The 144,179-nt window shown below is 44.1% G+C and overlaps 6 protein-coding genes, 2 long non-coding RNA genes, 1 other non-coding gene and 2 pseudogenes across 21 annotated transcripts; 3 read left to right on the top strand and 8 right to left on the bottom strand.

Annotated features, from left to right (window-relative positions):
- Positions 1-30,710: 30,710 nt before the first annotated feature.
- Positions 30,711-34,665, bottom strand: LOC136551432 (large ribosomal subunit protein eL42-like). Its single transcript, XM_066542981.1, has 4 exons — positions 34,531-34,665; positions 31,327-31,506; positions 31,131-31,205; positions 30,711-31,040 (listed from the first exon to the last, which is right to left on the bottom strand). Exons 1-4 carry the CDS (start codon positions 34,531-34,533, stop codon positions 30,981-30,983), a joined length of 318 nt encoding a protein of 105 aa, XP_066399078.1. The 5' UTR covers positions 34,534-34,665; the 3' UTR covers positions 30,711-30,980.
- A 28,088-nt stretch (positions 34,666-62,753) lies between these two features.
- Positions 62,754-68,247, top strand: LOC136549647 (flocculation protein FLO11-like). Of its 13 annotated transcripts, none has more exons than XM_066541018.1 (13): positions 62,758-63,245; positions 63,907-63,959; positions 64,054-64,259; positions 64,618-64,819; positions 64,916-65,008; positions 65,116-65,256; positions 65,369-65,404; positions 65,493-65,612; positions 65,691-65,782; positions 65,936-65,986; positions 66,167-66,272; positions 66,397-67,498; positions 67,619-68,247. In XM_066541018.1, exons 4-11 carry the CDS (start codon positions 64,621-64,623, stop codon positions 66,173-66,175), a joined length of 741 nt encoding a protein of 246 aa, XP_066397115.1. In that variant the 5' UTR covers positions 62,758-63,245; positions 63,907-63,959; positions 64,054-64,259; positions 64,618-64,620; the 3' UTR covers positions 66,176-66,272; positions 66,397-67,498; positions 67,619-68,247. The 13 variants fall into 13 exon arrangements, with proteins under 13 accessions (XP_066397119.1, XP_066397110.1, XP_066397112.1 ...); XM_066541017.1 differs by having other exon boundaries at positions 66,167-66,276; XM_066541020.1 differs by having other exon boundaries at positions 67,458-67,498; positions 67,619-68,243.
- Positions 68,248-68,559: 312 nt separating this feature from the next.
- On the bottom strand, positions 68,560-71,299 carry LOC136551431 (uncharacterized). Its single transcript, XR_010782558.1, has 3 exons — positions 70,939-71,299; positions 69,407-69,664; positions 68,560-69,292 (listed from the first exon to the last, which is right to left on the bottom strand). It is a non-coding gene; the product is annotated as an uncharacterized lncRNA (long non-coding RNA).
- Positions 71,300-71,754: 455 nt separating this feature from the next.
- LOC136551429 (uncharacterized) lies at positions 71,755-72,121 on the bottom strand. The gene is made up of 3 exons (XR_010782557.1): positions 72,075-72,121; positions 71,896-71,988; positions 71,755-71,803 (listed from the first exon to the last, which is right to left on the bottom strand). It is a non-coding gene; the product is annotated as an uncharacterized lncRNA (long non-coding RNA).
- Positions 72,122-76,321: 4,200 nt separating this feature from the next.
- On the bottom strand, positions 76,322-78,802 carry LOC136548448 (uncharacterized). The gene is made up of 2 exons (XM_066539974.1): positions 78,295-78,802; positions 76,322-78,162 (listed from the first exon to the last, which is right to left on the bottom strand). Exons 1-2 carry the CDS (start codon positions 78,800-78,802, stop codon positions 76,322-76,324), a joined length of 2,349 nt encoding a protein of 782 aa, XP_066396071.1.
- Positions 78,803-81,531: 2,729 nt separating this feature from the next.
- LOC136551428 (uncharacterized) lies at positions 81,532-82,432 on the bottom strand (annotated as a pseudogene).
- Positions 82,433-87,473: 5,041 nt separating this feature from the next.
- LOC136553099 (small nucleolar RNA Z247) lies at positions 87,474-87,612 on the top strand. The gene has a single exon (XR_010783008.1). It is a non-coding gene; the product is annotated as a small nucleolar RNA Z247 (small nucleolar RNA).
- Positions 87,613-92,865: 5,253 nt separating this feature from the next.
- On the bottom strand, positions 92,866-94,030 carry LOC136551427 (uncharacterized). The gene is made up of 3 exons (XM_066542980.1): positions 93,378-94,030; positions 93,220-93,285; positions 92,866-93,111 (listed from the first exon to the last, which is right to left on the bottom strand). The coding sequence occupies exons 1-2, from the start codon at positions 93,952-93,954 to the stop codon at positions 93,221-93,223; spliced, it is 642 nt and encodes a 213-aa protein (XP_066399077.1). The 5' UTR covers positions 93,955-94,030; the 3' UTR covers positions 92,866-93,111; position 93,220.
- Positions 94,031-119,178: 25,148 nt separating this feature from the next.
- On the top strand, positions 119,179-119,815 carry LOC136548447 (uncharacterized; annotated as a pseudogene).
- Positions 119,816-127,829: 8,014 nt separating this feature from the next.
- Positions 127,830-128,647, bottom strand: LOC136551426 (uncharacterized). The gene is made up of 2 exons (XM_066542979.1): positions 128,168-128,647; positions 127,830-128,054 (listed from the first exon to the last, which is right to left on the bottom strand). The coding sequence occupies exons 1-2, from the start codon at positions 128,643-128,645 to the stop codon at positions 127,930-127,932; spliced, it is 603 nt and encodes a 200-aa protein (XP_066399076.1). The 5' UTR covers positions 128,646-128,647; the 3' UTR covers positions 127,830-127,929.
- Positions 128,648-132,455: 3,808 nt separating this feature from the next.
- On the bottom strand, positions 132,456-133,159 carry LOC136551425 (uncharacterized). The gene is made up of 2 exons (XM_066542978.1): positions 133,021-133,159; positions 132,456-132,943 (listed from the first exon to the last, which is right to left on the bottom strand). Exons 1-2 carry the CDS (start codon positions 133,081-133,083, stop codon positions 132,575-132,577), a joined length of 432 nt encoding a protein of 143 aa, XP_066399075.1. The 5' UTR covers positions 133,084-133,159; the 3' UTR covers positions 132,456-132,574.
- Positions 133,160-144,179: the final 11,020 nt, after the last annotated feature.

Raw genomic sequence — 144,179 nt, 5'->3', positions numbered from 1 at the left:
ACATTTGAATGTTCTTGTAGAGGAAGTCAATGGGCTTGGACTCACACAAATGCAACCATCCGATGTTGTAAGAAAGATCTTGAGTGTCCTCCCCATTGATAAATATGGGCATATTGTGACCGTGCTTCATCAAGGTGATCTTTACACTGCTACACCGACACAAATCTTGGGAAAGATCAATGCTCATGAGATGTACATTCACATCACGCCACAAGATGGCTCATCCTCTACCAAGAAGAAAGATAAGGACTTAGCATTCAAAGCTAGCCAAGAGAAGGGTAAAGCAAGACTTGAGTATGAGAGCTCAAGTGATGATGAAGTTGATGATGAAAGTCTTGTTCTCATGGTGAAGAAGACCGCCAAGATGCTAAAGAAGCTCAACAAGAGTGGCATCAAGTTTGATGGCAAGAAGAAGTTCTTCACTAGCTCTAGAAGGAAGCCAATCTCCAAGATGGATTGCTTCAATTGTGGAGAAGTTGATCATCTAGCACACCAATGCACTAAGCCCAAGAAAGACAAGTTCAAGAACAAATACAAGGGCAAGAAAGATGACTCAAGTAATGAAGAAGAAGAAGAGAAGAAGAAGAACAAGCCATATGAGAAGAGAGATGGCAAGAAGAAGGACTTCCACAAGAAGAAGAAGAGTGGAAAGGCATACATTGTCGGTGATTGGCTCATGGATATTGATTCATCTAGTGCCTCATTCGATGATGATAGTGACAACGAGAAGGTGGCCGCAATTGTTATCGACTCTTCATCATCTTCACCTCCACCACCGCCATCATCCTCTACACACCTATGTCTTATGGCCAAGGGTGACCGCAAGGTATCTAATAATGATGATAGTAGTGATGATGAGCATGCTAGTGATGATGATGAATATGAATCACCTTCTTATGATGATCTTGCTAGATTGCTAAAACAATACACTAAGATTATTATAAAAACTAGAGCTAAAAATAAAAAGCTAGAAGCTAAAAATGATTCTCTTTTAGCCAAATGTGATATAGCGGAAAAGGCTAGTGTTGAGCTTAAAGAAGCAAATGATGCTATATCATCCAAACTCAAGGAGCTCAAATATTCTAAGAAAGAGCTTAAAGAAAAATATGATAAACTTGAGAGGACACATAATGAGCTCATCACTAGCCACAACAAGCTAAGAGAAGAATATACTACTCTTAAGGTTAATCATGATAATCTTGTTATTGCTCAAGAATTCTTATCCAATGAGCCACATGATGCTACTAACAATGTTGTTAAGATTGATATAGCTACATCATGTGATGACTTGATTATTGAGAGCATTGAGCAAAGTTCTAGTAGCAAGGGCAAGCAAGTGGTTGAAGCCGATGATTATGATGAGTTTGTCAAGCTCAAGAATGACAATGAAAAGCTCAAGAAAGATCTTTAAGAACTCAAAACCACCAAGTCTATTGTGCTAGAAACTATTGTTCATGATGATGGTTTGATCCTTGAGAATGAGAAGCTCAAAGATGAGAACAAGAAGCTCAAGGAAGAGAAAAACAATGATGCTCTCAAGGAAGAAAACAAGAAGCTCAAGTTGGAGAAAGAGCATCTTAAGATTGGATTGAGCAAGTTCACTAGAGGCAAGCATCTTCAAAGTGAGCTACTAATGAACACCGTCATGAAGATGGATAGAAGTGGCATTGGGTACTTGGCAAACCAAGAAAAGAAGGCTCAAGCTCAACAACAACATAAGTCCAAGCCAAAGCCAAAGAGATGTTTTGAGTGTGGACAAGAAGGCCACTTTGCTCATGAGTACCAAACTCCACCACCACAACCCTTGCCCAAGCATGCTAGACCTTTTGCCTTCAATGCTCACTACATGCTTAGAAAGGATTCTAGTGGAAAGATGAAAGTGATGTTCTTAGGTCCTCCCAACAAAAATAGGCCTAAGAAAATTTGGGTTGCAAAGTCACTTGTTGAGAAGGTGAAGGGCCCTCAACAAGTTTGGGTTCCTAAAGCTTGATCTCTTGTGTGTAGGTGAACTACAAGACTGGTGGAAGTCATTGGGTTATTGATAGTGGTTGCACACAACATATGACCAGTGATCCTCGTATGTTCACCTCACTAGATGAAGAAGTAGATGGACAAGAAAGAATCACTTTTGGAGATAACTCAAAGGGAAAGGTCAAAGGATTGGGCAAAGTGGCTATATCAAATGATCATTCCATCTCCAATGTGCTATATGTTGCTTCATTGAGTTTCAACTTGCTATTCGTTGGACAATTGTGTGATCTTGGCTTCCAGTGCTTGTTTACCAAGAAGGAGGTTGTTGTATCCAAGAAGGATGATGATCATGTGATATTCAAAGGATTTAGATACAACAACCTATATCTAGTGGACTTCACCTCAGAAGATGCAAACTTGAAGACATGCCTATTCACCAAAACAACACTTGGGTGGCTATGGCATAGAAGACTTGCTCATGTTGGGATGAGCTCACTCAAGAAGCTAATGAAGAATGATTTGGTGAGAGGGTTGAAGGATGTGAAGTTTGAGAAGGACAAGCTTTGTAGTGCATGTCAAGCCAACAAGCAAGTTGCAAATACCCATCCAATAAAAGCTTTCATGTCAACCGCAAGAGTGCTAGAACTCCTTCATATGGATTTATTTGGACCAACAACATACAAGAGTTTGGGAGGAAATCTTTATTGTCTTGTGATTGTTGATGACTATTCAAGGTATACATGGGTATTCTTCCTTCATGACAAATCTGAAGTTGCATCTTGTTTCAAGAAGTTTGCCAAGAGAGCTCAAAATAAATTTGAAGTGAAGCTTAAGAAGATAAGAAGTGACAATGGGAAGGAATTTGACAATACAAACATAGAAGCCTATTGTGATGAAGTTAGGATCAAGCATGAGGTCTCCACAACATATACTCCTCAACAAAATGGTGTAGTTAAGAGGAAGAACCAGACATTGATCACTCTTGCAAGAACAATGCTTGATGAGTACAACACCCCCGAAGCTCTATAGGTGGAAGCTATCAACACCGCATGCTATGCATCAAATTGCCTATTCCTTCAAAAGTTCCTTGGCAAGACACCTTATGAGTTGCTCAATGGGAAGAAGCCGGACGTCTCCTTCTTTAGGGTGTTTGGTTGCAAATGCTACATCTACAAGAAGCGGCAACACGTAGGGAAGTTTCAAAGACATTGTGATATTGGTTTTCTTGTTGGTTACTCATCAAAGTCCAAAGCATATAGAGTATTTAATCATGCCACCGACTTAGTTGAAGAAACATATGATGTAAAATTTGATGAATCTAATGGCTCCTAAGGAGCACATGAGAATCTTGATGATGTAGGTGATGAACCATTGAGGGAGGCTACGAAGAACATTCCGGTTGGAGACATCAAGCCTAAAGATGATGAAGATGATGTTCAAGTGATTGATCCACCTTTTTCATCAAGTGTGCCACAAGATGGTGATAAAGATGGGAGAGTAGAAAATGAAGACACTCATGTCTCCTATGATGAAATGGTGGTAAAAGCACAAGATGTTGATGCTCCACAACCTCCTCCTCAAGTGGTCAATAGAAGAAATACACCTCTACTACAAGATCATTCACAAGATCTCATCATAGGAAGTCCATCAAAGGGTGTAATGACTCGCTCACAAAAACTTGCTTCATTTATTGCTCATCACTCTTTTGTCTCTTGCTTTGAGCCTACTAAGGTAGAAGAAGCTCTTCAAAATCTAGATTGGATAAATGCAATGCATGAAGAGTTGAACAACTTCACCTGCAATGAAGTTTGGACTCTTGAAGAGCGGCCAAAAGGTGCAAGAGTCATTGGAACAAAGTGGGTGTTCTGAAACAAGCAAGATGATCAAGGCATTGTTGTGAGGAACAAGGCAAGACTAGTGGCAAAGGGGTTCTCTCAAGTTGAAGGTTTGGATTTTGGAGAGACCTTTGCACCGGTTGCAAGATTAGAAGCCATCCGTATCCTCCTTGTATATGCATCACATCATGAAATGAAACTTTATCAAATGGATGTGAAAAGTGCATTTTTAAATGGCTTTATTAATGAACTAGTCTATGTTGATCAACCTTCCGAGTTTGAAGACCCTAGATATCCTAATCATATTTATAGGTTGTCCAAGGCTTTATATGGGCTTAAGCAAGCCCCAAGAGCTTGGTATGAGCGCCTTCGGGACTTCCTCATTAAGAAGGGCTTCACCATTGGGAAGGTCGACACCACACTATTCACCAAGAAGCTTGATGGGCATATCTTCATTTGTCAAGTGTATGCTGATGATATCATTTTTGGATCATCAAATGAAGAATCTTGCAAAGAGTTTGGTGAATTGATGTCGAAGGAGTTCGAGATGTCAATGATTGGAGAGCTTACATTCTTTCTTGGTTTTCAAGTCAAGCAAATGAAAGAAGGGATTTTTATCTCTCAAGAGAAATATACAAATGATCTTCTCAAGAGATTCAAAATGGATGAATGTAAGCCAATCAAGACACCAATGCCAACTAATGGACATCTCGACCTAGATGAGGGAGGTAACACGGTTTATGAAACTCTATCGCTCTATGATTGGTAGCTTGTTATATTTGACCGCATCTAGACCTGACATCATGTTTAGTGTGTGTATGTGTGCTAGATTTCAAGCTAATCCTAAGGAAACTCATTTGATTGCCATTAAAAGAATCCTTAGGTATCTTAAGCACACACCAAGCATTGGCCTTTGGTATCCCAAAGGAGCTATTTTTGAGTTAGTTGACTATTCTGATTTGGATTATGCCGGTTGCAAAGTTGATAGAAAAAACACATCCAGAGGGTGCCATTTGCTTGGTAGATCACTTGTGTCTTGGTCCTCCAAGAAACAAAATAGTGTGGCTTTGTCCACCGCCGAAGCGGAATACATTGCCGTGGGTGCTTGTTGTGCACAAATACTTTACATGAAACAAACTTTGCTAGACTATGGTGTAGTTCTAGAAAGAGTACCTCTTTTGTGTGATAATGAAAGTGCGGTAAAAATTGCAAATAATTCGGTTCAACACTCTCGTACCAAGCACATAGATATCCGCCATCACTTTCTTAGAGATCATGTTGCTAAAAATGATATATCACTAGAAGGTGTAAGGATCGAGGATCAATTGGCGGATATCTTCACTAAACCGCTAGATGAGGCAACATTTTGTAGATTGCGAAATGAGCTCAATGTGCTTGATTTTAGTAACTTCACTAAAAAATGAGCTTGTGTTGTCCCTTGCATTGCATTGTAATATACAACATGTTTAATGTTTTGTAATGCATATAGGGCTTGTCTAACATGGTTAAGATAACTGCCGAAAAGCGTGTGAAGAAGCTTAACCTTGGATCAAACTTGACAAGCAACTAGATTTACTTACAAGTATTGCATTGCATATGCATGAATGTTGTTTTGTCGTTTGTCTTCAAATTGTCCTTTTATTGCCTATTTTCTTAAAAAGAATTATAGCCTAAGGCAAAATATTTTTGAAAAACATGAGGGTTTGAGAGAGGTCACTCACATCAGTCCCAATTGGTGTTTATTTGGATCTTATTCATGTTGGGACTTGATTGAGAACAGGCAGCACGAAGGACTTTGAAGATTTACTGGAAAAAGGGTGACCGGACGCTGCACCGGACTCTGGAGTCTAGCGTCCAGTCAGTTCATAGGAGGTGAACTCACTGTGAAGGAGTGACCGGACTCTGCATTTCAGCATCTGGACAGTTGGAGGTTCAACATCCGGTCGAGCATGAAGGCATCAAGGCAAGGTGACCGGACTCTAGTTGCGCCTGGTCGATGTCCACCGGACATGTTCGATTACGATTCTAGGAGATTTGGACCTCTCTGGAATCGACCGGACGCTGGGTGGCAGCGTCCGATCGCTGCCACTGGAGCGTTCGATCAATAGGTTTCATGCGGCTTACAAACTCCTTTCTTCTTTCCTTATCCAACTCCATTGGGGATCCTTATAACCATGAGCCGCCGTGCGTCCTTGACCTAGTCCGCCTGCATCACCGCCTTCGTAATCTCTCCGATGCCGCCTAGCAGTAGCACCACCACACCACTTCTTCCCGAGCTCATGCGCCGCCGCACACCCTGTGTTGCTGAATCCTGCTCACTCCATGCCACCGTAGCACCACCCTCCATGCCAGTGCCATCGCCCTACTCCCGCACACTGTGCCTGAGTCACCATGCTTCCTGCACCGCACCACGTCCTACCCACCAGCACCGCCACCGATCCACGCCGACAAGTGGCTGACCAACTCCGCCAGCACCGGAGTCCCTACTGCCATCACATTCAATCTCTAGTGCTCACATTGTGCCTCTAGTGCCGCTATGCATCACCAAACCCTAACCCTAGCCTCACGATTCGATGGTTCCTCACGTGCCGTTTCTCTTCTTGGATCGCTACGAGTCGGTGCCATTGAGGTCTCAGTGGTAGTTGTCAGTCAACTCAGGGCTAAGCTCGCGAGTATAGATTGAGGCCAAGCCTTGGAAGTGATAGTTGGCAGTTGTTTCTTATCAGTGGCAGTTGTTCCTTTCAAATCCAACCAATGTTTCGCGTCAAGAATGTTGGAGGTGGTCTAGGTGATGAGGATCCGAGGCATCCACCTCGCTTGCCTATAGATCCAAAAGGCAAGGCAATGAAGAAGACTACAATAAAGAAGCGCAAGTACCCAGATGCAGAGATAGCTAGAGTAGCCACAGTTGTAGAGGCTGTAGAGCATGTCGAGAGAGGAGGTGCTCGTAGTGGAGTCCGAATCACAGATCATCTTTCACTAGAAGCGAGGGCTACACTTGAGCAGGTTGAGCGCCTTCATGGTGGTCCAGCTGGGACTCTCATGATTGGAGGTCAGCGTGTTGCAATCGATGAGGATCAGCCTCAGGGGGAGTCACAGCAGCAGGCACCATCAGCAGAGTAGGCTCAGGAGGGACAGTAGGCCGAGATAGAGCAGGCAGCTCAGCCATAGCTTTGCTGCTCTGGTCGTACCCGTGCTCCAGTCACGCTGAGGGTAGATACATAGCGGAGGGGTTCTCGTCCACCGCCTAGACCATAGGGTTCACCTCCTATGATGCACTTGGACTTGAGGGCTGCCACGACCAAGCAGGTGCAATAGCTCAGGTTTGTTGAGTTTGAGCATTGGTTCCTGCCAAGGAGGGATGACAGAGCATCAGAGGACTTCTACACACCACTCTAGGAGGATTTCTACAATGCATATCTTAACAGTGGAGCTGTATTCAGACCTCAGAGGGTGTGCCACATTGAGTCTATAGTTGCAGCAGCTGGAGAGCACATTTGCCCCTACCTTACATATCTACCAGGGCTGACAGACTTGATTGGATGGACAAGATTATTTGTTCCATCTTGGGTCCATCAGTTCTATGCTACTCTATGGATTGACCCACAGCATAGATATATTCACTTTGCATTCAGAGGCAGAGATTATAGGTAGATGAGCACTAGGGTCAGGGAGATACTCAGGCTTTAGGAGCAGCCCATCAGGTTACATGATGTTTGCTATGGACAAACAGCGCCTCCTAGATGCCCTCATGGCGGTATGATGCCTCCCATAGATTTGGTTCGCCACTACTTCAAGGAGCCTTTTGGTGAGGGGTTGAGCAGGACTCCTAGTGATCTCACTCCTATAGCTAGAGTGTTGGATGCCATTATGAGGAGGACCTTGATTCCGATGATGGGGTATTGCGAGGGCTTGACTCGCTTGCAGCTATGGCTTCTCAACTCCCTGATGCAGCAGACCATATTTGACATTTGGGATTTTCTTCTATCAGAGATGGAGGATACTATTGCTAAGGGGTTCAGAGGTCATCGATAGTTGCCCTATGCCCATTGGATCACATTTCTTATTCATAGGGCAGTTATAGTGAGGCTGCCTAAGATGCTAGCTAAGTACAGTGGTGCTATTACAGAGTTCCCTACATATAACGTAACTCAGATGATCCGCCATAGTACACCATAGGCGCCTAGTCAGCCGCGCCGTGGTCTAGATGTACCAGAGACTGCAGCCCAATAGGATGCTATTATCAGGGGTATTGTAGCTACTGAGGAGGAGCAACTTGCTTAGCAGGAAGGGATAGTCGAGAGAGACCCCAGTGACATCTCAGACAAGGACTACTAGGACATTCCTTAGATTCCTACACGTCGACATGATCATGAGGCCGACAGCTCTAGTTTAGCTCCACCTGCACCATAGACAGACCCCGCTCTCCTTGCTATACTTGAGCGGATGAGGCAGGATCAGGCACGCTAGGCTTAGGAGACCGCTGCCACTTTTGTATAGTTTTAGACTTGGTAGGACGAGTTCTAGCGCCAGAGACTACAATGTCTAGGAGCCTTGGTGCATCCTTCAGTGAGTTGACAGGGTAGCCTACTCCTCCATACTTGCATGTCCTAGGTCCTTCTATCGTTGCACCTATTACCGGGACTATAGAGATGCTCCCTTCATCAGTGGCATCATCAGAGCCAGCTGCTTCAGTCATACTAGCATAGCCTACAACAGCTCCCATTCTTGATCCGACCTAGACTGCTTCAGCATTGTTTCTAGCTACAGAGGGTCAGACTGCTCAGAGCTCAGGGTCAGATGATGATGGTGCCCAGTTCTAGCTCGCTCCTCATACCTCAGCGCCTGGCCCGTCCGCTGCCGCCCCGCCGACCGACCCTTAGGTTTTGGTGTTTGACGCCAAAGGGGGAGAGGGTTCGAGTATGTTAGACTTAGGGGGAGCTTAGCTTACCTAGTATCTTATTATCTAGTACATTTGGAGTTTTATGTGTGATACACTTTTATGCATTCATCGTGTGTTTACTTCTATGCATTGAACTATATATATGTGATAGTGATATCAATGTGATCGTGATATGTGACATGTGTGCTCTCTACTTTTAATCATTTATATGTCATATCACTTGTGCTATGCTCTTTTGCTTTGCTTCTACGTTTTACTCCGATGCAAATGAGATTTATTAGTTGTACTCATGCTTATTTCATATCTCTTGAGTACATCATGTTGGCTTGGGTCATATAAGCTTGCCTAACACTTTTGTTCTTATTGCCAAAAGCTTATACTCGAGGTGGTATTGTCGTCAATCACCAAAAAGGGGGAGATTGAAAGCATGTAGACCCCTAGTTGGGTTTCGGTGATTAATGATAATATGTGATTACTGTGACTAACGTGTGTTTTGCAGAGGCAATTAAGTTAGGTCATGGTAATGGAGATCGTTTGGGCTATCATGATGGTCATGCCCCTACGATGGAAATCATTTTGGTTTTCAAAGGATGGACGACAAGGTTAAGGATGGACTAGCTCTAAGTGTCGATTGGAGTTGGAGTGACACTTAGAGTAGTTTAGGACTTTATTTTTCCTTTAGCCGTACTATTAAGGGGGGTACAGATGGGTAGCTTGACCTAGGTGAGTCTAGTGGGTTAGGTGTGGTGCACACTTGCTAAAACTAGCGCTAGGTAGCTCCAAAATAGTCCTTAGATCCAATGGAGCAAACTTCATTCACATATGATCGAAAGTTGGAAGTGATTGGAGGGTCAAATACTGACTGGACGTTGGCTCCGGTGTGACTAGACACTGGCTCAGAGTTTGGTTAGTTCATTTGATCAAGGTGAAGTCGTCTGGAAGTGACCGAATGCTGGGAGGTTAAGTGACTGGACGCTGAGGGCCAGCGTCCGGTCGACTCCAGTAAGGTCCTAGAGAGGGAGAATTCTGATCGGACACGTCCGGTTAGTGCTGACCGGATGCTGGTCAGGTGCCCGCTACTGATCGGACGCTGCTCAGCAAGTGACCGAACGCTGGAGGTCCAGCGTTCGGTCGACATCATTAAGGTTGTAGTGAGGGTAAATTACGACCAGATGTGTCTGGTCACACTGTAAACACTGGAGTTTGGGGTGAACTGATCGGCGTGTTCGGTCAACATGACCAGAGCGTCCAGTCACCTCGTAGAGGCACACAATGGTTCATTTTTAGCCCATGTTATAAATACCACCTCCATTCGTGTGTGGGGGTACTTTTGCTCATTCAAATAGCTGAGAAACACGTTTGAGAGTGCCAAGAAGAGCAAGGTCCTAGTGAGGTGATTGAGATTTGAGAATCCCAAAGAGAGCCCTCATTAGTGAGATCAAGAGTAGCAAAGTGTGCATCCACCCTTCTCATTAGGCTTGTCGTGGTCAAGTGAGAGTTCGTGCTAGTTACTCTTGGTGATCGCCATCACCTAGATTGGAACTTAGGGTACTAAACTTTTGTGCGTTAGATCAATAGAAACACTTTCTAGGCACAAGGGGTTAATTGGGCTAACCATAGGATTTGATTATTGCAAAGAAATTTATAATTAGCCCAATTCACCCCCTCCTCTTGGGTATCTTGATCCTTTCAACTATCAAGCTAGAGTGAGTTAGAGGGCTCCTAGGGACCACCACATAAGCCACCAAGGCTCTAGTGTGCTCAGCTTGCAACCCAAGGCCGAGACCCCTTCTATTTGTAGCCCCCATGAAAATAGAGCCTTTGTACCCCTTCACTAGGCATAGCTCGGGGTGACCGGATGCTCTGGTCAGATCGACTGGACACACCCTGCCAACATCCGGTCAATGGATGCATGCCATGTGGCACTTCCGTTCAACCTCAGTCGCTTGATCTCAACGGTCAGCTGCCATGCACCAACGGTCAAGTGATGATCGGATGCAGCACAGTGCTAAGACCGGACGCACCTCTACCGAGTCTGATCATTTCCAGAGAGGTTCCATTCATGATCAGACACATCAGTTAGATCACGACCAAACATAGGACTCTAGCGTCCAGTCACTTCCAGTAAGGTCCCAGAGTTGCTCAACCACAACCAGATGCGTCCCGTCGGTCACGATCAGACGCAGCATCAGCTTTCAGTCCTTCTCCTCTTCTTTATGTTGCAACGTCAGTAGGACCAGATGCACCCACCCAGCGTCCGGTCATGAAGTGACCCAACATCTGATCGAAGACCGACACATATGCCTTCACTGCTACCACTAACTGGACGTAGGACCCCAGTGTTCGGTCACTACATGACCAACGTCCGGTGTACTCTGTGAAACCCTATCTTTTTTGTACAGGACGCCGGTGGCACCATCGGACTATCCGATTTCCCTTCACGCTTGCAACTAGTCCATCAAGCCAAGTTTTGTCTTGATCTTCTCCACCTTGATCACATGACTCAATGTCATGTCTCATGTGCAATGGGCTCCTTCAGCATCACATGAGTGAGCTTTGCAACATCTCCGAGCCATTTCCACTATCATGGCATATGTTGCTCACACACATGTACCTATGGACTAATCACCTGTGTATCTCACATAAACACAATTAGTCTAGCTAGGTTGTCACTCAATTATCAAAACCACATAGGGACCTTTCAGTAGGTTCCTACCTAAGGATCATCCTTACCATAGGAACAGAAAAAATTTTAACGGGACTGTTGAGAAATGCTTACCTCCAAAATATCAAGACGGGCATGCGATACTTCGAGAAGTCAACAAACTAGAGGTTATCCTTATGAAGGGGCACAATGCAGTAGTAGCGCCTGATGGGAGCGTCTAGAAGAAAAAATTAGTTTTCTGAAAACTACCTTACTAGCTAGTGCTGAGTGTACGCCACTGTCTTGATCCCATGCACATTACTAAAAAGGTGTGCGGTAACACGCTTAACACCTTAATGGACACCGGGGAGACATCGAAGGATTCACTAGCCACACGCCTAGACATGCAACACTTGAGAATCAGGAAGGAGCTACATCCCTTGGCGCTAGAGGATGGCCAGTTCAAACTTTTGGTTGCATCGTGGACCTTGAAGAAGGAAGAAAAGTGTGCGCTTATTTCTTTCTTCAATGAACTCAAAGTCCCGATGGGCTACTGTGCGAACCTAAAGAGGCTAGTGAACATGAGAGAACTCAAGTTCAACTATGGTTGTATGAAGGCCCATGACTATCATGTCATTATGACTCAGTTCTCCCTGTTGCCCTACGTGGTATCCTCCCCCCAAAGGTCGGCGCCCCAATCATAAAACTGTGCTTGTTCTTCAATGCGATCTCAAAAAAGGTCATTGATGTGTCTACGCTGGACCAGTTGCAACGAGACAACCGAAATTCTCATTAGGTTTGAGATGCATTTTCCATCGACTTACTTTTATATCTCAGTGCATCTGTTCGTTCATCTTGTTGACCCAATTAGAGCCCTTGGCCCAATGCAACTGCATCAGAAGTTCCATTTTGAAAGGTTTATGAATGTTTTCAGGAGATATGTTAGGAACAGATTTAGGCTAGAAGGGGACATGGTTGAAGGATGGTCAATAGAGGAGGCCATTGAGTTCTGCACATATTATCTAGACATCAACAGGGTCGAGGTTTCATAATCTCATCATGAGGGAAGACTAGGTGGCAAAGGAACGATCAGGGAGAAATCTATCATAGTAGACGACCCCATTTCTTTCAGACATGCACAGTTCGGTGTTCTCCAACAAGTAGAGGATGTGATGCCATACATTGACGAGCATAGGCAATCACTGCAAACTTTGTATCCGAGCATGTCGCAGGCTTGGCTTGATAACAAAACATAAGGAGGAATTTGTCAGCTAGTTGCGAAGTCGCTTGATTGGAACAACAGTGGGTAATTAGCTGGATATCTTAGCCAAGGGACCTTCGAGTACATTGCTTAAGTACCAAGGGTATGACGTCAATAGATTTACATTTTACACAAAAAAGCAAGATGGAAAGAGCACATACCAAAACAGTGGTGTTCATTTCGATGTTCACGACAAAAACGGCAATGTGTAGGCGACGCACTATGGTTTCATAGAGAAGATATGGGAGCTAGACTATGGTCGGTTGAAGGCACGTCTTTTTCACTGTCAGTGGGTTTAGCTCGAGGAAATCACAACTGACAGAGAAGGGTTCACTACCGTTGATCTCACTAAGACCACATACAGAGATGACCCCTTCGTCCTTGCAGAAGATGTTATGCAAATCTTCTATATAGGGAACAACAAGACAAAAGCAAAGCTAAAAGTAGTCCTAGAAGGAAAAAGGAAGATTGTCGGTGTCAATGGAGTGATGAACGAAGAAGCCTACAAGGGCTATCAGGAAATGACTGCATTCGGGGCAAACATACCTCTACCTATCCTTGAAGAGGGTGACGAACTTGCTTACGTTCGGCGTGATCACGATGAGGCCCTCATTGTTGGACCCGATGAAGATAGTTAGATTACTATTAACTATGTAATCATTATTCAGACATTGTATCAGTAATTCACACTAAATATCTTATTTATATTTTGTGCGTATCTCTACACCAACATCTTTAGTTCAAAAATAAAAACATACCATGACTGCTAGCCCCTATAAAATGGCCCTCGGTCGGGAGCTAGCCTCTCAATAGCCAAGTCTTGCCACCCTCTTACTGCTTATTTCTCACTTCATTCTCTCTAGCTAGTATACACATCTATGGCCTCTCTATGGGAGAAAACCCTCCACATACAAATTTCAATAAGCGTGGTAATCCGCAAGGACTGTGCACATAAAAGGTACTAGAAGAATGTTTTTGAAGATAGAGCAACACCGAAGCTTGGGGACGCCGTGAGGTTGCCAGTCATCCTATTCGGTGTGCTCTAGACTGTCTGACCAGAGCGGCATGGATTCATCGCTGCTCGGCAACCGTCCTGTGTGCTCTAGACTATTAGTCTAGTGAGGCATAGGCTCAACAGTGCCCGACAACCTCTCCGCTTGTCCCCCGAAGGCGTAGCTCGTCATCCATCTCTAGCATTCTCTGGCGGCTATTTGACCCTTCCTATGTTCTAGAAGAATGCTTCTGAGGTGGTTATCTTATAATGTGTTTGTACACTTCGATTGTAACATTAATCTAGATGAAAATAGATTTTAGTTATTGTATATTTAATTTTAGTGTCATGTCTTTGTTATTGTATATGTAATTTTATTTCAAGGTTATATATATGGTGCCCTAATAATTAATTATCTATCGTTTTTGGGTGGACGACGGTGTTTTTTGTACCCATATATGAAATTATGCAATTGATACAAAATTTTTGGACATTATTTTAGCATTAAATAAAGATCATAGGATTACTATTTTTTGCATAAGTAATGACCTTTATTGCAGCATGCATGCACATGCATGCATAGAAGTACGTGTTGTCAGTCACATCACTATCGGTTATGAGAACCGACAGTCATAGGGATGCATCACTATCGGTTTCATTACAAAATCGATAGTGATGGACATCATCAGTGTTGGTTTTGTTTTAAAACCAGCAATGTGTCTGCCCACCTATAAAAAGGAACTAGGAACATACACACGCATGCACCCTCACTTCACTCTCATTTCTTAGTTTCACGTACTCTCACTTCTCACTCTTTTTACTCAACGTGGTTATGGCTCCTAGATATTTCATTGCAGGTATATATATATGTTCTCCTGTCTCATATTGCAGCTGTGTATATATGCATCGTCGATCTATATTTATTTAGTTTGCGACATTTTACTTGGGGCATATTTTATATAATGCAATATATATTTTTCTATTTATATTTCTCAAATTTTATTAGGTACAATGCAATATATATATTCTCCTCTTCCATATTCTAGCTATGTATATATATGCATCGATCTATATTTATTTAGTTTGCTACATTTTACTTGGCATATTTTATATAATGAAATATATATTTATAGTCATATTTCTTGAATTTTATTAGGTGGGATGAATGAACCTCCCCCACCACAAGAACCAGGTTTCCATCCTGACGATGATCCATTCGATCCTGATGTGGTCATTCCAACCGACCCTATTCCAACTATCATAGAAAATATTTTCCAACATCTTATTTTTGGATGCTAATTAATTAATAATTGTAGTTTAAATTCTGTAATAAGTGTTGTTTCATAATATGTATGGACTCATTCAAATAATATCATTGTTGCATATGTCATAGATGATAGCCCCGATACAGTGGCTGCAAGCAGCAATTAGCTTGCTCATGGTGTTAGAAATCATTGAGAACACGACATCTACTGATGATGGTCAAACATGGACGTGTCAACTAAGCTTCTACATCCCTTCGAGGCTACCATCAGGGCATCAGGAATTTATCCGGTGGATGGGATCATAGATGCCTAGTAGGAGAAGCGCCCAGTTCTCTATCGTGTGTAACTGTTTGGTGGCACTTCAGCACGTTTATTATCAAGTGCCCGATTTGTTGCACTTCAAGATAGAACTTTGCATGCTGGTGATGTCCCAGTTCCGCAAGTAAGCAAATATTGGGCGAGCTACAACCAAATGGATGTGGTAAAGTCAACGTCACTAATTCCTAAGTCATGGTTATTTATTGAATTGTTATTGTACTAATGATCTCTCTCTTTTTTGTCCGCTTGCAGGTGGTGCTCCATGACATTTCCTATGCTACATTGGGCTTGTCGACCATTCTAGACCAAGCTATAGAGAGACTCGGGTATGATTGGGAGTACTATACTGGGAACCTCGGCCAGCACACTACTGTAGGACGTCAGTTCTGCATAAGATTTACTAACGGGGCCAATGATTGTTCACTAGGCTACATCTATGGATGACCATGTCACCAATCTTTTGAGGCACGAGATAGTGCAATCGTACGGGCATTGGCCTTCATCGATGGTTGTGGTTGCAGAATTCGTGACATTAATTACCATGCTTGGATGCAAATGTATGGTGCTGCGCATCCACCCCCGAATTAGTATTTGTTTATGTTTAATTTGCAAGGTTTAAGTTTAATTCAGCTTGTGTTTGTCATGTAATTCATGTGTTGTGAAACAAGAACTCTAAATTGCAGTGTTGTATTGGTCTCAAAAATTTTCGCAGGCTTGCACGTGCCACGAGTGAATGAAATACCAAGTTTGGGATTTTTCTGAGATGGTTTGATACTTTCTCTGATTTAATTGAATTTCCACGCGACATCATCGATTAATTAGAGGTTAAACTAAGCCTACCCAAAACGATCCGGAATGGTGCCAAACCTTTCCACATGGTCTTATGTGCCCTAGGGACTAATTTTTGGTCGAGGTGGATGTAAAATTCTAGTGTACCCAACATGTAATTGGGCCTCTTTTGTCCCGTTTAGCACAAAAAAAATATAATAATAAATAAAATTATTAGAAAAACCTAAGATCTTGTGTGGAGCCATAATTTGGGTGTACATGCATGCAAAAAAATTTGAAGCCATTTGGACATAGGCGGTACATACCTACTTCACAAACCTATAGAAGTCATCTCAAGTTACAATGACTAAACACCTAGGTCCCAATGTTTATGTGGCTTATATGCATTCCAATGTTGTATTCGTCTTAAACTTTTTCTCAATCTTGCACGTGCCATGGGTGAAGGAACCACCAAGTTTGGGATTTTTCTGAGATGGTTTGGTACTTTTTGTTGTTTAATTGAATTTCTGCGCGATGTCACCAATTAATTAGAGGTTGAACTAAGCCTACCCAAAAATGATTCAAAATGGTTCCAAACATTTCCATAAGATCTTATGTGCCCTAGGGAGGGACCAATTTTTGGTCGAGATGGATGCAAAATTCTAGTGTGCCCAACATGTAATTGGGCCTCTTTTTGTCCCGGCTAGCACAAATAAAAATATAATAATAAAGAAAATAACAAGAAAAACCTAAGATCTTGTGTGGAGTCATAATTTGGGTGTACATGCTTGCAAAAAAAATTTCAAACCATTTGGACATAGACGGTACATACCTGCTTCACAAACCCATACAAGCCATCTCATGTTACAATGACTAAACACTTGGGTTCCTAAGGGTTCTGTGGTTTATATACATTCTGGTGTCGTATTGGTCTCAAACTTTTTCTCAAGCTTACACGTGCCATGAGTGAAGGAACCACCAAGTTTGAGATTTTTTTGAGATGGTTTGGTACTTTCTGTTGTTTAATTGCATTTCGACACGACGTCACCGTTTAATTAGAAGTTGAACTGAGCCTACCCCAAAATGATTTGGAATGGTGCCAAACTTTTCCACAGGGTATGATTTGCCCTAGGGACCAATATTTGGTCGAGGTGGGTGCAAAATTCTAGTGTGCCCAACATGTAATTGGGCCTCTTTTGTCCCATCTAGCACAAAGAAAAATATAATAATAAATAAAATGATTAGAAAAAACTAAGATCTTGTGTGGGGCCATAATTTGGATGCACATGCTTGCAAAAAAAGTTTCAAGCCATTTGAACATAGGTGCAATAGGAATATAAATGCGTGAATTTATTTAGTTTAAAAAAGGAAAAAATATATAATCATCACTATTGGTTTAAAAAACCTGGCAGTAATGGTTAGAAACTGACAATGATGACAACTACCACTGTCGGTTTCATTTTGAAAACCAACAGTGATACGTATATTTTAAAAAATTCAAAAAAATATACCTAGCCCTGGGTTCGAGCGTGGGTCTTGGAGTCTAGAGTAGCGGGCCTTAACCACTGTGCTATGATAGTGCTTGTGTTAGCTATAGTTTTTAACTTTTTTATTTAGATATAGTGTAGAAAATTTATATTCAAAAATTAAAAAAATTTGGCCCGCCCGGGGTTCGAACCTAGGTCTCGAGCTCCAAAGTGTATTAGACTTAACCGCTACGTTAGGATAGTAATTGCATTAGGGTTTGTTTTTTATTTTCTTTTATTTATTTAGAGTGCAGTTAGGTGATTGAAAAAATAATAAAAAAGTTTGGCCCTTCTGCGCTACTCAGGGTTCAAACCCAGGCCTTGGGGTACAAAGTGCGATGCCTTAACCGCTGCGCTAGAAGTACGAGTTTGTAAGGAAGTCGATACTAACACTATATAAACGCTAAGCGAAACTGGCAGTGCTGCAGCTCATCATTGTCGGTTCTAGGCTACAACCGACAGTGATGAGGCTCATCACTGTCGGTTTGTTTTGGACACCAGTAGTGATGCGCCATCCTATATGTAACCAGAGCGCGTGCTGGCAAAAATTTCCGCACTCTTTCGAACGCTCGCGCCGCTCTCTTCCTCCACACCGGTGAAGCACCGCCTCCCCCCGCCCTGCCACCCGCTACACTCATGCCCTCCTCTTCTTCCACACCGGCAACCGTTCTTCATAGTGCGCCCAGCGGTCCCCAATGACAAAGTTGTCTGACGTCGTGCCCTACCCCATGGTCCTCCACACCGTGTTGCTCCATGCCACCCATGCCTCCACCAACGCTGTCGTGCCATCCCCCACACCACCGTTCGACGCCCGAAGCCCACGTCTTCCTCGACACCACCCGACGCCGTCCGTGCCACACTGGCACCCTCGTCTTCCTCCACACCGACGAACCACCATCGTCGCTCGTGCCCTAGTCTGGTCATCCACGCCGACCGTGCCCTCGTCCACGCCTGCATCTACCAAAGCCAATCGTGAATCAAGGCCCTAAGGAGTGCGTGGAGAGCTGCTACTACCCCCCACGGTGAGTGCCTTCGGACATGCCCCTTAGGTGTTCGCTGAAATGCCCATGATGATGATAGATTCATGTAGAATCACTTCAAATTTCCTTAGTTCATGTTTGGTTGGACTAAATTTGTTTATTGCTATTTTGAGTTAATTAGTTGGTTTGTTTGAAAATTATTCTCATCAAACAATCACTTTGAAGTAGCTTTATTATTTCCACTTTTGCCAGAGCACAGTAGTTTATAAGGAATGTAGCATGCCATGTAACATGAATTGACACTAGGAACTAGGATTGGGCATTGGTACTTTTGTCATAACTTAGTCATTTCAATTTGCATTTGTAAGCACTAGCTGCAGAACATGGTTGTTTAGGATTGAAGCAAGTGCAATGAAAGGTACTATATACCTAATTACTGACCATATCTAAATGAATGCACGTGCCAGAAAAGAATGCAGATGTAAGTATGCAACCTGTGTCTGAAACAAATATCTCGATATTGCAAACAACCTATTTTATGTATGGTCATTTATACTTGTGCACCTAGTGTTTGAATGTATCATATTGTTAGGCGTTGTTTGTGTATGGAGAATAAATCATGACTCAAGTGTGCACTATAATTTGATCTATTAATGGCAAGTTAGAAAGGCATGGTAAATTGGTTTGCTATTAAGATTCTCAAATCTTTTCAGAATTTTTATGCAAATTTGCATGGTGTTTACATTTGGGTGCATGGAGGCCATATTTGTATACATTGATATTTAAGATGTTCTTTGATCTATGATGAACAAATTAGCTTAAAACACTATGGTCATTTGAAGCATGGTTGAATACATACTAGTGCTCAAACATACAATGAAATGAGTTAGATGTTGAAATTCATGATTTAGTTTTGTTGAAAATTGAAGTTTGAATATTTGAATATAGTCTACAACTTTGCTCAATATACTAAACTTAGTTTGCTTGGTCTACAACATGTTTGAATGACATAGCACTATCAACATAATTTGGTTACATGTATAGGCAACCATGGCATGGTATGTAGTGCATGTTGGTTGGATGCCTGGGATCTACCTTACTTGGGAAGATTGCTATGCTCAAGTTAATCAATACCCAAGTAATTGTTACAAAAAATACAACACAGAAGCTGAAGCTTTGAGGGCCTACTATGGTCCAATAAGTGCAAACCATGGCCATCCACTGGCAGTGGAGATTGAAGAGGAGCCACCCATCGGAGATATGAAGATTAAGAGAATTGCTCCTTGGTCTTGGAAAGATGCCATGCTTTTATTTATGGCTATGGTCATTGTTTTTCTTATTTAGAAGTTGATGCAAGCTTTGTTTCGTAGAACAGTAGGTGGACTTTGTTGTATGGAGCCAATCAAATAATGCATTTGTTGTACGTGAACTGTTTGTAGACTTATTATTAGACTTTGCATTAAATTTCTATTAGTTGGGTAATATATATGCACAAATGCTACTAGTAGTTATACACAGCCAAAACTGACCATGGTCATGTCACAACCATGACTTGTCGTTACCCGTTAACCCATTGCCCAAAAACTGATAGGCAACAAGAAGCGACTGATATCGGTGGGGCGGGAGAGCAGCATGATCTAACAAACGGTGGTGGTAACAATCAGGGCGGTGAGAACAAGGTACCATGGACCCCTACCACTCTTCTCGAGCTAGATCAAGATGACCAAGATGACTAGATAACTTAGGTATCATGTGACTAGGTAGCCACACATGCTAATTAATTGAGAGTCTATTAGCTTACTTGGTGTTTCTAGCAGGAGATTGAGCCGACCGAGCAGCCAGATGGTTCGAGTAGCAGTAAGGCCAGAACCAAGCAAGGCGTGTCATAGCTTCCTACTGATAGGAATGCACATTGGCACATCACTAAGTTTGACCAAGTCAGTGAGCCACTCGCACCTAAAAAAGCTACGGCCAAATACAAGACTGTCATCGGGGCACTTGTAAGGGACTACATCCCAATTAAGTACAGGAAGTGGATTGGGAAAGATGATGAACCATGGAGGGTTCCTGAAAGTGAGAAGGATGATATATGGGAGAAATAGATCCTACAATATTTCACTTTCCCATAAGACTATGATAAGGAGCAAGTCAAGAAAAAAACAAAAGAAATCATGGGGACATGGTTCAAGACTTTCAAGGGAACATTGTACAAGAAATTTATCCTTGAGGATAAAGGGCTAAATTAGGATGGTGGAGAGTACACCAAGTAGAAGGACTTCTAGCAGGAATTCAACCAATACAGGCAATCCAAGGAGTACTTGGAACTGAGCAGGAAGAATAAGGAGAACTCGCTTAAATCGACAAATCCTCATAAACTCGACTCTCGTGGCTACGCTAGTAAGATGGATGCATTTGAAAGGGAACTTAAGGAGGTGGAACGCCTTGGCATTGAGCCTGAGACTGCCAATTGGGAGCCCAGATCGATATATTTCTGTATGGCAAGGGGGTACACCATGGCCTGGACAGGAGCTTTAGCTCCACAAATCCAGCCATGAGCAGCCTCGTCCAAACGATCTCCGAGATAAATGATGATGTAAGGAAAGGGACCTGTAGTAGTAATAGGGAGAATGACATGCTCACCCAAGCACTCAAAAACAAGGAGCACCCTGGTCGCACTAGAGGAGCCGGTCGTGTTCCTTGGAAAATAGCATTCGAGCAAGAATTTTCCACTTATCGGAACCGCTCGAGGGGTAGAGTGGCACAAGAGGCAGAGTATATGAGGGTTCTAAAAGAGATGGAAGACAAATTCGAAAAACGAATTGATGAGAGGGTTCAAAAAAAAGTCAATGTACTTATGGCGTCCATGGGATCAGGAGTAGTACCACAAGAACCTCTTTTGACTAGTTTTAGCCCATAGTTCAGGGGTCGCAGCAGGTGCGGATTGACCCCGCTCGATGATGAAGAGGCGAATGCGCCTCATCCGATGAACAGCATCACCGAACTTGTTAATGTCAATCTATACATTCATCAGCAATGGACAACTAACAAGGTGGCGGTCGGCTAGGCCTAGCCTGCGGAAGACGGGACCATTAATGGCTGCCCAATTCCAATGGGCTATGCCCACATCAGCATTGATGCTATACTTGATAAAAAGTATAACAAGATGCACATTGATTACCCCACATAGGAAGACATGCAACGCCTTATTCAGAACAAGGGCGCTCATGTAGCCTGGCGCAAGTGCTTCATTAAGCTTGATCACCAGTTGTCTTCGGATGATGATGAGGATGACGGTGAATCTTCACTGCCCAGAGATGATCACTCACCATCTCCCAACAGAGGAAATCACACTACCTTCCCTGGTTTCTTGCCATCACCCTTGAGAAGACAGAAGTCTCCTCTTCCTCCTCGTCCTCCATCTTCATCAGCCCCAAGAAAAAAGAAGACGCCTCCTCCCTCTTCATCACCCTCAAGAAAACATAATTCTCATCCTCCTCCTCCACAACAGCCCAAAACAAGATCTAAGGCATCCTTGCAGTCGCAGAAAAGGTTCTCGAATTTGGTCGCTAATGCTCCCAAAGTGAACCAAAAAAAGAAAAGGACGATGAGTGGCAGCATTACAAACTTGATGAAGCAACAAAAGTCAGAACTAGCCTCTGAGGAAGACAAAGTTAGATTCTAGAATCTATTTGCCTCATTGCCTAAGTGGAGGGTGTAGTTCGAATTCAATCGACAAATAGAGAGTAAGCACAATCAATTAAGAGTCAAACAAATACACCATGAAGATCAAAGGAAGATAAACAAGATTGTTGAAGATAACTCCGGATTAAGCAGGGATGATGCCACGAACATCTATTATGATTCACTAGCATATGAGACAGCAAGACTGATAATGCAGTTTTAAAGAGGCAATTTCTTGGTGGATGAGGAGTATAAAAATTTGACAACATATATGCATGACTTGCATGATTATTATATGGCCCAAGCACTTGAGACAGGACAGACGGGTTTCGAATATATTATCCGTCCGTCGCATGTTTTCTATTATCCTAATAAAGAGAAGCACTTTGTCGGTTGAGATCACTTGTTTCAGCTATTCCAGAGACACGATCTCGATACACAAATGTTGACGTTGTTTACTATGTAAGTACCCTACTCGCACGATATTATAATTAACTACTCTCTCGACACACAAATAGTTAACGACTACACATTACCCATGAATTATACAGGTGCGTAGCAAAATATTGCTTCAAAACAAAGTGCGCTCATGTCTTTCCTGGACCCTGAGCTAGTCAACGAGAGAACATGCGGAGGCACGTATGGAAATAAAGTGGAAGATCTGACAGAGACACTGACTGCCATTTTTAAAAATTTCAAGATGAGTAATAAAACCGAAATACTTCTATCCTACAACTGCAAGTATGTGTTCTCCGCTCTTATCTTTATGCTTGTTTTTTGTAGTTACGATTATTCGTTAACTAGGGTTTTATGATTACAGCAACCATTTCGTCTTCATTGTTGTCGATATTAAAAGAAATCGTATCAAGGTGTAGGACTCGAAAAAAAGCCATTTTCTTTACTCGATCCCCTAGTCAAAGTGCTTAATGTGTAAGCGAACCTAATAACATATTATTTTCTAATTGCACATAGCATATTCTAATGTTGCCCCTTTTTCACACTTTATAATGTGGCTCAGTGTCCAAGCAAGAATGGTTGGTGGGACGAAGGTCCTATTCCAGGTTGCACCAATGCAATTGTAGACCTTAGACCAGCCGACATGAAATAATGAATGCAGATTCTACGTAATGTGGGCAATGCTTCACTACCTCAGCGTAAAATCAAAGGCAACATATGCTTCGGTATATATAATCCTCATTTCATTTATATCTGTTAATTCAACAAAACGATCTACTTATTTCTCTAACATTTCTGCCTTTCGAAACCGATTTTTTAAATGACAGCGCAATTCTGCTCAGACAGGTCGGTCTTCAGATTCTGTCCCCTCAGCCTACAGAGTTGTCCTTCCATGCTTGGTGGGAGAAAGCTAGCAGCAGCACCGCTGATGGGCTGATAAGGCAAGGACTTAATTCGTTTATTATACTTGGAGCATGGACTATTTGGAACCATCGCAATGGATGTGTTTTTGATGGAGCAGCTCTAAGCTTAGCTGGTGCTCTGATTTTAGCTGGCAAGGAACGCCGCTTGTGGTCTATGGCAGGGGCTCGAGGATTATCTTTCCTGACTGCTCTCCTCCCCGGTAGTTAGAGTGTCTAACTCAGTAGTGGTCGTCTTGTGTGTTTATGTCAACGACGCGAGTATAATCCTAGAAACTGGGGTGTGTGCGTGTGTGTGTGTGGTGTGTAAGGTGTTGTTTGGGCTCTTGTCCTTTATTCTCTTCTTAATTTAATGAAGCGCAGCTCTCCTGTGTTTTCGAGAAAAAAAAATTTAAACACAATAGGCTTAGAAATAGAGGTCATACCACTGTCATCGAAGCTAGCAGCCTTCATCGTATCGGAGTGCTTCAAAAAAAGGAACATTCTCCATTGCATAGTCCGTAAAGTATAAGGCGCAGTACGGGCCAAAGCGGCTTGCTAGACAATTGTAATTTTTTTATTTCAAGGGATCAAGAGCTTCATAAGTACCTTTGAACTGTAACCATAATATTTATAATATTCAATGTTGATGGATCTATCGTCTACGTAGCGAATATAAAGCGAAACCCGATTCCACAAATAAAATAAAATAAATTATAAAATAGTAAAATGCGAAAAAAGATATCACTACCGGTTAGCACAAAACTAGTAGTGATGGTAAAGAGGGCACTGCCGGTTCATGGCACAACACTGTTGCTTTGAGCCAACAGCCGAAAGTGATGGCTCAACCAACATAGATGGCTTGAGCCATAAACCGACAGTGATGGCTTGCTCAATACTGTCGGCTTGAGACACAAGCCGACAGTGTAGGCTCGCTTGACACTACCGGCTTGAGCCAAGAACTGACACTCTTGAAGCAACCATCACTATCGGTTGAGTCTACAAACTAGCAGTGTTGTTCAACTGGACACTGCCGAGTGAAGCCAGGAACCGACACTGTTGCTTGTAGATCAGTGTCGGTTCTTAGGAACCGGTAGTGATGTCAACCCCCATCACTACCAGTATGCCACTGTCGGTTCAAAATTCGGCAGTGAAGAGGATTTTTGAACCGACAGTGATGTCCTAATATGGTGTAGTGGTACCCACACAAAAGCCTTACGGAGTGTTTGGTAGAAATATCATGCAGGGTCACTTGAACATAGATGTAGGAACGTTCAGTAGTACTTCCAACTACCATCAGACTCCCAACCATGTTCATCGTCGTCCGAGTTGTTGAGGAATCAGTAGAAATTTCTGCAGAGAGATGAACATGTTTTATGATTCTAGGCTTAATAATGGTGTATCCGTATCAGCACAAGGAAATAGGAAGGAGTCCATGTATGTTGTGAGCATTGTGTATATATGAACTTTTGGTGTATGTATTCTGCATTTTTTTAAAATCTTTTTATGTTGTTTAATGAAGGTAGAAGGATATATGAATGATAGATTAGTAGCAATTGTAATCTTATTTTTTGTATAATATATACATATTTTTTTTTGAAAGGATGTGGTGAGCATTGAAATGGAATGTGTATTGGTCATACCTCGAGGACGGGAGGTTGCCTCGTCGGTTTTACCTGCTGAGTGAAACAATTATGTTAGCATGCATACTCTACAGATGCCTGCAGATGTGCTGGGTTAAAATTGACTGTCATTACCTGCGTATGCAGTTATATTTGAAAATTTGAAACATGGAGAAGACGCGGAGGGTGCGTGCAGGGGCGGATCCAGAAAATATTTTAGGGGGGACTGAACAACACTGCTGCTCGATCTTAAGTCTCAGCCCCCCCTACACCATAGAACTTTGCCTAAAAATTCATATGGACTCTACAGTAATTTGCACTGATTCGGTTTGGGTAGGGGGGGCTTGAGCCCCCCCGCCCCACCGCTGGATCCGCCCCTGGGTGCGTGCATGGTCTGCTGGAGCACATCCAGGCAACTGTATCTGCATATAAATTGTAGTGAACATGAGGCAAGGAAATAAGACTATAAATAAGACAACACAAAGAGAAGGCATGTATGTAACGGATATGCTAGAATCAGTGTATAGATAGACCAGAAAAAAGAGGTACCAAACTGCAGCTATAGGCCCAAATTCCATTTCGTTAAACATGATATCATTTTTGGGTATGCAAATACAAATTAACCCGTTCAGGTTTTTCATTTTTTTTTTTGCATTTATGCTAATTTAATTTCTTAGTTGCAACAAACTGAAGATGTGCACCGAGCAAAATGAACAATGACCCCCAAAAAAAATTCCCAAGCTAATTTTGTTGGTGGTGCTAGAATGAAATCATCACAGCTTTACAGCAAACGCGCGTGAAGCAGCCTATGTGGTAAGAATTTCAGGTTTGCTTGAGAAGGACTTCAGTCACAGTCAGGTCAACAGCACCAACATAATGAAGTCCAGAAAATAAATATTGCTCATGCAGCCTCAGAAAGACGAAACTATTTACAGATACCCACACAGTAGTAGCGTTGGGATCGCTATGAGGTGGGTGCTAAATAATTCAACAGATTTATCCTATATAACTTCAGTGGAGAGTAACCACAGGAAGTTCACAGTAAAAAAGGAGTAACATATGCTTTCATATTTAAGGACACCATCTGCAGCTGCTGTTGTTTTCATTTTACTTAAAAGGTGAAGCGTGGGGAAAAACATACCTTTAGACACAGCATCCTTAGAAGGAAGGTATAGGGGTAGCTAGGGTTTCTGTAGCACCGGAGAACACGCGGACCAGAGGGAGGAGGCAGCGCCTGGGGGCGGGAGCAGCGACGCCGGTGGCCAGCCACCGGCAGGGCCCGGTCGCATTACCTCAAAAAGACTAATATGAGCATCAACATCAACTGGCAGATTTTCTGCAAGCCAGAGAAGTCGTCTCCTAAATTCTGGGAGCTTACCTACGACAATTAGACTGTATGAGGCAAACAGAGAGGCATGACATACCGCTGTTATGAATAAAAGTGTCGTAAAGAAGATACGAAAGTTTACATTTTGAACAACAAAAGACAATATAAATGTCAGCGCAGTGAAAGACTGGAAACAGTATAACTTCACAAAGTGTACCTTGATAATGACTCAACTTCTGTCAACACACAATCACTGCAAACAACAGGAGCCTATAGCAAGGACTCACCATGGATCTTTATTGACTTTATTGAGTCGAACATCTATTTTTGGTTGTATCTAATGCTGCCCAGCCAGATTAGCCGTATGAAGAAGCACTTTTTTCCCTATAAAATACAGGCAGTAAGATGCAGGCTTAAGTTGATAAGGTGATCGCTTTGCTAAAAGGAACCTTAGGCAGTAAGGTAGAAGCCTACATCGCTAAGCTGATCGTTTTTTAGAAGTTATTATTAGAAAGCAAAAGACACCATGAGCCACTGCATTGTTGCTGCAACTTATATACAGGCAAACGCCACAGCAACTGATATTAGCTTAGTGGTACTCCAAAATACATCGCTAAGCTGATCGCTTTTTAGATGCTATTATTAGAAAGCAAAAGACACCATGAACCACTGCATTGTTGCTGCAACTTATATACAGGCAAACGCCACAGCAACTGATATTAGCTTAGTGGTACTCCAAAATACATCGCTAAGCTGATCGCTTTTTAGATGCTATTATTAGAAAGCAAAAGACACCATGAGCCACTGCATTGTTGCTGCAACTTATATACAGGCAAACGGCACAGTAACCGATATTAGCTTAGTGGTACTCCAAAAAAAATATAGAGATATTTTTTTATGGTGCTATAATGGAATCTGGTGAGGTGATGTACCATTTGTCTTTTGGTACATTACTTTGAAAAGTACCAATTAGTAACAAGAACTGTAAAGGAGGTAAGTGCTGAAGCAATCAATAGCTATCAGGTGAAAGCTAAATACACCATCCAATAATAACTTCTTTGCCAAGAAGGGAACCAACAGGAAGGAAATATCGCAATCTAGCTTGAAAATTTAAAAAGAGAAATAAGGTTACCAAAAGAAATAAGCCATTCAGGTGACTTATTGTTCTAACCATTATATTATATCATGTTTTAGTATTGTTTAGGTAACTGTGCACATATAATATGAAATTAGCACAAGAGTGTAGTACAGTGAAGGAAGATACGAAGCCTACTAATCATGATATATTTGTTTGGGAACGGTAACATTTTTTTTTTAATACTGGTGATAAGAAACCGTGATGTGACGTTTTTTCAAGCTACAAAATCATGCAATTGTTACAATATTTTTTCAGTTGGCTACAAAATAAAAATTGTTGCATGCTTGGAGACATTGTTTTACCTGAATTTGTGGCGGCAACAATTTTGATTTAGTACAACGCTGTCAGTCATGTGGACTGAAAAAACAGCAGCCTATATGGCGTCTAAGAACGAATGGAGCCCGATTCTCCATAATCTAGAGCATGAAACTATACAGATGAAGCAGAGCATAAAATGAAAGATAGGGATAATGAAATTACAACCAGCACGAAGGAGAGAAGATGTGCAAAAAGATATAGGACTAATGCCAAGGTCTACCAAGAGCGACAGCATTAGAAGCCATAATGGGTTCTACGAAGGTCTCAATTGCCTAACAATGCACCAACTTGCTATGTTTAGCTGAGGTATATCTAAACCAAAGTATGGGCTGAGCTAAAACAACCACACATAATTAATTAGTTGTTTACATTAAAAGCTAGGCAAGTATACTTTTAGAATCCGCAACGATGTTGGCAAATAACTGTGGAGGTGGCAACAGAACAAAAGGCGAAAAGTATGGATAGGAGATATGATAAAAACACTTTACCTTCTTTAAATGCAGAGGTCGTAGGCAACCTCTGTACAACCAGAAGAGCATGGCATCCACGTTACTGCTAGCTGGGAGGCAAGTTTCTTGCCTGGCTTTGCTGTACAACTAGAATGCATGTGAACCTAAATGAAGCCAAGAAAGGAAGCAAACTGAACACCTGGCTCCAATCCCTCATCCACCTCTGGTTTAGTACCTCAGAACAACAACCTGACACATGATTTAAGGGATGTACCTGAAAGCAGTGCAAAGAAAATCTCCATATCACTATGAGTTTCCGTAGGCTCCGTATCACTATGAGTTTCCGTAGGATTGTACCCCCCAATTAGGTAGGATCAATAGTTTTATTGCATAATACTATTACTGGTGTGTGGTAGAAGACATAAATATTTTCCTGTTATTACATAAACGTGGGTGACAAATAGTTAACTGATTCATCCTATGACTCCAGCAGACTAATCTGAAAAAATTCACAATCAAATAGTAGTAGTTTATACTTTCCCAATTTCATATATGAGGACACCATGTGCAGCTATCTTTGTTTTCATCTTATTGAAAAGGTAAAACGTGCCCAAAAACATACCTTCTAGGTCCGCGTCCTTAGGAAGCACGGTATATGAGGCTCTATGTAGGCGGCCTCTTTGAACACGAGCAACAGGGACTGGAACACAATTATCAATCATCAAAAGAGAGCCATTAAATACACAAATTGTTACTATCTACTTAAAGACCACAGGTTTGTCTCCGGAAGAGGATAAAACGCGGTATGTGCCGAGAAGAAAGGCAAGTATGAACCTGCAAGGGGCCAGCAGCGGAGGGGAGGCTGCTGCTGCGGGAAAACGAGATCCAGCTCGCGTTGACAGCCTCGACGGCATTGATCACTTACCATGAAACATTCACAAAACAAGGTTCAGATTTAGGGGAGCAAACAAGATACTAATCTACACAAGAAATATGTCATAATCACCAGGCAAACCTATGAAAATTTAAGCCGATGTGGCAGGTGCTTCTATTCAAGGAGCTATTGCATTTTGTGGGGTTAAATTGTAGTTCCATTCATGAGGCTGTGTCCAATAGAAGACCCCATTGCGGAACCTAAACCTAAACCTAAAATGGGTCTCCAACATAATACCTATAACCTCCAACAGAGTACCTATATAGAAGACTCATTTTAGATGTCAGGAGAGGCATAACCCAAATCTGAGTATCCTCTCTCCTGAAGACTCATTTGCAGAAAGAGTTGTCTTTTGGGTCTTGTTGTTGGAGAAGACCAAAAATAGGTATTAAATTCTTTGCCTGTAGCGCTAACCAAAAGACGAATTTGACTTGTATTTTAGGTTGCAGTTGTCAGAGACAATATGAGGGGCTTTTCAATATTTTTACTCTTAACATCTCAATAGAGGAAAAGCGCTAGCAACACTTGAGTCTAGCAAGCGAATTATTATTGTTCTAAATAGCAAACACTCATCACTATTCATGCTGGCAATTGCATTAAATTCACAACCTACAATCACGTGCCGATGTGCGGATGAGATCCTCCCTGCTAGATGCCACAAAAGGAATCAGCCTGTTCGTTTGGCTATGGTTTGTTATAAACGATCGTAAATTTTCAGTCGGAACATTATTTTTCTTTCACACAAACCAGCCAGCAGTACTTCTTCACGAACCAGCCAACCGAACAGGCTGAATATCATATGCTTCAACTATCAAATAAGAGGTTAACCATTACCCTACCCGCTAATCTCACAAGTACTGCCTACACGAACACAAAAATCTCGAAAGTCAGAAACTATGAAATGGCAAGACTGTGGATCTTGAAACGGAGAAAACAGGGGACAGGGGGCACTTAGTGTAGACGGACCTGGACTGACTTATTAGTCGTATTTTTTCAACGAAGAAATAGTATTTTTCTTTTACAATAAATTAGTGAAATACTTTTGCTTTTCAGCGAAAGGAACATGGCTTTGTAAATCCGCTGTATTTATTTGAATATATTTTCATACTATTGCCCATCCAGGCCCGACTCGGCCCAAAAATACGTGATCGACGCATCCCGACTTGAACTTATTTGGACCTGACAAATGCTAAGGACTAATTTAGCAGGTGGTGGACCATGACTGGGCTTTATTGCTATAGTAACCCTTTTGGGTCCACGGTGGACACATTGAAAACAATGGAAATTAATCGCAGGAGTTTATTTGATTGTGAGTAGATGAAAATGTGCACCATTGTACGACTGCCGAACAAACTCACTATGTCCCCAACGACATCATTCCACCATTATATTTCAAACAAATACCAGTCTCGCGATGGATTCAGTAAATTGAACTATTGTTTGCCCACAAAGTCCAGGACTATATGTTTACAGTCAACCAAACGATCATCTTGACAATTTGATGAGTATGAGTACTCAACCAAATGGCGAGGGAGAGCCTTGCCACAAAATATAATAATAACACAAAATAATATCTTGGTTTCATACAAACTACATCGTACCAAAAAAGATATGATAAAAGAGCAGATGCACAAGGTGTTTCTAATGGTAAATTCTGACAGATACTTGAGGCCCTGAGCAAGTTTATGATCAGCCTAGAAAAGAGAGGTTCCTTTGCCCTTCTTGTCGCCACCGATCTCAAAGTGCTTGCACCTCTGAAGTTAGAGGACAAAGTTAGCTTCACATACTTCGCCAGAATAAAATACAGACGAGGACACAAAATAACAAAGCATGGTGGTAAGGACCTTGATCGCGTGTTGAGAGTAGTGCTTGCAACTCTGGCACTGCAGCTTCAGCACAATCTTCTTTGTTGTTTTTGCCTGAAAAAGACCGAAGAGTTGATGTTAGGAAGCAAGTAAATGAAGAAGCCACATTAAGAACTCTGAAAGCAGCGTTCAATATGTAATTGGTAATTCAAACAGTAGGGAAGTTGTGTTGAACCTTCTTGTGGAAAACAGGCTTTGTCTGACCACCATATCCAGACTGTTTGCGGTCATAACGGCGCTTCCCTTGAGCTGAAAGGCTATCCTTACCTTTCTTGTACTGGGTAACCTTGTGCAGGGTGTGCTTCCTGCATTCCTTGTTCTTACAGTAGGTCTTCTTGGTTTTTGGAACGTTCACCTACAAAATATGTACAGCATAATAAATACACAAAGAATCGATATAAAAATAAACAGAGAAGTCATGCTAAATAAAGTAATATACGAACAAATTTAACAGTCCCTAAAATTATAAAAATCCATCATGAGCTAATTTGAAATGAAACATCATAGGAAGCCCAAAAGAAGAATGACTGGCACTAAGTTGCACAAAAAGGTAGATTCATAGTGGAACAGAAACAAAGGACACCAAAAGGAGTATATATAGAATGCAGCTTTGTGAAAAATAATTCGCATCTTATAAATTCAATAATAGTTGTCACATAAGATTGACATAAGCGAAGTGAACTGAATCTTGCTAATTTGACAAATACCATATAACTTACAATTCATGAACAAGGAACAATACAATTCATGAACAAGGAACAATAAAGCTTGAAGTTGCCAACACAGTATATAGAAAAAGAACTATAGTGCTGCTAAGAAACGCGCCAGTAAAAACAGGATATCAATTTCAATTCCTTCTCACAAGCACCCAAAAAATATCTGTAAGGTTAGCATGTAATCATGGAACAAAATCAACTCATGGCAGTATGAGATGTTGGTAAAGTCTTCTACTTTATGTCAGACGAGGAGTTCTCTACATGCTAGTTAGAAGCTTGCATTAATACACAAGACATTTTGTTGTTAATAGGATAGATAATGATCCTCGGAGTGAGAGACAGAAGATGTGATTTAACATTGGTAGGAAGACCTTGCACAGCATTGCATGAGTTCAATGCCTCAGACAAACAATCTACAAATAAAAATGTGACAACTCATACAAAGTTAATACTCATTTTTTACATTCTAACAACAAACTATTGTTCTAGTGGTTGCACTACTAGTCGGTTCCTTTGTCTCTTTATACTCAATTAGTACAAACTGAATCAGTCAAACAACACTGGTTTTTTGTTCCTATTACGAAATTAAGGTATAAAGGTTGACAAGCACCTGTTGCTAACTTGCAAAACAGTTACCAGGTTACTCAATAGTATTATAATATGTAGTCATTCATCAAGAAACGTTACCACTAATTTCAGTGAGACAGACAAATTGGTGTGCATCAATTGGCTCAAGCTTTATTCAAAACACTCTGGGTCTGTTTGGTTGCTTGCACAACTCCTTATCCAGGCTCCCACCATAATACAAATTGGCTTTGTTTGCTTATCTGTACAAGACTTTATGCAGCATAGCACTCTCCTCAAAGCAAGCTGAAACTGCATCCCGCTATATGCTCAAAATTGACGTATCCAGCTATGCAGGTAGCCCCAGTACCCGCTCTGCAGGCCACATTCCATTCCTTGCAGCCGCTGTGCAAGCGCCTGTACTCGCTGTGCAGTGCCCCTGATGCGATAAGTCTCTGTGTTGGCTGATCTTTGTGGGGCTGCAGCATCCTTGTGGCTGCATTGGCTGCATGGTGGTATTGCTGCTCAAGGACAGCATCAAGGACAGCATCTTTGACTGACTAGGACAACACCTTAGCATCTAGGACAGCACCTTAGCATCTAGGACAACATATTAGTATCTAGGCAGCATCTGTTTTAGTATCTTGGCATATGCTTGGCCGGCTAGCAGCTTATAAATATGTATCCCCAACCCCTCAGGCTGGCATGGCATTTTGTGTGAGAAATAAACTAGAAAAATTGACCCAACTCCTAGTGTCATCCTCTCTCGATGAGAGTAAGACTTCTGCTACTACCAAGAGTACGAATTCAGCGACTAACAGCCCCCACGCCCCTTCTCTCCGTAGCTCGTGCCAGCGACTGACCTGCACGCCGCCTTCGCCAACGGGCTGCTGAAGAGCATGCCACCGCCGTATGGGAGCACGCCGTCGCCACGCGGGCTGCCGAGGATGAGCAGCAGCAATCGCCGCTGCACAGGAGCACGCCGTCATCGCCCCCGCCACACGGGAGCACGTGGAGCACGCTGCCACCATGACGTCGTCACTGCACGGGCCGCCGAGGAGCACGCCGTCGCCGCCCCTGCCGCACGGAAGCACATGGAGCAGCACGCAGCCACCACACACAGGCCACCACACACGAGCAGCACGCAGCACGAAAGTGGCGTCGCTAGGCTAGTTAGTACTAGTAGCTAGCTCGAGTCGGTCCAAGGCTCTCTAATGTAGCGTAGGAGAACACCCATCTAGGGGTGATTCGTGAATTGGAGGCTCAGATGTAGAGTCAGAGAGATTCGGTGATCGAGAGACTACGAGAGGGGGAGCTAGGAGACGGAACGGTCGTGAAATGGTGAAACTGATATCACAAGCATGGATGGCCATATACATGTTATGCAACCAACCAAACACAGACGATTATGCATTCCAACATCTAATGCGGGTAACCAAACAGAGTTTTATGCTGTGCAAAGTAGAAACGCAAGACAACCAAACACTGCTTGAAAGCATAGGACTATGCTAGATTGGATATCTAATACTAGACTCTTATGCTGGCTACCACAATGCGAGCAACCAATCAGACCCTCTAGGTCGTGAACCCTCTATTAAACAGATGACCATAAGTCCATAACCATTTCCCTTGATATAGAAACCTCTATTTATACCCAAGCATGCATACGATCAGCATATCAGCAAATATAATTATCTATTGTAAGACACGAACTGGACAGAATAACTGCTTGCAGTCTGGTTAATCGTAAACGTTTTTTTTTAACTAACAGTGCACACTAAAACAGATGGAAATATGTACACGTTTATTGCCCAAACAACACAAAATTCACAATATACGACAGCGCGAGAAACCTGCTAAACTAAAATAGCACTGAACGGATAACACCGATCAAACCAAACCCTAGTTACATCAATGGAGCCGCAACGAAGGCCTCGCTTACAAAACTGCTCTCCATCTCGAGCTGGCACCAGAATCAGACCAAAAAAAAGGAAGGAATCGCGACAGGGAGTATCCACAAGCGCAGACAGAACAGGACGGAACTTCTGCGTCCTGAGATCCAAAGCACAAGGGGAGGAGGAGAGGTGGGGGTCGCTAACCATGGCTGCCGCGTAGTGGCTTCCTCCGTGGCTCCGTCCGTGCGAGAGTCCTTGCGGCGGCGTGAGGTGGGATCCCAGAAAACCCTAGCACCGGAGCGATATATCAGAAGAGAGCCGGGCCTGCTGCGCTTAAGCGAGCTCATGGGCCTGTTCCTTGGTCTAATATTCGGCCTGTCATGTAGATTTGCAGCCTTTTTGTCACTCAGCCTACGAGGAATAGGCGCACCATACATTTCTTCTCTGCGAAACTCAAAGTCCAAAAGAAAGACACATTTGATCTTATATAACTAGGTTCGTGCCAGTAAGTTGGTACGGGTTTTAAAATCTACACAATAATCTACACAATTCTATGTATTTTTCAGTTTAACATATATAAAAGAAATGTTTGTGCATCGTCTCTAAAAACGATTCGTGCAGCAAACCAGACCTTCTCATTGGGCCACGTCGCCTGCTTCTCAGATCTCAAACCAACGGCATCAGGCACTTCAACGTGGCTCGCACTAAAGCCCGGTTCCAATGCATTCGTGAAGACTCGGGAAGTCCCGGCCAGAAGAGAAAGCATCTTTTTATCCGGTTCCCTCCTCTCTTCCCTTACCGCCGCCTCCTCACCGGCTACCGCCGCCACCAAACCGCATGGGCGCAGCCAGCGGCGCCCATGGACAGCCCGCCACCCGCCTCGCAGCCCTCGAGCCGCCGCTCCCCCTCCTCCTCATAGGTGACGCTCATCCGATGGCCATCGTTGTTGGTAAAGAAGACACAGGTCCGCCGCCTCCCGTGCTTCCTTCCGCTGGATTTGGTGAAGCAGCGGATTGGGTCCAGCGAGGGGAGTCAGCAAAACACTCGCCCTGCTGCTGAGCAATGCCTGCGCAGGATGTGCTTGATGAATTGCCCGTGAAAAGTACAGATGGCTAAAGAGTGTGGAAGGGCACGGTCAAGCAACAGGCAATCAGGCATGCGGGCACGGCCATGAAGCTGCTTAAACGCCGCCACATCGTCGCCTGCTGCTCTTCCCCTGTCCGGATTCGGCAGTGCCGAGCGCGTGCTCTGCTCTGCTCCGGCGGGGAAGAAGAAAGGGAAAACCTCGTAGGAGCAAAGGGCGCACATTCGCACTATGGCGCCGCGAAGCACGGGCCGCGCGCATGGCCGGCGACGCGGGTCCGCGTGGCTTCGCAGCGTAGCCACGAGGACGGCCGGCGGCGCGGGGAGCTGCGGCATGGGGCACAGCCAGCACTCAGGAATTTATTTTGCATTTATTCAAGTCCTGCACATTACAATAAATAAAGAAATTTTGGTTGGAGTAACATGTGGAAGCATATTTTTGAAAAAGGTAGAGAATTATGTTATGGATCCAAGAAAATTAATTTTATAATATTTGGATCTATAGTTATTTTGTCCTATAATTTTCACAAGTTTCTGCATGGATTAGTACCAATGTGCAAGCTCTTATTAGCTTGTACTGTTCATCCTCTTATCGTAGCAGCAAAAGAATAGGTCGACACTGTGATACCCCTGCACATAAAGCAAAAGGGCTTTTAGCCTGTTCGTTTCGTCATAAATAATTATGGATTATTTACTGCTGGTTGGTTTGGTGTGAGAGAAAAATACTATTCCAGCTTATAATCTACGATCGTATACTTCGATCCTCCAACTATGCTCATTCATGAGTGCCCCCACCCATATTACTATATGTGGTGCTATGTCAATTTGCATTGCTTCAATTTCAGTACTACTTGTTCCAACAGAAATTTACCATGTATTTTTAGGAATCATCACGAAGAACTGATCCCAAATAAGTAAAGGCTAAGGAGTAAAAAAAAGGGGTATGTAATTTCAGCAATAGCTTTCATGTAATCTCGGATCACTTATTTCCAATATTTTGAATTTAGCTAAACTTCTATGTGAACCTGAATGGGTTAATTTAATTTAATTTCAGTTGCAGTTTCATGTGTACTACGTGTCTGTGAGATTGCGACAACATAATTCAGCTGAAATGCTCAATATATAATCCATTCTAGATAATGACCGTGCTGTAGTAGAGCTCATGCTATTTATACAGTTGCTTAATAACCTGTTTAATTTGGTACATCCTTACAGAACAAAACTGAAACATCAGGCTCGGCACCCTGAAACGAAGGTGATCTGTTTTATCATTCCCATGCATTGCAGTATATGGCCATGTTCGCTTCGCTGAAAAGCCATGGCTGAAAGTACTGTTTGTTGATTTGTTATGAGAGAAAAATACCGTTCCTTCGATAAAACAGTACGGCTCATAAGACTAGCGAACAGGGCCTATATCTTCTGAGTTTGCCTTGCCAGCCTTTGATCACTCCTTATTGTAATCACCCATGATTTAGCTGCTGAAACAGAATGCAATTATGTCATGCTGAAAATATATTGAGAAGACTGCAAATTTCTCAGTGGAACTTCAGCATGTCGGTGGTATATTAATGAAAATGATATACCAGCAATGAGAACATTTCAAATAGGGTATTATTTCAATTCTGAATATAAATACAAACACCTATATCTTATCCCTGTACTCATGTTTCGTTAATTATTATAACTTCCGAACAGATTGCCATCTCAGGTGACACCAGTTCAAAAACTGGAACTCCAAAGCGAAGACTACATGGAGCAAGGTGTTGAAGAAAAAAAATTGTTTAATCTCAAACAGAGATCCTTTGACTGACAAGGTCAAAACACAACTCTTCTTATATTATATAAAAATAACAACTGCTTAAGTCTCTGTACATTGGCCATCACTCATTATTGTCTGTTAACTATACATATTCAGAACAAAAGATTTCAGTGTATGGTCACACTGATATCTTTAGCAAAAAAAAAAGAGCAATGGTGCTACAGTGCTTGCAACTCCAGAATAAAGGGGTGTTTGGATCCGGTGACTAAAATTTTGGAGGTGTCATGTGAGGGTGTCGCATGGGGTGTTCGGATATTAATAAAAAAACAAATTATAGAATCCATCAGTACTCCACGAGACGAATTTATTAAGCCTAATTAATCTGTCATTAGCATATGTTACTGTAGTACTACATTATCAAATCATGGTCTAATTAGGTTTAAAAGATCGTCTCGCAAATTAGTCGCAAGTTGTGCAATTAGTTTCATAATTAGTCTATATTTAATACTCCATGCATGTGTCCAAACATCCGATAAAATAGCGACTAAAGTTCAGGAGAAGAAACCAAACACCCCCTAATACTAGGCGATGATGGATATGACTGCACAAAAGATGGCTGCTCATGCAAGCAATATGATTGGAAGTAAGAAAACTCCTCCATGACCAAACCTGCAACATACATTCAGTAATTGTACTATATTAGTTTCTGTAATGCCAAGGTTGTAAGCAGTACGCTCTGTTGACAATTTCTCACCGCCCACAATGTTTGCCATAGTTCTTCAGTTACGGAACTAAAAACCTGTTAAATTACCATCCTGGTTGCTGAATATTACCAATCTCAAATGATACTTGTTTGTGTATCTGAGCATTACCTCCTTGGCAACCAACAATGGACATAGAAGAGGACGACCTGTCGCTGATGCTTGTTGTATGGATAAGAGATGGATGAACTACTGCTCGGCAGAGCAGCTCTCTCAACGCAACATGATCCTTCACCTTCAATAGATGTTCTCACTTGGGGATAATTTGATCCAAGAAATTTCATTACTAGGAACAATCATGTATTACTGGAAATAAATACTTATCCTACTACACTCGACAAAACAACTCATACAGAAAAAGGGTCCATCAATGCTGCGAACAGCCCACACGCTAGCCATACGCGGCAACGCCGCGAACATTTCTAGTGGTTTCGATTTGAGACATGTATGGGTAACCAGAACAACTTTATATGGTCCAATGTCTAGCAAGCGCAACTGGTAATTCACTTTAGCTACGCGCCTCCTTGGAAGCCAATGATCAAGTCTACCATCAACATTGCTTTTGACCAGTGCTTCTAACCGATTTATCAAATTTGAGAGAAATCAATACCTTTCAAAGATAAAAATGGGATCTACAACTTTTGTTTCAGAGTAATGGTGAGATTCCGATGCAATCAATCCCATAAATTCATTGAAAAAATCAGCCTAATTCATGAACAATCTGAAAATCAATGCAAGGGTTACCATGGTTTATACACGTAAACATTGCATCTAGTTGTTTCTTAGAAATTTCTCACAACAGATGAACTAAATTTGCAAAGAATTAACAGTTCCCACATAACCCTTTTTCCTTCCTTTTTATTTTCTTTCCCCAACTCGTCTTCTGCTATTTCCCTTGTTTGTCTTCCTGACCGTAGCCTCCTAGCAGCTATACAACACGAAGTAGAAGCACCAAGATACAAACAACCTATACGTATGGAAAAACAATAAGTAGAAGCAGCAACCTAAGTGCTCCAGACCACAAGGACCCAAGCTGTGGGTGCTCTTGCCCACCAAGTTCTCTACAAGGGTGAGCTCAAGTAGGAGGCGACACATGAATAGGGATGTCAGACATTGAGCCCTAATATATTGTCGTAGGAAAAGGTTCATATCAAAATAAAATGAGCAGGAGTGGACATAGAACAGAGTCACGAGAAAGAAAACAACATTTTTTGGTTTATTATTTCGTTTCGTGGGTCTCACACATAACTCATGCGCTCCCCTAGGAGAAGCCAAACAAGGGAGTGGATGTCAGGAATGGTGCTTGTAAGGTACCGATAGAAGGCCCCAAAAACACAAGCATATCTGCAAGAAAACACATAACACCAATATCAATTTGTGTCAACTAAAAGAAACAAGGGTTTGCTGAATTGTTCTAGTTGGGAAAACACTACCAAAAAAAGGAAGGAACAAATTTCCCTACAAAAATAGAGGGGAGGGGAGCCGAGTGTACCTCTAGTGGTTCTTGATGAACTTGACGGCAATGTACTTGTCTGGTTGGACCTTGGATCTGCAACATCTTGAGCGTGAAGTACAGAACCAGGACAAGAGGCACACCGACTGCACATCTAAACGATGTGAACCAGACCGTCGCGTTCTGCCCCCAGACCATCCCGTACACCGTCGCACAACACCGCCGTCATGCGCGAATTTGCGCCTCCCTAGACCACCAAGAGCAGTTTCCAACTCAACTACCTGACTATGTTATCAATCGGTGGAGTTGTTGATAGATGGTTACACATAACAAGTTGAAGGTTGAGTTCCCAGCAGGATGTGTAGATAGGTTTGCTGCCACCTGCTCTCTTCCATTCTGAAATTTGTTTGAAACAGACAATAAACAAACCATTTTACTTTTGTGACAAGCACCAGACAGTTAAAAAGAGCAGGCCGTGCATGCACGAAACATGTATGATCATTACTGGTGTGCAATTGAGCAGCAAATTAAACTAAATTACAGCAATGAGAACAAAATGATCCCAGATAGTCATTCGGGGTGCCCACATCAGTATCAGAACATCATTGTTAGTATCAGATAGGATCAAAAAATAAACTAAAGGCACTGCGGATATTACTTGAAGATGTGGAGCAGTTGCTGCAACTGCAACTCGGAGTCACCAGGGAAAAGTGGTTGGTTAGTGACCAACTCATCTGCAATTTACACCAGGTTAGAATATCTATATATGTTAGTGTGAGTTATGAAGCAGTTCACACATTGAAAAGTGATGTTGGAGTTCATCGAAATCTTACCAAAAATTGAGCCAATGGACCACATGTCAACCAACCAACGTGGAGTAGTGTGTGGAACCAAGGAGAATCCCAGGGACCTTGTACCACAGGGTAAGGATCTGCAGAAATTTTTTTAGTTAATTCTGTTGTTAATTAATCAGATCCAAGAACAGGGGCCAAGAGGAAACATCGTGGGAGTACTTTTTGATTGGCATGGTGATGGCATGGTTTGTACACATAAACATTGCATCTAGTTTATTCTTAGAATCTTCTCTCACAATAGAAGTCCTAAATGTGCAAATAATTAACGGTTTTCCATAAACCTATAACCTTTTTTCTCTTCCTTTCTATTTTCTTTCCTCCAACCTACTAACAATATATCTATGGCTTGCTAGCATTGAAAATCATTTCTCTAGAATGTCAGAAATTTCTAAACTCTAAGTTAAACACATTCATAATACATATTCTCTAAATCTGCATGTACCTCGTTCACAGGAGCTACTCACATATGATGATCAAATGTTAACTTACCATTTGAATTCACGCACCATATGTTGTTCCAATCGGCCCTCGCGTCCCCGCCCCTTGGTGCCACTGGCCAGCGCCAAGCATGTCGGCAGCTTGCCACTGGCCTCCAGAAGGTCGCTGGACGACATTCTCTGTGGCCCCGCACAGGCGCGCTATGACACTGGAACAATCCACGCGGGTGCGGCTTGCAGCGCTGTCGTGCTGTGCCCTTGGGCATGGATACTCATGGTCGCAGGTCGCAGCCTCGTGCGGCCATCGACCATGTCCGCCTTGCCTCTGCCCCATGTGGCCGTCGGTCCATCGCCCGCCATAGCCTCATGCTAACACGCCGACGTGCCATCATTGCTGGAGTTCATAGCCCAGCAGCCGCCCAGGCGGCCACCTCTATGGATAGGGTTTGCTGATTTGGGGAAAACGGGAGAACAGAAATTTAGGGGAGACAAATAGATGAGAGAATCATAGCTAGCCACGGGAGATGCAGATGCAAATGGAGAATGCAAGGAGAGGAAGTTACATAACTGGTGGTGGTGGTGCTGCCGTCGATGTCATTGGAGCACGGTGTTCATGCCCCTGCCACCCTACCCTCGCACCCCTGGCTCTACCGCCATCTCCTCCCCCTATCGACGTGGGCAGCGCCGCTAGGCCCAGGAACACCAGCGTGGTGCGAATCGAGGGTGGGGAGTAGAAGACGCGACGGCCACGGTGAGGGATGAGGCCATCGCGAAGCGTGCCGCTCGGCATCAGCCGCCTCGCCGGTGGCTTCTAATGAAGACGACAACGTGGCCCTGGCGATGGCGTGCAGAAGCTGGGTGCACCGTGCGGGGATGGGATGAGTTAGGCGTTGGCGGTGATGTGAGAGGGGTGGGAACGGATGACCGGGTCGCAGACGATAGAGAGCGGTCCATTTTTTATAGGTCGCGTGGGAGAAAACGTTTTTTCCAGCGATGGGATTAGGGGATGCAGGCTCATTAGTTTTGTGGAGACGATAACATTTGCTTCTTTTTAGTATAGCAGGTCCTGCCCGTGCATTACTACGGGACAACTAAACTTTTGTACTAAAAATACACGGATCACATGATAAAATAATAATACTATAAAATTAAATAACAACGTTAAAGTGACATTTAATCCAAAAAGCAAAAAAAACGTGAAATTAACACAGTCACGGATCGAGAGCGCAGCGTCGCAGGCTCACAAACTCTACTGTAAAGACCTTTTAGTGATACAGCTAAGATAATATTTTATATCGGTAGAAAGAAATCTCTAATATCCATTTCTTTCGTACGTCAATAAATTCACGAATAAGTTTTGCCACGTCTTCATACCATCCTATACAAAGGTTTGAGTATATATATGTAAATATTATTAGTGTCCGGCACATTGGTAATATTCCATGTCTTGAAAAATCTCTCACATAACCTTAAAATAAAGTATGTTATACTCACCATATAAATATGTGTTGCTTTAGGTCTATTCTATTGTAACACCCTAAATTTTGCATGATTTTAAAATAGGAGAAAATGAATTAATTATGCATTTTGTGAGCATTTAAATTTAGGAAAATAATAACTTTGTTAAAAATAAAATCGAATATAGGTCTACATACATGTGTGTGCATCCATGCTGCTGCATATTTATTTTGTGATGCTTTGGTTTGATTGCAATTTGCAAAAGAATTTGAATTTGAGTTTAAATTGGAGTTGAAATTATGTTAAAAAAATAGAAAATGAGTTTTATTTTTTTTCTCCCTCCCTTGCTTTCGGCCTATTGGCCCAGCTCCCGCACGGCCTGCCCTCTCTCCTGCTTTGGCCCGCCCCGCAGGTCTAGTCCTCCCACGCCCCGCGGTCCAGCAAGCAAGCCACACAGCTGCCTCTGCACTCCCTCTCTCTCGCTGACATCGCGGCCCGCGCCTCCTCCCGCTGACAGCCTAGGCCCGCTCGTCAGACATGTCTCCTTCCTCCGCTCGTGTCTGAGCCAGACACTAAGAGCTCGTGTCCGCACCGTCTACGCCGCTTTGCATGCTATCCATGCACGCCCCGCCCTTAAATAGGCCCTAAGCCATGCCGCCGCCTCCTAATCCTAGAGTTAGCCGTCACCCTCGCTTGAGCCGCAGCAAAACCGTAGCCCTAGTGCCACCATCACTGTTGAGTCGAGCAGCCGCTGCACATCGTCGGTCCATCCCCGTCCTTGCTTTCGGTCTTGGTGAGTTCGCCTTGATCTCCTCTCTCTCCGCGTGCCCTCGCTTTGCTCTGTGGTGTTCCGTAGGGCCTAAATCAATGTCGCCGGCGAGCTTCCTCGCCGCCGTTCATGGCCGCCGCCGCGCCGTTTTTTCTCTGGTGGGCGCTCTCTCTCTCTCCCTCCCATTTAAACACAGTCGTCCATCACGTGATCAACGTCCCAGATTCAAAGATACCCCTTCGTATGTCGTTTGCAAAAAGGCCCTTATAATTATTTGGATCTCAACCCGCCGTCCTTGCATTTATTCTAAAGAACCCTTGTATTTCTTCATTTTCATGCCGCAGTCCCTGGTTCGGTTTAAAATCCGATTTTATTAATTTAAATTCTAAAATCGAGTTTCATCTATTTACAGTTTTGCAACTAATCTTGTTTTAGCCATAAAATCTTCATTTTAACTCTGATTTGATCCATTCAAGTTGCGTTAGGTTCGTAATTGCGTAATCTACATGTTCATCCTACTGTTAGACATGTTTTGAACTTTTAAAATTCAAGGTTAGATTTAATCTATTATTTTATTAAAGGAAATCTTGTTTAATTTGTAACTTCTCCGTTTTAGCTCCGATTTTTGTGATCTTCGCGTCTTTGTGTTCATAGCGAGACGTAGAATCATTTTACAAACTTTTCATTTTGATTTTATGCTGTTAGTGTACTGTCCTAATCTATAGCTTTTGTTTGTTATGCATGATTGCTTTTGGATGCTTGTATGTTGCTGTGATTATCGAGTATAGACGGTGAGCAATTCGTGGGTGAACAAGAGTACTATTTTGACGAGCAGGATCAGCAGGAGTACTTTGTTCAAGGCAAGTATAGCATGGGATCATCCTTGTTACCTATTCACTTTAATAATCAATCCATATTTGCATGTGTCACCTTGATAAGGATTCCCTTGAATTGAACTTATACCTTGTCTCCTATGGGATATGCATTGGGTAGCTTTACTAGTGCTCAACTAAACCATGATCTTGTAACTTGACTAATGGTATATGCAATAAACATTAAAACATGACTTTTTAGCAATTTGGAAACATGGGGCTGGAGTATTTAGCTACTTTCTAAATGCTTCAGATTCCTCTCCGTAAGGTCTTATCTATAAGTGATCATCCAGGACTTACAGTACAGCTGTGAGGGCTACATGGCTCTAGCTTTACCTCAGTACAAGGACCTTTTCTAACTTGTTAGAGGTCACTTTTATGGCACAAGAGGGTGTGTTTTGGGTTGGATATAGTGCGGCCTCTGTCCATCAGTGTATAGGTTGTGCGTCATTGTATCTGTCGAAAGGGGAGCCCTACATTCACAGGGCACAGAAACCTAGCGACCCTAACTTGTTAGACGAACCTTTGAAAGGCGTCATAGTGAACCATGCCTGCTCACCTTAGAAGTGTTTTGGGAGTTATAAACCCGAGCATATGGGTATCACGACTCATAGTTAAAGTGTACAACCTCTGCAGAGTGTAAAACAGGTATATCAGCCATGCTCATGGTCATGAGCGGCCTTGGAACCTGAAAGGATCATGATGCCCAAGAGGGGAGGTGAATTGGGCTAATTCTAAAATTCTTTGCAATAATTAAACCCTACGGTTAGCCCACTTCACCCCTTGTGCCTAGAAAGTGTTTCTATTGTTCTATTGCACAAAAGTTTGGCAACCTATGTTCCAATCCTACTCTAGCATGACAATTCTATGAATGTAAAGACAAAAATTGAATTGCTCAAAGTAAATGCTCAAAGTAAAGAGAGAAGGAGGAATGCAGTGATATTTTGGCGAGGTATCGGAGAGTCACCACTCCCAACTAGTCCTCATTGGAGCACTCGCGTAAGGGTGTAGCTCCCCCTTGATCCATGCAAGGATTAAGTGCTCTCTACTGGTTGATTCTATGACACTCCATCGTGGTGAATCATCCATAACCGCTCACAACTTGAGTTGGGTCATCCACAAGCTCCACCAAATGATCACCAAGCTCCCAATCACCACCAAGCTGTCTAGGTGATGGCGATCACCAAGAGTAACAAGCACGAACTCTTACTTGACCACGACAAGCCTAATGAGAAGGGTAGATGCACACTTTGCTACTCTTGCTTTCACTAATGAGGCCTCTCTCTTGGATTCTCAAATCTCAATCACCTCACTAGGATCTTGCTCTTCTTGGCACTCTCAAGGGTGTTTCTCAGCTGTTGGAATGAGCAAAAGTGATCCCTTAAGTGAATAGAGGAAGTATTTATAACCCCTCATTCAAAACGAACCGTTATGTGTCTCTGCGGGGTGACTGGATGCTCCGGTCAGTTCTCTCTGTAGCCGAGCAGTTAAGTTGTGACCGGATGCTAGCCAGCGTCTGGTCACAAAAACTGCCCTATGGAACCTTACTGATGTTGACCAGACACTGGAACCCAGCGTCCGGTCACTTTGCTACTCAGCGTCCGGTCAGTAGCCAGAACCTGACTAGCGTCTGGTCAGCATTGACTGGACACGTCCGATCAGGATTTTCCCTCTTTGGACCCTTACTGGAGTCGACCAGACGCTAGCACCTAGCATCTGGTCACTCACCTCTTAGCGTCCGGTCATGTCCAGATGACTTCACCTTGATCAAATGAACTGATAGGACTCTGCGCCAGCGTCCGGTCAACATTTGACTCTCCATTCACTTCCAACTCGCAATCATATGTGAATGAAGTTTGTCCAATTGATCTAAGGGCTTTTTAGGAGCTACTTAGTGCTAGATTTGATAAGTGTGCACCACACCTAACCCACTAGACTCACCTAGGTCACGCTACCCGTCCATACCCCCTTAATAGTATGGCCAATGGAAAAACAAAGTCCTAAACTACTCTAAGTGTCTCTTCAACACCAAATAACACTTAGAACTAGTCCATCCTTAACCTTGTCGTTCATCCTTTGAAAATTAAAACGATTTTCATCGTAAGGGCATGACAACCATGATTGCCCAATCAATTGCCATTACCATGACCTAACTTAATTGCATCTGCAAAACACACATTAGTCACAGTAATCTCATATTGTCATTAATCACCAAAACCCAACTAGGGGCCTAGATGCTTTCAATCTCTCCCTTTTTGGTGATTGATGACAATACCACCTCGAGTATGTGAAAGAGATGAGGTTTTCAACATGCTTGGTTCATATAAGCTTTTGACAATAAGAACAAAAGGGTTAGACAAGCTTATATGACCCAAGCCAACATGATGTACTCAATAGATATGAAATAAGCATGAGTACAATTAATAAAGCTCATTTGCATCAGAGTAAAATGCGGAAGTAAAGCAAATGAGCATAACACAAGTGATATGACATATAAATGATTCAAAGTAGAGAGCACACATGTCACATATCACATAAATATCATGATCACGTAGATATCACTATCACATAAATATAGTTCGATGCATGAAAGTAAACACATGAATGCATAATAGTGTATCACACATAAAAAGCCAAATATAGTAGATAGACTCCCCCTAAGTGTATCGCTCCCCCTAAGTCTAACATACTCAATCCCTCTCCCCCTTTGGTGTCAAACACCAAAACCTAGGGGTTGATTGGTAGGGCTACAACGGACAAGTCAGGCGCTGAGGTGCGAGGAGCGAGCTAGAACTGCATGCCATCATCATCTGATCCTGAGCTCTAAGTAGTCTAACCCTCTATAGCTAGAAGCGACGCTGAAGCGGTCAGGATTGGATTAGGGACTGGTACGGCCTATGACTCTATAGGTATAACTATGGCAGGTGACTCTAATGATGCAACTGAGGAAGGGAGCGTCTCTGTAGTCCTAGTAATAGGAGCAACTACTGAAGGACCAGGGACATGTAGATATGGTGGAGTAGGCTACCCTATCAACTCACTAAAAGTAGCACCAAGGCTCTTGGATACTGAGGTATCTGGCATGAGCAGTGAGGAAGTCTAAGCCGATGTGAAACCCATCTAGAGTGGTGTGAACTGCGGGGCTAGCACTGGCGAGGCAAACCACTGGGACACCTGCTCTGTAGGTGAAGGAAACTATGTCGTTGGTAGTCCTTGACTCTGAAGCCCACTGGGCTATAAAGCTAGAGTCTGTGAAGTGGTGGCAGGCTGACCAATCTAGGGTGAAGGCTGTGGCGGTGCAGCCCCAATGGCAGTGACTACATGCTGCATGAATCCAAGTAACTGTTGCTGCATGAGTAGCTGCTGCTGCTGTATGGCCTACAGCTGATGCTGGAACACGTCCTGTCTGGCCTGAACCTATGCTAGAGCAGCTGCTGTCTCTTGGGCCTAGCGAGTCTGATCCTGCCTCATCTGCTCAAGGATAGCAAGTAGAGCGGGGTCTGTTTATGGTGCAGGTGGAGCTGAACTGGAACTACCGGCCTAATGGTCATGTCATCGTGCAGGCATCTGAGGGATGTCCTGGTAGTCATCATTAGTACTATCACTGGGGTCACTCTCGACCATACTCTCCTACTGAGCAGCTAACTGCTCCTCCTCTATAGCTGCAATGCCTCTGATAATCTCATCCTGCTAGGCTATAGTCTCTAGCACCTCTAGACGATGGCGCGGCTAGCTCGGTGCACTCGGCCTGCTGTGATGGAGCATCTAGGTCAAGTTATATGCAGGGAACTCAGTAGTAGCACTAGAATACTCTGCCAGCATCTCTGGAGGCCTCACTGTAACTGCCCTATGAATCAAAAATGTAATCCAGTGAGCATAAGGCAGCTGTCTATGTCCTCTGAATCCCTCTACAAGGGTATCCTCCATCTCAAAAAGAATGACATCCCATACATCAAAGACAGTCTGCTGCATTAGGGCGTTCAATAGCCACAACTGAATGTGAGTCAAGCCCTCATGATATCCCATTCTCGAAAGCAGGGTCCTCCTCATGATAGCATCTAGCAATCTAGCAGTAGGAGTAAGATCCCTGGAAGTCCTGCTCGACCCCTCGCTGAATGGCTCTGTGAAGCACTGGCCGACCAAATTAGTAGGAGGCAAAAGACCACCGTGAGGGCATCTGGGGGGCTCTGTATGCCCATAGCAAACCTCATGAATTCAGATGGATGAATCCTATAATCTGAGAATCTCTCGAACCCTGAAGCTCATCAGCCTATAATCTTGACCTCTGAATGCAAAGTGAATGAACCTATGAGCTAGATCAATCCACAGTATAGCATAGAACTCTCGGACCTAAGATGGGACATATCTATCTGTGTGTCTAAGTAAATCTATCAGCCCTGGCAGGTAAGAAAGGTGTGGACATATCTGCTCTCCAGCTACTGCTACTATGGCCTCAATAGAACAGACCCTCTGAGACCTGAATGCAACCCCACTGTTAAGATATGCATTATAAAAATCCTCCTACAATGGTGTGTAGAACCCCTCTAAAGCACGCTCATCTCTCCTAGGCAGGAACCAATCCTCAAACTGCATAAATCTGAGCTGCTGCACCTGTTTGGCCATGGTGGCCCTCAAATCTAGATGAGTCACTTGAGGCAGACCCTTTGATCTGGGAGGCAGACGAGAACCCCTCCAATGTGTCTCTGCCCTCGGTGTCACCTGGGTATGGGTACGACTAGAGCAGCGAAGCTGAGGTGCCTATTCTATCTCTACCTGCTCTACCTCCTCGGTCTGCTCTATTTGCTGCTGTGGCTCCCCCTAAGGCTGAGTCTCCTCCAAAGCAACATGTCATCCCTCAAGCATGACAGTCCTAGCTAGACTACCATGACGACGCTCAACCTGCTCTATAGCTGCTCTTTGTGCAGGTGAAACCTAATCAGCAATCTAAACTCCACTCCAAGCACCTCCTCTCTCTACATGCTCTGCGGCGGCTGCAACTGTGGCTACTCTCGCTGTATCTGCATCTGCATACTTCCGCTTCTTTGATGTGATCTTCTTCGTCCCCTTGCCTTTCACATCAATAGGCAAGCGAGGCGGAGGCCTCGGATCCTCATCACCTAGACCACCTCCGACGTTCTTGACATGTGCCATCTGAAGCGATCTGCTACCTTGGACAAGAACCAACTGTCACTGACACTTCCAAGGTTTGGCCTTGATCCATACTCGCGAGCTTGGCCCCGAGTTAACTAACAACTGCCAAAGTGACTTCAGGGACACCGACTCGCTGCACTATGGAATATATTGGATATATATGAATAATTTAAATATACATCTAGAGATACGAAACCCTAAGAAAGCAAGCAATAGATACAAAATTAGAAATAAGGGCTTGCTACCTAATGAACCGGCAAAACGACAAGAAGAGGAACGAATCGGGAAACCACTGGGACGACAATTAGGGTTAGGGTTCTGGTGAGGCATTGTGGCGCGATGACTATGGCTGATCACTGGCACGGTGGTGGATCACAACGAGGCAGAGGTGCTAGGGCACGACACAGTCGAGCTCTGGTGGCACGGACGTGGTGGCACAAGAGCAGCATGGGCACAGCGTGAGTAGGGCATGACGATGTAGAGTGTGGCAGTGTGAAAGCGTTGGAGCAGGTGTGTGGGGCGTGGGAGGCAGCAAGGCATGCAGAGCAGTGGTGCGAGCGTGGGCGGCAGCGAGGTGCGCGGAGCAGTGGCGCGGGCGCAAGGCGAGCGGTGCAGTGGTGCCAAAGCGACGTAGTGGCTTGGGACGGCGAGGTCATGGCGGTGATGCGGTGATGTTGGCACAAGTGCTGGCAAATTAGGTCATGGCGTGGCTTGATTTGGATTAAATAGTGGCCCCCGATAGATTAGAAAAGGAAACGAGATAGAGTTCGAATCCTGCACGATTTCTACTGACCAGACGCTCCGGTGGTAATGACCGAATGCTGCCAGCCAGAGTCCGGTCGACTCCAGAGAGATCCAAATCCTCTGGAGTCGCAACCGAACGCGTCCGATTACCACTGACCGGACACTGCCAGAGTCTGATCGATCCTAACTTTGTCTTCTTCGTTTGACTGGACGTATGATCACCTTCTGACCGAACGTAGGGAGAACATTGTTCTAGCGTCCGGTCACTCCTCGCAGCGTGGTTCACCTCTTGTGAACTAATCGGACACAGGGGAGCAGAGTCTGGTCCAGCGTTCGGTCACTCTTTTTCAGCAAATCTTCAAAGTCCTTCACGCTGCCTGTTCCCAATCAAGTCCCAACTTCAATAAGATCCAAATAAACACCAATTAGGACTGATGTGAGTGACCTCTCTCAAACCCTCAAAATTTTCAAAGTATTTTGCCTTAGGCTATAATTCTTTTTAAGAAAATAGGCAATAAAAGGGTGATTTGAAGAGAAACAACAAAACAACATTCATGCATATGCAATGCAATACTTGAAAGTAATTCTAGTTGCTTGTCAAGTTTGATCCAAGGTTAAGCTTCTTCACACACTTTTTGGTGGTTATCTTAACCATGTTAGACAAGCCCTAAGTGCATTACCACAAAGTAATTATGTTGTATATTATAATGCAATGCAATGGACAACACAAGCTCATTTTCTAGTGAAATTGCTAAAATCAAGCACATTGAGCTCATTCCTCAACCTATAAAATGTTGCCTCATCTAGTGGTTTAGTGAAGATATCCACCAATTGATCCTCGGTCCTTACACCTTCTAGTGAAATATCTTTCTTAGCAACATGGTCTCTAAGAAAGTGATGACGGATATCTATGTGCTAGGTGCGAGAGTGTTGAACCGGATTATTAGCAAGTTTTACCGCACTCTCATTGTCATACAAAAGAGGTACTTTTTCTAGAACTACACCATAGTCTAGCAAAGTTTATTTCATGTAAAGTATTTGTGCACAACAAGCACCCATGGCATTGTATTCCGCTTTGGCGGTGGACAAAGCCACACTATTTTGTTTCTTAGAGGATCAAGACACAAGTGATCTACCAAGCAAATGGCACCCTCTGGATGTGTTTTTTCTATCAACTTTGCAACTGGCATAATCCGAATCGGAATAGCCAACTAATTCAAATATAGCTCCTTTGGGATACCAAAGGCCAATGCTTGATGTATGCTTAAGATACCTAAGGATTCTTTTAACGGCAATCAAATGAGTTTCCTTAGGATTAGGTTGAAATCTAGCACATATACACACACTAAACATGATGTCAGGCCTAGACGCGGTTAAATATAACAAGCTACCAATCATAGAACGGTAGAGAGTTTGATCAACCGTGTTACCTCCCTCATCTTGGTCGAGATATCCATTAGTTAGCATTGGTGTCTTGATTGGCTTACATTCATCCATTTTGAACCTCTTGAGAAGATCCTTGGTGTATTTCTTTTGAGAGATGAAAATCCCTTCTCTCATTTGCTTGACTTGAAAACCAAGAAAGAATGTAAGCTCTCCAATCATGGACATCTCAAACTCCTTCGACATCAATTCACCAAACTCTTTGCAAGAATCTTCATTTGATGATCCAAATATGATATCATCAACATACACTTGACAAATGAAGATATATCCATCAAGCTTCTTTGTGAATAGTGTGGTGTCGACCTTCCCAATGGTGAATCCCTTCTCAATGAGGAAGTCCCAAAGATGCTCATACCAAGCTCTTGGGGCTTGCTTAAGCCCATATAATGCCTTGGACAACCTATAAACATGATTAGGATATCTAGAGTCTTCAAACCCAGGAGGTTGATCAACATAGACTAGTTCATTAATAAAACCATTTAAAATGCACTTTTTACATCCATTTGATATAGTTTCATTTCATGATGTGATGTATATGCAAGGAGGATATGAATGGCTTCTAGTCTTGCAACCGGTGCAAAGGTCTCTCCAAAATCCAAACCTTCAATTTGAGAGAACCCCTTTGCATCTAGTCTTTCCTTGTTCCTCACAACAATGCCTTGATCATCTTGCTTATTGTGGAACACCCACTTTGTTCCAATGACTCTTGCACCTTGTGGTCACTCTTCAAGAGTTCACACTTCATTACGGGTAAAGTTGTTCAACTCTTCATGCATGGCGTTTATCCAATCTAGATCTTAAAGAGCTTCTTCTACCTTAGTAGGCTCAAAGCAAGAGACAAAAGAGTGATGTTCAATAAACGAAGCAAGCTTTTGAGAGCGAGTCATTACTCCCTTTGATGGACTCCCTATGATGAGATCTTGTGGATGAGCTTGTAGTAGAGGTGAATTTCTTCTATCAACCACTTGAGGGGGAGGTTGTGGAGCATCAACATTTTGTGCTTGTACCACCATTTGCTCATGAGAGACATGAGTGCTTTCATTTTCTACTCTCCCATCTTTATCACCATCTTGTGGCACATTTGATGAAGAGGGTGGATTGATCACTTGTACATCATCTTCATCATCATTAGGCTTGATGTTTCCAACCAAAATATTCTTCATGGCTTCCCTCAATGGTTCATCACCTACATCATCAAGATTCTCATGTGCTCCTTGGAAGCCGTTAGATTCATCAAATTCTATATCATATGTTTCTTCAACCAAGCCGGTGGCATGATTAAATACTCTATATGCTTTGGATTTTGATGAGTAACCAACAAGAAAACTAATATCACAATGTCTTTGAAACTTTTGTAGGTGTTGCCACTTCTTGTAGATGTAGCATTTGCAACCAAACACCCTAAAGAAGGAGACGTCTGGCTTCTTCCCATTGAGCAACTCATAAGGTGTCTTGCCAAGGAACTTTTGAAGGAATAGGTGGTTGGATGCATAGCATGCGGTGTTGATAGCTTCCACCCATAGAGCTTCGGGAGTGTGGTACTCATCAAGCATTGTTCTTGCTAGTGTGATCAATGTCTGATTCTTTCTCTCAACTACACCATTTTATTGAGTATATATTGCGGAGACCTCATGCTTGATCCCAACTTCATCACAATAGGCTTCAATGTCTGTGTTGCCAAATTATTTTCCATTGTTGCTTCTAATCTTCTTGAGCTTTATTTCAAACTCATTTTGTGCTCTCTTGGCAAACTTCTTGAAGCATGATGCAACTTCAGATTTGTCATAAAGAATACCCATGTGTATCTAGAGTAGTCATCAACAATCACAAGACAATAAAGATTTCCTCCCAAACTCTTATATGTTGTTGGTCCAAATAAATCCATGTGAAGAAGCTGATGAGGACATCACTCCTTCGGATGTACCTGCTGATCCTCCAACCATCATGCAAGGTCCAATGACCCGGGCTCGAATGCGTCAGCTCAATTTAGAGGTGAGCTTGTTCTTAAGCGATTCTTTTTATACTTTTGAGAATAGACTACTACCTAATGATGTTATATTGCTTAGGAACATTGGAGAGGGTCATGAAGGACTTAGAGGACGTGGTGGAGGCAAAGATGACCAGCAAGGATGTCCAACAGGAACCAGAGGCCCGGTCCAACATGATTTCGAGTCTGTCTCGGCCTCTAGGACTAGTCTGCCTTAAACTGGTCACCCAAGACGCATCCGAACTCCATTTTCGACAATCCATATATGGATGGAAAGCTAATTTGATAAGAAAGCCAATACAAGTGGTCTCATGTCAAAAGCTCTTCGGAATCAATGGGAATCGTCAAAACAAGTCAGCATCCAGAATCTGTCAGGGTGCTGCGACACCGTCTTTTGGTCCGTTGGACCGTGTATCATGTTTGGGCCCATTAGGGGCGCGTCCAGGGGTCTTGCATGACCCTAGAGTCTTCATAAATAGCTGCCGCCCCTCCATTAGGGTTTGGGTTTTGCTTAGATTATTCTGTCAAGAACAGTTTCGCCGTTCATCAGTTTGTGAGACCCCAACTCCGTGAGATTAATCATTCATCCACAATTTGGTTGTGTTCTTTCTTATTCTTTCTTGTGTTATTTGTTGCATAGGCAGGGATTAGCCTTCTTGGCGAGGTCAACCTAGTCTGTGACTTGGTTGATAACCAGAGGAGCTATGGTGCTAAGATTGCAGGGTTCGATCTTTCGATCTAAAGCCAGATCGGTGTGTCATTCTCCGCCACAACGATAGTTACCTCTACCTGATGGAAGATTGGGATCCCCATTTCTAGTTTAAGGTAGACTAGTCCTGGAGGCCAAGACAGACTCAAAATCATGTTGGACCGGGCCTCCGGTTCCTATTGGACGTCCTTGCTGATCATCTTCACCTCCACCACATCCTCTAAGTCCTTCATGACCCTCTCCAATGTTCCTAAGCAAGATAACATCATTAGGTAGTAGTCTATTCTCAAAAGTATAAAAAGAATCGCTTAAGAACGAGCTCACCTCTAAATTGAGTTAGGACGCATTTGAGCCTGGGTCATTGGACCTTGCATGATGGTTGGAGGATTAGCGGATACATCCGAAGGAGTGATGTCCTCATCACATACTGTGAAGCCTGAGTTCATGTAGTGGAGGATAGACTATGCAACTCCCGAGGGGCTGGTGTTACTCGGAGACATAATGGGGCAGTTTATCCTCTGGCACAAACGAGACATTATATTGACTGCTTCTTTATCGCCTCCCCCTCTCCCAAATTTAGAGCGAGTTGTTGAGGACGAGGAGATATTTTCACCATCTCATGACCACCACATTCCTGAGATGCCACATTCTTCCCCGCCTCCTAGCAAGCTTGTGCCTGATAGCCACAACCTTCTCCAGTTCGTACCGAGCAAGTACATAATGAGATGCCACAATCTTTTCAACAAGCATAGTCGATACATGAACAACAAGTGCCTCCTGAAGAAGGTGATGCACAAGAAGATGAGAACGTGCCTGAATGGGAACTTTGAAAGAAGCATCCAATCACCATAAGACCAATTTATGTTCCGATGAAAGATGTCTCGTCGATGCACAAGTGGTATTCCCACGACCAGTTCAAGCCTGAGAACCAAGTTAAAAAAGCCCTATCATGGGCTTCTAAGGAGACCTTCACAGCAAACTCCACCAAACAACAAAGCAGTATCCAAATGTTGATGCCATCAAATGGTCAAAGGATTGCCTGAAAACATATGAAAGAGGCAACTTCCTACCAAATTGGGACATCTAACGCCTACCACTTGGAATGAGAAGGTTCCATGATTGGTACTTGCGTGTTCTCCTAATGAGCATAGACCTCGTACAAGCATGCTTCCCCACCGGCACATTTAGAAGCCCAGCCGGGAAAATTATCTTTGACTTCAATGACATGCAGGCATACTTTCACCACGGAGCAATGGAAATGAATCTAATTCGCACGTGGTGCCTATAAGTCCTTGTCCTCCCTATATGATATGAATGTAATCTTTGGAGTTTGTTGTAACTAACCCATGCCATGATTTATAGAATGCAAGTGCACATTATAAAACAAATGCCAAGTGTGAAAGCTGGGTACATAGACCCTCAAGCTATAGCACAAACAAATTTTAATTACCCTAGACAGTGGAAACTGGATGACAGAGCTAGCTGCTGGAAAGACCCTTCCGGAGAAAGAGGACATCCGTATGAAGAAACTAAGTCAAGAGTCCCTTAAGGTTTCGGCATATATTGCCCTGGCTCTTAAAAATCTCCAACAACACTCTACTATATGGCTATCATACAACTTTGAGTAAGTTCAACTCTATACTTAAAGCTTTGTTTGATATATTTTATTTGATGTAAAAGAGCTTATCTAGTTCTATGATTAAATCCATGCAGCAACCACTGGATTTGTATAGGCGTCAATATCGGGAGGAGCATGGCATGGGTCTTTGATTCAATAGATAGGGACCTAGTGACATATAAAGACTTCATATCGATTCTCAAGACGTATACATATCGACAATCCTCATTTGCTTATATGTTTGTATACATACTTGTAACGTTTACTTTTGGATACTAACAAGTTGTATTTGCTAAAATAATTTGAACAGGGCATTTAGGTTCTATGTCACTAAACATCACGGAAGGCATGATCCAGTAAGAAAGGAAAGGCTTGCTATAAAAATACTATGTGCGGTAAGTGTAACTTACTTCTTTAGTACTCTATTACATGGCTATCAAAAACATTACTTAACATTTCCATATGCAAAATACATAGTGCTCCAAGCAGAAGCCTAGGAGTGTACATTATGGATATTATGTATGTTCTATGATAAGTAACACCGGTGCCTACAGGAGACACCCCTTAATGATAAGTTTGAACCTCTTCACCTATAGTATAAAAACTTCGCACATGGTATGAAATACTAAACCAAAACTTGTTCTCTTGTAGTGGAAAGAAGAGAAAGAAATGAAAAGAGACCCAAACAAGGATGACCAACTCTTAGAGTTCGTCGGCGATCTTTGCAACTTCATATTGGACCAGATTGTACACGTCAAAGGCACCTACCATGACCGAGATTCTGACTTAGGTAGAAATCCTCAGTACCAACACCTTCGTGAGACTGAAAGGCTAGTTCTAGGCTGTTGATAACAATATGTATGGAATTTGACATTGGTCTTATCTTGTGGATTATGTCTATTTAATAATGGATTGTATATATTCTTGTGAATTGGACTTGTAATTATAGTTTACATAATACTCTTGTGCTTGTGGTCATATTTGAATTATATATGTTCTGGTCAGATTTGAATTATATATGCATATATATATATATGTTCTGGTCAAATTTAAATTGTAAATTAAAAAAAATTTGCGGAAAAATGTACTGTAGGGGCGGTTCTAGACTAAACCGCCCCTACAAACAGGTATTATAGGGGCGGCTGGTACTACAGCTGCCCCTACAAATCGATTTTGTAGAGGCGGCTGGTGTTACCAGCCGCCCCTACAAATCACACCAGCCGTCTCTACAAATTGATTTGTAGGGGCGATCTAGGAACTGCTCCTACAAATGCATGCTTTGTAGCCACGCTTTGGTAGGGGTGGCTAGCCAAACCGCCCCTACAAATCATCTGGAGCCGCCCCTACAAATGGTTTATGTAGTAGTGTAGAACCTGCAGTAAATGGATGGTGATATATTAGTAATGGTTCTAGCCAAAAAACGACAGTGATGTGGTGCTATCACTGTCGGTTTTTAGCTTAAGCCGACAGTGATATACCGAGGTACAAAAAGCTGTTGTCCTCTCCTAAATTTCTTAACACTGTTGGTTTATAAGGACCGGTACTAATGTGTACCCCATCACTGTCGGTTTGGTTGTGCCGGTTTAAAATTCGGTAGTGAAAGGGAGTTTTGAACCGGCAGTGATTTGAAGATCTGGCGTAGTGTTACCTTATTGAAACTAGAAGTAAATTGTGTACCGTTCAATTTAATAGCTAGATTTTAGAATCGCTCTAACGTGTTTTCATTGCATATATATTTAGTCAACATAATTGATAAAGTCAATACTGAATGTAGCCATTCATAACATATGATTAAAAAATCACTAATTTACTTGCACGATATTTCGCTAGAATAATTTAGAGACCGAGTGTGCAAAGTTAACTCAGAATTGATGAAACAGGAATTAATCAACACATAAACAATCTCAATCTGGTTCCATCGTAATAGTATATGGCAAGAGAGGAATGCAACAGGGCAGTTAATTTCCCCTCTTTTGCCAAACCTTTTGCTGTTTTAGCCCATCTTTTGGCAAAATAGATCTAAACATCATGGGTGAAAAACAACAAAACCTGGGCTGCTAAACTTTTGGTATTTGGGACCCAAGAGGCCTAAAACTAGGCAAAAAACGTGTTGGGGGCGTGAGACGGATGCCCACTACCCCCACACCCACCCACCCCGCTCGCTCGGTCCATCTGTGTGAACCCTTGCTCCCACTCCCACCCCCAGCCGCTCTCGCTCTCTACCTCCACGCAAACCCTAGCTCCGCCCGCCTCTCTCGCTCTCTCCCGATCCACCAACCTTAGCTCCGCCCGCCGCCGCCGCCTAGATCCAGCTCCTCCTCCCTGGCCCCCAGATCCAGATCCTCCTCCTTGGCGCGTAGCTACAACTTGTCCTTCCTGCTGCCAGATCCAGATCCGTGCGTTGCAGATGGACGGCTACAACGGCGATGGCTACGGCAACAACAACTGCACCTGGGACTTCTTGTCCTAGCCGGATCCCTGTCCCCTGCCGGTGGCTACGACACCTTCTTCGACGCGGCATATCCCTTTCCGGACTCGAGCAGCTTCAATGCTCCCCAGATGGGCATGGCAGCACTCCACCTCAACTCCCATGGCGAAGGGTGGCCCGGAAGGGCCGGCCCTGAGTTTTTTGGGGCCCGGGGTGAAACCAAAAATCATAGGCCCTTCTACATACATGCTAGTCACAATATTATATGTAAGGGCATGTTTGGTTCACGTCCACGCAATGCGCTGCACCTTCAGTGCCACAGTTTTGGCACACGTCTGGTTCACGTCTGAACTTGTCGCGTGACCATGGCTTCGTAGTTCAATTTCTATGTCTCATCTCGCTAAAAGTCCGGCGACCAAATCATATGCCACACTTTTGCCGCCACCCCTGCTGCGGCTTGGCGCACGCAGGTGCAGGCCAAACAAATCCTAAGTATATATGAAATGTTACTTATAAACACTTAATTTTATATGAAAAACAATATTCATAAAAAATAATTTATTATATTAAATTGCCTTCAAGCTACTGCCAAAGCCCTACCTTCAAGAGAGCACGAGCTAGCCAGCAAGGAATCAGCAAGCTTCAGTGCTACAGCGTTCAATTCCATCACCGGCCAGCAAAGGACCCACATATTTAATCTAATTAAATCACCGACATTGGGGTTTTGGGGCATACTGGATGACTGGATCACACTCATACGGAGCAGATGCAGAAGCTTGCGTCTCGCATCTTGGGTGATCACGTCTTGCATCGCTGCCAGCCCTCCGCATGATTGCATCTCGCGTCGCCACCACGCACGAGGATTCGAGGTTTGAGGAGTCACGATTCGCGTGTCCATGTGTGCCCACGAACTTGCCGGCTAGGGATGGCTTCACGTGGACGCCAAATGCAGAACTGCTTAGACCTCGGCCCTTGGACAGGCCATATATACATATACGAATATATGATATACCTATAGTGCACATACTTGGGGTGGGGCCCCTTGGAATTGGGGGGCCCGGGGCGACGGCCCCGCTTGCCCGCCCCAGGGCCAGCCCTGTCCGGAATGGCAGGCTATGAGGGCCTCCTTCGCTCCGGCCCATAAGATGGAGGCATCGGCGGCAGCATGGGCCCTCCTCCCGTTCGCGTCCGCAGCGACAATCATACCCTCGGCTTACGCACTATCATTTGAACTATGTTAGTTGTACTGTGTGATGAATTTGAATTATGATTGTGATGTGAGCATGTGCACTTTTTACTAGCATATGTAACTGAGTTTGTGATGCATTTATGTGTCAGGATGGTAATTCATCAAGAGATGGGGACAATTCAGATGAGTCAATGATGAGAAAATCTTCAGACTTGTTGTTGAGGATGATGACTGCGATTTTATGAACGGTATGCTTCTGTTTGCTATTCATCATGACAAATACTGCAATAGGGCTAAGAGAAGAAAACCAAAACTTACTGGACTGCAATGGGTTGAGAGAACTCTAGGTAAAAGAAACAGATGCTACAACATGTTTAGAATGAGCCCAATTGTGTTCCATCGACTTCATAATCTGTTGGTAGAGTCATATGGCCTAAAATCAAGTACCAAGAGTATATCGGTGGAGGCTTTAGGAATGTTCCTCTGGATGCTTGAGCACCACAGTCGGTTAGACAAGCTGAGGATAGATTTGAGAGATCGCTAGGCATAGTTCATAACAACTTTGAGAAAGTTTTGCAATGTCATCAAGCCAATTGATCTAGAATTCAGAACAATTTATCCAAGATTGATAAATCCTAGGTTCTATCCCTTCTTCAACAATTGTATAGCAGCACTAGATGGCACTCACATACCATGTGTGGTGCCAAGTGATAAGCTAGTTCAGCACATGTGCCGTAAGGGCATGATAACACAGAATGTGTTGACTGTTTGTGACTTTGACATGAGGTTCACATTTGTTCTTGCTGGATGGCCTAGTTCTATACATGACATGAGAGTGTTCACTTATGCTATGACCAAGTACAACCACATATTTCCTCATCCACCCACAGGTAAACATCTTCCAATGTTGCATTTGTAGGTTGTAGTTGAACTAGTTCAAACTTACCAAACTGTTGTGTTTTGTAGAAAAAATTTACCTGGTGGACTCGGGCTACCTAAACCGATCAGGTTATCTTGCGCCCTACAAGGGAACCAAGTACCATCTTCTAGAGTATCGAGACGGCCCGAAGTCACAAGGTAAAAAAGAGATCTTCAACTTTGCACATTCATCTCTTAGAAATATCATCAAGAGGTTGTTTGGAGTTTTGAAGATGAAGTGGAGGATTTTATTGCAAATGCCAAGTTATGCACCTCATAAGCAAAGCCAAATTATTGTTGCATGCATGGCACTCCATAACTTCATTAGAATGAGTGAACTAGTGGATAGGGACTTTGATCGTTGTGGTTGTGATGAGAACTATATTCAACCTGAGGCATCGACCTCTCAGCCACGTACTCGTCCAACCCCGGCAAGGGATGAATCTGCAATCATGAATGGTTTCCGTGACTAAATGGTTTGTTATGACAATTTGAATGTTGTACTTCAATTGTAACGTGTGCGATTGATTTGTATGGTTGAGAACAATTAAATTATGTACTTAAACTATTCAATAATTACGCAATAAAGTATAGTTTTTGATTGTTTGTGAACACTGCCGGACATGGTAACAACACCGGCGAGCAGCAGCTTGGCGAATAACAGCAAGGCCAAGTAGCATCTAGGCGAGCTGCTGCAAGGGCGAGCAGCAGCAAGGGCATGCATGGCTGACAATTAATGAAGCAAATCATGCATTAAATGAGGTTAAAGCCGTCTTTGTTTGATACGGTGCTAAAGTTTTACCATGTATCTAAATACCAAAATATAAAGTTTAAATACCTAAAGATTTGCAAAAAAAAAAAATTAGGGCTAAACGTTTTGCCGTTCAAAAACATCTCAACAGGCACTATGTATGCAAAGAGGGCACGGAGAGCCTCATTGTGATTGCCTAGAAATTAAATACGATTGTATTCAATGTCACGGTTGGGGTTACCTCATTCAATTTCTAGTACCAAGTCGTCATGCTCATGCGGCACACCGCACACCTACCTGGGAGGGGACACGTGTCTGCGGAGAGCCTCGTCCAATCAATCTTTTTTTCCCCTGGCGTCCTGCTGGGCTGCTAGCGTCCACGTTCACGAAGTGGGCTTGGCCTTTTGTGCTGCTAGCATGCAGCAGTGATCGGTGAATCCATTATTAAATTTGTCATTAGATGGGCTTATTAGCACCCGGGCGGCGTCATGCTTATTTTTGAGAGAAAATTACCTATAAGGTCAAAAAAAAAAAGTACAGCTTCCTTTCATGGCTCTTTTTTTTAAACTTACCTATGAGGTCAGAAAGCTAAATTCAGTTATCTATATGGCCTTTCCTTTAGTTTACATACTTAATGGTGTTAAGTGAGGAGTAAAATGACCATTTTATCACTGGTAAATAAATGGTTAAAGTATAGAGTGAATGTCGTTTCTCTCCTCGAAGGCATCATCGTTATTGAGAACATCATATCCCCCTCCCCCAAGCTCTTCACTTGTTTTGTGCGGCATATTTGGTAGTGTCTGCCTGCCGATGCTTCGGTGGTAAAGCAGGCTATGTTGTTTTGTGCGGCGTATTTGGTAGTGTCTGCCTGCCGATGCTTCGGTGGTAAAGCAGGCTATGTTTATTGTGGTGGTTGTCATGCCGTCACTTCTACTGTAAGTGTTTTTGTTTTGTTTGGTTTGAGTTTGTATGGTTCTTCTTCTTGACATATGTCTTACATTTTCTTGTCCATAGCTTTTTGAAAAAAATCATATTCTATCTATTAATCTAACTAATTCTATAGAAATATAAGATACGTACGTATGATATAAAGTTGGAGCTTGGGATTGGTATACGTACGTAGCCAAGTCATATATAAGATTTAGATCTATAATATCTTATAAGGTTCGAGCTTGGGATTGGTATACGTAGCCAAGTGTCACGCACAACATATGGTTGAGTTTGAGTTGGTATACTGGTATACGTAGCCAAAGTATCACGCACAACATATGACTGAGTTGGTATACACGTAGTCAAGTCTCACGCACAACGGCACAACATATGATTGAGTGGTACGCGCTGGTTGGATGCGTAGGTAACTGCCGGATTACTCCGTATAGTATGGTGTTTTGACATGAAAAAGTAGGTATTAGGATTAGAAAGTTTTATTTTGTTAGCCTTGGTTTATATCTATAATACATCATCAATTGTAAGAAAAATAGGTGTTCTATTATTATTGATGCATGCAAATTTTGTACAATAGATTAAATATGACCTATTGAAATGATCATGGCACTGGTACAGAAAACGTTTTCACATGCGGTGGTAGAGGCATTTATACAGGCGGCCAAGTCCACCATCTGTACTAGGGGTCAGTACTAATCGGCCCACAGTACAGGCGGCGGGCTGTGAGCCGCCTGTGAAAAAAGGGTTTTCACAGGCGGCTCACTTTGTCAACCGCCTGTGTAAATAGTTATTTACACAGGCGGCTCACTTTGTCAGCCGCCTATGAAAACCCATTTTTCACAGGCGGCTGACTCTGTGTGCCGCCTGTGTAATTATTTTTTTTATTTCAAATTTTAATATTTGCCTCCACACTGTACTATATTTGTCACATATATATATATATATATATATATATATATATATATATATATATATATATATATATATATATATATAGTATTACTATATGGTACCTGGGTACCAAATAGCTATTCAGTACCCAGCACCACCACCGTACATGCTATCAGGCCTACCCTTTCGTTCAGCCTCCCAGGCCCGGCCCAGCCTTTTTTTTCCCTTGCCGAGCTCCTGGCCAGCCGCCCACGTTATTTTGCAGTTGTTTCCAATCCGCATCTGAACCGAGCTCCTGGCCAGCCGCCCACGTTTTTGCAGTTGTTTCCAATCCGCATCTGAACTGAGCTCCTGGCCAGCCGCCCACGTTTTTGCAGTCACCGGCGCTGCCCCCGCCCCTCGCCTCACCGGTTCGGTGTTTCGGATTTCGGCGGCGGCAGCTCTCAGCGCCAGCTCCTCCTCCAGCATCTTCTCGCCATCGCCCTCGCCCGCGAGCGGATCAGGCGTCGCGGCGAGGCGGACCGCGGACGTGGCCCCGAAGGAGCAGGAGGTGTCTTGCCCTTCCGGCGACGATCGCTGCTGCTGGCAACAACCATCGCGTCAGTTGCACTCGCGCTTCCGCTCTACCTCGTCCTCGTCCTACCCGAGGCTACGCCTGCGCAGTCCTACGCCGCCGACCCGGACACCGTCGTCGAGGTGAGCGGCCTCGCCTTTGCACCTCCTCATCTGTGTTTTAATTTTTGTGTTTGTGCGGGATTTGGAAGTGTTGCGCGTTTCGGATTGGGGAACGGTGGACTTCGTGCTTAACTGATTTCCTCACCACCGTCGTGCTTAGTAAATTGGACGGGTGATATGACTGTTTAGCCCATTTGTGGATAGATAACCTATGGGTCAGTGATCAAGTTGACGCATGAGAGGACCAAGTTTTTGCTGCATTCACGATGTGCCCTATGGATTTTCCAGCAGCCAGCAGTCGGTCACCAGCTTCCCCAATGTCGACGACGCCATTAGCTATTGGGATGTTTGTCTCCTACTATTGACTCATCAAATCAATATGATCATTTGCATACCAGCTGGAGCCTTATTAAATCCGTTCTTTTTCTGCAAGAGAGCAGCAGCTCCATTGCATTCAAATTCTAGCATTCATGTTATATAGAGTTTTTTCATCACTTAGCCACGGCCAGCTGTGGCTCTTTCAGCTCTCTGTATGGTAGAATGCTTTTGTGCACTTGACACATGTGTTGACTTATTATGTATTATTTATGCTTGTTCATAAATTTGCTCAGTCTATTGAACTAAAAGATTTGATCTTGCAAATTTCATCTGGCTAATTACAATGTTTTTTTTGCAACAAAAGATTCGTGGCTTGAAATGTGATTTGTGGCTTCAATAGGTTCCTATACACGCAAGGTATCTTTGTTTCTTGGTTTCTAGTACATGTTAATAGCATGCCCTTTAACTATGACATTTAATTTTTCTCCCAACATGATTTTTCTATATTAAGTTTCAGCTCCCTCTCCCGTCCACTCGGTCTCCTTCCCTCCCTCTGTCGGCACCGCCCGTCGCTCCCTCTCCGTACCACCGCTGCTGCACCGCTGGCCATCTATCCGCCGTGCCTCCCGCCACGCCGCCCCACAGCGCTGTGCCACCGAACACACACGTTGATTGCCGAGCTTGCATCATTTTGGATGGAGCCGCCCGGTCCCTCAGGTTTCCTTTACCCTCCTTATTCATGCATCTCGCTTTGATGCCCCATTAAGGTATTGTCAAATTTGCTTGACTATTTAGATTCCCTGATATGGTTACTGTTTGTTAAAGAATGATTAATGTGTTTCCATTTCATTTTTTATTTTCCTTTTTATTTTAGTTTTGGTAAGCATTATGCAGATATAATTCTTGAACATCCTGTTGAACTTCACTAATTCATTATGCGATGATCTAATTGGTTTCTTACAACCATACACATTGATTCAGCTTTGCATTGTGTTTTTTAGATCATACACGTATGTTTTTACTTATGGCGTGATTATAGTTTCATAAATCAATTCTATTTATTCTGCATTTGCAGAGGATGCCCATTGAGAATTCTATTGCAAACATTGTGAGAGCCCAGTTTCGGTTAGCTGATCAATGTCGTCCATTCATTCATGAACTCGTGGCATCACAAACCCGGGACACCAACATTCCAGGTGACACTTCTAGGACAATGCATACACGCAACGATCATGGTACCCGTCCATCAGCCCATTGTACCCCGCCTTCAATGCCAGGCAAACTCTTGCTTTAGTTGATAGATTTGTTATCTCACCCTGTGTCTTATTGCTACGTATCAAATATAGTCACACAATTTTTCCATTTATGCCCAGGTCATGAGATTTATTCTCATGGTAGCTTTGTTTCTGCTGGTACTTTACTTTGGAGTCAGATTGATGAACAATCACCCGTTCGCAACACTCCAGGTATTGTCTACTTCCCCGATTGCATGCTTTTTTATCTCCATTCTTTGCTATTTCTATTTGTTTTGTTATGTCATTTTCGTTATGTTTCATGTCTTCTACATTTGTAGGTCCTAGTTCATTTAACCCCACTTCACCGACAGGCCCATTTGGCTCCCCTGTTCATTGTGTAGTTTCACCCCCTCACATTTCTGAGGACTTACCTCGTCCATCAACTGCACCGTTGCGCACCTCTTCAAAAGATGTTTCTGGTGCACCCCTCATAGTTTGTTTTTCCTCATATTTTCGACTATTGTTCCATTGTGCTAACTGTTCCACTTTTTTACTATCCTTTATTATGATTTCTCTTGACTGATACTTCAGTTTTCTCACATGCTCCTAACTCTTTTCCCACCTCAGGTATGTCCACGGCCTCCTTTTCATGTTTACAATTTAGTTCTTACAGCAAACTGAAATTATATATTTTATTTCTTTTTCGTCCACACAGGTTCCTTCATTGTCACAAATGATCCTACTGTTCATCCTAACAGTCCAGTTCACACTCCGATTATGGCTCCAGTTCGAAGCACCACCTCGGAAGACGGCAGCCCAACACCTTCTCCACACGGTTACCATGCTTTTCTTTTTGTTTCATAGTTTTTCCCTCAATTTTATGTCTGCTATTTTTCATCCTATGTACTTTCAGCCTATGGGTTCGATTATTCCCCACTTTTTCTGTCAACAATGGACCAATCAGGCCATCAACAATCATCGTCTATTGTGACCAGCCGTACAGATGTTAGTCCGTCTAACGTTATTCCAAAACTCATTCCACCCTTATTTTTAAATTAACAACTAAATTACATTTATACAGCATCTATCATTTCCTTAGTTTCAATATTCCTGAGGTGGCATCTGTTTCTAATTTCCTGATTTTTCTCTTATTGGTAGACTGAGTTGGTACAAAATGATCCTCCTTTACATAGAGGCCGAATTATTCATGTAAGTGCACCTATCTGTTAATTCAATAACATTAGTTTTGTATACATGCTTGTGTTTTTGGCACCATCTTGTATGCTGCTAGATAACATTGTGGTGTTCTTTTGACAATTGCATGTCTGAGCACCTGATGCTCATATGCTCTTGAATCCCAAAACTGATAATTGTTGTTTAAAATTACAGGTTTATTAGCTATTTGGCAGTTGAATCTTACTCAAATTGGTGTATGTTGAATTATTGAATTATATGAAGGCCCTGCTAGCTTGCTATGGTCGACCGCTTTTTAGTAGTAGGTACCATATTCATTCGGCACCAGATCATAGCTTTTGACTGTTGCCACTCATGCATTTACTTCTATCTGCTTATGGCTATTGCAAGTGTAGTATCTCTCACAAACTGAAACAATTTATCAGACTGCTAGCTTCTAGTGGCACCAAGCAACAATGGATCATGGATAGTACTTTCAGCTGCACAAGTAATACATCAACTAATAATGTCTGGAGCTGAAATAATGACACCATCAAAGAAGTTGACACTCCATCAAAGAAGTTGCAGCAACTTCTACTGTTATTAACTGTTGTCATCCCCAGAACATGGGCAGCACAACATTGCTTTAGGAAACCTATACCTTGCACACACTGCCCACAATTCCCACTACACTCTCGCTGCCTTTCTTCCTGACTGAGCACATGGAGTCTCCACTCTGCTATCAGTTATCACCGTCTTGTGTAACACCTGACAGAGCACCTCTCAACCAAGTTGAAAGACGGCCATGGTGTAGGCTGTAACTCAGCATCACAACTCTTCGACCTTAGTTCGTCAGGTGTCGGCCATGGTTGGTTTTGTTTGACTCCCTGCACCCATGATGGCCACAAGGACATGCCACTAGATTCAAAGATAATACATTACCACCCAGCCCTAGCTCATTTAGGACTATGCAGGATAGAATATGATTGGGCATTATCAGCATAACAGATAGCATATGCTTCTTGCTGCATCCACTGAAATTTAGGAAAACAAAAAGGCCACTGAAAAGCTGGGGAAAAATTGCATCAAGAGTGAACAATTGGCCCTTATCCTGAATTAAAACTAGAAAATGATCCATATTAGCACCTGAAATCTCATGCATAAGGATTGGCCACATGAAGATTTGCACCATGCTTCCGCTACTCTGCCTGGACAGTACAAGTGGACAAGGCCATGGAGACTTGTACTGCACAGCAACCCAACCTACATAGAATGGCGACCAGAAACCAACACAAAGCTGTGTGGAGGCCCCAAGCATAGTATTCACTGAGAGTGATGTCTTCCCGTGCACAGGGGCTGCATAACCACATAAAAATGTCAAAGGGATCACCTTGGATCTCAAACAACATAAATGGCGACCATGGCGCCTTGCCAACCATTTGGTCTTGTTCATGCCTTTTTATAAACACTCTGTAACGTCTTGTTCGCACTCGCGCTGCTTCCACAGGCCCATGGAAGGAAATGATGGATTTATACAAAGATGGAAAGGTGTGTTGTTTAATTGAATAATATATTTTTGTATGGTGCAATTTGTCTCATTTAATTTAGCTTTGGCGAGGATCATGGTAAATTGGGTATTGTCAACTTTGATCTGTTTAATACATGCAGGATTTGGAATTACCATTACAAATGAAACGTAGACCAGCATGGTTTGAGAAGATGCAAGCAGCAGCAGCATATGGGACTTCGACACTCAGCAGGGAAGAAAAAGAAGATATGGCTGCAAGGTTTCCCACCGATGAGGAGCAGTACGATGAGACGCATTGGTACAATCGGGCTTGGCATGATGTATGGGATGAAGACGTGTGGGGCTTGTGCGCTATATGCGGATTTCAACACCATGATCCAAAAAATTGTCCATCTCCATTGAAGATGCGGCAGGAGCTAGATGGAACGTTGGATGAGAAGTGGAAATAAGCGTGTCATTGTGTTGCTTTGAATTTAGTTGCATAATTAAATGAGAACAACTGGAAGGTTGTTGATGACTTTCATTTTTTTGAAATGAAAATGCATATTATGAAATTGTGTTTCAAATAACAAAGAAATTTCGTCTCTAATGTGAGTAAGTGGATTGAAAATGTATATGGGTGTCATGATGAAAGTGTTGATGAAGCTGGCCTAGTTTAAAACTTAGGCACAATATGAACAATAACAATTTTCTATTAAATCATTCTGGTAACTTGACAGTATATATTTGATCCATGTAATGTCGGTTGCATAGAAACGACTTGTCTATTCTTATGACATGAGGTGTTGTACACATGAAGATATGAAGATTTTTTGAATTACATTTTTGTATGTTGGGTTATTCGTGAGTTGATGCATGTATGGAAGCGCATGTATGCATGTGCAAAAAAGTTGCCGGTTTCATATTCCCAGTTCAGTTGAGCTCCAGGCTTGTACTCCAGCTTTTAATCAGACGAATCTATAAACTACTTGACGCCTACACTGGTCATGCGGAGTGGGGTGTGCGGAGGCCACATGTTGCGCACGATCATGGCTACAAGCTTGTTATGTACTTGGCGTAGTTAGCGGCACCAAAAAAAAAGACATGATAAAAATGAATGGTTGCATGAACTGTTACATTCGGAACAATATAAGTGCATCAAAACATACAAAAATGACTAAATTCATGTGCTCCTCTTTACAAATAATGAAAAAAAATTCTATTGCCCAAGACAAGAATGATAACATTTGATGGTAGTGTGGAACCAACGTGAGCATGGTAAACAAACAAACAATTCACTACTCAGCTTATTTTAATATAATGCATAAATCAATAATGCTAAACAACAAATGAACTAGAACAACAACTTCTTCTTGGCTTTAGGTTTAGATGTGTCGTCGTTTTCATGTGACTCATTGTTAGGCTCTTTGCGAACTGGACCCTTAACTTCATTTGAGCCTTGTCCTTCATCTTCGGTGCCAGAGATGGTTCCTTTCTTTTTCAGTCAAAAGGCACCAGAAACATAGTAGCCAACAGATACTGTGCTGGAAAATGATTTTTGAAGTACAACTGAACTGTCTATATTGCTATTATGGATTCTTGTTCACTGACAGAAAAGGGAAGAGCGCTCTGGCTGCAAGAAGCCTAGAACAGAAACTTTTAGCATTACTCGCGGTACATATAACCTGAACTGAAGTTATCTGCTGAAGACAATGACGGAGCATAGTAACACAAGGAAACACTTGAAGTGGGTCCCAGATTAGCCTACTTTGGAAAAAAAAAGTGTAACATTCAACTGAGAAGAAGGATTGGACAGCAATGAAAATTACTGCAGACTGAAATACAGAGCAAAATAGTGGAGAGAAAAATTCAGAGGGAGCACAACTGAAGACTGAAAATATTCAGACTGAAAATTGAAACAATAAAATACTGAAATCTGAAACACTAACCCTCGGTTTGGCAGCATGCTTGCGGTGTGCGGTTTCCTTCGGTGCTTCTTTCACTTGAACCATTCCCCTGGATTCCTTGATAGACAAAGTTGCAGCATGGAGTGTCAACCTGTTGCATCCCTATATTGCATCTTGTCACCTCTTCAACAGCGACACCCTCTTCGTTCATCTCTGCAACACATCTATTCTTTCCTACTTCATCAAATTGCAGCCTTCTCGTTGCCATCCTTATTCACTGATCAACAAATGTTTAGGGCCCTTCAAGACAATTGTACATATTTATCATCATTACTCAATGTCAAACATTTTGGAAACAAAAACTCTCGAAGCCTACACCTCTCCTTTCCTTGTCTCAATCTCTTATATTTTTCTTTCCTTATGCAATTCATTATTTTTTTTGCCTATTGATGCATGCAGATTCATAAATTTCTTTCATAATAATCTGATTGTTTCTATAAATCTAATCTTCCATCTCTCTTTCCCATGTTGCTTTCTTTGCTCCTACCTCCAGCTTCAATTGGGTTGATTGGGATCAGTTGTCATTTCAGACATGGCACGTGTATGTACAGAGCAGAAACTAATCTCCACAAATTAGTCAACAATCAGTCTCATTGAATGAACTGGTTCAACAATCTATAAGAGTGCATCCATAAATTGGGGACGCAATCAACAGGAAAAGAATTGATAAGAGCCTGTCCCATTCACTGAACATGTAATTCATTTTTCATACCACAATCTAATCCCCAAAACAAATTTATGATCATGTAGGTTATTATGGACCAGAAATTGTACAGGATGCACTCCTATTGAATGAGCCGGTTCATTCAATCCTATTGAATTGATGGACGCTTTTTGCGACAGTGACATTCAGAAAAACCAAACTGGACTTGCAATCACTTTCAAAGCTTGCCCATACATGTTGAACAGAGAAGAACCAAGGACTAAGGTTTCCAGCAGTGATTTACCCTACCCCAAAAGTAAATATAAAGTGTCAATAACAATCAACTGTGATTACCCTCCCCTGACTTTACTACCCTGCAAGTGCCCCTCACCTAAGATTTATCAGTATGACTCCATGGTGGCATTTAGTATCGGAAAGGTGCTTTCTTTCCCTTAAGCAACTTAATGGTATGACAGCGACTGACAAAAAATATCAGGACAAAAGTTTGACCTCATAGCTGATCCAAGGAAACTGGTGAATCAATCCGTATATATAGAGTGACAAATTTAGTCACTGGAAATCAATCAAAAGCACATCAAGTTGCAAGATATGAATGAATGAGAAGCGAAATCCTCAGGTCAACTGCTACAGCCAAGATTCTACAGTGCAATATTAGGCCCCAAAGCAAAGGTAGCACAGATTATTCATGCATCGAATGAATCTCGCACAAATCAAGAACGTATATGCTACTACATAGTGATAACATACAGGATCGTGTAAGGCAAAAAGGAAACCAGGATGGAGAGATGAAGCAAATGAACGCAGCAGCAGGGCAGCTACAGGATAAACAGAGAGAAGGTCATGGTCTGACCTCGCTGTCCGATGGTGAGGGCACCGGGCGCTGGCCAACGGGGGGTGCCGGCCGCCGGGCGCGCGCAGGGCCGGAGGGGACGGCAGCGGTGGCGGCGTCGGGCTTCCGGGGCGGTGGCGGCGTCGGGCTTCCGCAGCGGCTCGGGAGGCCAGCAGGGTCGCGGGTATGGCGCGCGTGAGGCCGGCGAGCGCACGGCGAGGGCTCCCGCTCGTTCGTCAGGCCAGGGCGGCCGCAACCGCACGGCGAACGCTGCTGCGACCGCAAGGCGAGCGCACTGTGGTCTCGGTCGTTTAACCGGGAAATTGACTTTGCTCGGAGTAGCAACCGCACGCACGGTGGTGTTTTTTCGGAAGAAGGTGCGCGCGGCTGAATCCAATTTTTTTTTTTTGGATGAAGTAGGCTGGGTACCAAATAACTCAATAGTACCCGGGTACTAAATAGGGTTGGCCTATATATATATATATATATATATATATATATATATATATATATATATATATATATATATATATATATATATATAAGATATGCAAACATGAACCATAAAATTGCATCATACATACAACACATATAAATATTACAGATGTGTACACATGAAATCAAACATCAAGCATAAAATTACATATAATACACGTCATTTCATGTTATGAGTTCAACCATTTGGTGTTTACATGTCATTTCGTTTCAAGTTTAGACCTGCTAGGTCTGTCAGCGCTCTAAATCTTTCACTTGCTAAATCACCGGCTTCATCAAAATATGATCCGATACTTGGAATTATTTCTCTCATAATAAAACCGCACAAGTCTGCTACTATATCTTCCATAGTTTTTGGAGTGAATGGCACGTCCTTTCCTTTGCTTCTCGGCTGGAAACAAAGTTTAAAAGCATCATTGACACATGTCCAATATTAATATTTCCAACTTTAATGAGAAAACTTCATACATAGATATTTTTTACCATATTTTTGTCCCTGACGTATCGTCCCCGCTGCCTTATGAACTCACACACATAGTATCCACAGTAGACCGATCCAGGTGGTTGCTTGTGGCACTATGTAATTAATGAGCAAAAGATTAAACTAAAATTGTCATGCCTTGTGTATTATTTATATGATGATATGTGTTCGGACAACTTACCGGATAATGGTGTTGTATCGTCAATGGCACACTAGGATCTGAGCGGGCGACGTCGACCGGTCCTTTTTGCTTCTTATAAAACCGCCATGCCCTGTAGATATCGAATATAAAACACTATAGTTATTTAGAAACTCTAATTCATATAAGTACGGATGTGGTTGCATGTTGGCTCACCTTTCTAAATGAATCAGGAATGTTTGATACGACTGAGGAGGATAATGTAAGGAGTCTAGGACAAGCACCTTCCCTTCGAATGGATAAATATAAAAAACAATCCAATGGTCACTGCATGAATAAACGAGTGAGCGACACATGTACTTAGGGTTAACACGATAATTTGAAGTACGTATACGAGGTCACGCTTACCCAAAGTTGTAGGGTGCCAATATAAAATCCCTGTACTTATATCTCAGCATTGCTCTACCGAGATAGAGGGCATATTTGTCCTCGTATTTTCGTTGCAATTCCTTTACAGCTTCTGCAACTTGTTCTGGTGTTTTGTCCTTCTCTATCTTTGCTCTATCTTCATTTGTAAGTACAAATTTGTGCATATTTTCTTGTAACCTGATTGGACTTAGGTAACCGACCATCGATCCTGTAGTTAACGATCTTTGCTCGTGGTCTTGCAAACTACATACAACATCCACATATTAGAGTTTATCACATTCCAAATTTAATAATAACAATGTGTGTGCATGAGTGATACTTACAGGCACCAGATTGTAATGAGTTGGACGTCAAGTTTCCTATAGTTCAACAGCAGGTGCATGTCCTTGAAGGTAACAAATGCCCTGCTTTTATCCTTGCCAGTAGCAAACACGTCTGCTGGTATGTCAACACTAACTGCATGCAGGCCAGCATTCACTGCTCTCATGTACCAGTCATGAAACCTTTTTATCGTCCATGGACCCTTTTCAAGCACCGTCCATTGCAGCATAGGCCTTCCGGGCACATAGTTACTGGGGACATTGACATAATCATCAACCGTTGGCTTTCTTATATCCTTAAGGGTCAATGGTGTATTTGATGGCGGTTCGACATGTACATTGCCACTTGGGGCTTCCTTTGTTGGTGGTACAGCTTCAGTTGCTTGGCCGGTGGCTTCCTTATTCTGTGACGGTTCGAGCTCAACGACTCGTGCCGTCCGCTGCTTTCCAAGCCCTTTCAGAAATAGAACTGTGCCTGCTGCTTTCCCCTTTTTTGGCTCATAGGGAGAAACCAATTTTGGAATTGGAAATTTCTTTGCCGTCCGCTCTCAGTGTTTGCCTTCCGAGCGCGAAGCCAATTCGCACTTCGTTCTGGCACTATATCTGTCAATGCCAACTTGCCCTCTCTCCTCTTTGCTTCGTCTTCTGCCCTCCATTTAGGAATCTTGGTCTTGTAACCGCCAGTGCCGAGGTGGTGGTGGTACTTGTTCTTCTTCGCAAGTCTTGAGGCGGCTTGGCTCTTAGCCTTGGAGTCGTCGGAGTTTTTTATGACACTAAAATGTGCCCACTGTTCTGCTGTGATAGGGTACCGCTTTGTTGGGTCCCGCCCCTTCTGCAGCCACTTTTTATTCATATCGTGCCTATAGCGCCGGAATGATATTGCTAACTGCTTCATGACATGACCCTTGACCAAACCTTCTGTTCCCTCCAGGAAAATAAACTTAGTGCACAATCGAGTCCAACAATTCTTCCTCTTTCCTTCAGGCACCATACTCCAATCACTCCAGGTGATATCAAATTCTTCCTTTACTAACCATCCAATGGCGGCCCTAAATTTGGGTAGCGCCTCTAGAGGTGCTAAGGGCTCTCCGCTCGGGCTAATCTCTGTAATCCTATAAACTTCTTCTGGAAATCTATTCCTTCCTCTATCTCCTCGTGCCCGATCACTCTTTTTCTTTGTACTTCTTTGCTTGGAGGATGTCCCGGTCGTTTGAGGCGCCGTGTCCTTATGAACATCTTGTGACTCTACCTCCATTTCAGCAACAACTTGAGAGAACACCTCCTGTCAATTCAATTGTTAGGTACATACATACACATGCATTATTCTCTCGTATAGACAATCTATGAGCATATATACCTCATCATCATTTGGCTCATCTTCAGGCTTGTAATTAGGGTCACGTTCCAACTCAAGACGGGCCTTCTTAGCTCTAGGAGATTCACGTGGTGATACGCTTGGGCTCCTATAAGGTTCGGATCCAGAGGAGTCAGATCCCCGTGTACCTATCTGGGCATCGGCCTGCTCAGCATTTGATGGAGTACTCATATGCATGAAATATAAGTATAACCACGGAATATAAGTATAAACATGGAATACAAGTATTAACATGGATTACATAGCCTAATCAATTAGCGAACCTATTATTAACAAACCTAATTAACTAACACTAATTTGCAAACCCTAAATAATGAATATTAAATAGGAAACCCTATTTAACAAACTAATTATTATTTCACAAACCCTAATTATGCATGAAATATAAGTATTAACATGGAAAAAACATAGCTAAATTATGGAAAAAACCCTAACAAAAAACATAGTAAGCCCTAACAAAAAAAAATTAGCTAATTACTAACAAAATTACCTAACAAACACTAATAAAACATTACTAATTAATTAAAAAAAAAGGCAAGGCGGCCTGCCAGGCCCAGCAGGCCCAGCAAGGGCCTGCCAGGCCCAGCAGGCAACGTCGCCGGCGCTCGGAGGGGCGCGCGCGGCGGCGCACATGGCAGCCGCCGCCGCACCGATCGGAGCCGCCTCGGAGCGGAGCTCGGCGGTGGCGGGTGTGCACGGCCTACCTCTCGGCGTTTCGGCGAGGTCGCGGCGGCGGCGCGTAGGCGAATTCCCGGCGCGGCGCAGTAGCTGCTGGCGGCGGCGGCTCGCTGCGGCGGAGCGGAGCTCCCTCGGCGGCGGCGTGGAGGCGTGCCGGCGGAGTGGAGGTCCCTCGGCGGCGTGGCGGCGGCAGCTCACGACGGTGGCGGTCCGGCGAGCGGTGGAGGAGCGGCGGCGGATTTCGGCAGCCTGACGGCGTCCAATTTCTGAACTCGCGCCTCCGGGACTTAGAAATTTTCGCGGGCCACGCGTGGGAACTTATATTGGAGCACATTAGTACAGGCGGGCCATATTGACCACCGCCTGTAAAAATCTTTTCACAGGCGGGCGTCATTGACCGTCGCCTGTACTAATATATTAGTACAGGCGGCGGTCAATGACGCCCGCCTGTGAAAAGATTTTTAATTAAAGGTTTGTTAATTAGGGTTAGTTAATATTTCATGTACCTAGGGTTAGTAAATAATATAGAATCCAAAGATATACAAGAAGGGGAAAGAGGTTTTAATTAAGATTTGTTTAATTAAGTTAGAAAATAATATCATAGTCTAAAGGTATACAACAAGGGGAAATGTAAACATCTTGCTTAATAAGAAAGAGTAGCATTAGGTACAAATGATAAGTGATACATTAGTTACATGATAAACAATCTAGCGTGCTACAGTCCTTCCTTGTCCATCATGGCACACCCAGGGCAAAGAGGTTTGCGGGATACTTTTCTCCACATTTTTTATCTTTTCTTCAAACTTTGTAAAAAGAGACATCTCGCTGAATTGGTTAACATCCTCTAAATACATTACACCATCAACTCCTACAATTTGTTGCTTTCCAGGGATTGCTACGTGCTTTGGCTTTTGGGTACTTTTCTTTTCATTCGTAGATAGAATTTGTTCCACATAGAACACCTGTGCAGCACGGTTAGCAAGGATCCACGGATCATCTTTGTAACCTACTTTACTTAGATCAAGAACTCTTTGGCCATAGTTATCCACAGTGACATGTTTATCTTGAACCCATCGACATCAGAACACTGGAATCTGCAGGCGTGGACCATATTCAACCTCCCATATGTCATCAATGAATCCAAAGTATGTAGTTTCTTCACCAGTTGTTTCATCTACAGCCTCACATCGAACGCCACTATTCTGTGCCATGCGCTTGGTGTCCCTAAAACTGGTGGAAAATGTGAAGCCACTAATGTCATAGCTCTGCCATGATATGACCTGGCTTGATGGTCCAGATGCTAAAATCTTGATGGTTTCTGATTCATCTGTCATGTCCAAATTCTTTAGTCATGCGGTGAACCGACGCTTGTGTTCCTTGTGTACCCAATCATTTGTGCATCCTGGATTCTCCTCATGAAGCTCTTTCATGTGCTGCTTGGTGAATGGGTCCATTATTATGAGTTGTTGTAGTATGCTGTAATGTACCTATAGGACTATGTTGTAATCTGGCGGGATGAATGATTTCCGTCCCATCCTCCCTCGTCCACCAAGCCTTCCCTCATGTCGCAACGGAGGCAAACCAATTGATACCTGGTCTTTTAGGAGATTATTACATAATGGTCCTCCAGACTCAATGGCCTCTTCTGTAGTGTATGCCTCTATCATGGAACCCTCCGGATGAGCACGATTTGACATATAGCCATTCAATATTGACATGAAACGCTCATACGTCCACATTTCATGGAAATACATGGGGCCCAATGCCTCAATTTGAGGCACCAAATGAACAATAAGGTGTACCATGATATCAAAGAACGATGGGGGAAAGCACATCTCCAACTGGCTCAATGTCTCTGCAGCAAATTTCTGTAGGGACTCTAACTCATCACCGATAATTACCTTCTCAGATATCTTATTGAAGAAGTAGCACAACCGTGTGATTGTCATCTTTAAGAACACTGGATTTATAGCCCTGATGGCAATAGGAAGAAAAGTGGTCAGCATTACATGACAATCATGTGAGTTGTAGTTGGTGAGTGTAAGGTCTTTCATCGAAACAAGACTCCTTATGTTGGAGCAGAAACCAGATGGAACTTTTAAATTCTTCAACCACACACACATTGCATGTTTCTCCTCTCTGTTCAGGTCATAGCTTGCTGCCGGTAGATGGTACTTCCCATTCTCTAGGAGTACAGGGTGAAGTTCTTTTTTGATCTTTAAATGTTGCATGTCCAAACGTGAATTGAGACCTTCCTTTGTCTTGCTCTTTATGTCTAGCAAAGTTCCAACTACGCTGTCAAACACATTCTTCTGAACATGCATACCATCGATCGCATGTCGTACGTCTAAGTCTTTCCAGTACGATAAGTACTTAAAGAAAATAGACTTCTTCTTGAATGTGTCCCCTTCATTTGCCTTCACAACCTTTCTTGGTTTCCCATCTTTGGTCTTTTTTCCAAACACAAACTTGACATTCTCAACTATCTTATACACTCTATGCCCTTTACTATAACCTGATGGAGCAGTAGATTTTGATTCATCCATATTGTCAAAGTACTTATTCATCTTTTGTAAGCGGTACTTATGGCCTGCCGGTAGCCACCTCCTATGCCTCATGTACACTATCTTGTTAGATGGAGGAAGAGACACGTGCCATGTTCCATCTATGCACTCTACACAACCAACCTTTCCCTTGAACTGGCCTGATAATGAGAAGAGAGCAGGATAATCATTAATTGTGACAATAATAATTGCTCTCAGTGTGAATGTCTCTTTGCGGAACGCATCGACCATTTTCACACCCACTTCCCATAGTATTTGCATCTCTTGCATTAAGGGCTCTAGAAATACATCCATATCAACTCCAGGTTGTGTAGGTCCAGAAATAAGAATGGTTAGCAAAAGATATTTTCTTTTTTGACACAACCATGAAGGAAGGTTGTATATTGTCATGATCACTGGCCATGTGCTGTGCGTGCTGCTCCTCTCGGCAAATGGATTCATTCCATCAGTACTCAGAGCAAACCTTACATTTCGTGGATCCTCGGCAAAGTCTGGATATTTCTTATCGAATTCTTGCCATTGCTTTGCATCGGCTGGATGTCGTAACTTTCCATCATCTTTCCTTTCATCAGAAGCATGCCAGGTCATAAGTTCCGCATCATCAGGGTTTGCAAACAAACACCTCAAACGATCAACCACAGGGAGATACCATATCACCAATGCAGGAATTCTTCTCAACGCATAATAGTCCACTTCGATATTGCTAGTGGGCTTTGAACGTTTGTCTTGTTGAGTCTTTGTTTGCGTCTTCTTTCGCTTCCTCCCTGAAGAAACAGAGGCTGCATTCTCTTCCTCTCAATAATCTTTATTCGTCTTGTACCTACTAGCACCACAGTTTGGACAACTGTCTAAGTCTTTATACTGATCACCCCGATATAGAATACAATGATTTCTACATGCGTGGATCTTCTCAACACCCATCGTAAGTGGACTGACTAGCTTCTTTGCATAGTACGTGTTAGCAGGCACTTTGTTCTCCTTAGGAAGAAGGTCTCCAAGTACACGCAATAAATCATTGAAACTAGCATCGGACCAACCATATCTAGCCTTAATCGTCAAAAACTGAAGAACAGCCCGTAGTGTCGACCACTCTTTGGTACAACCTTTCGACTCGTCGTACAAAGGCTCTTCTGCTGCCTTCTTCAAGGCTTCCATTTGCTTCATGAAGAATATTGATGGATCTGCACAACGGTTCATTATTGCCTCTAAGAAATCTGCATCTTCAATGGCATCAGTGTTAACATGCTGAGTTTCATTAACATCGGACGTAGAATTATGAGTTTGATTGACATCTGGCATAGCATGATGGGTTTCATTGATATCTGGCATAGCATCACATTCATTGAGATATGGCATTGGACCCTCCACATTGATGTTACTTGCAGTGTTGTCAGTTGTCCGCATATAAGGTGTAGAACTACCCTCACCATGTTTTGTCCAAATCAAGTAGTCCTCCACAAATCCTCTGCAAACCAGATGAGAAGTGATTGCTTCCACATTGTCAAATACCACAATATTTTTACAGTCTGCGCATGGACAACATATGTGCTTCACCTTTGTTCTCTGAGCATGTATCTTCATGGCATCAATAAATTTTTGGACCTCCACTACATAAGATGGGTCTAATCTTGATAAGTTGTACATCCATAATGACCTCTCCATATTTATCTGTAATTAGTTAGGAAAATATTGTATGTCACTCTAAAAACAAAACGAAAATAACCCCTCATAACTAAGATTCTATCCTCCATCAATTAAATAGATATGAAAACCTACCTCTTACAGAATTTACAAAATAAAAAATTTAAATAATTATTTAAACTCATTTTTATAATTATAAGAATTAATTAAACGGAGATGGCATCTTGATTAACAAACCCTAAGTATAAGCAAAAATAACAAACCCTAATTAACAAACCCTAAGTACATGAAATACTAACTAACCCTAATTAATAAACCATTAATTACTAACTAAATTAATTAACTAACCCTAAGTACATGAAATATCTAACCTTAAATAATAAACCATCAATTACTAACAAATATTATTGAAAAACCTAAGGTACATGAAATAATAACTAACCCTATTTAACAAACCCTAAGTATAGACAATAATAACTAACCCTAATTAACAAAACATTAACTACTAAATTAATTCATAAACCCTAAGTACGTAGATTAAAAAACTAAATTAATTCACAGTTTATAATTACAGGAAATAAGTATAACAATTGACAAGACTTTATAAAGTGTTAATCATTATTCTATTACATAGATCTACTCACAAGAATTCTAAAAAGTATTTATTTTCTATAATCCGAGCAAGATACAATTTACTATGAATTTACAAAAAAAAAGCTAAAACTCTCTCCCTTGCCCTAGCTATGAACCCTAACCCTAACCCTAGATTTAGAGCACCTCCAATACAAGAATTGAACCAAAGAATCACTAAAAAAAATGGCGGCAACGACACTAACTAACCTTTTGGAAGTTTCTCACCAAAGAAATGAAGTTCAAAACCTCCCCCCTTGGAATCGCCACTTCTCTGTCCGCCACTGTGCACACAGCACGCGAGTAACTGTTCTTGTCTGGAGGTGGACGAAGGGAATTTATAGCAGCATTAACACAGGCGGTTGGTAAGGAGGACCGCCTGTGTAAAACAATTTACACAGGCGGCTCTCCTATCTCTACCGCCTGTGTAAATACGTGTATTTTCACAGGCGGTTTACAATGACAACAACAAAAGAAGAGCTATGTCATTGTAAACCGCCTGTGAAAATACACGTATTTACACAGGCGGTAGAGATAGGAGAGCCGCCTGTGTAAATTGTTTTACACAGGCGGTTCTCTTGCTGGGCCCACCCTATTTTTTGTACTGGCGTCATGAAATTGTGAACCGCCTGTGAAAAAAAAACAACGTGCCAGCAAAAATGATTTCTGTAGTAGTGTGGCGTACTATTATACAGAAGAAACAAGGAGTGTACTGCACACTGCATATATAGAAATTGGATCTAAAAAAGGGCAGTGGTACTATCTTTATTTTAATAAATCAATGATAACAACAAAAGGCAAATTAAAATGGCACAACTCAAGTAAACAAAATAATCATGTCTTCAGATATTATTCGGATTTATATAAGAAATCAGACGTTAATAAATATTTTGATAATGATTGACTTGCGGAAGGGTATGTGGTGAATAGGATAAAACTAGAATCACTCGGAGATCACTCAACAAGATCAACTAGCATCGGAGATTACTTTATATTATGGGTTTCTCAAAGAAGAGCTATGCTTAATTCTCACATCATATCAATATCGTCTCCTTATAATGCTGGATTACATGGTTTATTTATACTTAGAATATCCCTCCTAGTTAAGTGTGAACATAATAGCATAATAAAAGTAAGTGGTAGGGGAGAAATTGAGAGTCCAAACTGCCTGTGTAGCTTCCACTAAAATGGTAATAAGCTCGGAAGTCCAAAAGAAACACTATTTGTTACGTTGGAACTAGACTCATACCATTCTAATAATATATAGCATATGAATGGAAAAACCTTCAAAATTGATGCCAACAAGCCACGAAATATAACACTAATTATGTATGCTTCCCATGGCCTTATCATATTCGTATAATATTCTCTCAAGTTACATTTTATTGGAAGTATTAGGATTTAAAAATCTTACTTTGAGCATCAGTTTATCTTATAATACACCAATTGTAACAAAATAGATGTTGCATTGATGCATGTAACGATTGTGCACTAGATTAAATGACCCTGTTGACATCATATTATATGATTTATTTAAAACAGAAACAACGGTAGTATACTAGAAATTGGATCTAAAAGAAACAAAAAATCAAATCAAATCGGGCTCGAGTAGAGAGAATATATGATCATGTCTGTAGATATTATATCCAAGTATGCATATATAGAGCAATGGTACATGACATGGATTAATCAAATCCAGATATGGGATCTTAACCATGACGCTGTAACCAAACTCTTTTTTTTTTAGAATTACACAGTACAACGCAGATGCTCACAACACACACATTCGACTACGTACTGTGGTTGACCATGACGCCATCACACACTTAATCCACAGCTCTGACTAATTGTTTCTGCTGAAGAAATAATCGAGATCAACCTCTTGCTACAACTTATGATCTGCCAGAAAATCCAAAAAAAATGATGTTATATGACAACGGCCAATTCGCTTGCTGATAAACTAATAGTAACTGGAAAAAATATGAAAGGAAAAAAATGCAATACCCTAAGCCATGTTCCCTGCCGCCGGCGGTGGAGGTTCAGGAAGGTCCATCGGTGGCATTTGGTCCTCTGTTGCATATTAATTAGTTGCATTATTACAAGCACTATGCTATGCAGCATACATACAAGGACTATTAGTTTCTTGGAAACAAACTGTATGGCTTACTTATTGATTGGTCGTTGTTGCATATGTCGGAAAATGGCTGTGGGTTTACTCCGTCTAAACACGCTTGCACGAGCGCGAGCGCGCGCGTGTGGTTGACGGGCGCCGGTAGAAGCAGGCTGACGTCGCCGTTCATGACGTGGCAGAGGCAAAGAGGGTCATAAACCCTTCGATCGCCGCTGAAGAATTCATGGACGCCGTGGCAGCACTTGGTGCTCGGAGCCTCCGATGATTCACATGCACCGTCGTTGTTGGTGAGGAAACCGGAGCATGCAGGCACCAGCGACTTCGCCAGCGTTGTCCGGCACTCCGTTGGCCGGCGGCGGCGGCGGTGGCGGCGCGGGTGGCGTCACGTTGTAGCAGGGGATAAACGGAATCTTTGGAAACAAGGGAGGGCATGGCATGATTCGCGGCAGTGGCAGGTCAGGGATCTCGTACGAGGCCGTGGGGTGCAAAGCGACTTCACTGGTGGCCGCGCCCCCGGCCTTCGCTGCTCCACCGTCTCTAGCGGCCGCAGATTGGTGCAGCAGGCTGGGCGCGACCACGGCGAAGGCGACAAGCAACGCGACGAGCAGCGTGTAGTTGCTGGACGGAGCCATCGATCTGTTTGGCCTTTGGATGGAGGCGTAAACTAAAGGATTCGGAGGCTTTAGTTGGCATTCTGTGGTGTGAGCCCTGAACGAAAGGAAAGGATCAATTTAATAGGAGTGTCCTGGTGTTTACGGTTGGCATGCCGTTGAGATATCTCTCTGGTTCTGGTACTAGGTTGTCTGTTGTTTTTTTGTTTTTTTTATATGGAAATCTGTTGTATATTTGTTATTAGCTAGACTACAATATATACGGAAATGCTTTGATCCGAGCGTCCGACTCCTTACTCGAGAATTGGACAAACGTGGGGCGCGGCGCCACGTCAATTTTAATTCTTGTTTACTCTAGTCCAACTGACTATTTATATCCGCTCAATTCATCACATGTCCATCTCCCAGTCTGCTCGTCCCGCCTGCTTCTTCTCCTACTCTGCTGCCCACCCCGCTGCTCCGCACATCCGCCTCGCTGCTCTTGTCACTGCTTCTGCTCTGCCACCCGTCCCGCCTAACGACGCCGGGCCCTGGTGCAGAAGCCCTCTGACCTTGCTTCCTGCTATGGCTGTGGAATGGTTGTTAAGCTTTTTGCAAGTGTTTCATACGCATATTTCATGTGTTTCATCTGTCTAATTTGCATGTTGCAGTGTTGTATCTGGATGTTTCAAAAGTATATCGGGTGGTGCACATGAGATGCGCGTGAGAAGCAGGAGGTGGCGTGGGCGGTCCCCTGTGGGCACGCGGCGCAAGTGACGTTCAGGCGGCGCGGGCTCCCGCAGGCATGGGTAGGCGACGTCCTGGCAGCGTGGGCGCAGACATGGACTGCAGCTGCGGACGTCCAGGTGCGGGCGTCCATTTGGACGTTTGGGTGCTAATAATGTCGGAATATATATGCTGGAATATATATCTACAGATGCAATTGTAACAAGTAGAATGGACTGAGATCTTGTAGATATCAGCAGTTGTAATCCCAACTCGCAGATCGCAGTGACCTTTCATTCTGTTGTTGTTGTATATATTAGGGTTATTATGCATGATCTTCAAAACAAGGAAACAGAATGAAGGTCACAACGTAGAACTGCTAATCTATCCGGAGCAGGACACGATGCGTGCAACGATTATTTTCAATGTAAACTGTTGGGTCATAATAATCGCAATGAACCTTTGCACATGTTCCATTATATTGTTCGACATCCCTGTTGGAACCGGTGGTGACCATCGAGTTCTCGATCTTAGAGTTGGCTTGCTCGTTACCGCTAAGTCTTCGCTCGACATAGGTCGATCCCAGGTCCACCGGAGCTGACAATATATAAGGTCATGAGCCGCCTCACTCAACCCAAAAGACTAGCCTTATAGGTTGGACCGTCCCCCAGCTTATATGTTGTGCTCCCCCATCATAGATATCCGATGCAGGACTAAACCCAACAATTTCCCCCGTAGTCATACATCGGATCCAACTCATCACATCACACACCGTGTGACCTCTGGAAGACATTGTCCAGACGGGGTGCCCCGCCAGTATGTGACATTCGAGATTTTTTATTGGGTTTAGCTTTTTATATTCGACCAGGGGCTCTAACACCAATTGATGGAACCGGTGGTGACCACCGAGTTCTCGATCTTGGAGCTGGCTTGCTTGTTACTGCGAGCCTTCGCTCCCCACAGGTCACAGGTTCACCGGAGCTAACAACATATAAGACCATGTGTCTTACTCAACCCAAAAGACTAGCCTGATAAGTTGGACTGCCCCCACATGGGACTAAACCCTCGTAGTCACACATCGGGGTGCCCCAGCCATGATGTGATGCTCGAAATTTTTATCGGGTTTAGCTTTTCTGACCCATGGGCGGCTCCGATACCAATTGTTGGAACCGGTGGTGACCACCCAGTTCTCGATCTTGTATCTAGCTTGCTCGACACACGAGCCTTCACTCCCATAGGTCCCAGGTCCACAGAAGCTGACAACATATGAGGCTCATTGACTTTGCTTAACTCAAAAGACTAGCCTGATAGGTTGGACTGTCCCTACCTTATATGTTGTGCTCCCCCACCATCGATATCCGATATGGGACTAAACCCCAACAATCCGTGCCGATCATAATAATTGTTTGGTTGTGAAATAAGAAGGACGGGATGGATCCATTCTAGTTTCCTGTGATGAGATGGTTTTATACTTTGGTTGAAGAGATGGGACATGTATTCCTACTCTATATTTGGTTGGAAGGACGAAAATGAAGAGAATACATCATTATTTGTGATCCATTAAACATTCTCTTCTTTTTTTCCACGTTCACCCAACCGCAGCAGCTTCGAACACAGCTGTCACGTCCTACTCTACACCAAGGCCATGCCCAAGCTTACATCGGGGGCGAGGCTGTCCGCATGCACCAAGGTCACCCACCCTCTTCCATGCCACCATCTCCTCCAGAACCAGGGCGAGCGTGGCCACTTCGAGGGGGCCAGCAGGAGAACGAAACAGAAACAACACTTGGCAAAATGATTGATTTTTTACGATCGATGGGTCTTGAAAGTCTGCTCTAAAAATATATTTGTGTGGCAGTGAAAGACAAGCACATGGCAACAAAATAGAACGACATAGATAATGGATAATGAACTTGTACCTTAGTTTTTGAGGGACGTTAGAATATTATCTTGGGGGTATTCTCTTCTAGGGATGTTCTGTCCATCTATCACGAAACCAAACATTGACCCAACAATAATCCTCATGGTTTGGGGATGTGTTTGCCATACATTGTTGATGGCTCTTGTAGATTGACCTTGATCTTCTTCTTCCCTAGTGAAGTAGCCAAAAAAGTGTGTTGACAGAAATCTGATCCCTCAGCTAAAGGCTAGGATGCCCGTATCTCACGAGGATCACTCAAATCACTACACTCGAGGATCGAATCACAGCGAGGCAGGGAAAAACCTGCTTAGCCTGTTTTGGACCTCAAAATAGCTCCCAAGAAGGTGCCTTGTCGAGGAGGCGCAAGTGCAACTAGGGTTTCTCTACGGCCGGTGAGCTAAGGCCACCAAAAATACCCATGAACATCATCGAGATGCTTGTAGAACAGCATGAGGGGCATGGAAGAGTTACATTCTAGAAAAGGTAACATAGTAGATTAGTTTTGTTTTTTTATTGATTGGATACCTCAATGGGTCGTGATCCTATATATATGTTTTCCAAAATCATATTTTCTTGATTCAAACTCCAAACTAGACATTCCATAGATGTTTTCGATCGTCTCGACGAGAGGAATCCAATGTGAAGTCCAATTTGCATTTTAAGAAAGTGCAAAACCAACTTAACATGTTTTTAAAACCTTGGATTGAAACCACTAATCCATCAGTAATCCATCATATATCACTAACGAGTATGAGGGCAGTGATAGACATACCACTGCCAGTTACCCCCTGTTGGGTCCGAATCTAGCTGTGATGCTAGGTAAGGACCCCAACAGTGATCCATAGATCTAGAGTAGTGTTATAAGGCCATGCACAACGCGAGGACGTCGAAGGCGCTTGGAGGCAGTTTTCTCCAATTCTTTGCCACGCTGGAACTTGTTTCATTGCTTTTGTTTGGCACCGCCCCTCAAAGAGGCGTCAGACGCTTGGGCAAAAACGAACGGAGAGGCCGGCTGTTTGAGTTGTGCTTAGCACAAAATGTAAGCACTTTAGCAATAGGATTTGTGGGCGCTTAATGAACTTCTAGTTTTCTCTCCCTGAAGCGTTTGTCGTATTGTAGAAGCCCTAACACTACTAGCCATTGTCCACATTTAGGGCATGTTTATTGCAGCTTCGACCACTCTAGCTCTTACTCCGCCAGAAAAACACCATAGCAACACTATATTTTCTATTGAAGAAAACCTAATTTCTTGCTCCTACTCAAAATCAGCTGGCAAACCAGAGGGAGTTGCCGTTTTATAGCTTTCTGCAGCAAGGGAGCCAGAGCCGGTCGTTTACCAAACATATGCCCTTATTTGAGTTTTTTTTAACTGATGAAAATATTCACTCGTACAGTCGTACACTCATCATTACAGGTCGATGATCTGCACACTAACAGTACTAAAACTAAACTTTAATTGACGAATCGTTGACTAACAGGTTTCCTACGGCTCAAAGAAGTAGCCACGTATTAATAAGACACACGTGACTTCAAACCTCTGGAAAATTGGTTCTGGAGTGCCAGCAAAATAACTTTTCTACTCTTTTCGTTGCTATCTATATGAAATTTGTTATCGACGCATGCAACTTCTGAACCACTACCTCAGAATAGGCTATCACTGCCAAAAAACGAACCGGCAATGGCACCAATTCTAGAAACCGGTGTTAAGATGGTAGATATCCACCGTGTAGTCTAGGTTCAGTGTATCCTATTGTCAGGTGTTTGTTCCTAGATTGTAGCATCATACATGTATTCTGTTGTAACAAACTGATCTGTACAAGGCCACTGCTGGGGGGGCTGTTCCCGTGCTATTTAACACGTACCCGAGGGCCAAGGATAGGTCACTCGTTAACCCTAAACTTTACATGGTATACAGAGCCACTTTCCCTACGGAGTTTTGCCATGGCCTCCTCCTCCTCCGTGCAGCACACCGTGCTTGCTTCCCTAGGTTTTCTGCCGGTCAGTGAAAAGCTGACCCGTGGGAACTTTCTAGGGTGGCACGCTCAAGTCCTCTCCTCAATCAGAGGAGCGGAGGTCTACGAGTTCCTCAGTCCCACGGCGGAGCCCCCCGCCAAGTTCCTGCCCAAGAAGGAAGGAGGGGAGAAGGAGGCGGCGCCGATCCTCAACAAGGAGTACACTACGTGGGTCGCAAAGGACCAACAGGTCCTAAGCTATCTGCTGGTCTCCATTTCAAAGGAGATTCTGCAACAGATCTCCACCGTGACTACGGCCACCGAGGCGTGGGCCAGCATCGAGGGGTTCTTTGCCTCTCAATCTCGCGCGAAGTTGATCAGTACCAGGATGGCCTTGGCGATGGCATCCAAGGGTACTTCTTCCATTGCCGACTACTACTCCAAGATGAAGTCGCTCGCTGACGAGATGGCTTCTGCTGGGCGCCGTCTTGAAGATGATGAGATGGTGTCCTACATCCTCACAGGCCTCGGCGACGACTACGATTCTGTGGTCACTTCTGTCGCAAACAGGGTTGAACCTATCTCCCTGGGCGAGCTCTACACCCAGTTGATCAGCCATGAGCAAAGGCTGGAGATGCGTAGTGGAGGATCTCAATCCTCCGCTAATCTGGCATCCCGAGGAGGGCGCGGCTCCAACAACAACTTCAACCGTGGCCGCGGTGGTTTCAGCCGTGGCGGCGGAGGTGGTGGACGCAACCCGAAGAACGCGCGGAACAACAACAACACCGTGCGCCATCCTTTCCAGGCAGGACTCATCTGCCAGGTGTGTGGAAAGGAGGGACACCCGGCCTACCGCTGCTTCAAAAGGTTCGATGCTTCAGTTACAGGTCCACCGCAGAAGTCTGCTTCAGCCGCCATGTCGTCTTCCTATGGAGTAGACACCAATTGGTATATGGACTCGGGAGCCACCGACCACATCACCGGTGAGCTTGATAAGCTGTCGGTGCATGACAGGTATCACGGAGGAGACCACATCCACGCCGCCAATGGGTCAGGTATGGAGATTTCACATGTTGGTCATAGTGTTGTGCAATCCCCATCTCATAATATTCATCTACATAATGTTCTTCATGTTCCTGCTGCTAGTAAAAACCTAGTATCTGTTAATCATCTTACACGAGACAACAATGCCTTTGTTGAGTTTCATCCTGATCAATTTTTTATAAAGGAGGCGGTGACGAAGAGAACGCTCCTCAGAGGCAAGGCTGAAGGAGGCCTCTACCCTATCAAGTCCATCCCGCATAGGTCGTCACCAAATAAACAAGCTCTTGGAGCCGCCAAACCTTCTGCGTCCATCTGGCACAATAGGCTAGGCCATGCATCTACTGCCGTCATTAATAAAATTCTTAGTCGCCATAAGTTATCTTGTGTTCAGGATGTGAACTTTAAACATGTGTGTGATTCGTGTCAAAGGGGCAAGAGCCATCAGTTGCCCTATCCAAAGTCAACTAGCGTGTCGACTAGTCCTTTGGAACTTATTTTTTCTGATGTTTGGGGACCTACGCCAACTTCTGTTGGCCGTTTCAATTATTATGTGAGTTTTATCGATGATTACTCTAAATTCACTTGGATCTATTTACTTCGTCACAAATCCGAAGTTTTTCAATGCTTCCGTGATTTCCAGAACCTAGTTGAGCGTCAATTTGACAAGAAAATCTGTGCTATGCAGACTGATTGGGGAGGGGAATACAAATCCCTCAACTCCTTTTTTAAGCGAGTAGGCATTCATCATCTTGTATCCTGCCCGCATGCCCACCAACAGAATGGAGCCGCCGAGCGCAAACATAGACATATTGTAGAAATGGGGATTACTTTGCTTGCTCATTCATCCATGCCACTGAAATTTTGGGACGAAGCGTTCCTCACTGCCGTATTCTTGATAAATCGCCTACCTTCCAAAGTCATTAGTGATGACACACCTTTCGGCCGGCTCCATGGTCATGAACCAAATTACCAATTTCTTCGCATGTTTGGTTGTGCGGTGTGGCCAAATCTCCGCGCCTACAATAGCCGCAAACTCCAATTCCGCTCTAAACGCTGTGTCTTTCTTGGCTATAGCAATTCTCACAAAGGGTTCAAATGTCTTGATCCAAGTGAAGGCAGGATCTATGTCTCCCGTGATGTTGTCTTCGATGAAGGAATTTTTCCTTTCTCTTCTCTCCATCCAAATGCTGGTGCAAGACTCCGCGTTGAGCTTCAAGTCTTGCCCGACATCCTCCTCAATCCATCCATGTCATTCCCGGATGCACAAATACGTGATCAGCATTTGATTTCTCCTAACCAGACTAATGCTTCCTTGAGTGGCTGTGATTCTATGCAGGGTGCAGAAAAAAATTTGGATGAAAATCGTGAAAGATTGGCTGAAAATTCAGTTCCAATGGCTCCATATCACATGTGTCGTGGTGGAGGAGGTAGCGCGGGTTCCCAAGATGCTTCTCCTGGCATCGGCAGGGGATCGGGCTCAGCATCGCCGTCGGGATCGCAGCCGCAACAGCAGAACGGATCGGGGGATTTGTCTGTGGGATCGTCTGCGGATTCCATGGGGCCGCACATCTCTCCATCGTCCCCTGTGTCCGCGCACCCAGATCTGGTCGAGGGGGGACACCAACAATCTCCTGACGGTGATGCTGTGCTGTCGAGCGGATCTAGTGCGGCATCCAGCGGATCCGATGCATTCACTGCCCCTACATCCTCAGCTGTGGCAGATTCATCTTCACCTCAGAGACCCACAACATGACTACAGCACGGTATCACCAAGCCCAAGATACATACTGATGGAACAGTAAGGTGGGGAATGACTGCTTCTACTGTACCAGAAGAGCCTCGCAATGTTGATGAAGCCTTCAGTGATCAGAAGTGGATCTCGGCAATGGATGTTGAGCACCAAGCATTACTCAAGAACAAGACGTGGCATCTAGTGCCACCACCAAAGGGCAAGAACTTCACCGGTTGCAAATGGGTGTACAAGGTGAAACGCAAGGCTGATGGATCCATTGATAGGTACAAGGCACGGTTAGTCGCAAAAGGATACAAGCAACGTTATGGGATAGACTACGAAGATACTTTTAGTCCTGTGGTTAAGGCAGCTACCATCCGCTTAGTTCTATCCATTGCAATGACTAAGGGATGGTCGTTACGACAGTTGGATGTACAGAATGCCTTTCTTCACGGAATCTTGGATGAAGAGGTGTATATGCATCAACCACCAGGGTATGAAGACAAGTCTCATCCTCACTATGTGTGCAAGCTAGGCAAAGCTCTCTATGGTTTGAAGCAGGCCCTACGAGCTTGGTATGCTCGGCTTTGTGCAAATTTACAGTCCTTGGGGTTCATCCCATCTAAAGCGTACACGTCATTATTTTTCTACAACAAGGGGTCATGTTGTGTGTTCGTATTAGTGTACGTTGATGACATCATAGTGGCAAGTTCATCTCCCGAAGCCACAAATGCACTACTCAGCAATCTACAGAGTGACTTCGCTTTGAAAGATTTGGGAGACTTGCATTACTTTATGGGAATAGAAGTAAAAAAGGTGAAGGAAGGGTTAGTACTCATGCAACAAAGATATGCAGCAGATATCCTTGCACGATCTAGAATGGACAAGTGCAAAGTCATCGATACACCCATGTCAAGTACAGAAAGGCTGAGCGCTGTAGAAGGAACGACACTAGGGCCAGATGACTCAACCAAGTATAGGAGTTTGGTTGGAGCGTTGCAGTATTTGACACTTATCCGACCTGACATTTGTTTTGCAGTAAACAAAGTGTGTCAGTATCTACATGCGCCTACAACAGTTCACTGGAGTGCGGTGAAACGTATTCTCAGGTATGTGCGAGGAACTATGAATCTTGGGTTACGAATTGGAAACTCCAAGAACATGATTGTTAGTGGTTTCTCCGATGTCGATTGGGCTGGCTGTGTTGACGACAGGAGATCAACCGGTGGGTTTGCAATATTTCTGGGTGACAATCTTATTTCTTGGAGTGCTAGGAAACAAGCGACCGTGTCACGTTCTAGCACAGAAGCTGAATACAAGTCCCTAGCAAACGCCACTGCAGAATTGATCTGGGTTCAGAAGCTACTCTCGGAGCTTAGAGTTCCCCACTCTCCGGTAGGCCGTTTGTGGTGTGACAATCTTGGTGCAACATATCTATCTGTGAATCCCGTGTTCCATGCAAGAACAAAGTATATTGAGATTGACTTCCATTTTGTCAGAGAAAGAGTTGCACAAAGATTGTTGGAGATTAGATTCATCAGTACAAATGATCAAGTGGCAGATGGTTTTACCAAGGCTCTTCCTCGAGTCAAGCTACGTGAATTTAGAAACAATCTCAACCTTGTATGTGGCTGAGATTGAGGGGGGATGTTAAGATGGTAGATATCCACCATGTAGTCTAGGTTCAGTGTATCCTATTGTCAGGTGTTTGTTCCTAGATTGTAGCATCATACATGTATTCTGTTGTAACAAACTGATCTATACAAAGCCACCGCCGGGGGGCTGTTCCCCCTGCTATTTAACACGTACCCGAGGGCCAAGGATAGGTCACTCATTAACCCTAAACTTTACAACCGGTAGTGATAGATGATAAAAAAAGATTAAAAAATTAGGTGATATATAAATAAAAGATAGAAAACATGTGTTTTCAAGATTCTATTCTAGAAACCGGCAGTGATACATGATAAAAAAGATTAAAAAATTCAGTGATATGTAAATAAAAGATAGAAAACATGTGAGCTACATGATACATATAACCATAAAGCTGACGCTGTTTTTTAACTACACATTTTTTAAATCTTATATTGTATATCTAGCACTCAAAATAATCTCAAATGAAAAGATTGTTAACTACAAAATTATAGATCTCATCGATACTATAACTTCGATATTGACTTTGTCTCCATTCGACATTGTTAATCATGTCAAATTTGTCCGAGAAATTATATTAAATATTTGGACTTGTAAACCATCTCAAATTAAAAAAGTTGCCAACTACAAAGTTTTGGATCTCTTTAAAATCTATAGTTTTGACATAACGTTTATCTTAATCTGATCTCATATGAAAAATTATAATTTTTTATGTAAAACAATTTTCACAAACCACGAACCGGCAATGATAGGCTACCAATAATGCTCTATCATTGTCGGTTCCAAAATAGGTGGCAGTGAGATGGGCCAATAATGAATGTCAGTTTTGTAGTAGTGTACACTAGATTAAATATGACCTATTGAAATCATATTATGGCTTTGCTGTTATACGGAAAGAAACAAAGGGGAGTATATATTTTTAACAGAGGTACTATTATATTTTTTTTGCTATTATACACATTGCATAGAAATTGGACGTAATAAATGGCGGATGTACTAGTACTATCTTTATTTCTATTAATTCGAGAAAGAAAATTAAAGTGTTACCGCTCAAGTACAGAGAAAATCATGTCTGCAGATATTATTCGGATTCATGAGAAATCAGACGTTAATAACAATCTCTCAAGTAACCCTTTATAGGAAGTATTAGGATTTAAATGTCGTACTTTGAGCATTAGTTTATATCTTATAATACATCAATTTAACAAAATAGATGTTCCATTGGTGCATGCAACTTTTGTGCACTAGATTAAATGACATGTTGATATCATATAAGTGTTTATTATATTATAAAAAAAAGAAACAAATGTATGTAGAAATTGGGTCTAAAATAAGGCAGCAGTACTATCATAGTTATTTTGTTATATAAGAAAAACCAAATCAAATCGAGACTCGAGTAGAGACAAACGGTAGATATCATCAAAGTATGCATTGAGCAAGAACGGTTTATTTCTGTTGATACATGGCACTCAAACTAGATATGACATCTTAACCAAAACGCTGTAACTAAACTCTACTGACGATACATGATGACGACGACGACGACTGCTGACTATGACGCCAATGAACTCATTTATGCATCTGACACTTTGATGGTTGTAAATGCATCAAATCCACAGCTCTAACTTATTATTTCTCCTGACCAAAGAATCGATCAACCTGTTGCTGCTACTTATGGCAGCTATATATCATCGACCTGCCAAAAATCCAAGAATAGAAAAGGATGTTAATTAGATAACAACAACTGGCTTGCTGATAAACTAATAGTAACTGAAAAAAAAATGAAATGGAAAAAAGGCAATACCCTAAGCCTTCTTCCCTGGCGCTGGTGTTGGAGGTTTGGGAAGCTCCATCGGTGGTATTTGTTTCCCTGTTCAGTGTAATGGTATCATTGCACATTAATTAGTTGCATTATTATAAGGATTATTAGTCTCTTGGAAATAAACTGTATATATGACTTACTCAAACTGTCGTCGTTGCAGATGCCCGTAGATGTCTCTGGGTCTATTCCCAAACACACTTGCACGAGGGACAGAGCGCGCGCGTGGTCCACCGGCGCCGTCAGAAGCTGGTTCACGTCGCCGTTAATGATGTGGCAGAGGCAAAGAGGAGCATAGATGCTCGGATCGCCGCCGCTGATGAATCGACTGACTCCGGCGCAGCACTGCGTGCTCGGATCCTTGCTGCTGTTGGTGGTGAGGAAACTGGAGCACGGAGGCATCAGCATCACCAGCGATGCCTTGCACTCCTTTGGCTGCGGCGGCGGCGCAGGCGGCGTCACGTTGTAGCAGGGGATGAACGGAATCTTTGGAAACGCGGGAGGGCATGGTATAATTCGCGGCAGTGGCAGGTCAGGGATCTCGTACGTGGCCGTCGGGTGCAAGACGACTTCGCCGTTGGCCGATGGCGCAGGAGCCGCCGCGGCGGCCTTGGCTGCTCCTCCGTCTCTGGCGGCCGCAGATTGGTGCAGCAGGCTGGGCAAGACCACGGCGAAGGCCACGAGCAACGCGATCAGCGTGTACTTGCTGGACGGCGCCATAGATCTCTCTTTGGTCTTTGGATGGATGGATGGATGGGCGCGTAAACTAACAGAGGCTTGGTTAGCTTCTGTGGTATGAGATGAGCCTTGAACGAAAGGAAAGGGTCAATTTATAGGAGTGGCCTGGGGTTTAGGGTTGGCATGCCGTTGAGATATCTCTCTGATTCTTCTCGTACTAGATTGTTTGTTGTATATTTGTTAGCTAGAGTATATCTAGATATGCAACTGTAACAAGTAGAATGGGCCGATCTTGTAGATATCAGCAGTTGTAAACTTGTAATCCCAACTCACCGTCAACTTTCGTTCTGTTGTTGCTGTATATTACGGTTATTTTGCGTACGATCTACAACAGAAGGAATCAGGGTAACAGAAACAAGATCACAACGCAGAGCTCTGCTAATATATCCATAGCAGGACGCGATGCCTGAGACGAATGAAATTCAATGCAAGCTGTAGGATCATAATCATCACAAATGGACCTTGCACATGTTCTATTCTTCAACATCCCGGCGGCCGCCGTGTCATATGGGATACCCAGCCGACGCCAGGAGGAGGAGGACACTGAGGCAAGCTAGGTAGCAGAAGGCGAGGAAGGAGATGCAACACTCGATCTACTTTTGAAACATCAAAACGCAACACTTGCAACATATGTCTCAAAACAATGAAACACTTGAAACATACGTTTGAAACACTTGTAAAAACACATGCACAACACTTGAAACCATTGTAAACACACACAACTTCCTAATAAAACACTTGCAACATATGTATGAAACATATGCAACATCCAGATAAACACACATGCAACATACGTCTGAAAAACAAATGAAACATTGGGAACAAAAGTTTATAACACAGTGTACAACCAATGCAACATATTCAATATATCGATCTACTTTTGCAACGTTCATATGAAACACTTACAACATACCCATGAAACATCTGGCACACTTAAATATGCGTTTTGCAACATAGGGGACACCAGGGCGAGTCGATTCCAACCGTCGGGGCAGAGCCGGCGGTGAGCACCACCAGCACCAGTGGCGGCACATGAGCACCACCAACGGCAGTGCGCGAGCAACACCAAAACTAGCGCCACTAGCACCAAGCTTCACTCAGCTGGGCGAGCGGGGCGCGCAACGGGCGAAGTGAGCAGCACCAGCACCAGCACCAGCAGCGCCGTGCGAGCACCACCACTAGCAGCGCCCTTGGCTCAGTCAGGTGGGCGGCACGCGTGATGGGAGGGAGCAACACGCGATGGGTGAGAGCGAGCAGCGACCGAGCGACTGGCACGGGATATGGCGTGCGGTTGCAGCGAGACAGAGTGGGCGTGCGGCGTCCGAACGGGATGGACACCTGCGTCCTATCATTATCGATAAATAAAAGAGGTTCTTTGTTAAAAAAAAAGAGGTTCCAGTATCACACCCTGAGACGGGACCAAGGCCGGAGGTCCTCTGGTGAACACAGACAAATGCTAAAACTTTATAATATTTTTTGAGTAGTTTAATGATCTCAAACTAAAAAAAACTCAAAACTAGGAATATGTAAATCTCATCGATAGCTACAAGTTTCATATACAAAGTATCTTTGTCAGATACCATATAAGAAAGATATGACTTTTATAAGGTGACAAATTTGGTACGCGATTAATGTGCTATTGAAAATCTATAATATTTTTTTAGCATCTTAACTTTCTCAAATAAAAAACTTAAAACTAGAATTTTATAGATCTCATGAGGTCTACAATGAGATCTACAATTTTCATATATACATCATCTTCATCTAAGGTCGTATGAAAAAGATACAATTTTTCTAAGGTTTTGTATTGCCGCTGAGACGTGGGTCTCATTTGTCAGATCCAGGAAAGCGCTGAGTCAACACATTAGCTACCGTGTCGGATAAACACCCGTTTTGACCTAATGAGACCCCGAACTAACTTTAGGGACCTAAAAATGCATTTTAAGACTTTAAAGACCTTTATGATACCTACAGACAACTTTAGCGATCTGTGGTAGATTTTACTCTTGTCAATCAACTGTGGCTATTCTAGCGAGTTTACCGTTGCTCTACTTTTCTTTGTGGAAAATAGGATAATATAGGACAGGTTTTGATATGCTGACAATCTACACCAAAAATCTCAAAGAAAGTTTGAACCCGTATCGTTCCCCCTCAAAAGTTTCCTCTCAGCAATGAACCCATTCTTGAAGGACAGCTTACACACCGTCTAAACGACCGTTTTATCTATTTAAGTAGCCGTTGTTTAGCCCAAATAATTATGACTAAACAGCAAGTACTCGACTGATTAGCGCGTTTAAGATAACACTGGCTATAGCGAGCCATAGCAGCAGCTATAGCTAGAGATTTAAAACCTTGGTTATATCCGGCAGTGGGATGGAGTACCAAAATTATTTTGAACTCAAAAGGAAAACTACAATAGCTAATCTATACACCTAATACTTGAAGCAGAAAGAATTTTTCCGTCTCTTATATTTTGCTTCCCACAATATCCTCAAGACCACCTCTCTTGTTTCTCCCACTACGTGAAAAACGGTTTGTAGCAACGGGATAAATTTTTTGTAGGAGCGGTTGGTGATGGAGCCGCCTCTATAGTGACATGCTCGGCAGCCCAGAGACCAGCCGCCCCTACAAATGGAACAGCAGGGGCGGCTAGTGATATGAGACGCCCCTACAAATAGGTCTGATTTGTAGGGGCGGCTCACTCACTAGCCGCCCCCGTGTTTCTATTTGTAGGGGCGGCTGGTGATTAAACCGCCCCTACAAATACCCGTGTATAATTACCTACCATTTGTAAAGGCGGCTCAATCACCAGCCGCCCCTACAAATGACCCACATATATAAAAATTGCAGCACATTCTTTCTCCTCGGGTCACTCACTCCAACCCGTGAAAGAAAGGTGGGGAGGTCTTGGGCACCTCCCAAAAATTGCTCTACTAAGGGGGCAAGATTTTGGTCTTAAATCCTTTGGTGGAGAGGTTGTAGAAGGTAAGAAAATGCTATTCCATACTTTTTTTTGAAGCTTTAATGGTTGGTTAGTGAGTAATTAGAGTTTTGTTTTTCTCTCTCTTCTATGGTGCTTGAGCTACTTATAAAGCAAATTGGACCTAAGTTTTAAATGTACTAGGGTAAATTAGGTAGGGGAACAAGATCATACCCTTATTTGGTCCATGTTTCTTGATTTTAGTGAACAATTAGTTAGTTTTATGGATGTTTCATGTGCATATAGATCTAGATCTAGGGTTTGGTTTTTTTATTAATTTTGTTTTTATAAATTTGTGTTTGATGAAATTGGACTAGGGTTTGCATGAAAGATATTGGGTAAAATATAATTGTTGCTAATTGTTGTCATTGAAATTATTTATTATAATCAACAAATTTGTATTTTAATTATTTATAGATAAATGGGCCATTAATTAATTTTCCTCTACCATGGTGTGTTTTTATGCTTTATGTAATTATATTTGATTTATATTCATATATATATCTGAAGTATATATAATTATTCTCAAGTAATTATTAATTTGATTTATTGTTATATATATCTGAATAAGTAGTCCTTTAATGTTTGTTTTGTTGTTGTTGTTATAAAAGATAGAGTATAGGAACTCTTGGATGTATGGTTTGTTAAGGTTCAAGGCAGGTTTCCGTGAAGAGGTGGATAAATTTATTGAAGCCGCAAAGAAGCATGCAACGATGTTGACAGAGAATAAGGATACAATTATTTATCACTGTAAAGATTGCAAGAACCGTATGGCATGGACACATGTGACTATCATCAGATCACATTTGATTTTTGCGAGGATTTGTTGAGGACTACACAGTGTGGATTCATCATGGTGAAACGGTTATTGTTAACGACGAGGATGAGGAGGAATACGACGATGAAAGCCTAGAATCCCTGTCCCAATATTCAGCAGAGCTTGATGCATGAATGGATCTCGAGTTTGGCAATGAACAAGGTGGTGATGCTGGTGGTTGGGATGGTAACGACAAAGGTGGTGCCAATAATAATGGTGGAGCACGTGTTGGGGATAAAGATGATTTGGAGGACATGATTCGAGCCATTGGACCAGAGATTTTACTAAATAGCCCGAAAGGTCTAGAAAATTTGAAAAGGGTGACAAAAGCATCGAAGGAGACTGTGTATGGTGTTGAAAAGGGTTGTTCGACACATTGGACATTGCTACGTTTTGTGCTTGAGCTACTCATCCTGAAGGCTAAGTATGGCTGGTCAGACTATAGTTTTAATGATCTATTGCGTCTCCTGTCATGGGTGCTGCCACAACCAAACTCAGTTCCCGCCAACACATACCAAGCGAAGAAGGTCATAAGTCCATTGATAATGGAGGTTGAAAAAATCCATGCATGCCCCAACCACTGTATACTTTTTCGTGGCAAAACGTTCAAGTCACTGGATAAATATCCTTAGTGTGGGGCCAACCGGTACAAGAACAATGACCTTTACGGTGGGGACGAAGCCTCCACGGGGAAAAGAGGAATATGAAGGGTACAAAAAAGGTGGTACAAGAATCTCAGCCCCCAGAGGACACTTCATTAGGCAATGATACAAAGCAGAGAAGAATTCCTGCCTTGATAATGTGGTACCTGCCAGTGACCAACCGCTTGAGACGTATCTTCCTAAACCCTAAAGAAGCCACACTCATGACATGGTGGGATGATGAGTGTAAGGTGGATGATGATAAGATTGCACACTCGGCTGATTGTAGTCAGTGGTAAAGGTTCGATGAGAAGCACAAAGAATTCAGCGATGACCCAAGGAATATACGGTTTACCTTGAGCACCAATGGAATGAATCCCTTCAATGAGAGGATGAGCAACCACAACACTTGGCCAGTGATCTTGACCATGTACAACATCCCAACGTGGTTGTGTTAGAAGAAAAAGTAACTTCTCCTCACTATTCTTATTTCTGGCCCTAAACAACCAGGCATTGATATAGACGTGTTCCTCGAGCCTTTGATGCAAGAAATGGAGAGGCTATGGAGGCATAGGGAGCTGATGTACGATGCATTCCGAAAGGAGGACTTCATATGTAAAGCAATAATATTTGTTACTACAAATTATTACCTCACGCTGTTTGCTTTGTCTGGACAGATCAAAGGGAAGACGAGATGCTTGGTTTGCTTGGATGGTACTACATGGGTGTACCTAGATGCATCCAAGAAGATAGTTTACCTAAGGAACTGATGCTTCTTAAAGACAAGTCACAAGTACCATAGCAAATTATTCTTTAGATTTTATGACAACACCCCGGAGATTGAACCCCCTCCAGAGAGATGTCATAACGGAGAACACATGTACAGAATGGTGAAAAACATACGCGTCATCTATGGAAAGAAGAATCCAGATAGGACGAACAGAGATAGAAGCACACCTCCTGTCGAAGGCGTACCTTTTAAGAAACAATCGATCTTCTTTCAGTATCTGCCTTATTGGCCAGACTTGGAAATCCCCCATGCCATTGATGCTATGCATGTGCAGAAGAATGCCTTTGAGAGTCTCATTGCTACCTTGATGGACACAGGCAAGTCAAAGGATGGTCTGAAAGCACGGAAAGACATGGTGCAGCTAAACATGATGCCACAGCTTCACCCGGTACCTGAGGCTAATGGAAAATACACTCTACCCATGGCATGCTTCAACCTAACACCAGACGAAAAGAGAGCTATATGTACTTTCCTAAGGGGGGTCAAAGTCCTGACTGGGTTTTCAGCGAATGTGAAGAAGCTAGTGTCGATGAAGGACTTGTCAATAACACACTGCAAGGCTCACGATTGTCATATGATGCTAACAGTGTTTTTACCTATTGCAATCAGGGCTATAATGCTAGAGTTCTTGAAAATGGCCATCACCCGCATGTGCTACTTCTTTTCAAAGATCTCACAGAAGACGATTGACAACCAAGAGCTGAGTGACCTACACGAATTTGTGGTGGAGACATAAAACCAACTAGAGATGTGTTTACCTCCTGCTTTTTTTATATAATGCCACATCTCATGATTCACATGGTTCATCAGATACAGGCGTTGGGCCCTTGCTACTTGCATGAAATGTGGTCCTACGAGCGGTTCATGTCGGTTCTAAATCGATACGTGCATAATCGAGCATACCTAGAGGGCTCCATGATAGAGGGTTACAGTACTGAAGAAGTTGTCGAGTACTGTCAAGAGTACCTAAAAGTACAGAAAGGGATTGGTAAACCCGATTCTCATCACAAGGGTAGGCTGGCTGAGAAGGGCACCAGTGGTAGAAAAGTGTTCATCGACCATGATTACAAAGAGGTGAGTCGAGCGCATTACAATGCCTTGCAGAGTACACAACTGATACAACCATACATTGATGAACACTTGGCTATCATTATGGTGGAGAGAAATAGTCGTTCAGATGATTGGGTCATAAAACAACATAAGCAACGACTAATTACATGGTTGAAGGACCAAAACATACCACCTGAAGAAACCATAGACTCTATTACCATCAGTAGGTTGGCAGAGGGGCCATCGAGACAAGTGACATCTTAGAATGCTTATGACATCAATGGGTATACGTACTATACCCACACAAAGGATAGTAAATATGTGAACCAAAATAGCGGCGTTCGAATAGAGGCTCTCGATGGATTGGGGCGAAAGATCCAATACTTTGGCATCATTAAAGAAATATGGGAACTTGACTATGGAAGAGATATAACGGTGGCCCTGTTTTGATGCCACTAGATCAAGCAACACCAACTGAATGAGATCGGATTGAGACTCCTGAACCTCAAGAATCTAGGCTACCAAGATGACCCTTGGGTGCTCGCTTCACATGTCGCACAAGTTTTCTATATGTCTGACCCAAAAAGTAGCATTCCCCCGAAGAAGAAGACAAAGCACGTGGTTGCCTCTAGGAAACAACATATTATCGGAGTTGATGGCGTGGATGATGTTGAAGCTTAAAATAACTACGATGAGATGCCGCTATTCACAGACTTTCCTAAGAAGATTAGTGTTGTGAAAAAGAACCTAGCCAAAGACATATTACCATGGGAACAAAAATGTGTCAAGGGGAAAGTCGTTACAACGGGCTAGCTAGTTGTTGAACGTGGAGTGTTTGTAAGACTTCATTTATGCATGCGTGTGAGACTATATATTTATGTATGTGTGTAAGACTATATATTTATGTATGTGTGTGAGACTACCCTTTGCAACATCCAGATGAATCTATTTCAACATCCACTCTATTACTACTAAAACTTTATGAAATCACTTAACACTTTATGAAATGAAAAAATGGCCAAAATAAAAGTAGGAGATCTTGATGAGCTATACAACTTTTATATTCATCACCTTTACAGCAGAAATCATTTAGTGGTTGAAATCAGGTTTGAAGCTGTCATTTTTTGAAATTCAAAATTTGAACTGTTCAAATTTTGTCAAATAAAAAGATGACCAAAATAAAAGTTGTAGATAGTGATGTGTTCAACAACTTTTATATTCATCACCTTTACAGCTGAAATCATTTAGTGGTTGAAAATCAAGTTTGAAGTTGTCATTTTCTGAAATTCAAAATTTGAATTATTCAAAATTAGTGACAAAGATAGATGACTAGACTAAAATGATAGAGCATGATTTTAGAAAATTTTAAGAAAAAAACCATCACATTTGGAGTTAGTATGAGGAAAAAAACTAGTTACAAGTTTCATCCACAGATTAAAACGAGAAATCACACTTGTTCATCATTGATTATCATGAATAGTTGTGATTTTTCTTTTTAATCTCTGGGTAAAATTTATAACTAATCTTTCTCCTTCATACTAACTCCAAATGTGATGATTTTTTCCTAAAATTTTCTAAAGTCATGCCCTATCAAGTTACTGTGTTGATTTGGTCAGTCTTTTCATTTGACAAAGTTTGATCAATTTAAATTTTCAAATTTAAAAAAATGACAAGTTCTAATGAGATTTTCAACCATTAAATGATTTCAGCTGAAAAAGTGATGAATACTAAAGTTGTATAACTCATCAAGATCTACAACTTTTATTTTGATCATTTCTTCATATGACAAAGTCATAGTAAACATTGTTCACAAATCAACATGTCTCTTGTATAGTTTATGAAACTATGAGTCATATGTGAATTTGTGAACAATGTTTTCTAATACTTTGGCACATGAAAAAGTGACCAAAATAAAAGTTGTAGATAGTGATGAGTTCAACAACTTTTATGTCCATGACTTTTATTGTTGAAATCATTTAAGGTTTTAAAATATTGTTTGGAGTTGCCATTTATTAAAATTTAAAATTTCAACTGTTCAAATTTGGTCAAATGAAAAGATGATCAAAATTCAAAATTTTAATTTTAATTTTTTAATTTTCTATATTTTTTTGCTACAATTGTTTTTATATATATTTGTGCATATATAGAATAATACAAAATATTATATACATTTACTTTGTTTTTTTATATAAAAAATACAAAATTAATAATTTAATAAAATAGAAAAATATTTGTAGAGGCGGCTAGATCAGGAACCGGCCCTACAAATGTATTTTTAGGGGCGGCTAGATCAGGAACTGCCCCTACAAATCGTCCTGGGTATGTAACCATGGGCGGCTATTTTAGGAACAACACGGGCGCTCTCTTCTTCCTCCCGACACCGTCAGGCTGCCCAAGTGTTTCCCCGATGCCCCCGCTGCTCCCGCTAGGGTTTTAGAGACCGAGCACGGCTCCTCCCTCCCTACAGCGTGGCCCGTGGCATGGCTCCTTACTCCCCGCGGTGTGCCCCATCACCATAGCAGCTAGGGCTCCTCCGCAATGCCGCCATCCCTCCGGCCCTCCCGTCCCTAGGGCTCCTTGGCCCTCCGCCACCGCGAGTTGAGGCAGCCTCGCGGCGTGGCTCCTTCGTCTCTGCAGCGCGCCCCGCGGCGTGGCTCCTTACTCCCCGTGGTGTGCCCCATCTCCACGGCGGCTAGGGCTCCTCCGCAACTCCATCACCCCTCCGGCCCTCCCATCCTTAGGGCTCCTTGGCCCTTCGCCGCCACGAGTTGAGGCAGCCTCGCGGCGCGGCTCCTCCGTCCTTGCAGCGCGCCCCGCGGCGTGGCTCCTTACTCCCCGCAATGCGCCCCATGGCTCGAACCTCCCCATCGCTGTCGTCGTTGCCGTTGAGATCCCCATCTGTCACCACTCCTCCCGTCCCCATCGAGTACCCCCGTAGGTACACTCGCTTGGCTTCCTGTAGATTTGTCTCGGCACCATGTTGGCTAGGTTTATTTATGTGATGCTGTAGTGGTGAAAAGTAAAATTTATCATGATTTATTGTTGTATGCTTTCGCTAAACCTGATCTTGTGTGGTAGCTTTTAGTGCCTGACCTTATAAGTAGACTTCCCAATGCCCCACCTCCTAAAAATCCAATAGTATGGTTGTTTGACAAATGCAAAACATGTGTGTAGGCATTATGAACATGTGCATATTCAGATCATAGTGACAGATACAAATAGACCAATATCACAGATGACAATGAACATGATGGGTACAATACATATTACATTACTTAGCATGTCTGCCATTTCTTGGGTATTTTACACATAAGCGTTCCATCACTTGGGTATTACACATAAGTATGTCATTACTTCTACTGTTGTCACCTCTATGTCCCTTCATTGCAACCATGACTATTTTATAGAATATTTCTACTTGTACTCCACCTGGTACTTGGGTATGATATATTACAGACAAAAGACATGCTATTTCCAAAAGTTGTCCACATTCTGTCCAAAAGAAGTGTTGAAAACAATGATTGTTCTTAGTAGTTGCCTCCAAACAATAGATTTGCTAGTCTTGCTTGCCTTGGACCTTGACTGCCACTTTGTATGTCATGTATGCTGCTTTGGACCTTGACTGCCACTTGGTATGTCTTCATGTATGCCACTTGCCAGTCTCTCTTTTCTGCAAGTTCACTATGTACTTCCTGTCTTCCCTTTCTTGCACTTCAAACCCATATTCTCCATTCCATAGTACAATACATTTGACAGACATTTCAATGTTCATCTTTAGCTTTTTGAAAATATTTGGACACATTTGTCAAGTCCACTTCTTAGCTCTTGTCCTATTTTCTTGAATCCTAACCATGAGCTTCTTCCTAATGGCTTCACACATAGAGATCACTAGGTAGAACCTAGCTTCCATAATACTATGGTTGAAACTCTCACACATGTTGTTGTCAACTGAGTCACAATTATTGCCTAACCTGAAAAAAGCCCTACTCCAGAGTTCTAGTGAGGTGTTCATCATGTCTTTAGCACCTTCTGGTGTCTCTTGAGCAAGGTAAGCTCTGTACAAGTTGAATAGTGTCCTACTTGATGCTTTTGCACACCTCCACCACTTCTTCTGTAGCTTCTTGTCTGTGTACTTCTTCCTCTAGTTGGCATGAATATTCCTTGCACACATTCTTGCCTTGTTGTAACTATACCTTATAAGTAAACAACCATACCTGATCTTGTGTTGTAACTATAATATGCACATTGTTGTAAGTAGACTTCCCAATGCCCCACCTCCTAAAATGGATTTTTTTCTAGTAGTGGGGGTTATGATTCCCAAGAGTATCAATCCCGATGCTTGCCATGAAAATTGCATTATCCTTTATACCTAATTAGGAGACCATACTACTGGATTTTTCTACAATTTGATGAAGCTACATCACTTGCCTATCATGATAATTATCATTTGCTCAGTCTCCTCCGCCTCCTTACATCACCATCTTTGGCATCGGCCTCCCACTACTGGAAATAGGAGCCATGCATCGGCCTATTTGAATAATCTGACCGAAGATAGCCATGTGGGTGCCATGCATGTATGAAATTTTTATAGTAGCCTATTTGGAGCATGTAGTATGAACTATAATTTTTGTAGATTAAACTGTGCAGTTTTCATATATGTTCATTATTTCACTTAAAAAACTAAATAAATTAAGAAAGGCATTAAAAAATGAATTGGTGGTGAACACCTTACTTTTTGGTGATCTTATATCATGTGTGAACTTGTGATGCACTTGGTTTGGTTAGAAATCATGTTTAGCACATAAGTAAATATTTAATTTTAGCATTTTTATAATTCTGGATAGTTTCTAGCACTTGGTGAATTAGGCTTTGATAATGGTGTTTTATGGGAATCATGTGAATACCAAAGTTATAGTTAACTTACTAAACTAGCTTGTGTTAAAATTTGATGGCATTTGGCCAAGTAGTTTATGAGATATGGCTGTTCTCAGTTTGAGTCCAGTTTTGGCTGCTCTCTATTGTTAAGTGATTTCGACCTGGTAAAATTTGGAATCATGCCTTGAGGTCTAAAAATAAATTTTAGGAAATGTTATAAGCTTTCCAAATTGTCTTATTGCATGTCGTTTGGATTTGTAAATCTCTAGTTATGGCCAGTTTACTATACTGTTGTTGCTCTCTTACTACTGCTACTGCTCTCTTACTACTGCTACTACTATGTATTATACTCCATTCCTCTTTTTTGCTTGCTTTGCTATGCAGCTACTACTACCTAACTACTACTACTCTGTTTTCCTATATTTACTACTCTGCTATGTCTCTATCTCACTCTTTTCTGGCTCTCTCCCTCTCTGCTGCTGTCTGGTGCTTGATATGCCTGCTCTCTCCATCTTTGGTGCTGCTAGTGTTGTCTGGTGCTTGCTGTGCTTCCTCTCTCCCTCTCTAGAGCTACTGGTGCAAATACCAGAAACGGCGTGTTTGTTTTGCTTTGAAGCGGGTTTTGGTGGGATGACAGAGACGACGTGCAAATATAAACGCACGCTAGTTGCTAACTTGCTACCCTCCTTGGCTCCTCCCTTGTGCTACCCTCCTCTACTCTATTTTTGTCACCTTTCCTATCCTCTATGATTGGGAAGCAATAGCTACTTTTTTTTACACCTTTTCCTCTCTATGTTTGTTAAGCAGCTGTTGCTTTTTTTGCCAAATCTCCCCTCTCCTCCCCTCTCCTTTGTTTTGCCGATGATAAAATTGTCTAAGTCATACATTATATGGAATATGAGCTGATGATCAAGAACTTATGAGGAACTAGGCATCATTTGCAGCCACCCCTACATTACCTTCCTCTCTCTTCGCTGTTATGATGCCTTGATGCTCCAAGTTCATGATCAAATAATGATTGACATGTTTCTAAGGCCTCTACTACTGCACTACTCGTTTTTTTGATATATTGTTGTTTTATAGGACTACTTTGGTTTATAGACCTTTTTTATTTCCTATACCTTCTCGCATACCTAAAGCACACTTTCTTGCATCTATTAGAACAAAGCGTGAAATAATGTCGCAGACACCAGACAGTGCAGCCCGATGCCCCGAGCATGATGAGCAGCCAACCTATGAGGGCAAGCACTAGAGGACCAGCTTACTTAGGAGCAGTTCGATAACGAGTTAGAAAAGGATCTAGAAGTGATGCTTACTCAGGAGCAGTGTGACGAGGAGGAAGGGGGAGCAGAAGGAAGAGCAGGAGAGGCTGCTGAAGGCGAAGAAGAAGAGGATGATGATGATGATGACTCAGAAGAGGGATATGTAAGTCTCGAGGATCCTTTCCCATGTGAAGCCAGAAGGAGGCCAATGGAGGAAGATTTGGACAAGGATTTTGATCTGAACGAGGAGGTACGGAAAAAGCCTTAGCTTGTAAATTTTGCTAAAGCTTTGGCTATGTTACCTCTGCTAACACTTTGACCTATCGTATATACAGGTCCCTCTTGAAACTCAGAAAAGACGACATCGACGTTCGTGACATCTCGCTGGACAAGACGGAGTAGAGGAAAGGAGAGCAGAGGCAACAGCCATAGAGACGAACATTGAGGCCTCTGCTCCACAACCTCAAGACAAAAACACGACTACCAAACCTAAGAGGAAATGAGGGGATAGAAAAGCAAATCTATATCCAGGTAAGGCATGCTATGTGATAATAGAGGTCAGGCAGCAGGGGAGATCCTTGAGCTAAAGGAATTAAGAGGATGATTCTGTATTGCGATCGGGGCCCTAATAAGAGATAAATTGAACCCAGCAATCCCTAACTGGAAAGAGGTACCAGAGAAGAAAAAGGATGAACTATGGGACAGGCAGCTGAAGCTCAATTTTAGATTTCCAGAGGGTAAGCACGAACTAGTAAAAAAATGCTTTTAGGATGATGGGAGAGTCATTCCGACGTTGGAGGTCAGAGCTCAACAAGAAGTATATCCAAAAGGGGTTAACTTCCTTCAATGAGTTCGGCAAAATAACTCCTAGTCAATGGGAGGAGCTCGTGGCTCAAAAGACTTCACCGGAGGCATTGGATGTAACAACCCAAAAATCCACACAACAAAAATCATAACTACAAATTTTTTGTGTTAGCCCTATGTGATGTTGAGTGACACATGTAGAAGCCCAACCCTAGTTATGGATTGGATGTGACCCAACTAGGTTAAGATCATAAGCATAGTTTGGTTTTATACCACATGTGTAATTAAACTCCTAAATAAATAAATCATGCATGCATCCTTAATCCCACTTGTGATTTGGATTCTCTTGCCTTATGTGATGTTTAACTAACTTACTTAATAGTTATGACAAACCCTAACCAAATTGGCCACAAATAAAAGAGAAAGGAAGGAAAAGAAGGAGGCAGCAGCTCAGCCCAGCCTACCTCGACCGGCCCAGCTAGCCCAGCCAAGCCTTGCCTGCCCTTTCACGCGCACAGCCGCTGACAAGCCGGGCTTGCTTGTCAGCCATCACGCGCTGCACGCAGCCACATCGCGCCAAGCGCCTAACGACCCGACCCCACTTGTCCGCACAGTAGCGTCTTCTTCCCCTCGCCCATGCATTCTCCACCACACGACCGGGGGCCGACCAGCATGGCAGGTTCGGGCCTAGGGTCACGCAAATTGCATGACCCTGTTCCCCTTGCACCGCGCCCATGCTACCGCACGCGGGTCGACGGATGCACTGCACGTATCACCACCGCCCGATCGTCGTCCGCCATTGGAGCCCTTGGAGCTCTACTATAAAGCCAACATCCGTGAGCCCTAACCCTCAGCCATTCGCCACCGCCGCTGGTGGCACAGCACCCCACCGCGTCAAGCTGAGAGAGAGGGAGGAGGGAGAAGCAAGGAGGAGAAGGAAGCCACTGCGGGGAGGACCTCACCGGAGCCAGGAGCACCACCCCGATCAGCTACAGCGATGTAGCTACTCGGCACGGCACTGCATCGCCTCATCACGGCCTCGCCTCACCACCGCACCGCCATCCTACCACCACGAACCCTACGGTGAGCTATCTTGCTGAGACCACCTCCCTAGCCAAATGGAACGTGCACCGCCATGATCGAACCGTGCTGGAGCTTCGAGCTCTAGCCTAGCCCAACTGGTTAGCTAGGGAGACCACCATGGCCACGTTTACCGAGACCCAGGACACACCATGCGTGCTGTCATCAGCCAAAAGGAGGACCCCAGCCATGACGTTGTACATCAGAGTTGGAGCACACATGCATGGACATGCTCACCATGGCCGAGGGCACAACCATGGCGAGACCACCATGTCTTCTACGCTGCAGTAAAGGCAACATTGACACCCGACTAGCTCCACCATGTCAAGAGACACACCGCGCTCACCTTAGCCGAGGAAGAAGCCCACCAGAGCCCTGCGTTGCCACACCGCACCTCGTCGGAGCACCACCGCCTCTGCTTTGCCCCCATCACCATGACCAGAGCCACTAGGAGTACCAGGAGCTCCTCCAACACGCCCACCATGGCCGTAGAAGCACCGTGGAGCTCACACGCTCTTCCAACTAGGCTCTCGATACCACTGCAGCCCTGTCCATGCACGCTGACAGACCCACGCCGCCGTTCACTGCGGCCAAAGCCCTAGGAAGCCCTAGCCGTCGCCTCGACCCCACCATCGTAGTCGCCATGGCATGGGGAAGCTATTGCCTACCCTAATCGGATGCTAGCGCCGCCGCGGAGGCTCACCGGTGAGCTCACCACTGGTGGGAGCACGCCGGGGAAGAAGCAGGGGATTTTTCCCTCGCCGACCATGACCACATCGACCACATTCTGAGCCGCTCCGCCAAGCTTCGACCACGACCTCGCCAACAACGACCATGTCTCGAGCAGCTCCGCCGAGCAGCTCCGACCATGACCACATCGACCACATCCCAAGCTGCTCCGTCGAGCTCCGACCATGACCTTGCTAACCACGACCACGTCCAGAGCAGCTCCGACCACGACCTCGCCGACCACGACCACGCCGACCACGTCCCGAGTAGCTCCGTTGAGCAGCTCCGACCACGACCATGTCGTGCACGTGAACCAAACCCTAGAAAGGCGTAAGTGGACCAAGTCCCTCATAGACCGGCTCTACAGTCTATGGACCAACGTAGGTGGGTTCACCATGAACCGCGCCTCACCTGCGCCCGTTGATCATGGCCCGTTAGTGGCCCAGTAAGACAACATGGCCGCACCAGCACGCCACGTGGCAGGCAAAGCCCAACCCATATCCAGGCACCAACCGGCCCAGTTTGGACCCGGCCTGTATTGACCATTGATCAGGTCAAACGTTGACCGTTGACCGGGGCCACATGCCAGTGACACCGCCATGCGGACCCCACCCATCAGTAGCTGATGACGTAGATAACATCATGCTGACGTCAGCATGCCACGTGGACCAGTCACAGCGTGACACGTGTCAGCCCAGGATTAATTCAGCCTTTTCCATTTTCAGAAATGATTAAAACTTCAGAAATTCATAACTAATTCATATGACCTCAGAAAAATATGAAACTAGGACCAAAATTCATCTAAAATTGAGCTTTACGCAATGAACCCATGTTTGAGTGCATTTGACTCTTTTGAATTTTCATTGCTTCTTTGTGCTATTCTATATACGTCGCTAACGCGACTATAATTCGATCATATGTAGATTCAGAGGGGAACCAGATGGATGAGGACCGAGAGTACCGTGAGGAGTTCGGAGACAACTTCACTGAAGGTGCCACATCCCAACCAATCTCGTAGCACCTATTACTCATGGCTAATATAGAACTGCTATTGCTTTACTTACTGTTATAAACATACAATGATAGGACTTGCATAGTAGTATGCTTACTTGATGGCCTTTACCTTGACGCAACCTTACCCCTGCATACCCTGCTATTAGGCTAGATACACGCTTACTGCAATATTTCAATACATACACTTCTACTACATTAATGCGTGGTGGAAATTGGGGTTATCTGGACTATGGGGAGAGTGCTGCGTGTGTGACTTGGGTGTGTGGAGGGTGAGGGTTGTGTCGACCAAGTTGGAGTATACGATGAGCCTGGGGCAAGTCTTGCCATGGGGTGCTACCTGGGCACACCTGGAATGGATACCTATGGTGGGTAAATGGTATATGAGGTGGTCCTAGGTGTGAACCTGTGATGGGAGGTGCCCGGGATGGAGGTGCTGTGGTGGCACGATAAATGGAAAACCTGATGAAGACATTCTAGCTTGGTCATCCCTAAGGACTTACTAGTACTCAGATTCATTAGGAAGCCTTACATACCACTCGCCCTATATGGTGCGGGACGGCCATACTACTTGGTAGGATATTGCCACTACTGCTAGGTTGATAGCGGACAGTGTAAGGAGGTACGGGGCATGGAGGATTTCCCCCACACCCTTTTGAGACTTCATGGAGACCTTGTGGACCTGGCTCATGACTCACAGTTTCAGCCGCCCCAGACTAGACTTGGGGTGTATCAGGGCTGAATGGTAGAGTGGCATTATCCTAGGCTAGCAAGCGGCCGGAATCAGCCTAGTTGACGACGGTCAGTGAAGAAGGCATATCTTGTGGTTATGTAAAACGTCTGTAGAGTGTATGGTTGATCGATCGATACATGTGCCGACTTGTCAACTATGGACCATTCTTGGGTTTTGCTTAAACTAGATAATGAGATGAGTCCTTCTCTTCTTCCCCTGTGAGAGAGTGTCGGTCGTAGCCAGGGGCTACGGGCCTTGAGACAGTGCTGAGAGGGAGTTGGCCTGTCGACTGAGCGATGGTATGGTGATGGTGTGGAGATGGTGGTATATCGATCCTAGGATCAAAACCTGGCTCTAGATGGAAATGGGGTGGAATGGGTGTAGGAATGGTGTTAAAACTTAACCAATTATTATTATATACTTGACATGCTAATACATAGGAAACCCCAGCCTTATAGATTCCTTTTGATTATATCCAACTTGCATCCAATTTCCACAAAGCAAATGCTCATAGGGTGGGAGTGGCCAGTACAAATCGTACTGATAAATTTTGGCACATAGGTTCTGCTGAGGAGTATAGCTCTGAAGAGTTTGATGGTTGAGGGGTTCGTGCCTACGCTCGAGTTTGGCGATCTTATCTTCAAGTTGTTCTGAATGAATGCTACTTTTTGATTCCGCCAATACGGCAATGTAATAAATTATGTAATTCCGCACTATTTGTACTCTGATATTATCATTGTATGGATGTGGTATTCAACTGGAAATTTGGGTAATATGATCTACAACGGTCTTATTACACCTCGACGCTGTGGATTTTCCTTCGTGGAAATCAGGTCGCTTTAGTTGGTATCAGAGCCATACTTGACCATAGGACGAAACCCTCAGAAATGGACGATAGAATAGGACGTGAACAGCCCTTCTTTTGGTTATATACCGACCCTACATTTACTTTTATGCAAGGCTTATCTATTATGACCTGCTAACACCTGTTCCTTAAAATATGTAGATGGCAACGAACGTCGACTGGCTTGCCTCTAGGACCGCTACCTCTGGACCACGCTAAGCTTACCTTTGACCTACGTGAGCTCGAGGGTTTTGCACAGACCCTCTACCGAGTTCTCATCATGTTAGGAGTCCCTAACAAGCTTGTCTAGGTCACCTGCACTAGGAAGCCAGCCCAGGAAGGAGGATCAAAGGATCGATTGTCACCTCAGTCGAGTTCCCAGCTAGCACTACCTTACCTTCTGTCCCAGCTTCACCAAGATGACTATAGAGGACACAGTCGAGGAGGGACTACAAGCTATCTCACACAAGGCACTTCACAGAGTGATAAGGGACCACTATGAGCACCTGAAGACGATAGAGTTCCGTCTACTTCCCTAGGCCCTCGACCTCAGCCTTACCCCTAGTGAGCAGAGTTTTGCAGTCGACAGAGTTATCTTTGCCGAGGAGGATAGATGCCTTCATGTCTCAGCTATCCACCGACTAGAGTAGGATAGGTACATGACCCAGCTAGAGCAGAGGAGATGTCAGGACCAGGCCCTTCTATGGGAAGTACCAGGAGCGAGACTCACAGGGAGCACAGGAGCGAGCTAGTCTACTTGAGATAGTCGCCAAGCTACAGGATGAGCTCAATCGTCGTGAAGAAGTCCACAGAACCGAGGTCGTAGACTTATAGGACAAAGCCGCCGACCTAGGCAACAGGAACTGCTACCTCAACAGCAAGGTCTTGGAGTTGCAGAGAGAGTTGGACGACAAGAAGGCCGAGTTCAACCGCAGAGGAGACAGAGAAAGGTCCAAGGGGATTGATATGCTGAAAATCCAATCTCAGAATAAGACCATGACTCAAGAGCTAGAGGAGTTCAGGAAGAAGGCCGTTCGCAACCAGGGTCACCTGATTGAGGCACTCAGGCAGAACGAGTACCTTTAGGACAAGTGTGAGAGGACTTGGCAGGCTTGGCATAAGTCTGACAGGAAGCACCTTAGGGAGATGAAGGGTGTGGGATCAGCTACCCAAGGAGATTCGTAGCAAGACGAAGCCTAGGATAGAGGAGATTGAGTTAGCCCCAACTCGCCTCATCCTAGACGCCTGCCCTACCCTACCTAGAGCCAAGCCTACTAAGGAGCTCGCCGAGGCATTGAAGTACGTGTCCTGACTTCACAAGTCAGACGAGGAGATCGAGATCGAGAATAGTCGTATCCCAGCTACGGTGTACGAGTTAGAGTAGATGACCCTGCGTGGTCATTAGTCATGTCAGTGGCTTCCATAAGTTGTACCCCATGATGTACCCCTTATGAGATGTAATATGAGACACTAATGCATAGTACGATTCTCGCAAGTCTTCAAGTGTAGCTACTGGAGATGATGCTATGTAATAAAACCCATGTAATGAATGTTTTGGATATTATTGCATCTTATGGATCTTATTGCTTCTTTGTAATGAGTGTTGGATAGTGTAAATGTTTTTCTTCAAATCATCAAAATCATGTAATCATACTAAATTATAAGCACTTGTGGCACAATCACTAAAATTCCTATGATCCATGTTGCAGATGCTGAACCACCGATCTAATCGTCTAATGAACCATGGACATGCGCTCACCCCTGAACTAGTTGAACCAAATGGGGGGCATGGTGGCAACAACCATGGCTGTGGCCATGGCCATGGCCGTGGATGTGGAGGGATACCCTTCAACCTAGAGAATACCCTGCCACCTGAGGAGAACATTCCACCACCACCACCACCGAACCTGGTAGAAGTGATGGCACAATAGACTCAGCTTCTTGTAGCCCTTGTTAATGGAGCAAACTATCGCCAGGGAGGTCAGTAGAATGACATCCAAAGGAAGCTGGAAGGATTTCTGAAGCTAAGGCCACCTACCTATGATGGCATCGACCCTGACCCGCTTGTAGCCGATGACTGGCTCAAGGAGATGGAGAAGAAGCTTGACCTCACTACTTTCACTAACGATGAGTGTGTTGGAGCAGCCGCACACTAGCTCACAGGTGCAACACATGCCTGGTGGGACAGTTTCAGTGATTCCCATGAGGACCCTGCCAACATCTCGTGGATGAGTTCGCCAAAGCATTCACTGAGTATCACATTCCCAAGGGTATCATGGAGGCCAAAGCTGAGGAGTTCCACAACATCAAGATGGGAAAGGATAGGGTGACTGAGTACACTACTCATTTCACTAATCTTCTTCGCTATGCACCTTCCTATGTTGTGAACTTTGAGAAGGAGAAGCTGTACTATTAACGCAAGGGACTTAACCCACACATCAAGCTGAAGTTTGGCGGTATTGAGAGTAGCACGCTGCGTGCTCTGGTGGATCGCTGCATCTGGATTGAGAAGGACCATGCTGAAGCCGAAGAGGAGTACAAGGAGAGGAAGCGTAAGCCTGAGGAGTCCCAACGTGGTCGTGATCACAAGAGGTTCCATAGAGATGCACCACCTAGAGAACGCTCTCACCACAACAGGGATGACAACCCTGGATCGAGTAGGGGTAGTGGAGGCTACACCGCCAAATACAACTGCCTTGCTCAGGATTGTTACACCTAGGACTGTTATGCTCAGGACCGTTTCAACCGTTCCTACTCTATGAATGAATGCCTAGCACAGAACCGCCCTGCACCAAGCATTGGAAACTAGAAAGGCACCCGCGCCAACCCCTACAGGCGGTATGCCTTTCACTTGCTTTGCTTGTGGCCAACCAGGTCACAAAGCTGCTGAGTGCCCAAAGAACTCAGCTACTCAGAAGACTCAGTTCAAGGGATCTGCTACCTGTGGACGTCTCAACCATCTGGACACTGAGGAAGCACAGGCTGCCCCTAACGTTGTGTATGGTATGTTTTTAGTTAATGGCAATACTGCATCAGTTCTATTTGACTCTAGAGCAACTTGTTCTTACATATCATCCAAGTTTGCATGAGAGCATGACTTACCTGAAACCCCACGTGGAAAGCCCATCATCACCAGCTCACCTCTAGGAGACCTAAAATGCACCCACATCTGTAAGGGAGTGAGTCTTACCATTGAGGGTCTTATCTTTAAAGCCGACCTAACCCTGTTACCTTCCACGAACCTAGATGTCATCTTAGGTATGGATTGGTTAACCATTCACCGAGGTATCATATCATGTTCATCTAGATACGTCCAAGTGACCCACCCATCAGGCCAAGTCATTAGATGTGAACCCCAGTCCAAAAAGTCCACTTCTATCCTATGTGCCCTTAAAGCCAGTTCAGAATCACAAAAAGAGGAGAAGACAGTTCATGATGTGCCAGTAGTCAGAGACTATCCCGATGTATTTCCTGAAGAATTATCGGGTATGCCACCATACTGTGATGTGGAGTTCATCATTGATCTTTTGCCGGGAACAGGACCCATTGCCAAGAGACCCTATCGCATGTCAGTGGACGAACTAGCCGAGCTCAAGAAATAGCTTGATGAGCTCATCTCGAAGGGATATATCAGACCCAGTGCTTCACCCTGGGGATCCCCTATTCTGATTGTTAAGAAGAAGGATGGCTCAATGAGAATGTGCATTGATTACCGGAACTTGAATGCAGTCACCATCAAGAACAAGTACCCTCTACCAAGGATTGATGATCTGCTTGATCAGCTTCAAGGTGCCAAGTATTTCTCCAAGATTGATCTCAGATCTGGCTATCATTAGATGAAGATTCGAGAGAGTGACATCCTGAAGACAGCTTTTGTGACTAGGTATGGGCAGTTTGAGTTCACCATAGTGTCCTTTGGACTCACGAATGCTCCCGCATACTTCATGAACATGATGAATAAGGTTTTCATGAATGAACTAGATAAGTTTGTAGTAGTATTCATTGATGACATCCTTGTCTATTCACCCACCGCTAAAGAACACGAACATCATCTAAGAACTGTGCTTGAGAAACTAGCCCAACATCAACTCTATGCAAAGTTCAGTAAATGTGAATTTTGGCTATAGAAAGTTGCCTTCCTAGGTCATGTACTATCAGCTAAAGGTGTCGCAGTTGACCTAGCCAAGATTGAAGCTGTGAAAGAGTGGGATCAACCCCGTAATGTGATAGAAATCAGAAGTTTCTTGGGATTGGCTAGATATTATCGCCGATTCATCAAAAACTTCTCCAAGATAGCCCGTCCGATGTCCAACCTTCTAAAGAAGACCAAGGAGTTTGAATGGACGCCCGAGTGTGAACAAAGCTTCCAGGAATTGAAACAGAAGCTTACCACAACTCCTGTGCTAGCATTGCCTGATATCAGCAAAGATTTCGTGATCTATTGTGATGCATCCCGTCAAGGACTTGGTTGTGTATTGATGCAAGATGGAAGGGTGATAGCATATGTGTCTCGACAGTTGAAAGAACACAAGAACCGTTATCTAACTCATGATTTTGAGTTAGCAGCAGTTGTGCATGCTTTGAAGATCTAGAGGCACTACTTGATAGGCAACAAGTGTGATATCTATACCGATCATAAGAGCTTGAAGTACTTTTTCACGTAGGAAGATCTGAATATGAGGCAACGCCGATGGCTAGACTTGATCAAGGACTATGACCTAGAAATTCACTATCATCTAGGAAAAGCTAATGTAGTCATAGATGCTCTTAGTCGTAAGAGTTACTATCACACTTCGATCATTGAATCCGTACCACTGGAGCTCAAGGAAGAGATTGAAGATTTCCAGCTTGAGATACTACTGCATGGCTTGTTGTATGAGCTCCGCATATAGTATGATCTCATAGATCACATCTGGCAAGCTCAGAAAAATTGTGAAGAGATCGAATATCTTCGTGGTCTGATGAAACTAGGCTATAAGACCAACCACCATGAAGATGAACAAGGAACCATCTGGTTCAAGGACAGAATCTGTGTACCTTCTGATCTAGCACTACGAGAGGAAATTCTATCAGAAGCTCATGATTCTAAGTACCATATTCACCCTGGAGGTTCAAAGATGTATCAAGACTTGAAGAAACACTTTTGGTGGAAAGGCATGAAGACAGACATTGCGGGACATGTGGCACGATGTGACACCCGTAATAGAGTCAAGGCTGAACATCAAAGGCCTGTAGGATTGCTAAAGCCTCTTGACATTCCCGAGTGGAAGTGGGAGAGCATATCCATGGATTTCATAGTTGGATTGCCCCATTCGCAGAAAGGCAATGATTCCATCTGGGTGATTGTTGATCGTTTGACCAAGATTGCTCACTTTGTACCAATTAAGACCAAGACCGATGCTGAAAAATTAGCAGATCTATATGTTGAGCATATTCTTAGACTACATGGAGCTCCCTCTAGTATTGTATCTGATCATGGTCCTCAGTTTGTGTCCTGATTCTGGGAAGCTCTGCACAAGTCCATTGGAACCAAACTTGATTTCAGTACCGCTTATCACCCATAGATAGATGGATAGACAGAACGAGTAAATTAGATCTTAGAAGACATACTTCGCGCTAGTGTGCTGAATTATGGCTCTAATTGGGAGAAATGCCTACCCTATGTAGAGTTCTCTTACAACAACAGCTACCAAGCCAGTATCAAGATGACGCCATTTGAAGCTCTGTATGGCAGACCTTGTAAGACACCTTTGATGTGGTCTCAACCGGGGGAAAGATCGTTCTTTGACTCCGCTAAGATTCAAGATGCCGAAGAAGGAGTTGCTCAAGTGAAGGAGAATTTGAGAATTGCCCAAAGTCGATACAAGGGCTATGCTGACAAAAGAAGAAGAGAACTTGAGTTCAATGTGGGAGACTTCGTCTATCTCAAGGTATCCTCGCTATGTGGGACTGTTAGATTCCATGCGAAAGGAAAGCTAGCCCCTAGATTTGTTGGGCCATACAAGATCTACAAAAGGATTGGAAAGCTCGCCTACAAACTTGAGCTACCTGAGGAATTGGTGGGTGTACATCCCGTATTCCATGTCTCACAGCTACGCAAGTGTTTGAGAGAGCCTAATGAAGTAGTTCCAACTGATACACTTGACATCCAAGATACTCTTGAGTATAAAGAACATCCTATCAGAATTCTGGGCAGAGATACTAAAGAGACCCGAAGCAAAACTATTCCTATGTGCAAGATCCAATGGAGCAACCACACTGACAGAGAAGCAACATGAGAGAAAGAGTTTGACCTCCGGCTACAATATCCTTATCTCTTCGAAGAGTACATTACGCTTTAATCTCGGGGACGAGATTATGTTAAGGGGGTAGGACTATAACAACCCAAAAATCCACACACCAAAAATCACAACTACAAAATTTTTGTGTTAGCCCTATGTGATGTTGAGTGACACATGTAGAAGCCCAACCCTAGTTTTGGATTGGATGTGACCCAACTAGGTTAAGATCATAAGCATAGTTTGGTTTTATGCCACATGTATAATTAAACTCCTAAATAAATAAATCATGCATGCATCCTTAATCCCACTTGTGATTTGGATTCTCTTGCCTTATGTGATGTTTAACTAACTTACTTAATAGTTATGACAAACCCTAACCAAATTGGCCACAAATAAAAGAGAAAGGAAGGAAAAGAAGGAGGCAGCAGCTCAGCCCAGCCTACCTCGACTAGCCTAGCTAGCCCAGCCGAGCCTCGCCTACCCTTTCACGCGTACAGCCACTGATAAGTCGGGCTCGCTCGTTAGCCATCACGCGCCGCACGCAGCCACATCGCGCCAAGCACCTGACGACCCGACCCCGCTTGTCAACACAGTAGCGTCTTCTTCCCCTCGCCCATGAATTCTCCACCACGTGACCGGGGGCCGACCAGCATGGTAGGCGTGGGCCCAGGGTCACGCAAATCGCATGACCTTGTTCCCCTTGCACCACGCCCACGCTACCGCATGCGGGCTGTCGGATGCGCTACATGTATCACCACCGCCCGATCGCCGTCTGCCATTGGAGCCCTTGGAGCACGACTATAAAGCCAATGTCCGTGAGCCCTAACCCTCAGCCGTTCGCCGCCACCACTGGTGGCATAGCACCCCACCGTGTCAAACCGAGAGAGAGGGAGGAGGGAGAAGCAAGGAGGAGAAGGAAGCCGCTGCAGGGAGGACCTCACCGGAGCCAGGAGCACCGCCCCGATCGGCTACAGCAATGTAGCTGCTCAGCACAGCACTACATCACCTCATCACAGCCTCGCCTCACCACCACACCGGCATCCTACCGCCATGAACCCTACGGTGAGCTATCTTGCTGAGACCACATCCACTGCTACACAAACGATTATGCGCAGCGTTGCATTTTTGCACTCCGTGATGGTCACATATTTTTGCCCGCTGCAGTAGATGCCATGATTTACCGCGGCGGACATTTTTTATTTATCGTGGCGGGCACTTTAGCCCACCACGGTAAATCGATTTATTGTGGCGAACGTCTTAAGATGCCCGCTACGGTAAATAGGGCATTTACCGTGATGGACGTCTTAAGATGCTCGCCACGGTAAATCAATTTACCGTGGCGGGCGTCCTATAAGGCCCGTCACGTAAAATGCTGGCCCAATTTTGAGCCCAAATCAACCGATTTATTGGGCTTCATATAAAAGGGAGGTGTTAGGGTTTCACCCCACACGGACACGGACACGGCAGCCGCTGCTTTCAGGGTCAGGGTACTCCGCCTCCGCCGTCTCCATATGCAGGAAATCCTGCTCCTCACTGCCACCACCATCACCATCGCCAGGAGGAGGTCAGCATCCTATCTACTACTGCACCAGTTCTTGTAGTAGCTTCCGTTTGTAGCTTACTGTAGACTTCTATGCTAATATGCTGCAGGGTACCAGCAGCCGGGCTTTGCGGCGGATGCGGAGGGTTCCAGCGCTGGGCGTCACACCATCACTACTCTGAATCCTGCTACCCCTCCCGTCGTCGCGGAGGTCTGCTGGGTCCCGGACCCCTACCTGATGGTGCAGCAGCTCAGGGAGTTTGAGTCCCTGAACGACGAGCTGGTGGCGCTCAGGGTGCAGCTGCAGGAGTATGCGGAGGAGATCCACAACTGCAGCAAGGACGACATCAACGCCAGGACCGGGATGAACATGAACTGGCTCCTCGCTCTCCCGGCCAACGTTTGAGCCATGGCGGCGGCGGATCTAGTCGCGGCGGGGTCAGATCCAGTCGTGTGGATCGAGCGGCGTGCGACCGGGCAGCGCGCACGGGGCCGCGACAGCTAGGCGCGACGGCGGCGACCTCGTCCAAGGGCGACCAAGGCGACGGATCGAGGCTCCTCTTCGTCCACGGCGCGGGTCTGGCCTCCTCTTCGTCCACGGCCGCGGATCCGGTCAATCTGCGCTCCCTGGCCGTAGATCCGGCGAGGTCGTCCTCCCTGGCCACGGATCCGGTGAGGATGACCTCTCCGATGGCGGATACGGCGAGGAGGAGACCCCGGCGGCGGATCCAGTGATGTGAGGTGGCGCTGGTATTGGGCTAGGAACGGGCTCGTCGGTGGGCTCGAGAATGGGCTCACCGACGGGCTCCTAGGTTTTTTTTGTTTTTTTTAAACTATTAACCGCGGCGGGCATCCTAAAGAGCCCGCCGCGAGAAATCGGTTAACCGCGGCGAGCAAAGCTGTCCGCCGCGGTTAAGCCACGATTTACCATGGCCTCTAGGCCGCGGCGGACGGCTTTGCCCGCCGCGGGAAACTGAAAACGCCCGCCTCCAGTAAAGTTTGTGTAGTAGTGCTCCCTAGCCAAATGGAACATGCACCGCCATGATCGAACCGTGCTGGAGCTTCGAGCTCTGGCCTAGCCCAACTAGTTAGCTAGGGAGACCGCCATGGCCACACTTACCGAGACCCAAGACGCACCATGCGTGCTGCCATTAGCCAAAAGGAGGACCCCAGCCATGACGTTGTACATCAGAGTAGGAGCACACATGCACGGACACGCTCACCATGGCCGAGGGCACAACCATGGTGAGACCACCGCGTCTTCTACGCTGCGATAAAGGCAACATTGACACCCGACTGGCTCCGCCATGTCAAGAGAGACACCGCGCTCACCTTAGCCGAGGAAGAAGCCCACCAGAGCCCTTCGTTGCTGCACCGCACCTCGTCGGAGCGCCACCGCCTCTGCTTTGCCCCCATCACCGTGACCGGAGCCACTAGGAGTACCAGGAGCTCCTGCAACATGCCCACCAAGGCCATAGAAGCATCATGGAGCTCACACGCTCTTCCAACTGGGCTCTCGCTACCACTACAGCCCTGTCCATGTGCGCCGACAGACCCATGCCGCCGTTCACCGCGGCCAGAGCCCTAGGAAGCCCTAGCCATTGCCCTGACCCCACCATCGCAGTCGCCATGGCATGGGGAAGCTATTGCCTACCCTAATCGGAGGCTAGCGCCGCCGCGGAGGCTCACCGGCGAGCTCACCACCGGCGGGAGCACGCTGGGGAAGAAGAAGGGGATTTTTCCCTCGTCGACCACGACCACGTCGACCACATCCCGAGCCGCTCCACCAAGCTCCGACCATGACCTCGCCAACCACAACCATGTCCTGAGCAGCTCTGCCGAGCAGCTCCGACCACGACCTCACCGACCACATCTCGAGCCACTCCGCCGAGCTCCGACCACGACCTCGCCAACCACGACCATGTCCCGAGCAGCTCCGCCGAGCAGCTCCAACCACGACCTCGCCGACCACGACCACGCCGACCATGTCTCGAGCAGCTCCGCCGAGCAGCTCCGACCACGACCACGTCATGCACGTGAACCAAACCGTGGAAAGGAGTAAGTGGACCAAGTCCCTCATAGACCGGCTCTGCGGTCTATGGACCAACGTAGGCGGGTTCACCATGAACCGCGCCTCACTTACGCCCGTGGATCATGTCCCGTTAGTGGCCTAGTAAGACGACATGGCTGCACCAGCACGCGCCACATGGCAGGCAAAGCCCAGCCCATATCCAGGCACCAACCGGCCCAGTTTGGACCCGGCCTGTATTGACCATTGACCAGGTCAAACGTTGACCGTTGACCGGGGCCACATGCCAGTGACACCGCCATGCGGACCCCACCCATCAGTAGCTGATGACGTAGATAACATCATGCTGACATCAGCATGCCACATGGACCAGTCACAGCGTGACACGTGTCAGCCCAGGATTAATTCAGCCTTTTCTATTTTCAGAAATGATTAAAACTTCGGAAATTCATAACTAATTCATATGACCTCAGAAAAATACGAAACCAGGACCAAAATTCATCTAAAATCGAGCTTTACGCAATGAACCCATGTTTGAGTGCATTTGACTCTTTTGAATTTTCATTGCTTCTTTGTGCTATTCTATAGACGTCGCTAACGCGACTATAATTTGATCGTATGCAGATTCGGAGGGGAACCAGATGGATGAGGACCGAGAGTACCGTGAGGAGTACGAAGACGACTTCACTGAAGGTGCCACATCCCACCCAATCTTGTAGCACCTATTATGCATGGCTAATATAGAACTGCTATTGCTTTACTTACTATTATAATCATATAATGATAGGACTTGCATGGTAGTATGCTTACTTGATGGCCTTTACCTTGATGCAACCTTACCCCTGCATACCCTGCTATTAGGCTAGACACACGCTTACTGCTATATTTCATTAGTTACACTTCTACTACATTAATGCGTGGTGGAAACTGGGGTTATCTGGACTATGGGGAGAGTGCTACGTGTGTGACTTGGGTGTGTGGAGGGTGAGGGTTGTGTCGACCAAGTTAGAGTATACGATGAGCCTGGGGCAAGTCTTGCCATGGGGTGCTACTTGGGCACCCCTGGAATGGATACCTATGGTGGGTAAATAGTATATGAGGTGGTCCTGGGTGTGAACCTGTGATGGGAGGAGCCCGGGATGGAGGTGCTGTGGTGGCACGGTAAATGGAAAACCTGATGAAGACATTCTGGCTTGGTCATCCCTAAGGACTTACTAGTACTCAGATTCATCGGGAAGCCTTACGTACCACTCGCCCTATATGGTGCGGGACGGCCGGACTACTTGGTAGGATATTGCCACTACTGCTAGGTTGATAGCAGATAGTGTAAGGAGGTACGGGGCGCGGAGGATTTCCCCCACACCCTTTCAAGACTTCATGTTGACCTTGTGGACCCGGCTCATGAGTCATAGTTTCAGTTGCCCCAGACTAGACTTCGGTGTACCAGGGCTGAATGGTAGAGTGGCATTATCCTAGGCTAGCAAGCGGTCGGAATCAGCCCAGTTGACGACGGTCAGCGAAGAAGGCAGATCTTGTGGTTATGTAAAACGTCTGTAGAGTGTATGGTTGATCGATCGATACATGTGCCGACTTGTCAGCTATGGACCATTCCTAGGTTTCGCTTAAACTAGATAATGAGATGAGTCCTTCTCTTCTTCCCCCATGAGAGAGTGTTGGTCGTAGCCAGGGGCTACGGGCCTTGAGACAGTGCTGAGAGGGAGTTGGCCTGTCGACTGAGCGATGGTATGGTGTTGGTGGTATATCGATCCTAGGATCAAAACCTGGCTCTGGATGGAAATGGGGTGAAATGGGTGTGGGAATGGTGTTAAAACTTGACCAACTATTATTATATACTTGACACGCTAAGACATAGGAAACCCCAGCCTTATAGATTCCTTTTGATTATATCCAACTTGCATCCAATTTCCACAAAGCAAATGCTCATAGGGTGGGAGTGGCCAGTCTAAATTGTACTGATAAATTTTGGCACACAGGTTCTGCTGAGGAGTATAGCTCCGAAGAGTTTGACGGTTGAGGGGTTCGTGCCTACGCTCGAGTTTGGCGATCTTATCTTCAAGCTGTTCTGAATGAATGCTACTTTTTGATTCTGCCAATGCGGCGATGTAATAAATTATGTAATTCCACACTATTTGTACTCTAATATTATCGTTGTATGGATGTGGTATTCAACTAGAAATTTAGGTAATATGATCTACAACGGTCTTATTACACCTCGACGCTGTGGATTTCCCTTCGTGGAAATGAGGTCGCTTCATTGGAGCTCAATGCCCGTAACACTGAGCTAGAGAAGAGGAACAAACACCACCATCATCTAGGCCCCGGTGACTACTATGCCAAGGAAGAGCAATTTAGGAAGATGGACGAAGAGGCCGTAGTTGCTAGGAATATCGATGTGACGAATTTGAAGGTACGCTCAAGGAATTTGATATATGCGAGGAGTACAGAATCATCCGGCGGTAATCTTAAGTTTGATAAGCCGGAGACCCAAGCGGTAGTATGAAGGATACTGAAACATGCTGAAGACAAGGAGAAGGACTCATTCAATCCTTCTAGAGAGAGAGACGAGCTTAGCCTTGGCTTGGGAAACACGGAGCACACAGGCCAAACCAGGGGGCTAGGGAAAAGGACGACCTGAAAGCACAGATTTGAAGAGTATAGGCACATGTACAAGAAACATGGCAGAGACCAAAAGACTAATCTTGAGCTCCAAGTGAAGGCTCTAGTTGCGAAGGCGTTGGAGGAGCAAGGACTGTCTACAGAGCCACGGACATTAGTGACGCTGCCGAGAGAACTAGCAATAGTTGTCAGCCCTCCGAAAGTTCCTAGCAGCCAAGGTTCCACTGCAGCCACAACCCCCGTCGATCGTATATGGGAACCAACTAGTTGCACCTTGGTGTTTCTCAACGGTCGGCAGAACATTGTGATGGAGGTGGCAACGGATGTGGCACATCCTCCCGGTGGCTTACACCACAATAATAAGATACTGCAGCACTACACTAGGGTTGAGGTGCATACCGTGAAGCCCGAGTTCATGCAGTGGAGATAGACTACACAACTCCTAAGGGGCTGATGTTACTCGAAGACGTAATGGGGCAGTTCATCCTCTGGCACAAATGGGACATTATATTGACTGCTTCTTCACCGCCTCCCCCTCTCCCAAATTTGGAGCGAGTTGTTGAGGTCAGAGAGATATTTTCACCGTCTCGAGACCACCACATTCTTGAGATGCCACATTCTTCCCCGCCTCCTAGCGAGCCTGTGCCTTCTCCAGCTCGTACCGAGGAAGTGCATGATGAGATGCCACAGTCTTCTCAACAAGCATAGCCGATACATGAACAACGAGTGCCTCCTGAAGAAGGTGATGCACAAGAAGATGAGGATGTGCCTGAATGGGAACTTCAAAAGAAGCATCCAATCACCATAAGACCAGTTTATGTTCCGATGAAAGACGTCTTGTTAGTACACAAGTGGTATTCCCATGATCAGTTCAAGCCTGAGAACCAAGTTAAAAAAGTCACATCACGGGGTTCTGAGGAGGCCGTCACTAGCAAACTCCACCAAACAACAAAGCAGTATCCAAATGTTGATGCCATCAAATGGTCAAAGGATTGCCCAAAAACATATGAAAGAGGCAAGCCCTTCCTACCAAACCGGGACATCTAGCGCCTACCACTTGGAATGAGAAGGTTCCATGATTGGTACTTGCGTATTCTCTCAACGAGCATAGACCTCATACAAGCATGCTTCCCCACCGGCACATTTGGAAGTCCAGCTGGGAAAATTGTCTTTGACTTCAATAACATGCAGATATGTTTTCACCTCGGAGTAATGAAGATGAATCTAATTTGCACGTGGTGCCTATAAGTCCTTGTCCTCCCGATATGATATGAATGTAATCTTTGAATTTTGTTGTAACTAACCCACGCCGTGATTTGTAGAATGCAAATGCACATTATCAAATAAATGCCAAGTGTGAAATCCGGGTATATAGACCCTCAAGCTATAGCATAGACAAATTTTAATTACCCTAAACAGTGGCTACTGGATGCCAAAGAGTTAGCTGCTAGAAAGACTCTTCGGAAGAAAGAGCACATCCGTACGGCAAAACTAAGGGAAGAGTCCCTTAAGGTTGCGGCATACATTGCCTTGACTTTCAAAATTCTATAACAACACTCTACTGTATGGCTACCATACAACTTCGAGTAAGTTCAACTCTATACTTAAAGCTTTGTTCGATATATTTTATTCGATGCAAAAGAGCTTATCTAGTTCTATGATTAAATCCATGCAGCAACCACAGGATTTGTATAGGCGTCGTTGTCGAGAGGAGCATGGCCTGGGTCTTTGATTCAATAGATAGGGACCTGGTGACATACAAAGACTTCATATCGATTCTCAAGATGTATACATATCAACAATCCTTATTAGCTTATATGTTTGTATACATACTTGTAACGTTCACTTTTGGATACTAACAAGTTGTATTTGCTAAAATAATTCGAACAGGGCATTTAGGTTCTATGTCACTAAACATCACAGAAGGCATGATCCAGCAAGGAAGGAAAAGCTGGCTATAAAAACACTATGTGCGGTAAGTGTAACTTACTTCTTTAGTACTCCATTACATGGCTGTCAAAAGCATTACTTAATATTTTCATATGCAAAACACACAGTGCCCCAAGCAGAAGCCTGAGAGTGTACATTGTGGATACTATATATGTTCTATGATGAGTAACACCGGTGCCTACAGGAGACACCACTTAAGTGTAAGTTTGAACCTCTTCACCCCTAGTATAAAAACTTCGTACATGGTATGAAATACTAAACCGAAACTTGTTCTCTTGTAGTGGAAAGAAGAGAAAGAAATGAAAAGAGACTCATACAAGGATGACCAACTCTTAGAGCTCGTCGGTGACCTTTGCAACTTTATATTGGACCAGATTGTACACGTCAAAGGCACCTACCATGATCGAGAGTCTGACTTAGGTAGAAATCCTCAGTACCAACACCTTCGTGAGACTAAAAGGCTAGCTCTAGGACGTTGATAACAATGTGTATGGAATTTGACTTTGGTTTTACCTTGTGAATTATATCTATTTAATGATGGACTGTATATATTCTTGTGAATTGGACTTGTAATTGTAGTTTATATAATACTCTTGTGCTTGTAGTTTATATAATATTCTTGAGCGAACGCGGTTCAGAACGTTGGTCGTGGGACGTTCGGCGGGATTATCTCGCTTTCCTCGCTCACGTTGGTCACGGGGCGTTCGGCAATGCGAACGCTGGTCGCTGGGCGTTCTGCAACACGAACACTGGACGGAATACGCGGAAACAAACAGTGTTTCGGTCGAAATTGAATTGTAAATTTGAATTTTTTTTACAGAGAAATGTACTGTAGAGGCGGTTCTAGACTGAACCGCCCCTACAAATAGATATTATAGGGCCGGCTAGTACTATAGCCGCCTCTACAAATTAATTTGTACCATCCGCCCCTACGAGCCGATCCTACTAATCGATTTGTAGGGACAGCTGATAACACCAGCCGCCCCTACAAATCGATTTGTAGGGACGGCTGATAACACCAGTCGTCTCTACAAATCGATTTGTACGGGCAGTCAGGGAACCGTCCCTACAAATGCATGATTTGTAGAGACGGTTTGGTAGGAGCGGCTGGCCAAACCGCCCCTACAAATGATCTTGAGCCGTTCCTACAAATGATATATGTAGTAGTGTCCGAATTCACCTATAACCCGAGCTCTCATATGTGTTAGAACAACACGTATCTAGCCACGATATGGAGTTTGACCTCAACCAAACATTAGAACAGATGACACTATCATTATATTGCATAAATCTCAAAACTAGAAGTCATCTAGGTGACTGTATAGTAAATTGTTGGTTCTATTGCAATACTGGCATGTTTGCTATAAATCTTGAGAACAGTAACATATGTTACTATCCTAGTTGTCTGCACTCTGCAGACAGCCCTGCAAATAACGTATTCAATTATGTATCCTAAACCTATTTGACTCCCTGAAAGAGGTTGTAATGTATCCTCACAAATAGAAACTATGCAGAAGACAACGACCAGAAAGGCAGAAACTAGCTAGAGCACACACTCAGCTGAAGACGCACATGGAAATCTGCTACTGGCAGCAAATTTTGTTGTTCAGAATCATAAACTTATCGATTGTCGCTGTTATTATTTAATCATGGCCATCCTGCTGCCAAAAAAAAAGATGTGCATAGTTGATCAGATTAGAACTGACTATAGATTATACGACACCAATTTGCTAGCAGGAAGAAGGGCTGGTCCGGTGCAGTAGTGAGAGTTGTCTCACTGAGTCATCAGGTCGTGGGTTCGAAGCAGTCTCTCCGCAGATTTTACGGGGAAGGCTTGCCTTAGTTTTTTCCTTCACCAGACCCCACTCATGTGGGAGCCTCCGGCACTGGGTCTGTCCAATTTGCTAGCAGGAAGAGGCAAACTGATGAAAATAAAAATGCAGACCGTACCCCGACGGGGCTGGAGCTGGGGATGGCGATGGCATCAATGGTGAGGGACTCGGAAGGTCTATCGGCGGCACTCCATCCACTGTTCATCAGTTCAATCCATATTCTTCATCAGCCATCGTTAAGGCTAATCATGAGGCAGCAGCTAGGCTAGTAGCCTATTACTTGTACGTATAGAAAACTTATCTGACTTACTTAGGTTGCAGGCCGCGGCAAGTATATCGACACGTACGTCGTGGCCACACACCGAGAAGAGCTCCACCATGCGCATATGACGCATCGGCGCCGGCAGAAGCTGGCCGATGTCGCCGTTCACGACGTGGCACAGGCAGGTGACCGTGTCCAAGGTGAACATGGCGTTGAAACCGTCGCAGCAGGTGGCCTCGGGCGCGTACACGGTGGCGTTAGTGAGGAAGCCCGCGCACGGCATCATCCGCGCCAACCACGGCCGGCACTCCCTCGGCTGCGGCGGCAGCTGTGGAATGCCGCCGCCATCACCGTCACCGTCTGGGGCTGGGGACGGCGCCGCTCCTGGATCTGCGTTTGCCGCGGCGATGGCCCTGGCAAGGGCTCCTCCGCCGACTCTGCTCGCCGCAGATGGCTGCAGGATAACGGCGGCGAAGGCGACGAGCAAGGCGATCGTCAGCAGCGTGCACTTGTTGCGTGGAGCCATCGTAATCGATCGACGATGACGCGTGTGTGGAGGTTCTGTTATCGAGCACCGGTTTTATAGAGAGCGTGGTTATATATAACAACTTGATGGCCAAACTGCGGTCCACTTTAGTCAAGTGCCTATGGTGGGTCACAATCTTTTCATGTTAGGTTGGAACGTATTTTCGGGCGCTGGGTGTGCCTCAGCCTCAACCAGATCGTGGTTATCGAAAATCTGTTTTACTAAAAACGATGTGGAGCCGTTTTTAATTTAATCCGTATTTCTGGTTTTCTAGAAAATGAATTTATCTTATACAGGGGTTTGTTGGAAGATCCAAGTAAAGCTAGTTCCACAAAAACTAGTTCTAGTTAAACATTAGATTCAAACAACCCCTAGATACAACCGCTACTTCTACCACCACTAGTTCTCATCAACAAAAGTTTTCAATAATATGTGTCTAAAATAAAAAAAAAAGTAGGGCCACTTGAAGAACTTTATTATCACAAGCCGTGCCACATAGATGCAACCGCTAGCCACCCCATAGTTAGTTATTATCCTAGGCACCTACGTCACATCCAAATCCTCCAAAACAAAATCTTTATTGCCTTCTAGTATTTCTTATACGAAAATGATAACATAATATAAAATTTTGGTCAACCTCTTAGGCGGCGGGAGACCAGAGCGACCACATGGCCAGCATCCCTGGCACCCTAACATACAACTAGAACCTACTACCTCCGTCCACAAAAGAATACAATTATGGGATCCGTGCCGGTTAATGTAGTTCAAGTTTGACCAAATTTATAGTAAATACTATTAGCATTTATGTCTCCAAATAAATTTATCATGAAAATATATTCTATAATGAATCTAGTGGTATTTATTTTGCATCTTGAATGTTAGTACTTTTTTATATAAATTTAGTCAAAGTTTAAACTGTTCGACTCCTTGAAAGCGAGAATTGCATTCATTTGTGGACGGAGGTAGCATAAAATGTAATCTTCACTGTCTGCTCTACTTCTCTGTATTCTCATATCTAAAGATAGTGGTCACTGATTAATTAATTCTAATGAATGTCTTGGTGGCGGCAGTTGGGGCGACGATGGAATGTCGAAGAAAAACATCGTCACCCCATGAACCACATATCTTTACACATGGCTGCCTCTATTTTTCCAATCGCGGATACATAGGTAGTGAGGATGTTTGGAGCTAGAGGAGGAGGGTTTTCTTCATCCTACCCAAAACTAAAGATTGGGAGGTGGTTTTAGCAAACCGTTGGAGATGCTGTCAGTTACGAGCAAATATTAACAAACATAATGTATATACAGCTTCGAATATAACCACGCAAATCATAGTTTGTACCTTCACAAGTATTGTTACAATTGAATATATCATTTCATCTATATCTCTGACGGCCCTCCGCAATCTTAAGTGTGCTCAGATTGTGTCACTGTCACCAGTTTTTTTTAACACAGGAAGTGACTAGATAATAAATCAATCTAGGAATTCATCACCTCAAGGAATAAAGTAAGCTTCTAATAACTTTCTGGACACATGTTTCCTCCTAGAACGATAATCCACTTCGATATGCATCATTCAACATGACAATATTCTCTAATATTATTACATATTCACACCATATAAAACTTAGTTATTTGTGGACTTGTATCCCAACCACAAGCAACAGGGTCTGACGAACCCGCATATGGTTTCAACCGTTGCAGTAGCAAAAGTTTGTGCTCTTCTTCTATACTAGACCTTGACATTGTAGACCGTTTGTGTGCACTCCAAGAGACAAGATTGGATCACAAGAAAATTGAAAAATAACTAATAGATGTTATGTAATCTAGAGGTCCTACCCAATTGGCATACACTAGAATGGAATTCTAGATGCAGTCAAAACTGATTTGTAGAGGCGGATATGCCAACCAACTATGTACAAAGGCCTCTAGAAATCAAGCATTTCTAGCATCCATCTGTAGCAATTGATTTCTAGATGCAGGACAAAACATGAGCCAGTTTAAAAATCGATTTCCAGTGACAAGTGACATTACCAGCTGCCCTAGAAAATGCATTTTTATGGGGCAGTTGGAAACACCAGCTGCCTCTGAAAATGCATATGCATATGCATATGCAGTTGGTAGGACCAGTAGTCACCGGAAACAATTTTACTTTTCCTTTTAAGATTTCTTTTTAGTTCTGTAGTTCATATACAATAATATATTGTTCTAAAAGTACAAGTCGTCGTCTCATGGTTCCACATACAAGTAGTCTCATAGGTTTTTCTTTCTTTTTTTCTTTTTGCAATTAAGTAGTCTCATAGTTTTATTATACAAGTTATATATGAAGCTAGATATTATAAGTAGCCTGATAGATCCATATACCAATAATCTCACGAATCCACGTAGGAGTAGTCTCATCAATTCTAAAGAAACGAAATGGTGACCAGATGGAGTTAATGAGAGCCACCAAAAATTTCTTTGCCAAACAACTACGGGATACTGTGTATTTACCGAGTGTGAGTAACACTCGGCAAATAGTGCTACACACTCGGCAAACTCTTTACCGAGTGCCACACTCGGTAAAGTGGACTCGGCAAACAACGACTCGGTGAAGTTATTTTACCGAGTGTCTAATATCGGCGCACTCGGAGCAGAGAGTTACCGAGTGCTACAATGACACTCGGTAAACAATTATGACTTGACGGTCGTCAGCCTCCAAACTGACCGTTAACGGTGATGTTTACCGAGTGTCACTAGCAGCACTCGGTAAATAAATTAGCATTTCGTGATTAAAACAATTCCGCAAATAATTTTTTTGAATAATGTTTACCGAGTGTAGCTCCTAACACTCGGTAAAAGAATAACCATTTTCGTGATTAAAACAATTCCGCAAATAAACTTCAGGAATAATGTTTACCGAGTGTTCCCACTCGGTAAAAAGTAGTCAAATATTTCCGAGTGGGGACGCGGCACTCGGTAAACAATGGCACACTCGGCAAAATTCACAGAATCAGAACCAATTTGGTTCTGTTCGCTATTTTACCGAGTGCTACACTCGGTAAAACTGACAGAATCTCTGTTTTACCGAGTGCTACACTCGGTAAAATATGTCCACAGAATTTTTTTTATTTGTTTCAGTGCATATCCGGTCACAATAAGCAACAAAATCATAGGAAATTATAATAACATGACAGATAGGCAATATATATCACATATATGTCCACAAATATCACATCCACTCACAATAACCAACATATGTCGACAAGCACCATGCAAAGTCCACAAACACCATCAACATATGTCCAAAGTCCACAAAGTTCAACCAAGTCCACAGTTCAACATACAAACCCATCAAACAAGGTCGGATGGCCTGTCACATGGTCGGAGGCCTGCGGAGAAACGGAGTCAAGTCCAGGTCTTGATCACCCTGCATATCGTTGTTCGATCCAGCTATAGAAGGTCCCTAGAATGAGATTGCACATGTGAGTTATCTGGATCAAAGCAAATTCTAAGGTCTAAGCTATGGTAGGTCAAACTAAGGTATAAGTCGAAGGTAGCTCTATATGACACGAAAGTGAAGAGTGCATCTAAGTGACTCACAGGAGTGCCATCGCGCGGAGGTGGAGGCACCAACGGTATCATCGGCGGCGGCGGAGGCGGTGGAGGCTAGCCCATGCTCTGAGAAAAATGGGCCATGTACTCGTACCAGTCCTTGTGCGCCTGCTGGAAGGCCTCAAGCTGGGCCTACACTCGCGCCCTCTCCTGTGCCAACTCGGCCTGGTGTGACAGCTCGAGGGCCTGAAGCTGGCTCTGTGAGGCCTGCTGTGACTCCTGCAGGGCTTCAATCTGGGCCTACAATTATTTATCACATAGTTAGAATGCAAATAAAGAACGAGTAGAAAATGAATGGACAACGAATGCAACAGAACTAACCTGGAGTGCTACCACCTAGGGCTGTGAGCGTGGGCGTATGGCCGGACTCAAACTCGTGCTCCGGGCTCTAATCTGGGCGAGTGTCTGAGTGTTGGCCGTGTCTATGGTGCTGTTGCCCATATAGTACCGCCCGTGTGGCTTACCTGGTCCCAACCTCATGACGATGTCACCCTCGAGGTCAGCGGTGCTCGGATCAAATTCTGACCCATGGATCTCTCTCGCCATCGCCGTGTACTCGCTGAGGCGCCTGTGCACGCTCGGGTTGCTGTATGCCTCGGGCGGGTCCTCCGCGTTGTAGACGAGGTCGGGGTCCTTTGCCTTGCCCTTGTGTGCCAAGGCATATGCCTTGAACGAGGCGCACTCCTGGCCGGGGTGGAACCGCGTCTGCAGGAAGAAGCACAACAATAAGATATTATGCATTCAGAAGTTAGCATAGCAACAACGAAATGAAATCCGCGTACATATCTGGCTGCATATTCCTTGAGGGTAGTGGGGCCTTGTTTGTGCGAGGAACCCTGCATCATCGCACGGCAACGTGAGCGTACGGCGTGATATTGCTCGTACTCCTCACTCAACCACTTGTCCACAATGGCCTCCCAGCAGTTGTCCATCCCCGCACACCAAGCAGGAAGCACCTGCACGTACACGAGCACATGACAAATCATAAATCAATTTCAGTGCAATTAATCACAGACGATGTAATCTCATGTTTACCATCAAGTATTGCTCCTTAGTTAGGGGCAGGTGCACTGCCTGCGCTCTGGTGACTCTGTGTCCTCTGCGGGCATGGTAAATTCTTCTGCACAGGAGCTTTGTCTCATAGAAGAGGTCCTGCACTCGGTGAACACAGACTCTGTTCACCACGTCATCTGCGTCCTCCCTACGTACTCCCTCCGCCAAGGTGTAGTAATCCTACAAGCAAATACAGTCAGTAATATACAATTAATGTGATGTTATTATCAGCATAGTGCGATGAACACGTACCCACAGCTCTTTCATCACCCGGTCGGCCTTGCTGTTATAACACCTGCCAGCTCGATCAGTCTAATCGCTGGCGGCGTGCCAGTGGGACCACTTCATGGTGGGCTGCACAACACCATCGATCCTCACCATCCCGGGGTAGTTTGCCCTGCACAGAAGGCCCAAGACCCCGTTTACTCGGCGAGAGTGACTCCCTGGGATCACCATTTCCCAATCCCTGCACAAACTTATTGAGATTGAATATTAGTTTTTGTTATAACTTAAAAACCTGTGAAGTAGTGTTAACATGCAAAAATTACTTACTTAGTTCCGGAGGGTCGAATCACTGGCCGTCTCTGTATGGGTAAGTCTGGGAGGCGCGACGACCCTCGCAGCCAAACCGTAGGCACCCCATTTTCCTCTGCTAGCAAGTCGGCATCCTCCTCGCGCTCAGCCCACTCGGCCTCATCCTCCCTCCGTGCCTCCTCCACCGCCTCCGCTATCTCCTCCCTGGTCTCCTCCTCCTCCTCATCCTCCTCTGTGGCCGCTACGAACTCGTCGTCGTCGTCCTGTGGAGGAGGTGTCAGCTCTCGACGCCCTCGTCATCGCCGTCCTCCTCCTCCACCCTAGGCTCCTCCTCCACCCTAGGCTCCACCTCCACCCTGGGCTCCACCTCCCTGGGCACGCCCTCGTCATCGTCCTCCTCGTCTTCCCTGGGCACGCCCTCCACCCTCAGTCTGTGCACGCCCTCCTCCTCCATCCTGGCTGGACCCCTCGCCACCAGCCAGTAAGGTCATAACCGACCTAATCTTCCTGATTCCACCGCCCACCATCAATCACCTGCAACAAAAGGAATAAATTATCAGTACACATATACAAAAGTAAATGTATCATACATGTATAAAAGAGATGCAAAATAAGTAAATGTATCATACATGTATAAAATTGCCATAAGTACTACAGATCTTACATGTACTAGAAATAATCATCAAGATCATCGATAGGTGGGCCAAAAATCTCATCATCGCTATTGTCGACGTAATTATGATCGTCTCTCAAAGTCTCATCACTAGCGACACTGCCTGAATGGTGTTGCTCAAGTAATAACAAGTCCTTCGCGTTGTGAACCTCCTCTCCATCATCCCCGTCAACAATGACCGTATCATTGTCTACTTCCATTGCGAGATCTACATCTAAGACAATCTCAAAACTCCCTTCTAATCCTTCTTCTTGAAAGAACTCTCCGTCATATGTGTTTGCATCGATGTTGTAATCATCATCATTTGGGACGGGTACTTTACCATGCGGCGATACCTTGTACACAACATCATACGCCTTAAGACGGTCTTTGGTTTGGCATGGGTATGAGAGATAATAAACTTGCGTGGCCTATTGGGCCACAATGTACACGTCGTCTCCTAGCAAGACGGATGACTTTAGAACTTCGACTAACCCAAGCTCAGGGGTCTTTATCACTTCTTTGGGATCAAACCAATGGCATTTGAATATGACAGGACGAAGAGGTACACAACCAGGAAACTTGAGTTTGTATATTTCTTCAATTATTCCATAGTAGTCCAACCCATCGGTGCCTGGCGTGAAAACACCGGTATTTGTGGTTCTTCGATTCGGCCGACTCTGCTCGTGCCGAGTTGTGTGAAAGCGATATCCATTGACATCGTACACAGAGAATGACTTGACCCTAAATTCAAATCCATTGGCAACTTGCCTCAACTCGGCACTCATAGACACGTCAGTTTTGGCCTGCTAGTTCAAGTAGGATGATTCGTTATATATTTGTCGAGTTGAGAGTTAAGTACAAACAACAAATGAAATTGAACAGTACCTCCTCCTTGAACCAACAAATAAAAGTGGGATTTCGTTCTCCCGCGCCATGTCTTAGAAGGGTTTCAACTTCCGCTTTGGTGGGTTCCCTCCATGATGGACGATGGTAGAGGAGAACAAATTTGCTGTAACGGCCGTTAACAAGAGGGTTGGATGGGTGCATGCGAAATATTGACAAGAAAAGAAACAAGTTTGTGTAAAACTTACGCAATGTACGGGCCAACCTCTTCAAGGTTCCGCAACACATACAGCTGGATAGAGCGCCACTCTTCTAGGCTCAACATCTTCAAGGTAGGTTCACTTGCACTTCCGAGTTGCCCTCGGAAAAGGCTGAGGGTCGACTGATTGTCGGCAGCATTGTAACGAGGGGGTGGATTATGCACGTTAGGAAGGTTGTTGGCATAGTATCTTGTTGTGAAGTATGACACCTCCTCCACAATGGATGCCTCTGCACAGGAAGCTTCAATTTTGCATTTATTTTTGCATTTTGTTCTAAGAACCTTTAGGCATCGCTCAATTGGATAGCACCAACGGGCATGCACAGGGCCCCCCATTTTTGCCTCATATGGTAGGTGCAAGAGCAAATGTTGCATCGGATTGAAGAAGCCAGGGGGAAAGATCTTCTCCAACTTGCAGAGCAACACCGGGGCCATTCTTTCCATTTCTTCAATCTCGGTCCGAGATATCTCCTTAGCACATAGCTTGCGGAAGAACATGCTCAACTCTGCCATCACTCGCCAGATGTGATCAGGGAAATAGCCACGAACCATCACCGGAAGAAGGCGCTCAATCCATATGTGGTAATCATGACTCTTGAGCCCTGTGATTCGCATGGTACTTAAGTTCACACCCCTCCTCCAATTCGCTGCATACCCGTCAGGGAACATCAACGATTGGAACCATTGAAGAACTTCTTTCTTTTGGGCCCTCGTTAGGACGAAGTCGGCCTTAGGCTTCTTCCATGACTTCCCGCGTAAGGGAGGCAACATGTTTAGCTTTGGTCTATCGCACAGCGTTGCTTGATCCAATCTAGCCTTGACATTGTCCTTTGACTTTTCCCAGTCCATGATTGTGTGAAGGACCGCCTCGGCGAAATTCTTTTCAGTGTGCATTACATCAATGTTATGTGGAAGAAGGAGGTCCTTAAAGTAAGGAAGCTTCCACAAGCACGACTTGTGTGTCCAGGCATGCTCTTTTCCATATCCCACGAAGCCCCCCTTTTCATTGTCGACCACAAGACCATCTAACATCTCAAGAACCTAGGCACCTGTCATCATTTCCGGTGCAGAGTCTTCCACTGTGACACCTTTTCGAAAGTTCTTCTTGTCTCTCCTGAATGGGTGGTCAAGAGGGAGGAATTGTCGATGTTTGTCAAACGAAGAAAACTTGCCCCCCTTCTCCAACCGAAAGAACTCCACAACTGACTTGCATATTGGGCATGGCATCTTCGTGTGAACACACCAGCCACAAAATAACCCATAAGCCAGGAAGTCATGCATGGAATAATGGTACCAAATATGCATTCTGAAGTTTGTCTTTGTGAATCGGTCGTATGTCACTACCCCTTCGTCCCATGCACGGACCAAATTGTCTATCAAAGGCTCCATGTACACACTCATATTAGCCCCCGGGTGTCCTGGAATTATAAGTGACAAGAAAATATTTTGCCGTTGAAAGGCGATGCCAGGTGGGAGGTTGAGAGGGATGACGAATACGAGCCAACATGTGTATGGTGAAGAACCCATTCCATAAGGATTGAACCCATCAGTTGCCAGTGCAATGCGTACATTACGAGCCTCGTCAGCTTTGTCGGTATGCTTCCGATCGAAGCTTTTCCATGATTCACCATCGGACAGATGTATCATCTTGTTAGTGTATCGGCGTCCAGTTTTGTGCCACGTCATCTGTTTTGCGGATTCCTCGCTCATGAAAAGCCGTTGGATCCTCGGTATGAAAGGAAGGTACCTCAGGATCTTTGCGCCCCGACTTTTGTTTGCGTCTTCCGACCATTACCAGATTCTAACTCAATGTACCTAGATGCCTTACACTTCGGACAGTACTTATCATCAGCATGTTCTCCCCTAAATAAGATGCATCCGTTTGGACAAGCATGTATCTGCTCGTACGACATCTTGAGTGCACGAAGGATTTTATTTGACTCATACGTGTTCTTTGGCAGAACGTGATCATCCGGAAGTAGGGTGCCAACTACTGTCAACAGTTGATCAAAGGATTCTCTACTCTAGCTAAACTGGGACTTCACAGCCATTAGACGTGCAATGGCATCCAGTTTAGAAACATTGGTGCGCCCGTGAAGGGGTTGTTGTGCCGCATCCAACATGGCATAAAACGCCTTTGCAGTTTGCTCTGGCTCCTGCTCTGCACTTCCTTCATCGAAAGCCATGTCATGGTCATTTAACATTTCTACCACCCCGGCTTCAGAATCAAACTCCTCGATCCGTTGTCTCATGACCTCTTCTCTCGCACGATGGCGTTCACCATGCATGGTCCACCGGGTATAGTTCTCTACAAATCCATTGTTGACAAGATCTTTAGTCATCTCCTCATATGTTTTCATTGCCTTGTTCTTACACTTCCTACAAGGACAACAGGCATGTCGCCGTCCGTTTGCAAATGCCTTCGTCATGAAATCATTGGCCTTCTCAATCCATTCATTTGTGTATTGACCCCTCTTCTGATAGCCCGTGTACATCCACTGATGGTCATTCATCCTAACATATAGACGATATTGCAGTTTAGAGCAATAGAGTAGTAGTGCTAGAGAAAAACCATATGAGATGATAAAGAGACATTCATATTCTTGGTCGATTCACATAGAAGATGTTTGCTAGATTGGATGATGAGATTTTACCTAAGGTTGAAAGGCCGCTATGTCACTTGTAGATGGAGGAATACATGGAACCAATTTTTTTGTAGCCACAAACATCACTAGCAAGATTTATCGAAGATTGAGGTAGAGCATCAGCAGGTTTTGTAGCGTGTCTCAACCATATACCCGAGCACCAGCGCGCGCCTAGCAGCACAACCATGTGGCTAGCACACAAAGGGGCGCTAGGTTCTGTCGTAGCACTATAGGTCACATGGCATGACACTACCACAAACAAATCACCGATGACAAGCCCTAGTTACTAATGAATAGATTGTTCAAAGATTTTGGACAACAAGAGTGATATATTTAGCAAGTGGAATACATGTTGATGAGATAGGTACATACTTGTTGATAGCATGAGAAACTTGGACTGGATCATGTGGAAAAAATTAACAAAAGATTGGATAATTTCCATATATTTTGGACAGAAAGGCAACCAATATATAAACATGTATGCTTATGAAAATTATTATCGGTGTCGTAGCACTAAAGGGTAAAAACTGCCGCTTCTCCTTTGAGGAGATCGATCAGAAGACTGACGAGACGATCGCAGAGATCACGGCGAGCGCGACGCTGCCGCGGATCCCAGCCTGAAGCTGGAAGCCGCTGCCGGTGGTGCTGTCGCTTACCGGGTTAGCTGATGGCGTGACTGCAGGAGAAGAGTGACGACGGTTATGTATGTCATGAACACATACAGCAGAAGCAAAGGCCTCTCACAACGACTAAAGCACTACAGAGAATTGCAGTGGGAAAAAAGAAGAAGGATCAGAATGACTGTTTATCCTCCCAGCCCAATTATCCAACCACGCTGAAAGGGAACTCACAGTCTGTGTGTCCTATTCACTTTCAGAAGAAAAAACGACAAACCGCCGGACTCGCTACATCCCCTATCTGACATGAATTCCACACGGGCGCGACGAGCACACAAGCAATCCCTAAAGCTCTGTGGACGCCGAGCGCTCAGTCCGAGCAGCAGAAACGGCGGCCAGTGCAGGCAACGGGGGTCGTCCCGCACGGATCCATCCATTTCCATTCCATCGCATCACGGCGCCACCAGACGGAGGGGAGAGGTGGGCAACAGGGCAAGTACCTGGCGTCGACGGGAGCAGGCAGGGGTCCCTTGTCGCCACCGGTGCGGCGGGAGCACGTACGGAAGGGGAGGCCGTGGTCAGGGGAGGGGAGAGAGTGCTCGCCGTCGCCACTGCTACTGGGGCCCACCCCACCCCACCTCGCGGGAACAGGAGCGAAGGAGGGAGCACAGGGCGGCGTCGGCGGAGGGGATCGTCGTTCGGTGCGCCGGTGCCGCTGTCTCTCTCTCCGTCTCTCTCTCTCTCCGTCTCTCCGGTGGCGGCGGCTGTGGGGGACCGCTCGGTGGCGGCGGTGGTGGAGGGGAGGAGGCGGCCACGGCGGTGGGGAGGCGCTGGCGACGACGTGGAGGGGAGGAGGCGGCCGCGGCGGTCGGGAGGCGCCGGCGACGGCGGGGAGGCGCGGGCGATGGCGTGGAGTGCGCGGGCGCGGGGAGGCGCGGGCGCAAGTGCGGGGGACGGCGGGGAGGCGCCGGCGATGGCGGGGATGCCGCCGGCGGGGGACGGCGGCGGTGCGGCGGGGATGCGCGGGCGTGTGCGGTGTGTGTGTGTGTGTGTGTGTCTGTGCACGATTTGAGGGAGAAACGGCTAAGTGTTGAATGCTTCTGTTTATCGAGTGCCTAGATGTACGGCACTCGGTAAACTCAAGCACCGTAGCCCAATGACATGTGAGCCTGGTACATGTTTACCGAGTGCCCAGATCTACGGCACTCGGTAAATAGAACCACCGCAACCCAATGACATGTGGGCCTGGTACATGTTTACCGAGTGCCCAGATCTACGGCACTCGGTAAACAGAAGCACCGCAGCCCAATGACATGTGGGCCTGGTACATGTTTACCGAGTGCCCAGATCTACGGCACTCGGTAAACAGAAGCATGGTAGCCCACTGTGGCAGACAGGTGGGCCGTGGCTAACCTTTACCGAGTGTTTGAGGTCACACTCGGTAAAAGTATCCATTATTTCATGCAAAACAAAAAAGAGAAAATGCCAATTTAATCCTAAAATTCACCAAACTTTCACATGAACTATTTCATGTCATCTATTTACTATCTAAAAAATTCCAAGTTCAAATCATAATGTTGAATTTCACTCTTAATAGAAATCCTACTCGTCATTGTGAATGTTTAGCGTCTCTTTGGGAGATGTACCGGTTCGGCAGCGACGAATGTAAAAATACTTCCGAAACGTTATGAAAATTTTTCTATAACATAGATGTATGCTTCAATGTTAATTCTTCCAATCTCATGATTTATCGAGATCGATTTTAATTATTACAATTAAATTTACACGATATGTACCTAATTTTCATAAAGAATGAAAATTTTGTGAAATATAGTAAATAAATCGAAATAAACACCATATTTTGGAATGGAGTACTAAATATCATATGTGGATAGAGGAAAAAGAATGAAGGGAAAAACAAGAAATTTGGTTGAATTTTACCGAGTGTTGTGCCAATACACTCGGTAAAAGATAGTGTTTACCGAGTGTTGTGCACTTACACTCGGTAAAACTTTATTATTACCGAGTGCAAATACTTCTACCGAGTGTGACACTCGGTAAACATTTTCGGTCTTTTTTATTTGCTATGAGCGCTTGATGGGCGGAGCTGTTGTTACCGTGATGTTTGCCGAGTGTATGCTCATAACACTCGGTAAACATGTCATGCCGTGACGCCGTTTGGCGCACGGTTGCTATCCTAGGTGACGTGGCACCTCAATACCGAGTGGTTGTTTTTACCGAGTGTGCCCCTTCGGTAAATTTGTAGTTTTACCGAGTGTCTGAAGTTACCGAGTGTGCTGACTCGGTAAAGCGGTCGACTACCGGGTATTTATGTTTTCCGAGTGTTGGCACTCGGTAAGTACTGTTTTTCGAGTGCCCCGACTTTTGACACTCGGTAATTATCGGGGCACTCGATAACTACACAGTCTCCGGTAGTGCATCAGTTCAATCCATATTCTTCATCAGCCATCGTTAAGGCTAATCATGAGGCAGCAGCTAGGCTAGTAGCCTATTACTTGTACGTATAGAAAACTTATCTGACTTACTTAGGTTGCAGGCCGCGGCAAGTATATCGACACGTACGTCGTGGCCACACACCGAGAAGAGCTCCACCATGCGCATATGACGCATCGGCGCCGGCAGAAGCTGGCCGATGTCGCCGTTCACGACGTGGCACAGGCAGGTGACCGTGTCCAAGGTGAACATGGCGTTGAAACCGTCGCAGCAGGTGGCCTCGGGCGCGTACACGGTGGCGTTAGTGAGGAAGCCCGCGCACGGCATCATCCGCGCCAACCACGGCCGGCACTCCCTCGGCTGCGGCGGCAGCTGTGGAATGCCGCCGCCATCACCGTCACCGTCTGGGGCTGGGGACGGCGCCGCTCCTGGATCTGCGTTTGCCGCGGCGATGGCCCTGGCAAGGGCTCCTCCGCCGACTCTGCTCGCCGCAGATGGCTGCAGGATAACGGCGGCGAAGGCGACGAGCAAGGCGATCGTCAGCAGCGTGCACTTGTTGCGTGGAGCCATCGTAATCGATCGACGATGACGCGTGTGTGGAGGTTCTGTTATCGAGCACCGGTTTTATAGAGAGCGTGGTTATATATAACAACTTGATGGCCAAACTGCGGTCCACTTTAGTCAAGTGCCTATGGTGGGTCACAATCTTTTCATGTTAGGTTGGAACGTATTTTCGGGCGCTGGGTGTGCCTCGGCCTCAACCAGATCGTGGTTATCGAAAATCTGTTTTACTAAAAACGATGTGGAGCCGTTTTTAATTTAATCCGTATTTCTGGTTTTCTAGAAAATGAATTTATCTTATACAGGGGTTTGTTGGAAGATCCAAGTAAAGCTAGTTCCACAAAAACTAGTTCTAGTTAAACATTAGATTCAAACAACCCCTAGATACAACCGCTACTTCTACCACCACTAGTTCTCATCAACAAAAGTTTTCAATAATATGTGCCTAAAATAAAAAAAAAGTAGGGCCACTTGAAGAACTTTATTATCACAACCCGTGCCACATAGATGCAACCGCTAGCCACCCCATAGTTAGTTATTATCCTAGGCACCTACGTCACATCCAAATCCTCCAAAACAAAATCTCTATTGCCTTCTAGTATTTCTTATACGAAAATGATAACATAATATAAAATTTTGGTCAACCTCTTAGGCGGCGGGAGACCAGAGCGACCACATGGCCAGCATCCCTGGCACCCTAACATACAACTAGAACCTACTACCTCCGTCCACAAAAGAATACAATTATGGGATCTGTGCCGGTTAATGTAGTTCAAGTTTGACCAAGTTTATAGTAAATACTATTAGCATTTATGTCTCCAAATAAATTTATCATGAAAATATATTCTATAATGAATCTAGTGGCATTTATTTTGCATCTTGAATGTTAGTACTTTTTTTATATAAATTTAGTCAAAGTTTAAACTGTTCGACTCCTTGAAAGCGAGAATTGCATTCATTTGTGGACGGAGGTAGCATAAAATGTAATCTTCACTGTCTGCTCTACTTCTCTGTATTCTCATATCTAAAGATAGTGGTCACTGATTAATTAATTCTAATGAATGTCTTGGTGGCGGCAGTTGGGGCGACGATGGAATGTCGAAGAAAAACATCGTCACCCCATGAACCACATATCTTTACACATGGCTGCCTCTATTTTTCCAATCGCGGATACATAGGTAGTGAGGATGTTTGGAGCTAGAGGAGGAGGGTTTTCTTCATCCTACCCAAAACTAAAGATTGGGAGGTGGTTTTAGCAAACCGTTGGAGATGCTGTCAGTTACGAGCAAATATTAACAAACATAATGTATATACAGCTTCGAATATAACCACGCAAATCATAGTTTGTACCTTCACAAGTATTGTTACAATTGAATATATCATTTCATCTATATCTCTGACGGCCCTCCGCAATCTTAAGTGTGCTCAGATTGTGTCACTGTCACCAGTTTTTTTTAACACAGGAAGTGACTAGATAATAAATCAATCTAGGAATTCATCACCTCAAGGAATAAAGTAAGCTTCTAATAACTTTCTGGACACATGTTTCCTCCTAGAACGATAATCCACTTCGATATGCATCATTCAACATGACAATATTCTCTAATATTATTACATATTCACACCATATAAAACTTAGTTATTTGTGGACTTGTATCCCAACCACAAGCAACAGGGTCTGACGAACCCGCATATGGTTTCAACCGTTGCAGTAGCAAAAGTTTGTGCTCTTCTTCTATACTAGACCTTGACATTGTAGACCGTTTGTGTGCACTCCATGAGACAAGATTGGATCACAAGAAAATTGAAAAATAACTAATAGATGTTATGTAATCTAGAGGTCCTACCCAATTGGCATACACTAGAATGGATTTCTAGATGCAGTCAAAACTGATTTGTAGAGGCGGATATGCCAACTAACTATGTACAAAGGCCTCTAGAAATCAAGCATTTCTAGCATCCATCTGTAGCAATTGATTTCTAGATGCAGGACAAAACATGAGCCAGTTTAAAAATCGATTTCCAGTGACAAGTGACATTACCAGCTGCCCTAGAAAATGCATTTTTATGGGGCAGTTGGAAACACCAGCTGCCTCTGAAAATGCATATGCATATGCATATGCAGTTGGTAGGACCAGTAGTCACCGGAAACAATTTTACTTTTCCTTTTAAGATTTCTTTTTAGTTCTGTAGTTCATATACAATAATATATTGTTCTAAAAGTACAAGTCGTCGTCTCATGGTTCCACATACAAGTAGTCTCATAGGTTTTTCTTTTTTTTTTCTCTTTTTGCGATTAAGTAGTCTCATAGTTTTATTA

The sequence above is a fragment of the Miscanthus floridulus genome, chromosome 4, assembly GCF_019320115.1.
Source record: "Miscanthus floridulus cultivar M001 chromosome 4, ASM1932011v1, whole genome shotgun sequence".
NCBI lineage: Eukaryota > Viridiplantae > Streptophyta > Magnoliopsida > Poales > Poaceae > Miscanthus > Miscanthus floridulus.
This window is presented reverse-complemented; position numbering and strand designations above follow the sequence as displayed.

Excerpts from the sequence above, each read along its gene's own strand:
- LOC136551432 (XM_066542981.1), bottom strand. Across the intron at positions 31,206-31,326 it reads AGCCTGTTTTCCACAAGAAG|GCAAAAACAACAAAGAAGAT; the intron begins GTTCAACACAAC and ends GGTCTTTTTCAG. Across the intron at positions 31,041-31,130 it reads ACTCTCAACACGCGATCAAG|AGGTGCAAGCACTTTGAGAT; the intron begins GTCCTTACCACC and ends CTCTAACTTCAG.
- LOC136549647 (XM_066541013.1), top strand. The coding sequence starts at position 64,621 with ATGCCCATTGAGAATTCTATTGCAAACATTGTGAGAGCCCAGTTTCGG. Across the intron at positions 65,257-65,368 it reads CTCTTCAAAAGATGTTTCTG|TTTTCTCACATGCTCCTAAC; the intron begins GTGCACCCCTCA and ends CTGATACTTCAG. Across the intron at positions 65,613-65,690 it reads CCCAACACCTTCTCCACACG|CCTATGGGTTCGATTATTCC; the intron begins GTTACCATGCTT and ends ATGTACTTTCAG.
- LOC136548448 (XM_066539974.1), bottom strand. The coding sequence starts at position 78,802 with ATGCGGACAACTGACAACACTGCAAGTAACATCAATGTGGAGGGTCCA. Across the intron at positions 78,163-78,294 it reads TGTTGAGAAGATCCACGCAT|GGAGGAAGCGAAAGAAGACG; the intron begins GTAGAAATCATT and ends CTGTTTCTTCAG.
- LOC136551427 (XM_066542980.1), bottom strand. The coding sequence starts at position 93,954 with ATGGCGCCGTCCAGCAAGTACACGCTGATCGCGTTGCTCGTGGCCTTC. Across the intron at positions 93,286-93,377 it reads CTGCAACGACGACAGTTTGA|GGAAACAAATACCACCGATG; the intron begins GTAAGTCATATA and ends TACACTGAACAG.
- LOC136551426 (XM_066542979.1), bottom strand. The coding sequence starts at position 128,645 with ATGGCTCCACGCAACAAGTGCACGCTGCTGACGATCGCCTTGCTCGTC. Across the intron at positions 128,055-128,167 it reads TGCCGCGGCCTGCAACCTAA|TGGATGGAGTGCCGCCGATA; the intron begins GTAAGTCAGATA and ends ACTGATGAACAG.
- LOC136551425 (XM_066542978.1), bottom strand. The coding sequence starts at position 133,083 with ATGATGCAGGGTTCCTCGCACAAACAAGGCCCCACTACCCTCAAGGAA. Across the intron at positions 132,944-133,020 it reads AGGAATATGCAGCCAGATAT|ACGCGGTTCCACCCCGGCCA; the intron begins GTACGCGGATTT and ends TTCTTCCTGCAG.